This window comes from Triturus cristatus, chromosome 5_2, assembly GCF_964204655.1.
Source record: "Triturus cristatus chromosome 5_2, aTriCri1.1, whole genome shotgun sequence".
NCBI lineage: Eukaryota > Metazoa > Chordata > Amphibia > Caudata > Salamandridae > Triturus > Triturus cristatus.
In genome coordinates this window covers 346,321,026-346,465,204 of record NC_140588.1, presented here as the reverse complement: position 1 = coordinate 346,465,204, position 144,179 = coordinate 346,321,026, and the positions used below count along the sequence as shown (strand labels likewise).

Below are 144,179 nucleotides of genomic sequence, written 5' to 3'. Positions count from 1 at the left end.
ACACACTCTCCAATATTCCACTCCCCATTCCAGTGAAATTTTTTACTAAGATTAACTCAACACTATCCTCGTTTTTATGGAATTCCAAAAAACCAAGAATGTCTCGGGCTAGGCTAATACGTCCAGCATCTGAAGGTGGTGTTAATTTTCCTGACTTCCCTGCGTATCAGAGGGCCTTTTTATTGCGTCAAGCTTCCCTTTGGTTACAAGATTCCACCTCCCCTTGCCCCTTGTGGCTTAAAGTTGAGCGTACTTTACTCTCCCCCTTTTCTTTTGCAGAATATCTTGCTTTTTCTCGTAAGCCTTCATTGACTCCCACTCCTATCCACAAGTATACTCTTAAGCTTCTATTAGCAGCGGCTCCCGGCCCCCCTGTGACAGTGGCTGATTTCATCTCTTCCACTATCTGGCATAATAAGTATCTCCTAATTGGTAATAAGCCCTTTTATTGGAAATCATGGAGATCCCGTGGTTTGATTTGGATTTCGCAACTCTTTTCTGGTTCCACTTTTGTTTCTTTCTCTGACCTTTGTTCCTCCTTTTGCTTACCCAAATCCTTTTTCTCTAAGTATCTTCTCCTCAAGGCTGCTGTTTTGGAGCTTTACATACCACTTTTGGCTTCTCCTTCTCCTCCCCCTATCCCTATCACCCCTGCTGTTCGACTTCATTCTCTCCTCCGCACTGTCCCCAAGGCATCTCTTCTTTATAAATACCTTCATACTCCCGAGTTACCCAGGCCTAAATCCAAGGTTGAACTTCAGTGGGAAGATGACCTTGGGGTGGATTGGACGATTTCCTTATGGGACAAAATTTGGACAAAATTGCGCAAAACCTCCAGAGCGGCTTCGTTGACACAATCCCTATTTTTTATTTATAATAGGCTACTCCACACTCCTTCTACACTACATAAGCGATTTACTGCTACCCCAGACAAGTGCTGGTCATGTGATGTCCCCAATGCCACCCTGCCACACATGCTATTTCATTGCAAGCTTGTTCATGACTTTTGGTTACAGGTATGGGCCCAAATCAATGTTATTTTTCACACTAGCATCCCCTTTTCCCTTGTTCATCTTTTCCTGGGCAGTCTGTCTACTAGCTGGAATAATGTAGACACATCTGCTCGTATTGTTGATTTGCTATTGGCTGTTGCTTTTCAACAGATTACTGTTAATTGGAAAAATGCATCCAACATTTCCTTTAAAGCGTGGTGGTACAATGTCTGTTATAATCATAGACTTGATAATGCATTTGTCTTCCCTATTCACTTGGCAGCTAAACGTGCAGACTTATGGCTCCCCATTACGCTATATTTAGACAATTGTGCTGCTCGCTCCTCCCTTCCATTGCCTGCCCAACAAGAAGTTCCTAAACCCCCATGATACCCTTTCTCATGTTCTGCATATTTTTACCTTGCTGTTTCATTTTTATGCTCTTTGTAATTTACTGTTTGATCAGAATTGACACAATTTCTTTATTTCTTTTCAATGCCCATGTTCATTGTTTCTACATGCAATTTCTCTTATAGGTTTTATTTGTAATCCCACTCCCCTCCTCCTTCCTACCTCTTTTATTCCTCCCTTCCTCCCCAATTGATATCTTGTATTGCATTTACCTTTTTACTGCTTAATAAAACTCTTTTGAACTTAAAAAGTAAGGCAGTGGACTGCACACTCACCTGCTCCCCTGGTTTCCCATACAGCTTGCTGTACTGTGGAAGGAGCCCGTCCAGCAGGGCCTGGTTCTCCTCCTCAGTGAAGGCTGGGGCCTTCTCCAGAGTACGTGCCATAGCAGCAGCCAGAGGATGCAGAGACAGCAGTAGTGGTAGCAGGGATGTGGTCCAGTAGCATTTAGTGCAGGTAAGTGAGCTCCCTGGGGTCCAGCCAGCCTTATATCTGTGCTGCAGAGGCAGACTCTGGGCCATGTGACCCCAGTGATAGGTCTAACACGGTTGCATTCTATGAATCTGGCCAAACCATAGAAATGTACGACTCGTACACGTCTTCCACATCGTTCAAATCTTCACCTTCATAAAACCCTGGGAATTGCAACATTGTTGTAGGCATCCAACTGAATTTCCAGTGCTCAATTCGTACAAGTTTTGAATCTGCATCCGTCTCCATGACAGTCCAGAGCCAATGGGTGCGCCCGTTACAACGCGTATTTTGAAAATACACATGCACCCGTCTCCATACAATTCAATGGCCAAGGCGTACGCCTGTCTCGGACCATGCCTGCCTGACGCGCATGCATGATAGTCACCCGCGTCGGGCCTCATTGCAGTCAATGGCAAAGCGTACGCACGGCTCGGTCATGAACCGTGCAATGCGTATGCATTGTCACCCGCGTCGGGCCTCATTGCAGTCAATGGCAAAGCGTACGCACGGCTCGGTCATAAACCGCGCAATGCGTACGCATTGTCACCCTCGTCGGGCCTCATTGCAGTCAATGGCAAAGCGTACGCACGGCTCGGTCATGAACCGTGCAATGCATACGCATTGTCACCCGTGTCGGACCTCATTGCAGTCAATGGCAAAGCGTACGCACGGCTCGTTCATGAACCGTGCAAAACGTATGCATTGTCACCCGCGTCGGACCTCATTGGTGTGACTATTCAACGGCTTCAACACACAATTACTTGCCAGGGACTCAGGTGCACACCTATCACACTACAGCATTGGACACACAGTGTCCCATGGCATGTAAGGCTGCATTCCCTGTGTGTTGGGGGGGGGCAACATTTGGTTTGTTGGGTGGCAGTTTTGTTCAGCCACTCCCAGGCTGTGCATGTTTTCATGGGGGCAGAATCCTTTGTGTGTTGTGCACATTACCGCTGTGATGTGCAACTGTACAGTTATGGGCATGAGTCATGGACACAGTTGCAGGTTGGATATGTTTCGGACATTTCACATACACCCTGAGTCCTCGGGGTGATGGCATGTACGTCACAGTGAGACCTATAGCCACAATTCTGATGTACACCCACAGTCTATGTGCATGTTGTGTCTCAGATGTGGCTGATCAAATGTGCCCAATGGGAGACAGTCTCCACATCCATGTGGCTTGTGCATCAACCTTGATGTTGTGTGTGTCTACGAGACATCCATGTAGGGCCTGCAGAGACAACAGTGGCCACTACCTGTGGGACTCATGGTTGCCTTGTGGCGTGTACATGATACGCCATGTCATGCCAGTGTCGATGTGGCAATACAGGGACCCTGGGTATCTGCATGGCAAAGATCTGTGATGCCTGGGAGACATCAGGCCTCACTTGTCACTGTGGTGTGTGTTTGTAACGTCACAGCAGTACATAGGTAGGGTGACACAGCCCAATGATTGGCCATTGCACTATATGGGACTTATGTGGACATGTGGACTTGAGATGTGAGGTGATGGCCATGTAGGTGACATATGTATCCATGCCCAACAGCACACACCTCAGTACATTGTGTATTGTCATGATGTATCATGTGATATTTTGCTTGGTCATAGCCACATGGGTGGATGAACCGACAATCTTCCTTTGTGCATCTCTGTTCTGTAGGGCACCAGCTGTCCATAGACCGTTCCCAGACCTTGAAACCATGCAGGAACACAACTGCATCCGACGCTACCGCTTCACCAGGCCACTGATTGAGGAGCTGGCGGAGCAGTTGGCGCCACATCTGCTACCTGGCCGGACATACCCTACAGCACTAACCCCAGAGGTGAAGGAGATGGCAGCCCTGCACTTCTTTGCTACTGGTACCTTCCAGTACACTGTGGCTACTGCTGATGGTATGTCGCAAGCTATGTTTAGTCGTGTGCTACGTGATGTCTTGGAGGGGATGTTACATTTCTTTGACCTGCACATCAAGTTCCCTAGCCCAGCTCAACTCCCTGAAATAAAGGATGCCTTTTATACACAGGGGAGGATGCCGAACGTCATCGGATCTATTGATGGTACACATGTGGCCCTGATACCACCACAGGCACATGAGCAGGCATACCGGAACAGGAAACATTTCCACTCCATCAATGCTCTGGTGGTATATCTTGCAGACATGTGTATCACACATGTGGGTGCACGTTTCCCTGGTTCTGCGCATGATGCCTACATCATGAGGAGTAGTCGCATTGCAACGCTGATGTCACAGATGCCAGACCAGCGTGCCTGGCTTGTCGGTGTGTACTGACTGTTTACCATTGTGTGTGTTTGGCAATGTTGTATTCCGCCCTCCTACAAAACTCTGCTAATTGCTCAATTGTTTGTGTGTAGGTGACTCCGGATACCCCAACATGCCGTGGTTGCTGACAACCCTCAGGAACCCTGTGACACCAGCCGAGATGCGCTACAATGAGGCACATGGTCGGAGCAGGAGGGTGATTGAGTGGACATTTGGTCTCCTGAAAAGCCGCTTCCGCTGCCTGGACAAGACCGGAGGGGCCCTCCCATATGACCCTGCAAAGGTGTGCAAAATTATCCTTGTGTGCTGCATGCTACACAACATGGCAGTGCGGAAGAAGATGCCTCTCATCCAAGATGACGATGACCGACCTCCGCCACCTGTGGAGGATCCCGACCTGGGACATGATGCCAGTGATGATGATGATGAGGGTGACGTCCGCACACAGCTCATCAACAACTTCTTCACCTGAATGTGAGTTTACAGGGTTGTTATGTCAATGTATGGAGTTAGCCTGAAATGTGTTGTGGCTGCTCTGTTGCTGTCTGAGTGTGTCTATGTGCCACTTGACTGGATGCATGCAGTGATGTGTCCATTCAGGTGGTCTGTACTCCACAATAGTGTAGTACTGCTAACTTGTTTCTGTGTAGGTTTCTTGTGAAATGTTTTGTGCATGTGTATTGCATTTCTCTCCTGTTCTGTTGTGCTTTTGACTGTCTTGTGTCTGTCCTTCCCAGGGTACTTTGTCTGTTGTTTGGTCAACACTGACCCCCAACACCCAGAATCCGACACCAGTGTGGGAGTAGTCAATTCCCATCAAGTGATGTGCCTCACACCCCTGGACTTAAATTTTCAGACATTTTGTGACCGTGTGTCCACTGTAACGTGCAATTGCCTTGCAACTATTTTAGAATAAACATGTTGCTGATGTGTAATGAACCTGTGCTACACTTTGTTAGGTGGGTTGTCTGTCTTCCCACATCTGAGTGGCATTTGCTTACCTCACCTGTGGACTTGTTACCACTGACTGTGGATAGGTGTTGTGTCTGTGCATACCAATGTGTTTCAGGTCAACATCATTGTGTGGGATGAGTAACATGGCCATGGTGAGTATGTGTTGTGGTGCCATAGTGGTGTGTCTCCCTCACATGTGTCACATCACCATGACTCACATAACGGTGGTCACATTGTTGTAGTATTTGGCATGCACTGTGTTGTTTAGCAGATCAACATCTCCATGACACATGACAAGTTGGAATCACAACAGAGGCAAGTATGGTGTACTGGTGAGTTTATTTACGAACATGTGTGAGGATAGTGCACAGGATGGTGGGTGCTGTACATTGGGTTTTGAATCCAAAGTTCACAGTAGAGTTGGAAGTGTTGGTAGATGAGATGTCCAGAGTAAAGTCCACAGTCATCTGCTACATTGGACCAACATGAACCCTCCATGTCATGTAGGCGAGTTGTGTCAGATCTGACAAGGTGAACGGGTTGCGCACAAAGGACATTGTCCAGAACAGGTTTAGAGGCCCTGGGGGATGTGCAGGGACATCTGCGTCTCACATGTCCTTCTTCGGATGACCCCTCTTCTTCTTGGGGGGGATCCTCAGGTGCAGGCCTCTGCGGTGTAGGGGACTCTCCGCCAGAGTCCTCCTCCCTCCCTGTGGCACTGGCAGATGGTGTGGCAACAGATGTTGTGGCCACACAGGGAGGTGTGGACATGTTTGTGCTGATTGGAGTATGTCCCGATGCACCGCAGTAAGTGCATCCCACTTTTCCTCCATGCGGGCATGGTGGGCAGCCTGCTCCTGTTGCATGTCCTTGAGGATCCCCACTACCTGGCCAAATCCTCCGGTGCTATCCTGGTACGCATCTATGATGCGTGCCAGTTGAGGGTCATCATGCAGTCCAGACCCCTAGACAAGGCGCGCCCTCTGCCTCCCACCCCTCCCAGCACCCCTATCCACATGGGCAGGAACAGCGGCGGCACACACAGGTGACACTGGGACCCCTTGGGTGGTGTTGCTGGTGGTGTTGGCTGTAGCTTCCGGGGGTCCTGTGTCCCTGTGCTGTCGGTGTTCTGTGGCCTTGGTCTGTCCGTGTTGGTGGGGGTGCCCTGTTTGTTTCCAAATGCTGGAGGTGTGGGTACAGGGGGTGCAGATTTTGGTGCTGCTGGTGTTGCATGATGACTCACACCGGAGGTACCAGGTTGTTCGTCGTCATCCGAAGAGGACAGAGACAGATTCAAACCAGAGAGTGTCCACCAGAGTCTGTGACTGGGACTCCTCTTCTTTTGTTAGTGTGTACCCAGCACCACCTGTGTTTGGAAGAGACACACAATGTAAGTTAGGTTTTTACAGGCATCAATGGTTCACAAACATGACATTTTCTACTGTACGAACGGATGCCTGCCTGTACACTGCTTTATCCAGGGTTGTCACGGACAGAGATTGATAGTGTTGTTGCACATTGCCCAGACAAAAAGAAACATTTCAATGTGCATGTCAGAATGTGCGCATGCCCAGCTCATGTATAGATTTGTCTGTACATGACCATTACTACTCAAGGGCCATCACGTTGCTGACACAGGTGTGTCATCCCTGTACACATGTGAGCTTTCACAAGGTCATACGTGCTTTTCCACTGAGGATATGTTGTACTTTTGGGGCATGTGTGGTAGCAGAGTTTGCTAGTCTTTGTGTGCCACATTGGTATATTGGTACGACATGGTTACAGTCCGGTATGCCTGTGAACTCTTTGGAGGAAGTGTATTTTTACATTGTTCCTAGTTCCCATCTCATTTCATACAAGTGATGAATTCACCATCGTTAATGAGTCTGGTGCTGAGTTTTGTACGTGCATATGTGATTTGACTTGTTAATGTTCTCCATGGTGACATGGATTGGGCAAGGTAGCACTCTGGCTTTTCAATGCTCATAACTGTGAGGGCCATTGGTGTGTGTGTTGCAGTTTGGCTGCTGTGAGTAACATATCTCCTCCAATGCAGTCCAGGTTTGACCTTGTGTCTACAGTGTCTATGTCAGTGAGTGGTGTGTTGTGTGAAGGATGCATATGTTTCAGCACGATGTAGGAGTGGAATGCAGCTCACAACAGCACCGAGTGTGATTGCGAACATGCTATGGTGTCGGCTATATTGGTGTGTTCATTGCATTCACTGTCAGATGTCCTCTGTCAATGACGTATATGTGAGTTCCTGTGTGTTCTGTGCAATGTACCATATATGGCTCTCCACATTTGTCATCAGCAAGACACACCTTCCCAGCCCGGCCAGGGGGCACCCCTGGACACTGCATCCCCAGACAATGATTTGGAACATATGGTTGCAATGGCTGTATGTGCGACCGGGTTTTGTTTGGCCAGTGCATATGTGTGATTGTCAGTCACATCATTTCTCAGGCCCAGTGTCAGACATCTTGTCAGTCCCTTCCCACTCCCTGTGATGCGAGCATGGTTCAGTGTGAGCTTGCTGGGCCATGTGGGTGGCTGGGGATTGTCTGTGACTGCAACTCCCATCATGCTCTTGACTACACCCCCCTTCCCAGCATGCCCATACTTCCTTCCTCTTGACTCTGCTTCCCTGTGAGGGGGTGTGACAGAAATGGCAAGATGGCTGACTGTGAAGCCCTGGTGTTTGTTGGTGCCCAGTTCCCAGCATGGCCTTGTGCTCCCCACAACAGAGCCCAGTGTCAGAAATCCTGTCAGTCCCTTCCCACTCCCTGTGAGGCGAGCATGGTTCAGTGTGAGCTTGCTGGGCCATGTGGGTGGCTTGGGATTGTCTGCAAGGGCGTGCAAGTTGTCTTTCAGGATGTCAGTCAGTGGTGTCCTGCTTCTGATTTGCGCACAACCTCTACCAGGGCCTTGTGATCCCCACAGCAGGACCCAGTGTCAGACATCTTGTCATTCATTTTCCACTCCCTGTGATGTGGGCATGGTTCAGAGAGGTCTTGAAGGGCCAATTTGGAGGGGAGCATTATCTGTGACTTCAAACCCCATCATGCTTTTGGATACACTCACTTCACCTGCATACCCACTATTCCTTCCTGTCAGTCAGCTGCACTGTGAGGTAGTGTGTTTGTGGTGGCAAACTGTCTGACAGTGTTTATTTAGCTTTGTGCCACTGCCTTGCTCTATTTGTTGGTAGGTTTGTACATGTCATGACACGGTTCCAAGTCACTATGAGATGGCAGGTATTGTGTTTGTCTGACTAGCATACACATCTTGGGATGATTATCTATTGGTTACTGTGGCTTTGCTAACGGTGCATGGTTTCACTGTCCCCTTGCCACACAATATTGAGTATGTTGTTTGTGTACTCACCAGGCTCTGGTATGTCTGCTATACCATGGACGCTCTCTGGTGGTTGGATGTCCCGCACCTTCTCCTCCCAGGTCCTGAAGTAGACTGGATTGGCAGGAGTGCCACCGCCAGTGCGCTGACACAAGACTTGATCTTTCTTGATGAGTTTCTTGACCCTCCTGCGCACATCATACCACCTGTTCTGGATATCGTCCTTTGTGCGCAATGTTGGTGCTTGTGCATTCACCTTGTCCACAATCCTCGCCCACATCTTTGTTTTCTGTGACATGGGGGTCCTTTGGACCAATGTACCAAACAAATATGGCTCTACTCTGATGATCTCGTCTACCAGCACTTCTAACTCAGCATCTGTGAACTTTGGATTCTTCTTTGGGGGCATGGTGATGGGTAGTGGTGGTGAGTGATGTGTGTGTGAGGGTGCAAGTGAGTGTGGGTTAGTGTTGGTTTTGCTAGCTTTATGTGTGTGTGCTTTTGGTGAGGTGCTAATGGTGTGAGATTTGTGGGATGGGTGAGTTGTGAGTGTGTCTGTGGTTGCTGTGTGATGGTGTTTGCTGCTGGCTGTTGTCTCCTATTTGCAATGGATCATGGTAGTGATTGTTGTCCTTTATATAGGTGGAGTTGTGGATGTGTCTTTGTTCTAGTTTTTTTTTAATTGATATTTATTGGCTTTGTCATTGCTTGTTTGGTCGTTTTTTTGTATTTTTTCCTTTGGGCTTTCTAGGCATGAAGGAGACGTTGTTCTGACCGAGACGGACGCTGATGTTGGCTCGTGCGGGCTTTTTTCCGGCTCGTTCACGCTAACTTTCTTCTGTGTTTCATACGCGTCGGCCACGGAGATCTCTATTGCTTGGGCTCCCTGTTTTCTCTGCGTGTCGGTCATGCGGCTTAGGCTCCGTGCGAATCGGTGGGGTTTTACACGCATTGCATCGTACTGCACGGATCGGACATTGCGGGTACGTGTCGGTCGGGTTCATTCCGGGTACTTGTCGGTCGGTGCGATTCACGTCAGTTTTCCGGCTGAATCACTGTTTTCCCTAAGGCTTGGTTGTACGGCTTGTATTCCGTATGTGTCGGTTGTAATTCACACGCGTTGCATCGTACTGCATGGGTTGTACGGTGCCGGTCCGTGTTGGTCGCTATCCGTTCCGGGTCCGTGTCAATCGGTTCGATTTGCGGCCGGAATCGGAATCAGCCCCCAAGACATAAGAAGACAACAACCTCAAATCCCGAGATTGTGGCCCAGTTGCCTTGTCTGACACCCCTGCTCACTGGTTGACGTAGAAGATGTGAGTTATAGTGTGAATACCTGCATTAGTGAGCACAAGAGTAACATAATTAACCAAAGTTTCAAAGTAAAAGGGACACGACATCTAGACTCTAACTACAACAGCTGTACTAATCCTGAAACAGGATTTCAAGACAGGTGCAAATTGTGTCCCATGAAAGTGTGCATCCTCCTGATGTTCACAAGGTAAAACGAATCAGAAATCAGGAGGGGGCAAATTGATGAATCCAGGAACTGATGAACTGGTGCTAGATTAGTGCATAATTCCCCAATTCAAGAGGATAAACCATGAATCAGGTACACATTGCTTCCGCATCTCCACCTGATTTTAAATCAATGCCTTAGATAAACACAGATACTCAGCGCGCAACTTTAATGTCAACTGTTAAAAAAGTACTTCTACACCCTTGTTGACACAAAGGGGCCGATTGCGATGGCGGACGTACTGGAGTCCGTCCACCATTGTGGTAGAGACCGGGACCGTCCACAATACACGCGGCAGTCCCGCACACCAAATCAGGATGCGACCGCGACCATGGCGGTCGCATTTCACATTTTAACATTGCGGCGGGTGCTGCCTACAGCAGCACCCGCCGCGAAGTTAAAATGGCATGTTCTGCATTTCACTGCACTACATGGCAGGCACCACACTGTGCCTGCCACTTGGTGCAGTGAAATGTAGGGGGGTACCATCGGTACCCCCAAGTGCACCCACTCCTCCCCCCAACATATGGAGGGCCCACAATGGGCCCCCGAAACCAATCTCCACCAGCCTTTGAATGGCGGTTTAGCCACCACGGAAAGGCTGGCTGGCGACAGCATCATGATCCAGCGGACAGTGCCTGCTAGGCACCGCCACCATTTCATTGATGCAGACCGCTCCGCCAGGCAATCGCAACGATTGCCTGTGGCGGTTCCGTGGCGGTTGGTCTTTGCGTCCGCCGCGGTCCGAATGCGATTCCCTCCGCCATCCTAATGTGGGGGGGGAAAATAGCGGTCCGATTGTGGAAGGACCGCCACCGCATGGCTGGCAATCGTAATCGGCCCCAAAGTTATATTTGCATTAATACATTCAATGTCCTCTTTCAATACAAGATGAGTGAGATTTTGATTTAGCATTCTACCTATTATGTGCACACTAATAGCCTACACATAATAGAGTAGGTTGTTATGTATGGCTATTTGTCTATAAGTTTTACATTCATCTGAGTGATTCTGAAACAATGGGGGTGATTAGGATGGCGGGTGGACTTAAGCCTGCCCGCCACCCTAACGGTGACGGGACCGCTCGCCTGCCATGTGGCGGTCCCACCATCCCAATTACCGGCATTTGAACATTGCGGCGGGTGCTGCTGGCTGCAGCACCCACCGCAATGGTAAAATGCCATGTTGTGCATTGCCATACACAACATGGCAGTGCCTGCCACCTTGTGCATGGCAGTGTAGGGGGGTACCATAGGTAACCCCCAAGTGCAGCCCTCCACCCCCCACACCCTCCCGGGGGCCTGTGTCAGGCCCCCAAAGCAAATCCCCGCCAGCCTTTCCATGGCAGCATTGCCGCCATGGAAAGGCCTCAAATGCCACACATCCTAATATGGATGCTGGTGCCTGCTAGGCACCGCCACCATATATATGCCCCAGCTCCATTCGGCCAGCTATCGTAAAGATTGCTAACCAGCGGAAAAGCAGCGGACGGACTTTCTGTCCGCCGCATTACCCACCTCCATTATAATCTGGTGGTCGGTATATCAGGGTACGATGGCGGGCGGATCGCCACCACCGGATCTGCCCGCCATCGTAATCAGCCCCATAATGTTTGCTTGAAACCACAATGCACCCCATTGTGGGGATTCAAAACACTTTACCATTTATAAATGTTGGCAAGGCTATGACATTTGGTCTTGTGACTTGAAATAGTGAAGGAATGTCGGCTTACTTCAAGAGGTATAGTAAATCAGAATTACATCTTGGAGGAGGATATGTGATTCTGAAACTGTCAGCACTATTGACAGGCATAGGATCTAGGATGTAATAATGTGTTTGGTAACTCCAGCACAACGATATCGATGAGATCATGCATCTTTGATTGAAGTCAGATTGTTTTTATAACTAACCGTGACTATCAAAAAGACAATCAATGTATAAGAATTACTCTGTTAAAACTATGTGAGCAGTTTAAACATTGAAACATTACTATCTAAAGTGCTGATTATACATACCTCAGAGCAATTTGACCCCAATCCACGACACAAAATATTTCTTGGAACTCACCATGACAACAAATAAGAATACCCCAATTAGGGATAGATCAATCTGCTACCAAGAAGCCCTACTTTCAAAATGCCATAGAGCAGAGGAATCTTCAAATTTGATTGCCATTCAAGAAGAAACTCAAGACTACACTGATCTGCAGCTAGTCCTGTGACTCTTAAATACATTTGCAGATAAAATGCATCCTTGATAACTTAGCTTTAGTATGTTTTGGGCATTTTTGGAGCCTTTAGATTTTAGAGCAGTTTGGATTATACATTATAGCGGTTTGTTTGCTGTTTTGCAGGTGTTCTCTGATTCCTTTAGGTCATTAATTTGTCACTAACCATTAGTTGCTTTTATTTGACATTTTCTTTTTCATATTTCATTCATATTTGAGGATTGCTTTCTTTTCTTCTTTTCATTTTTAGGTTGAGCCTCAACAGCACTTGAGCTGTCTACAAGACCTGTTGCATCTCTTCTGTGGGCTTTTGGCACACCCACCGATTGCTATTGGTTGTTATCTGTGGCGTTCAGAAATTCTGGCTTGTCACTGGTGTTTGTCCGTGTTGGTCCCTCCTTTCTGTGTCTGTTCCCACCCCATGGTGATTTCACTAATGGTTTCTTTTGGTTGGCCACAATGCTCCTTCACAGCGCATGATGGCCCCTCCTCCCATCCGATCATGACTATCCAGTTTTGTGTCGAGCCATCGCATCACACTCATCTAACAGCTGCATGGTTCGCATGATAGTTTTCTGCCACAGGGATGCGTTCCCAGGCTTGTTTTATAGTACGTAGTGCATTTAAAGTGGAACTCCTAATTCAGTGACGGAGTGATTTCAGTTGCACTACACTTGAGTAGAGTCCAGCATTTCGGCCTCTAAGGAATGGCCTTTCATCATGTACCTGCGTTTTTTAAATTTTGTTGTAAATGTAATGGGTTATTCTCGCTTTTCCCACCAAAACTCTCACATCAATGGACCCCCGAGCAAAGAGGCTGAACGTCCCTCCAATTTCTTTCTCGAAAATTACCCAGTTTTCGATTTTTACAGTGATTGTTGGTGGTGAATATGTGCCTCTCTAATACTGAGATGCATGCTCAACTTGTTTACTCACTCTGTTGCAGTGTTAGCAGTTCAGAGGCACAGAACCACGCATTTTTGTGTGTTTTGCTTCATGTTTAAACAACAATATCGAGTTGGTAACTTTAAAGAAAATGGAAAAGTGGGGAGGGTATATTGGTTAACTGCCAAAGCTGGCCACTTCGGAACTTTAAAACAAGGTTCGAGGTCTGGCACCATCCTCTGATTCTTGGCAAAGCACTTAATTTCTCATGGTTTGGAATAAAATCTGACATTGTGTAACATAACCCGGTACTTGTGAAGAGCAAAGTTGGGCAAAGTTTGTGCTATAGAGTCTCTAGCAGTTTGCATAATCAGCATGACAGTAGTTGTGGTTTCTTACTTCGGGTAGGTGGATGGCACCATGTATTTTACAGACTTCTTTAAATGCTGATATAAACACGGGGCCTGCCCAAGTTTGTTTGTTTTTTTGTTTGAATTCTTTTTCCTCAGCTAGCACATTTCAGTTTCCTGTTTGGGAAGGACCTGTACCTTGGGTTCTGAAGGCCTGGGTTGTGTTTGTGCAACCGCCTGGCTCCATTTCAAGCTGTCAGTGAGAGATAATGAATTGGCCGTGGGAGGAGGGAATATGTGAAGTCTCTTTGCTTAGCCTCCTTAGTGAAAAGTTGTGTCAGAGACAGGAAAATTAGCTGTGAGTGACTAATGGTGTTAGTTTGATTAAAAAAAAAATATTACAGTGCAAGTTTCCTTTAATGCTGTTGCACAGTTCATGAAGTGCCAATCCTTCATTGGTTTCAGTAAAATATGGTCACATCCCTGAATTCCCTACAGCGACCAGTCGTGTTTCGATATTGCCCATATCGTATATATATCGGGTTCGCTCGTTCAATATGAAGTGCATTTTGTGTTGGATGCAGAATTAATTTAGTAAACACTGTTCTATTTTATGTTCATCAACTTTACATTAATTTCTTTGAGTAGCCTTCACCTAAACCCAGGGACCTAGCATATGTAGCTAGTTATTGTCTGTCTTTTATTTTGATGACCTCAACTGAAAGGTTATGGCAGTCCCATTATCCCAGCTAGATACAGTACGGCTTGATTCGACACACTGGGGTAACGCAGGTCTGACTATACATGCAATGATGTATTCTTGTAAGGTTGGGCGTCCATAGCATGACAGAGCTCGCCTGTCCGCGCCTTGGTAATAATCCCACTGTTGAACTTTTGAATGTCCAGGCTCTCATCTTTTGTTGACCTAAATGAGTCTAGCTGTTTGCTGTTCACGTGAAGAGAGCAGTCTGGCAATTAGCTACGAATTCCTGACATTCCATTGTGATGGGGTGAGAACAGGAAGCAGCAAAAGGAGGGCGATCGCTCCTGCCACCAACCCATTTGCTCTAACTTTGTGTCTTCTCACAAAGTTTCAGTCCTGAAAAAGAGACAAATACACATCCTGCGAGCTGTGAACATTTCATTTTATTAATATTTTCAAGTGTTTTGTTGTGTTTTGCATTCTAAGTCCTCTACACAGTGCTGCAGCTGCTTCTCTGGTAAGGTTGGTAATTCCCACATTTTAACTCTTCTAGGAAATGCTGCAGCTGCTTCTTTGGTCTTGTCAGTAGTTCCTCATTCTAACTCTTCTACACAATGCTACTAGCTGCTTCTCTGGTCCAGTCGGTAATTCCTCATTCTTAAACCTCAACACGGTGCTACAGCTGTTTTTCTAGTTAAAGTTGTAATTCCTCATTCTAAGTCCTCTAGGCTGTGCTGCTGAGGTGTCTCTCTCTTCCCACTGGTAATGACTAATTCTCAGTCTTCTAAACTCCTATAGTAAAAAACCCTTATCATTTACAACGCCAATAGCTCTAACTTTCACAAATACGAAACCAATTGCATTGCAAATGCTTGTTTGTTTAGTGGTCTCCCAGGGGCTTATTTTTGTGTGTGATTGTTTCAGTTGATACAGGAGGCAAGTACCTAACGCCCAGCGATGTTAGCAAAATTACTTTAATGTAAATGTGGCACATTTGGATTTAGTTCTGGGCCACGAAGTCCAGTGAATAATTATTTCTAAAACATGCAGCAGCCCCCCCCCAGTGAATATACCACAAGCTGCACTCTGTATGCTATGTTCTAAACATTTTGTAAATGAAAACAGGTAATGGGCTACCGCATATGCTGTTTTTCTGCCTCAAATGTCTTTCTCTGTTGTTAAGGTAACCACCTTTGAAGGGCTTTGGATAATACCCGAGGAAAGTGTGGGGGGGTACGTGTCCCAAGATCATTCCTTCACTTCTGGTAGGCGCCCACTGCATTAAACTCCAGGAGCTTCTTTAAGATACTGCTATTTCTAAAGTACCCTAGATCTCTTCATTTCCACTCAGACAACTTCAGCACTGTTTTGGAATCAGACACAGAGGGGCCGATTCTGATCCGGGTCGGAAGGGCACTGAACGCGATCCGGCTGGAAAAACTACGAGCCGTACGCGTGTTTTCTGCCTGACTCGGACAGCTGTACGAGCGAGTAAGTATGATGCAAGCTACGTGAAATTCACCGACCGAGTCATTTCCGGGTCCGAACCACTCCGTACGTCTCGGTCGTAAGCTAACCGTGGCGTGCAATGGATGCGATTTACGACCGAGCCAGTACAATGCACGCGTCGGACAGCCTGTGCAAGCAGGAATGTCCGGCTTGCAAAACGTTCGGGTGGTTGCCTTTGGGGGTCCGCATTGGACCCCCTGTCACCTGCAGCCCTACGACTCACCCACAGGGGGAGACCCAAGGGTCCCCCCAACACAGGCATGTACAGTGCGGATGGCACCGACGCGTACCCACTGTAGGGGGCGCACTTGTCCACGACGTACCCATTCAGTCAATGGGAGCCCATGTACGCGTCGTATGACCGGCTCCCATTGACTTCTATGGGAGTCCGACCGAACCGAGTCCTGCAGCATACGGCCGCATCGTACTCGCTCGGTCGGACTGCAGGACTCCGGCTCGGTCGGAAAACACTCCGGGTCCGGCTCAGTCGGAGTGCTTTCCGACCCGGATCGGAATCGGCGCCAGAGTGCTCGTGTAGATGAACAGTGTCTGTGTTGTCAGGAGCACATTACAGCAGTGCTGCTTATTGTTACTTTTATGTCTGCAACAGTTGTCTTGGAAGGTTAACTGCCGCAGTATTTGCAGGCTTTCCTTTAGTAAGTAGTTTGGAAGTGAAGCATTGTTTCTCCGTATATTTAAATATTCAAATCATCTGAGACAGAGAACTGCTGACAGTAAGGAACATTGGTTGGATATTATTGCATAGAAAACATTTTTCACAGAATTTCGATTCTGAGAACCCATTTCACCTAAACAGTTTAATGGGAATTTTCACGATCAATGATATTTACCATTACATAGAAACCAATGTATAGAATGCCTTTTGCAATCTTGGCTTTAAAGGTGTAAATGCAATAAACTTGAAAAACAGTTCTCCTTGTTGGCTTTTTGCAAGATTCGCATAGATCCTTTCTCCCTATACCCTCTCCAAAAAAATGAAGCAAGCATTGGAAAAGCAAATAGGCCTTGCCTTTGGGACCTTTTGGCTTTGCTAGTGGCTTTTTTTAGAGATGCTGTACAGCATGGCTAAAGAAGAAACCAAAAAACAAAGGTGTTGTGATGCGTCCACTGCACTTGTGTCAATTTGTACGCTCATGGACTATGCATGTCTGCGCCTACAAAATGCTTTTTTTAAATTTACTGATCCAAGTTTGATTGGTAAAAAAAAAATTGTGAAGAGCAAAATATATTTAAGTGGATAGGGAAGCAACAAGGAGAGGGGGGTAGAACAAGTTGGATGGGAAATCATCATGGAGGGCAGGGTCAGAAGCTACACAGGGAGCGGCAGGTAAAGGACATAACATAGGTGAGACAGAACAACATCAAGCACTGAAGAACCAAAGTATATGGGTAAGAGGGAGCGAAACATGGAGCAGAGTAGAAGTACAAGGGTATAGAAAGCAATGTGGTGGGGACAAGAGCACAAGGTAAGCACAACATGGAGGGGATGTGGGGAAAGCAACATGAAATGCAGCAGTGGGGCGAAGAGAAGTACATCAGGGAGGCAGTTGAAAAATGCGCACTCTTATGGAGTGATTAACCAAAAAGAAAAGAGGAGCGCCTGAAAAGTAAGCAGTGAATGGGCACAAGTAATTAAGCCTTCTCCAGGGGAGGGAGAAACACAGGAAGAGGAAGGAAAGCCCACACAACCAGTCTTCGAAGCAGGATTGACTGCGTTCATAAATTGCTTTATTGAAAGCATGCTATGTAATGCGTTGAACAATGAGTTTTCTCCTTCCCACTGCATAGCAATTAAAATGTACAAGACAATCAAATATGAAGTTCATGCAAATGTGAATCTGGATAGCAAGCATGCGTCCTCGGGTTCATAGCACATAGTTATTCAAGATTAAACAAATGCAAACGTAGGCCACAACTTTACATAACAATAACCAAGTAATGAATTGAAAATGGATATTTAGAAATGAAAAGATTCTAAAGGAATTGAAAGCCATTTTTTTATATATATATTTTTATTGAATTTTCAATATATGGCACAGCATATGTCAATTACGATTAAAAATGAGGACTACTCAAACCAAATTTTGCAGAACAACATTACATTTGGGAAATTTTAGCAAGGATAAACCATAACTAAAAAATGCCTTTAGTGGGAAAAAAGAAAGCAAGAATAGAAAAAAGTGAAGAGCAAAATTTCCATCATATAACCAATAAAGAAGACAATTCAAGTAAACAGATTTGTCGACAAAATTATAACCCAACTACGAGGTGCCTGCCTTTTTAATACATAGACCTATGGCCCAGTTTGAGACAGCGCTTCCTTCCAGCTGTGAATGGGAGCCCATACTCGTCTACCGAGTGATTTCCCTCTCTTGCCTTTCTTTTCGTATATTCCACTCTCAAGATTGAATACTGAGAGGAGCCGAGCAAGCCATAGCTGAAATGTTGAGGCCGCTTGATCTAGCCAGCCTGCGGCAACACAAATTCGTAACACTGCCCTAGCAAGAAACAGAAAACGATAAGACACGGTTTGCCCCTGGCTGTTATCAACCCCAAGAAGCATTAAAACTGGAGTTAACTTAACTTTTAGGCCCAGAGTAGATTCAAAGAAAACCATGATAGAGGTGATTGAAAGCCATGTTGAGTGAAAGGGTGGTGGTGGTGGTCGTGGTTTTGGTAGGGTGGTTATGGTGGTAGTGAGGGTGGTAATGGTGAGGGTATTGATGGTGAGGATGGTGTTGAAGTTGTTGGGGTGGGTGTAGTTAGGGTGGTGGTGGTGAGTTTGTTAAGGCTGATGGTAGTGAGGGTTTTGGTGGCTCTGTGGAGATTCAGTGGTCTTGAGAGTAGTGGTGGTAAGGGTAATGTGATGTTGGTCTTGATGGTGGTTAGGGTTGTGCGAGTGGTAAGGGGAGTGGTGGCAGAATTGTGGAGGTGAGGGGATGGTGGTGAAGATGGTGACAGTGGTGGAGGGGGGAGGGATGGTGGTGAAGGTGCTAGTGGTAACGGTGGTGGTGGTGAATGTGGTGGTGGTTAGGATGGTAGTGTTAGTTACGTTGGTGGTTTGGTGGTGATGGTTAGGGGAGTGATAGTTAAGGTGGCTAGGGTGGTGGTAGTACGGTGGTTAGGGTGGTGGTAGTTACGATCATGGTGTGGTGGTTAAGATGGTGTTGCTGGTCGTTAGGGTGGTGGTGGTAATGGTTAGAGGGATGGTGGCTGGGGTAGGGTGGCAGTGATGGTAGCACAGTAGGGTGGATATGGTGGTTAGGTTATTGGTGGTGGTGGTGGTTAGGGTGGGGTGGTGGTGGTTAGGGTAGGGTGGAGGTTAGGGTAGTGACAGTTAGGGTGGCGGTTAGGGTGGTGGTAGTGGTAGTTTGAATGGTAGTGGTGGTGGTAGTTAGAGTTGTGAGTAGAATGGTTGTAGGGTGGTGGTAGGGTGGGGATGGTAGGGGTATGTGCTGGCAGGTAGCAGTGGTAGGGTGTTGTAAGGTGGTGGTGATAGGGTAATGGTAGGCTGATTAGGGCGATGAATGTGGATATAATGGTGGTAGGATGGTGTGGTGGTGGTGATGAGGATGTCGAGGGTGAGGTGGACTTTAGGGTCGTAGTTGGGACTATAGTGGTTAGAGTGGTGGTTAAGGTGGTGGTGGTGATTAGAGTGATAGTTAGGGTGGTGGTTAGGGTAATGGTGGTTATGGTGGTGGTGGCAGTTCGAATAGAGTAGTGGTGGTGGTTTGGGTGATAGAGGTGGTGGTTAGGGTAGGGTGGTGGCAGTGGTTAGAGTAGCATGGTGGTGGTTAGGGTGGTGATGGTAGATTGGTGCTGGTAGGGTGGTGATCGTGAGTGTAGGGTGGTGGAAGCAGATGGTGGATGTTCTTTGTGTTTGCCTTTGGTGTGCCTACATGTGTGAACAAGATTGTGTGAGAGAGTTTGTTTAGATGTTTATGATCCCCTATTTCACCAAACAAATATAATCCTGGCCACAGTTTTTCTGATGACCTGACCAAAGAGAAACAAGGAAATGAGAATAATGATGAAACCAACCAATAGCAAGCGATGCACGGATCTAAGTCCCTTGTAAGCAATAAAAAGTCTCCCAAGGCAAGACCTAAAAAGAGTGATGACGATTTCTTTAACAATTGAAAAAATTGATTAACTGAGTAAAGCTGGCTCACACCATGCATCAACAGCAATAGTACAAGGTTGAGTCGGCGATGCGGCGAGTGCAAGGTTAGTGGTTTTGTTTATTTGTTTATTTTATATTCCCTATTCCGTCTTATATCACTTTCACCCTCCACCCCCACCTCACTGCGCTTACCTGAACGGGCCGCCACTGTATGGTTGAATCAATCAAAATTATAATAACAGCAATAACTAATATTTACTTAGCATGATCCCTACTGAATGTTCAGAAAAATTTCCTGTGTCACTTCTGCTACCTCAATAAACAAATTCTCTTGGAATGGGAAGAAGCCATGTATATCATAAAATACATTTAGAATTCTGAAAGAAATAGAGGGGATACATTTGCAGACTTAAAAAAGTTTCATGTAGCCTTTTTTCTTTTTCAATCAAGGGATGTGTTAGTTCCGAGAGGTTGATGGAACTTTCCCCCCGTGGGTAAATTTGGAGAAACTTTTAACGGAAGGCTTCTCTCTGCTATCTGCCCTCACTATTGATAAAGACAAACCAGGCATAAAATCCAAGATGATACTAAACACCACACAAACTTTCCTTATGATTGACTCCATGTTTACGGGTCCTCCCCTCAACAAATCCAATACAGCTTCAATTTGGTAAAACGAAAAAATCCAGGTGGATTTCCACACTTTAGCAAGTGAATGGAACAAGAAAGGTGTACTCTATGTCAAAGGTTTGGGTACCAAGAATGAGCCAGGTCATTTGCGGCTTCACAACAGATGTATGGGGTGAATAAATCTGACTTTTACAGATTTCTCAATGAAGGTGGTTCTCTCAAAACTCCCTCACTCTCCTTCTTAAAAACACAGCTATCATTTAATCAATCAATAAACTCATAAAAGGCGGTCATGTGGTCTCTAAAGTTTCAAACTGCTGAACCATCGCATTGCCCACTTATGAAACATAAACAAAATAAATGAGCGTAAGACTGGTATACTGACAATAAATTTGTACTCACCAAAGGGGACTGGTCTAAGATATGGTCTTCTGCTTTCTTGAAAAAATCACACCTAGCCTCGCCCAGACCAAATTTCATTTACTACATAAAACCGTTGGTCCTTATCACACCTTGCAAAAGGTAGGGATCCTAGCGGGCAATAATTGCTGGCATTATAAAATAAATCTGGGTTCCTTCTCACATATGTTCTTTTAATGTCCACTTCTAAAAGTCTTCTTACATGGAACATATTCCTATACAGTGCAAGACTTTCACTTTTACGGTTATATGACCCTCTCTCAATGGTAGTAAGTTAAACCATGCTAAACATTAATTGGTTCTGCTAGATCTCATGTTTACCCTAGCACACAAAACAATATTATCTAATTGGAGCGACCTGGATAACACCTCCATTCATGCCTGGTGGAATGGCTGAGGTACATCAGAGGAGCTAATCGAATCTTAGTACAACAATGTTCCTGGACATCAGTGGATTCCCCCATCCGGGATAAACTTGATGACTACCTTGAGAAGTTACCTTGGGAAATACCTTGAGCTTATTCTCGTGTCTATCTTTGCTGTAAGTGGATGTTGTTCGTAGATGACTACAACTCTTGTGAGACTAACCTATTCACTACCCTTCACACCCCTCTTTTTGTAAATCTTATGACGGCTAGTATTCATTTCTCTTCTCAATTCTATTTCATTTCATTACGCCTATTTTTCCTCTATTGAATTTGATTAGGGTCAATGATTCGAGTAATGCGAATTACTTTGTCTTATAATTTCTATAGTCACATCACCTTCATTATACATATAACTACCACATTTTCTAAAATACAACCAACCAAGCTGTGTAAGATAATTTCAATAGGAGATTTCATCAGTCTTAATGTTGTTCTACTTCTTGCGTGCGTAATCAACAAGCATTACCTGTTGGATGATGTGAGATTTAACCTGAGTGAGTTGCTTTTTCTCGTTGTTTGTGACTTTACTAAAACTCAATACAATACTTTGAAATAAAAAAAAAGATGCTGTAAAGTGCACAATTTGCCCTATTCTTTTTACAAATTCTGTGAAAGAAAGGGAATGGTCAGTGAACTTTCTTGATTCACTGACTCACTCACTTGCTCGGAGCAATATGGGCCCGAATTTAGGATGCAATAAGACAAGGTAATAAGCATCACAACATGTGCTCACTCTGGAATCTTGGGGCTTACTTCCTGCCTGGAAAATATGGCTACCTGAAAAGCATGCTCGGAAACCATTTCGTAATTTCTTGTCTTTCCTGTTCAGAGAACAAAAGGATTCCTGCCATATGTGTGTCGTGGCTATCTGTTGGGAAAAACTTGCCCGTGCAAATATTCCTTCTGACATTACAGTAACACTCACTGGACTTTCTTTCTAAAGTAACATAAAATGTCCATCCATGGAGGGAATTCCCAAGGTGAGATCGACGCTGTGTTTTGAAATTCTTGAAATGTTCATAACATTCTAACTTAGCATGGCAAAGATTAACATGTATAAAAGCTACAAATGTGCATTTCACTTTTAACCGTACAAGCTTAAAAATAAAACCATGTAATCGAAAGGGATAAAAACAGGAGTATACACTAACTTTCAAAATATTATGGCTTCTTTAGCATATATTATGTGTTATGCATTTAAGTAGGGTGTCTATCCACCACCAGTTAGCAAAGGGCTCATTTGCCTGGTAGGTAGCTACAAGAAGAGACAACTGTACCCAGAGAGGCACTGATGGAAAGAAGTACAGCAGGATACTGAGGACCCCCAAGGAAGAGCACTGTATGAGCAAGCGGAAAAAGTCAGTGACCTAACTAGAGAAAACCTGGTCAGAGTGCAAGAACAACAACGCTGCTCTCGGTAAGGGTGCTGGATGTGGACTATTTGACGGTAGGTGAAACTCACAAACAGGCTGATTCCATGCAAAGAATGTACCAGACTTCTTTCTATTATGCAGTTCTGCTACAAATGACCAAGAAGTGCACCTTCTCTTCCGCTCACACCCAAAAGTAACATGCGACCATCTTGCGTGAAGAAGCACCACACTGCGGTATCCTCCATTGTTAGAAATTGGGTTTCTGGTTGGCAGAGGTATGCACCCTGTCCAAGTAGGAACCACAATCCTAGTCAGGGTAAGTCACAAACACACCCTAAATTAATCTGTGGTCACCCTCTGGTAGCACAGAGCAGTCAGGCTTAACTTAGGAGGCAATGTGTAAAGTATTTGTGCAACACTTCAAACAGTAAAATAGTGAAAACACCAGACAAAAAGATTCCACACTAGGATAAAAAAAATAGTTCTTAATTTAATAAGTAATACAAGACCAGACAACAAAAATCCAATAAGTAGAACTTGTGATGTGAATTTTTAAAGAATAAACTGAAAAATAGTGCCTAGAAGCAATAAGGAACCTATTTGGGATATCTAGTTGCGCTGGACCAGGACAAAGTCAAAAGTTCATGCCAACCGCGATGGAGTGTGGGCCGGATACAGGGACCAGGTTTGGCCTGCTGAGAAAGTACCTTGTTGGTTCAACAATGATGAGATGCGGACTGCTGGCGAGGCGATAGGTTGGTGATGGTAAACACAGCGAAGGCGATGAGCCAGTTCCAATCCGTGCAACTGCGACGATACGTCCGCAGTGGGTCGATGTGCCACGCAGCAGTGATGAGGCACGGGTGTCGATCCTCGAAGTGTTGAGGATCGCCCCTGTTCCAAGTTCTGCATCAATGGTGATGTGTGGATTTGTCTGGAGCAGCACTTTAAACCAACTTCCAAGGGTCCAGTACTGGGACAACACCACTTGGCAGGGCAGACTCACAGATGGCAGAGTTCAAGTGTAGGAGCAGATGCGATGGAAGTCTTTTATGTCCCTGATACTTCAGCTCAGGAGACCAGTCAGCTTGTCCTTGGAGTCACTCTGGGGTTTGGGTTCAAGTGATGTGGGTCCAGTCATTCTCACACAATCAAGGATGGCAGCAGGACGCAGGGCAGCACAGCATGAGAGCAGAAGTCCAGCAGAGTGGTAGTCCCTCAGCAGCACAGCAGTCCTTCTTCCTGGCAGGGCATCCACAGGTCCAGAAGTGTAATGAAGTGGTAGGGTCCGAAAACCAGTTCTTATACCCAGTGGTGCTTTTGAAGTGGGGGAGGCTTCAAAGAAGGGCTTTGAGGTGCACATAGGTCCTCCCTTCTTGCCCTGACTCCAGACTCACTACAGTGGGGGTATGTAACCCTTTGTGTAGGGACAGGGCACTGCCTATTCAGGTGTAAGTGCAAAGCTGTGTCCAGCTCATCCCTCCCATCCTATCAGGATGACCCATCAAGGTCTATCAGGTCACACCTAAGCTCCAATTGTGTGTGGCTATCTGAGGGGAATGCATAAAGCCCAGCTGCCACCCAACCCTGATATGAAATTAGAGACAGACTGCAGGCACATAGAACTAAGTGTAGGAAAATGCCAACTTTCTAAAAGTATGCAGAAGAGGTACATAACATTGCACACCCATCCGTCGCACTGCTGAATTCAGGAATTTTTCCTCATGATCCGTCGTTCTTTATGGGTAATCTATTCGTATTCAAAAGTAAACCAATAATAATATCCATGCTTAATTCCAAAATTAATCCGTGCTCTATGATCACTTCAGAGACAGCGTAGTTCCACATTGATGTTTTATTTAACATTTTCAAATGCCTCCTGTGGTCCATCCAGACTTTCAACAGCAGCAAGTGTATGCAAAACATTAAAAAAAAGATGCCTCATAACGTTCCACCCAATGCATTTCAAGCCCAAAGGGTATTCGTCACAGCTTACTAAAACAGATAAAAAGATAACTAAACCGACTGTGCAATACAAGTTTCACTTGATACTCTGCAAAACTTAATCACTTGACTCTCATCAACCCCACCTACCCCTCGATCACAAATGTATTAAAAAAAACACCCTTACATGAAAACAGAACAAAATGACCTCCTCCCGATAGTGTGATAACCCACCCTGGCTAAAAAGCGACATAATGTTACGTACCTCTTCAACATACTTTTGTGTTGAGCTGTGACCTGGGACAGTTCACAGAACCTGTTTACATGCAATAAGATGGTTTTGCTATTATATTACGAATACAGTTAAGGGAAGGAGTGCATTCTTACATTTCTTGTAACTTTCTTAAAGTGGCATTTTCAAAGTTGTAGTAATAAATCCAACTTTGCCATTAAAGAGGATACATCTTTGCAAGTCCATAGGTACCAAACATGACCGATCAACTCCCTCTCAATTAGGAATTACAGTGTATTAAATGAAACAAGGAATCTGTAATGTTATCCTATGAGAGGGGTAGGTCTCACAGTAGTGAAAAACTAAGGGGCATATTATCAAGAAACGGCGTTAAAATTATCACCGCTTTAGCGGCAGAAAACTGCATCTAAAGCAGTGATAATGGGCTTGATAATATGCCCTTGAGAATGCCCATAGAAGCCCATGTTCTGGTGTCAACATGGGCTTCTATTGGAATTCTCTGCGGCATATTATCAAGCCCATTATCGCCGCTTTAGCAGCAGTTTTCTGCCGCTAAAGCGGCGATAATTTTAACGCCGTGCTTGATAATATGCCCCTAATTTGGGAGTTTTTCACTACCAGGACATGAAAATCTTGAAAGTACAGATCCAACCTTTTATTTACACAGCACCCTGCCCTGTGGGCTACATAGGGCCTAACTTAGGGGTGGCTTTATGTAACAACAGGGGAGTTAAAGGCTTGGCAAGGGGTTTTAAATGTCAAGTCGACTAGGCCATGTTTAGGGGAGTGGGCACAAGCTCTTTAGCACTGATTAGCAGTGATAAAGGGCACAGAGTCCTAAGGCCAACAAAAACAAATTCAGCAAAATTGGAAGCAATCAGGCAAAACGTCTGGTGGACGACCAGGATGACAGGTTTAACACCTATGCACATCGCCAGGAGAAGGTAGGCTCCAGTGGCCCAGGAGCATCACAGATTCAATGCCCTTCTTCCATATTATTCACTGAGCAGATCCTGCATGTAGAACGGGCGCACCCAATGCATAAACCACCAGACTGCTCACTGGCAAGACCTAGTAGTTGTGTTTTCCCCCAGTTTCAAAAATATTATTGGGAGTCCCATTTGTTAGTCATTAGCAAGTGGCTGCATATTTCATAAACAGGGCTATTGACCCCCGGAAATGCAATGTGCAGTTATTTACCTGGTGCAAATGGTCATTGGAGGCAAGTACACTAGGAAATTGCCACCATCTAAAATGGGATTAGTCTCTGCCAGATCGGGGTGGAAAGAAAAAATCACTCTACACACACACAACACACTGTGGCTTAGCAGAAATTAATTCCTAGATGGAGTTTCTAAAGTGGATAATTGGTGTGCATTTCCTGATTCATCAATATCAAGAGTAAAATCGAAATTTTAATTCCTTTCAGATGTCGAGGCATGTATAACACATTGCCTAGCATCAATGTCATATAAAAATACTACGCAGATGTGCCAAGCACAAAAACAGATAACAGGGGGAGCTGGTCATCATGCCAATACCCTTATTGCAGGGGCCACTAATTGCATTCGCATCTGACACCCTGGGGTAAGCATGGAAATAATCACAACTTGATCTAACCCTGGAAGAGGGAGGCCCTTCTGTTCCATGTTGGAATTTGCATGAAATTGAAACTGGCCCAAGTCAAATATATTAATTAATTTTTTATAATAGACCCAGACTCCTGGATGAGATGGAGTGACAGTGCCTCGCGTATTACCGAGCAAGGAGTCTTTATGCCCAGTAGCTGGAGCTCTGAACTATTTAGCAATATACTGGAGTAGTTCTGGTACCCCTGGGGTCGAGATTAGAACTGAGACCATAATTGGTCGAATTTTGCGCTGTATGAAGGACCTGGAAAAAAAGCAATTATGTCTCAGGCCAGTGCTTAGTTTGTAAAAGGATAAGTGCCAGGGCCCAAAGTTTAGCTCAAAAGGCCACAACCGGCATCATTAATGTTTAAGGTGCTGATTACTCAAGCTGCGTAGACTTGATTTCACCTCATGCCTCTTAAATACTCCACCAAACGCTGCCTTCCTCTTTATATCACTTAAGCAGGTTATTCTTCATCCCTGCTCTCTTACTTTGTCACTGTTTTTCATCCTTCTCCTTCCTCCTTCTGCCCACCTCTTGAGTTTTTCTATTTCTTTATTTGAATCAAAATTTGTTGAGGAACAATAAGTGCCAGTGGTTCCCACCTTCAACCACCGGCTCAAATTAAGTACTGTCTCAGGCATACTGATAACCAGACCGGACATAGTAGCAATACGTAGTCCTGCACAGTCAAAAATACTAGTTGAAATGAATGTACCAACGCATAACTCTTAAAGAAATAATACATAAAAGTAGGGACTGATGACAGAAGTGTTGTAAGGTATGTCTCCATGGAGCGACTACTCCAACATCTGAGGTTGTACTATAGAAGGGAGCCATATGAGGGAGCCATATGATGTTACCCTGATTCCACAATTCTTAATCTCTAAACCACCATGATAGAAAATTATACATAATAGGATCACTGATTATGGTTTGTTGATATCCCTTTGTAAACTGTGTTGAGGTCGAGGAACGTCACACCAAATGGTTGTGGATTGTTGTTTTGTTTCCATATTTTGAATATTAAGAAACAGAAAAAAGAAAATGTTTTGAAAAAAATCAAAATTATTCTGATGTGGACATACTAACAGAACGACAATGTGGACATCATTTTCACCCCAAAGTAATGTCAGATTTACAAATGCAAAACGAGACACCTTCTGTAATACCAGTGTTCCAGGTGCATACAAGTCAGTAAATTGCTATCATTTGCATGGCACAAATGATAGGGCCTCTGGATGGTTGAACTCTGACAACCTGTAATCTCTTGTGTAATTGAGCCGGCTGTCCTCATCCATAGCATTCGGGGTAATACATTGTGGCCCTAATGTACCAAGAGGTTGATGAATTTGCTAATACAGCAATGTATTTTTTGCAATTCTCATAAATTCTCTGTTTTAGCGAATTTACAAGCATTTATTTTGTCTTTGGGTATCTTTTGTTGGTGAGAGGACTGCTGAGGTCGTTGGGGACACTCAGCTAGTCTTTAAGCCTCATAACAAGCTGGGAACTTCATACCAAGCACCTCCCAAAAGCAGTGAACTTTAGGATGCATCATTTCAAAGACCCCATGGAGATCATCTGAGATGACAGGAAGACATTGACACATGAGAGCAAGGGCATCAAATTCAATGGTACTACGTAACTGAACCAAAACATACCTTCTACTACAGACCACCATGCCAGAACTCTTGTCATCAGGAACTGTGATCATTACAACACACTTGACACAAACTGAACTTAATCTGCTTTTCCTCATTAAGTTTCACTTATTTTCTTCCGAGGTGTATATGTTCATATCAAAGACACACACTTGTCTCTACTGTATGGTTATCTTACGAACCGTACAAAGTAGTGCTTTTAAATTGCTTTAAATATATAGAACTGAATTTGTAATTACAGGTTTGCACTGCTCAAGATTTGTAATGTACAGATAATCTTTTTTCCTACGTTGAGGAGAATATTTTGAAATTGTGATCCTCTCTGGGAATTAAACTTTGCTGCAATTTTGAAAGAATCCCTTTTTTGTGCTGCAACTGTCGAATTAGCTAGAGAATTATGGGGCATATTATCAAGTCAGGTGATAAAATTATCGCCGCTATAGCGGCCGAAAACTGCCGCTAAAACGGCGATAATGGGCTTGATAATATGCTCTGTGGAATTCCAATTGAAGCCCATGTTAAATGGGAAGGACATCTAAGATGGGCTTCTATTGGAATTCCATAGAGCATATTATCAAGCCCATTATCGCCGTTTTAGCGGCAGTTGCCGCTAAAGCGGCGATAATTTTATCGCCTGGCTTGATAATATGCCCCTATGTTGTTTGCCGGGAAAATACTTTGAAAAATCCCAAGTTTAAGTCACTGGTGAAAGTATTCTGAGAAAATATGGGAAAAATAATCATAACAGATTGATATCTGAGCTGAGGTGGTTTGCATTCGAAATGCATTGCATGTTCTCCATTACAAAAGTTACCATGACCGAAATAAAAGTGGGGGGCTTGTAACTTTTCTGTAAGCAGCCCATTTGAGCTGCCAATAATTTGAATTTGCCAGTTTGCTAAGGATAGTCTTAGGCAATAGCACAATAGCAGATATATTTATTTTCCCTGCTGAATGCCACTGTTGCATTCCACAGTACCATATACCCAGAAAATGCTCAGGGTTCGCAATGAACAATTTCCTGCTGCGTGATGTCGAAAGCGGGAAAACTAGCTGCAGGAAATAAACATCTGTGGAAGGTCGAGCGTTTTGTGTGAAGTCTGGCAGCCATGAAGCTTCACCCACGTTTGTGAAGGCCGACAGGTAAGAAAAGTGTGTGGCTTCGCCGAGCCACAACTCTTTAGCGTGTTCACGAAATAGACGCTATGAGGCCCATTAGGATGTAGGGCAGATCGCCTCCATGGCGGAGGCGATCTGCCCTACATCCTTCCCCGCCCGCCACCCATTTACCCCCCCCCCCCCATATTAGTATGTGGGGAGTACCACGGCGGACGGGAAGACCCGCAGGGGGGGGGGGGGGTACCATATTGTCATGGACATGGTGGCAGACATCTCGTGGTGCCTGTCACCTTGTGCATGACAATGCACGCAGTGCATTCAAGCGCGGTGGACGTTGAAACTGGGGATCTGGGTTCGAGTCTCGGTAGGTACGCTAACATCCTGTGATTCTGGGCCTAATCGCCTAATTTCCCCGTGCCCAACAAAAATAAATGTGTCCTTGTGTAAACGCAACTGGTGCTCATGTAAAGCGCTCTGATACCTTTGGGTCAAGTTCGCGCTATATAAAGCTTCCACCCCCACCAAAAAAAGCTTACATTGACCGAGAAGGATAGCTTTGTCTATCTGTTCAGCTTTATTGTAATAGTTCGTTCGTACATATCCTCACTATAGCTTCTCTTTTAAATGATGACTTTTCCTACTGCTTCTTAATGCCACGAATTAGACACGGAAGTCGCAATAACATTTATATAAACCAGTCCGGGGAATTTAGGATCATCTCACCCACTGCATACTTGCCAGCCTTCTGGGACAGTCACTGGGAGGTGTTTCTACATTTCAACAGCGTGATTAATTGTTTAGCAACGTTTTCCATGAAGTGGCAGGAACATCAGAGCTCGTTTCAGGAACTTGTGGGCGTGCCCTCGAATTAAATCACCTTGTTTCATCAATAATGGAGGAGGCTACGTGCACTTTCAGCAGCTACAAGGATTTGTGTTACCTAAGTGTTAACTAGGTGGAGCCGCTGTAATCGAGGCACACAAGACAAATAAGCCTTTATGCATCCGTACGTGTAAATCTCCTGTACAGTAAACCGTCTTCATTTTATAGCTGCGTCACAAATCTTCCTCACAAGATTGCTGAACCCGGAACCGAGGGAAAAACAGGAAACTTAAAATAGGATCTCTCAGGATTCTTTGACTGGTGTCTCATTATGTTACAGTTTATCCGAATAGCACGTAGGAAACCTCCAAGTCCACTTTTAAAGAGCTGAAAATGAAAATACCGGTGGGCGGCCCTTTTTTGGTCTTTGTGGATTCTGCTATGTGCTGACATGGAACTGAGGTGTCTTCGGTGCTTGTGAGGTGCATCAGTAATGGAGGGCATGGGTGGGCGTTTGAACACTGAAGGGTACGTGGGTTAGTTGAAGATAGTTGACTAATTTTATTTACCATCACAGAGCACTAATATCAACTAATCAGAGCCCCTGGTTCCACCAGGTGAACCTAGGTAAAATGTGGGCCTCAGGCTAGTCTATAGTTCCCTGTCCAGGTAGAATCGGGCCTAGTGTGGCACAACATGTACTGGCATAAGAGGAGTGGGCAGGTGGTCCCAAGCGTGGCTATGTGTAGTATATGGTTTCCTCCTCTGCAGTCCTCTTGAAGGCCCTATAACCCGTGTTTATCAGTTGAGGAACCGGTAAAGACAAATCTTCCCTCTCCCAAAGTATCACAGACACAGGAACATGTGTGGCAGGTCTGCTTTACTTGGGGGTTGCTTTCCAAGGCTGCAAGGTTTCCTTCTAACAGGAGACCTTTTATCGCTGTCAAGAGGTCCACCCAGATCTTCTGAACAATGTTATGGGTCTCTTACCAGTCACTTAGATACACAGACACATAGCACACACAAGGCACTAGCAGCTCTTTCTTTTTATTTTTAAACTCTTTTTATTAGCATTTTAATTGTAGATTATACAACCATTTGCTTGCCGTGCAAGTACTGTAGCTAAGGTAAGACCCATATACATACAACATAACTTAGTCAAACAGGTACAGTACAGATAATCTGCATTCCTTTAGGCTGTTTCAGTTAGTATATAGGGGATTGTACAGGTAAAGAAAGCCTACATTGCTACATACCTGTGGACCCAGGGGTCTGGCTTATACCGTGCATCCCAAGGTTTAGCAGCCGGCCTTGCATGATTCATATCAATATGTACGACCAAAAGCCGATGTAGCATGAAAGGAAAAAGAAAAGAAGAAGAAAGAATCGATAGGCAAGGAAGAACTCCCAAAATACTCTCTCCACAAGTGTGTGAGGAGGAGAAATCTAGGACGCTGCGTGGGGGCCAGGGATTTACCACAGATTGGCCATGCCATCGGCGTTTCGGGTAGGGGTCACAGGTACAAAGGCCACCGGCGTCAACGGGGCACTATGTATCGGCAAAGACGCAGCTGCCCTAACCCAGCAGCTACAGACAGTGCTCCACAGTGCTCAACTGCCATCTAGGTCAGCCTCATTCGGTGTGCCGTGCTCTCCAATGCCAGGGTCTGATTCGTCTGGGGGGTGTTCACATACCTCCAGTACCTCTGCTCACCATCCCGCTATAGGGGCCTTGCACACCCTCCTGGCCTCTTCTCAGGGCCATCTTAACAGCATTATAAGCCCCCAGGCAAAGCAGTGCACTGGGCCCTGCCTACACAACCACTCACAGGAATAAAAATATTTTATGGAAAATTAGTGTTAAATTCTGATCTGCATGGGGCCCCTATGATCGTGGGGCCCCAGGGCAACTGCCAAGCATGCCCATGCGTTAAGACGGCACTGCCCCTTCCCTCCGTAGCACTTTCTCCTCCACACTGGCCCAGGTGGGCACATCTTTTACCCACACCCCATGGCCCACTCTGGACTTCCAGGCCATCACTATTCTCCTCCTAGCCAGAGCAAGAGCCAAATCTAAAAATCTGGTGCCCAACTTTCAGGGCTCGGGCCTAGGAAAGGTCTCCCAGAGGCACGTTTCTAACATGCATACAAGAGTGTGGTTGAGCGTGTTGTTCAATCTGCTCAGTACTTTGCCCCAAAAAGCCTGCAGGCGGGGGCAGCCCCTCGTCATGTGGCAAAAATCAGCATCAAGATGCGCACATCTTGACGTTCACCACCATACATGGCCCTGATTCTTTGTGGTGTTAGGTAAGTCATATGAGTGTAATTAAATTGAATATATTCCAGGCTTATATTCCAGGACACCTTATGGGGATGCGCTGATATTCTACTCATTCCGGGTCTGGGAGCCCATGGACTACCACTTCTTCCCATTTGCCTTTGAGTGCACCTAGAGGTTTCCGAACCATCCAGTTCAATGCCAGGCACTATCAGCTGTAATGCCATGACAAAAAAGAGGGTAATGGATAGTGGGTGCTGGGTTTAATCCGTCTCATTGTGTTTATTACAATCTCAGGTCTCCAGATCACGGGCCCTGAGGCAACCAGTAGCTCAGGATGCATCGTTCAACTAGACGAACTGGGAGTAGCCTCTAAGAGGGAAATTTGGATCACTCCAGAGGGAAAGATCCCAATCACCCCTTCACGTGGGACTGACCTGCGGTATGGACTACCTGCTTCAAACACTGCAGACAGCACCCACCCATGACAAGAAGGAAGGTGACTGAACCAGTGCTTGAAACACCTACAAGATTGGTGGCCATACTGGAGACTTCCATGTCGGACTCCCTGCTCTCATCTTAGAATTCTTGTCACTGTGTAGTCTACAGGTCTGGACACATTCTGTCCTCATTAATGGGAAGATGGGAAAACAGGCCATCCCAAGAAGCAAGTAAGACCTACTGCCCACCTGTGTAGCTCTTGGCATTCTTATTTGTTCTTATTCCTCCATGTGCACCCACTCAAACCAGCAAAAGACACACAATTGATGGACGGAATGCAGAACAACTCCAAAACCTTCTCCCCCAGTCAAGAGATCTGGGTTAAATCCATCATTCTTTTGCTCACCATGCCACCCCAGTTTAGACCTGGCCATAAGCAAATCAGTCTTGACCCTGTGCCTCATTGTCAGACAGCACAGACTCAGCGTAGTATCCTACGCGGACGACACCCCTCTCCCTCACAAAGGAACCAGACACCGCCAGAGTAAGCTTCCAGGAAGGAATGAAAGACATTGCTTCCTGGATGAGCAGCAGCTGCCTGAAGCTCAACTCAGAGAAGACAGAAATCCTTGTCCTCTGACCCAACCCCTCCACATGGGAAAACACCTGGTGGCCCACCACCCTCAGCAACCCCCCTCACCTACGGACCATGCCCGCAATCTCAACATCATACTCGACTCATTCCTCACCATGACGTGACAGTTCAACGCCGTCTCCTCCACGTGCTTCAACACCCTCCGCAAGACCTTCAAATGGATCCCCCCGAATCCAGAAAGACCGTCACCCACGCACGCATAACCAGTAGCCTGGACTACGGAAATGCCCTCTACACCAGAATCAACAAAACCCGGATCCAAAAACTCCAGACAATCCAGAACACCGCCACGAGTCTCGCCCTCGGCATCTTATGACAAGACCACATCACCCAGCACCTACGAGACCTCCATTGGCTCCCTGTTGAAAAGAGAGTAACCTTCAAACTACTCACTCACTGAGCCCACTGAAATCCAGCCGGAATGACCGGCATGTTTCTGTTCCGACCGCCTGAATTGTAATTAGGCGGTCGGAAGTGAAACAGATGATCTCGGGCGGAAAGCCTCCGACCTAAGGTCATAAGCTTTCCGACCGAGATCGCAATCGGCCCCTACATGAGTAATACAGGCAATATTGCATATTGATATTGAAGTGATTAGACAGTTTGTAAGATGTTGGCAGTATGATTAAATATTGCGCCTCCATTGTCAAATCAAGCAGCTGCATGCAGAGCTACCTTCAGAGTTAGATGAATATATGGCAGATCGGTTAAGAGGGAGTTGCAATAGAAGTGATTAAGATAGTGTAATATGGTCTTAAGATCCTACTCTGGAATGCATTGTATGATTCCAAGCAACAGTCTGAATTGGAATTGTACACCCTTAGCCAAAGTGTGCATGTTCAATTAGAGGTTAAGGGACTAATTTGGGTCTTGGTGGTAATGGGTCCGTTGTCGCTTTTCAGTCAGATTCCCCGTCTGCCTACTGTGAGGTCTGCCTGCTCTATTTAGATGCTAGCGGGTCCATGGACAAAAGACCGTCGGCATGCTGCAGACTCCGCCAAGTATGTTCACCCACGTCGATGGTGCCATGAGCACAAGCTGATTTGAGAGGGAGTACAGCCAGTTTGTTCCATGGGCCAATCATGATGTGCCTTCCCACTGACATAACTGCGGAGGGGAAACCTCCATACCTGAGTTGGTGGATTGGAATGTATATCAGGCCGAAACCTACCTTCTTTCTTTTTCACAATTCCTGATGATGGTATGGAGCCAATCGTACAAGTCCTACCTTTGCTGCTGCTACTTGACCTCAAAGCAAATCCACATCATCGTCCCAGGAATAGAAGGTAAGCGTCTCTCATAACTTCTCACCTTTTGACTTGACATTTGGTCATGACTCTTGCTTGTTGAAATCTCTCTTACAAGCAATTATTATTATTATTGTTATTTTTTTGCAGCTTATATAGCCCCTGGTTACTCCCTTCCAGAGTGTCCCCGTGCTTAATACCTTCCAGTTGAGTTCAGTTTAAAATAAAAAGCCAAGTTTTAAGGTTTTTCCTGAAAGCTGATTCTGATGTCTCTAATCTGAGGTGCAGAGGTAGAGAATTCCACTGCTTGGACGCCAAGGGCTTAAAGGAGATGCCACCAAAGCTTTTCCTGTTGTATTTTGGAATCCTGGCCAGCCCAGTTCCAGCCAATCTCAGACAGCGCATGGGGTGATAAGAATGTATCATTGGGCGGAGATATTTTGGTCCCTTGCCCTGTAATATTCCATAGGCATAGCACAAGGCGTTAAAGGAAATCCTCTCCTCAATAGGCAGCCAGTAGAGAGTTTCTAAGGTGTGGGCTGTGTGTGCCCATCTAGGGATGTTTAGCAGCATCCGAGCTGCCACTTTCTGCACCCGTTGGAGCATATATATGCTCCTTTTTGTTGCCCCCAGATAAAGAACATTACAGTGGTCTAACCTGGATGTCACCAAATCCTGGACCTCTGTCTTTTTGGCATTGTCTGGGATGAGCCCTAGCATTTTTTCAATCATTTTTAGAATCCCAGAACAGGTACCTGTGAGAGCTGAGATTTGGTTGGAAAAGGATAGTGTGGAGTCGAACCAGACTCCAAGATTTTTGACTTTATGATTCGGAGAGGGTGGAGACCCTCGTATGCTAGGCCACCAACTTGAGGACCAGGTGGAAGGTTGTTTCCCCACTTCAATACCATACCAATGTGTAATGCATATGTGTGTAGTGTTGTCGTTTAAGAAATTTAAAAAAACACCTGTATAATTTTATTGTAATTTTAAATTTGGTGCAAGTTGCCTTGATTATAATGGACACCCACACAAACATGTACATTAATCCAAAAACTGACCATACAGGTGTGTTAACTCAATTGTCCAAAACTATAAAATCATAAACATCTGCATTACACATTATTGGGATAATTGTAATGTAAAATGATGTAGAAATTGCACTTGAGACTTGACAAGGTGAAACGTTTATTTTAAAATTGTCAGATCCAAAGTTTTATCATTTAATATATTTATCAATTTAACATTTCTCCATGTCTAGTTAATTTCCTTTATTTAATTAAATGTCATTGTGCCATTATTATTTTAAAGTGCAATGCATATGTGTTTATCTACATCACTTATCAAGTACAAATAAACGCATCTGTATTAACATTTAAAATAAAAATATGACTAATACTATTTGTTGGTGTAACTGTACATCATCATGATGAATGCTTGCATAACATATTAAATGTCCATAACATACTTTTATTGCTCGTGTTTTGAGTTTACAAATTAGACAATTTAAAAAACTGTTGCATTTTCTGTCATAATTTTAAGTTAATATATATAATCACATTTTAACCATTAACAGCTCTATGAATCAAAGAATAGTATGTGAAAAATAATCTCAGGACAAACTTGGGGAAATTAAAATATAGTTTATTAATAAATGAGATACCTCTCTCAAATCAAGATATATTTTATTTACAGACAGAAAAAATCAAAAAAATGAAATGTCCCAAAGACGTGGGAGTGTTGCCCAAAACTTGCCTCCTAAACAGACTGCCAAAAGGGAACCTCCTTAGGAAGAGGCATCTTGTGGGGGCAGGGCAGGCACCTCAAGGATCTTCCTTAGGAGGGGTGGGTATGGGTTTGGGAGGGGTGGTAATGGTGGGCTTGGGAGGTGTGGGTTTGTGTTTTGGAGGGGTGGGGTGGGTTTGTGTTTGGGAGGGGTGGTTTTGTGTTTGATAGGGGTGAAGGTCGGAGCAGAAATAAAAGCAGAACTAAGATGAAGGATAGGAGGGGTCAGAGAGGACTGGATTTTGGAGGTAGAGGGAGCTGGAGTGAGCGATGTTCTTGTGTTTGTTGTGCAGTTCCATGTGGAACTGGTGTATATTTTGTATGTGTGTTTTTGTCAGGTGTACTGTGTTCACGTGAGTGTGTGCATTTGATTTTTGTTGCTGTTGTTTTGGGTGTAGGTATGGTTTTATGTAAGTGTGTTTAGATGAGTGCGCTGTTGAGGCAGTTGGTCTGTTTGTGGTGCTTGTGGGTGTGCTGGTGCATGTGGGTATGCTGTTGTGGGGGCGGTGGTGGGGGTGGGTGTGCTGCTGGTTGTGGGGGGTGGTTGTGGTGGGGCTGAGGGTGGTGGTGGGTATGGTGGTTGTGATGGAGATTGTGGTGGTGGTGTTGGGTGTGGCAGTGGGTGTGGTGGTTGTGGGTTATGGTGGTGGTGGTGGTTGTGGTGAGGCTGAGGGTGGTGGTGGGTATGGTGGTTGTGGTGGGGATTGTGGTGGTGGTGTTGGGTGTGGCAGTGGGTGTGGTGGTTGTGGGTGATGGTGGTGGTGGTGGTGGGGGTGGGGGTGGTGTCTGTATGTTGTTTGAATGTGTGCTTGTGTTTCATGGTGTGTTTGTATTTATGTGTGGGTGTGCTGTTTGTGTGTGTTGGAGTGGGTGTGTGAAAACAAGTGCATGTGCTTGGGACAGGGCTGGGAATTGGAATGGGGGAGGGGCCTGTTGTGAAGAAGACCCCAGCCCTTTTAGGGGGGCTGATTTGGCCAACTGGGGGGATCAAGAGGGAGGGTGGAGATGGCTCTCTGTGTGGTGGACAAGGATGCAGGTGGAACAGTTGGTGTAGGGTCCGTCACCACTAGGGACTGGTCACTTGTGAAGGCCTCCGAAGATGATGTAGGACAAGTGGCCTCCATGCCAGTCCCCTCACCCTCCATACCACTGTGTCCATCGGTGGCGTTGGTCTCGCCAGTTGAAACACAGTGGCCAGTTGCTTCTCCGCCTACATGACCAATAACTCCTTCACCTGCTCCTGATGATGCTGAAAAGAAATATATACAATAGTTTTATTGCTTCTGAGTAAATAGAACTGATCAGCGCTGGGACACTCATTAGAGTAACTGTAGCGCTATAACACATTTGGTTCATTCATTCATTCACTCACCATGAACTGTGATATCAAAACATTTTCCAAATTTTCAGATTTCACTTGCTTCAAGGCTAGCAAACTTTGGTTCTTTATTATCAATCTCTCATGCATGTAGGGAAGATCTTCAGAAACTATTTGGTCACAGTTTTGTAATTTCTCATTAGGGTTCCTGCATCATTTATGATCTTGTCTCTTGTCCATTTTTAATTCTCTCCAGGAACTATTTAACACCTATGGAAGGTTGGGTTTTTTGTTTAGAATAGTGAACGTATGTCACCAAAATGGACATAAACCAAAAATAATTTTGTAAAGTGTGTGTACAAAGCCCAAAAATTTATTTTCTTTTCATTCAGAAAAAGAGAAACATGAATCAATGCGTGTCAACATATACTGCAATGTTGTACCAATATTCGTATACACCGATAGCCTGTTTCCTTTGTTCGGGCATTTCACAATGGTAATACTTACTTCAAGTAACTAAAGTATAATTCAAATGTAAAAAATATTATATGGATTCAGTACTGATGTAGCTTATCAATGTATCACGCAGTATGTATATACCTTTACTATAAAAAGAAATTAACAAATATGTTTTTAGTGGATTGACAATTGATTTCTACAGCATAAGTAAATGCAAATGGCTTGATACATTTCTAATCCACTTAGGTACAGAGCAAAAATATTTTTACATTTGACTCCTAATTAGCTCAAGTAATTTCAAGTTTGTTTTACCATTGTGAAAATGTTGTACAAATATGCTGCCTTTCACTTTAGGCAAAAAGTGCTACAACATCACAGTAAATATTGCACACACTGAGCCATATATAAGTCTTACCCCAAAGATTCACTTGCAATTCACACTATGCAACAGATCCCACCTTAGTGCATTTCTACATTTTCCTAATGAGCCATACGCTGGACCTTATTTTGAGTTTTCCAGATGGGATTACTCCAACATATATGTGATGGAACATTTCATCTGCAAAAGTCCCTTTAAGTATCCATTTTTTCTCCATCATTGATTTATCATCTGGACATAACAAAGGGCATTGAAAAATGGTTTGGGTATGTGTTACTCTGTCACCAATGTGTACACATCCCTGGCAGTGTTTTTCATAAATAGGATGTCTCTCACAATTATTTTCCAAAACACAGACTGGCTTACATGCACATTTGTGAAGGAGTAAGACATCATGCACATCTGTCACTTTTAACATGAATGAAATAGTATTTTGTAATCAAAAGACATTTGGGATATGTTTTGAATGTAAAATGTAACCATTAAATCTAATGTTACTAGACATTGTGGCTCACTTGCTCACTCTTGTTTGTGTATAAAACCAACTTACCAATGTAACGTTTGGAACATCCACTGTATTATAAGTGCATTTTATGCTACGTCACCTGTAATAGGGCTAACCTTACATCATTCACAATAATAAAGAAGCATCATTCCTGACACAATAAAGACTAGTGGATTGTTTGGTACAACTGTCCCTTATAACATCATGTAACCTGAGGTATATTTGTTGTTTAGGCAGGCATGTGTCTGCTGAAACCAGTCTGTTGGTAGTGAACAGAAATCATGTGGTATCCTTTTCCAAAAATTCATATACAAAACACATCCTCATACACCTTGAGCAAAACTTACACCTTTAAGAACTCTTCTTGTGCATTGGACATGTGTCAACCTTAATGTTGATGGCAAATGTAGTCGCTGTAACACAAATCTGTTATTTAACATGTTAAACTCAAACCAGAACTTGCCCCTTTGATGCTACAGTTGGGATCTTAACTGCCTATCAAGCTCGAGATAGGCCACGCAAGTATGCGGGCCACTAGGGGGGCCAGGGTGCCACACACGCACTTCCCACATTGGGAGGAATTGCTGAGCTTCATTTTTGATGACTTGTTGGTCCAGCATCATAGGTCCTCCCACCTCTTCTGACAATGAATGATGTGCCACTTTTAGACCCCCTGGGTCACTATCTTCTTGGAGATGTCCTACCAAATGCTTTTTTTCTGATGGGGCTTGACTTGTATGGATACAAGAAATGAAAGAAAAAATGAATTGTTTTGTGACTTGTTGTTTGTCTGTATTGATGTAACACAATATTACCACACCAATCACAAGTATTAATAAATAATACTTTGCTGTAACCTGTTGACTACCCTTATCCCTTGTCATTTCCTAAATTCAATAATCCAGGCCAGTGACATCATCTAGGCCACGGAGCTCTAACATTTTCTGTAATGAGAGCTAGTTCTCATCAGTGAATATCATTGTGAAATACTGAAGGATAAACCACTTGCACATTGTAGCCAGACACCCCCATGCCCAGCTCCATTGACTTGAAGCCTAATGTCCTTATTCACATGAAATTCATACACATACATAGCTATATCTCAAAATACACACCAAACAAAATGAAGGGCTTAAAACACACACTACATGCTAATGTTGTTATTTTCTCCAATCAAAGCATAAAGTGCTTAAAAAAATCACACCATCATAGTTCTATCTAATGTAAAGAATAAATGACACATTTTCAATGACTACATTTCGCTCAGGAACTCAAAGGGGCAATATACCCTGTGTTTTAAAAAACAAATCCATTTAGACAGATTTTAAAATATATTTAAACATGTACCTCTTACTCTGGTGAGCCATAGAGCTGGCTGTACAGGGACAGAACCTGCGTGACCGGCAACTTCAGCTCTTCTGGCGAGCAGGTTAGGGCCCTGTCAGCTGCACTTCTAGGCATCGTGGATCCCAGAGTCTGTTGCAGCAGCAAAGGTTGAGGAGATGTTGGCTGCAGTGTTAGGAGGCAAGTGAGCTTTGTTTGAAATGCCGTGTAGATGTACATGACATATGCAATTGTCAACGGCAATGGACGCATCCATACGTTGCTTTCACACACGTTAGCCTACGGTAGGTCTGTCGTGATGTTTCACACCAACTAGGCGGTCAACTTCCGCCACGGAAGACGAATTTCAAATGTTCTGACAGCAAGGTCATGCAGCCACCATTTTAGATTGTGGAATAGTGTCTTTGTGGCTGTTAAACGCGTCATCACCTCTCAAAATGGTGCCTACTTTGTTTACATGTAGAAATGATAATGTTGTTAATTTATTTTTACAAAAAAGTGTAATGTAGTGCCATAATGTGGTTCAATGCAAGACTTGCACAATGGTGTTTAAAATGCTGTTGACAGAATTTTTGCAGACCAAATAAAAAAAAATGAGTAAATAATACATTAGCAGTGTATTATTTACACATAAAAAAAATTACACATGTAATAAATGTTAATTCAAAAAAGTATACTAAACATAATAAGGTTCTGAATAAGTATGTATTAGAAATGTATATGTATTGAAAACTAGATGAAAAGTGTGGTTTAATTTTTAAATATGTTTGCAAACATTTAAAACATTTTTTATTTTTCAGTACCGACATATGAAACCAGGGAGACTGAGGAGATGACAGCCTCAAGTTTTCCAACCTTTTCCAATCCTTCCCACCATGTAAGAATGGGATATTATCAAAAGTTCAGATTCAATAGGCAAACAGCTCTTGATTTCTGCCGCACAACAGCAATGCCACATCAATAACACCAATAGTCAAAGTAATGGCAGTACTCCATTTTGTGGACACAGGATCATTCCATACACTGTGGCAGTAGCTGGTGGAATTTCACAACCAGCATTCAATGGTGTGCTACAAGAAGTTATTTCTTCAATGATGAGACACATCAACAGCTTCATTCAGTTTTCTACAAACAAGAATTTTGCCAATGTGAAGGGATATTTTTGTGACTTGGGCCGCTTACCACATGTGGTTGGAGCAGTGATGACACACATATTGCCTTAGTGCTACCACACTCCAGAGAACAAGTGTACTGCAATCTAAAGAACTTCCATTCAATCAATGTGCAAGTTGTCTGCTTACCAGATTTGTATATCACAAGTGTGTGTGAGCATTTTCCTGCATCAACCCATGATTCTTTTGCACTACAGGACAGAAGCATACCTCTGCAAATGTCACAACTTGGACCTGAGAGGGCCTGGCTTGTTGGTAAGTACTGCCATTATACTGTTTGGTTAAAGTAAAGAATAAGGATTTAAAACTGTGTTACATTTTTTGGTTCATGTTTTTTTTCATCCCATATAGGACACTCAGCTTATCTTAACCGACCATGGTTGTTAGCACCACTGAGGAATCCAACAATGCCACAATGAGGCCCATGGAAGATCACGTTGCCAGTGGAGCGGGCGTTTTGGGCTCCTAAAGGCCAGATTTCAATGTCTGAACTAGACTGGTGGGGCCCTCCTCTACTTACCCAATAAGGTATGCAAAATCACCATGGCATGCTGCATGTTACCCAACATAGCCCTGCGATGGAGCATCCCATACATTGCAGATGAAGAAGACCACGAAGAGCCACCGGGTGAGGATGTTGAAATGACAAAATGATGGTGATAGTGGTGAAAAGGAAGGAATTGACATACGTCTAGATGTCATTGACAACTAATTCACATGACTGTAAGTAAATAATAAAAGTGTATCAAATGAAATGTTAAACCAATGTTTAATGTAATGAGGATAAAAGTCTGTGCTGGACACTTTTTAGAAAGGCCAAGTAAAGTGGCATCCAGGGCACAGATGTTTGTTGATCAAAGTTTTGACAAATTGACTATTGTATGCATTTACATTGTTTATCTTTGCTTGTTATTTGTATGGTGTCTATTTTGTAATATAATTTAATGAACCTTTTTGTTTTTATCTGTTTTAGGACCCATCACTTTGTTATCTTAATTTGGACATTTCAAAGTTGCGACATTTGCAGTCATATGTTGCTGTTGCTAAGTACAAAGGGAGCATGGGTTGATCCTGTGGAAGATACTCACAGACTTTGGGTGTACATATCTTGTACTGAGACAACTTTCACAATGATTGAATGGAAGTTTTTAAGATTGCATTAGACTTGTCTTCTGTTGAATGCTGGCACCAATTCAATATTTGCTGCTTGAATTGCTCTAACCACATGTGGTAGTTGACCCAAATCATACTAATCTTCCTTCACATTGGCAACATTTTCATTTTGTGTTAAGTGTATGAAGCTGTTGATGGCTCTCATCATTGTAGAAATAACTTCTTGTAGCAGACCACTTAGAGTTGGTTGTTTCATTGCCCCTGATACTGTAACAGTGTATTGGTATGATCCTGTGGCCACAACATTGAGTACTGCTGCGATTTATGACTATTGGTGTGATTGTTGCACAATCCCTATGGTGAGGCGGAAGATCAGTCTAGCTGATGACATAATTAAATAGTATTTTGCCTAATGAATCTGATTCTTTTGATTGAATTCCCTTCTTCCATGGTGGCAAGGTGTGGAACTGGAAAGGTAAAAATAGCACTGAGTATTTGCGTTATGCATGGTTAGCTATGCTTAAGAAAAATTGGCAGACCAATCTTTTTCAAACTGAATAAAATACTAGTTGATGTGTTTTCAGAATTTGTATTTTGTTGTCATGGTAGAAGACTGTGAGAAACATTATCTTTTTTTTTTTTTTTCAAAATGACTTTATTTCGGACAAAATGACCTAAAAAGTACAACACACAGCAAACATTTTACATCTAAAATTACAACATGCTGCCAGTCATGATTTAAAAAAAAAAAAAGAAAAAGATCAAAACAATGGTAATTGTACACACATTTTCATATAAAGAATACATTAGATTTTGAGGTATAGGATTTGGACAAGGGTTACACAATTGACTTTGAAAAGTGCATGGTGCAATAAATACATAAATTGGCTAAAAAAAAAAACATATGTATAAAAAGAAGCAAAAGCTCTTGAATATAAAACTATACATGAAGCACAAAATAATTAGTGGATTTACTGTACTATCACACTTGCTACAGGGCAATCGATGCATTATTTCGAGATCTCAGGTAAACCCTTCTAATGCACCACATTGAAAACAAGAAACCTGCAACCAAGTATACTATCGGGATGCTTGAATCAGATTTCAGTATCCTAAATACTTCGAGGTAGCGCCTATTACCAAGATTCCTACAAATCTGGACCAACCAACATCTCCTTGCCTTCTGATAGCCTAAACAGCTAAAAAAAAACATGAAGCTCAGTTTCCTCAGGATATTCACATGCCGGGCACTGAGTCATTTGTTGGTCTCTTCACTTAGATGTAAAGCAGCGAAGTGGAAGCACCCCATATCTGTATTGTAAATAGAGCTTCCTAGCCGCTGGTGGAGTTATGAGATCTATTTCCGACTCAAAGCAGGGAAACTCTTTTATTTCTAAAAAACCACTAGTGAGTTTCCCAGTCCCAGAAAGGGTATGATGTTGAGTCAGTCAGTACTCTTTATAGCATGCCTTCATATGATCCTTAGATGTTAGCAGACAGGCTGACTCAGGTTCAGACCAACAATCCCCTAAACCCATGCTAATTAACAGAGATTTTATGTGGTCGAGCCACGGAATCTTTACAGCACCCCGTACCCTCAGTACCTCTAGTAATTCCTCCCTGTAGGATATGAGTTCGGGGGAAGTCCAGAGGCGACGCCAATACATGATAGGCTTAAGACTCGCTACTTCAGCTATTGAAGTTATACCTGTATCCAGACGTAGCGGGACCAACGGGGTACTGCGTGGTAATCTAAATAACTGTCTTAAGTATTGGTTCTCCACCTGTGTTAATTTTTTCAAGTTTAGGGGGCCCATAGCTCTGCGCTATATAAAGCCCCACCTCTCGCTTGAGCCCTATAGATTTCTATTGCTGGACTAACAATTCTTTTGCTGGACTTATTAAAGACCTTCATGATGCCACCTGAAGATTGTGCTAATTTTAGCGTGGATTTTGTAATGTGCGCCCCCCCATTCCATAGACTCGGAGATTGTAATGCCTAAATGCACGAAGGATGACACTCTCTCAAGGGGTTTACCATTTAAAGACGGGTTAGGGCGTGTACTTTTTGGGCAATTAAATGCCATAAATTTGGTTTTCTGTAGGTTTATTTCTAGGCCTCTATCTCTACAGAACATCTCAAATTTATCCAAAACCCTTTGTATCCCCATAGGCGATTTAGCTACCAATAGGGTATCGTCGGCAAACATCATTGCCGAGATTCTACGGGAGGCTAACTTGGGGGCGTCAAGATCTTTTTCTGCAAGCAAGACATCAATCAAGCCATTAATATAGAGGCTAAATAAGGTTGGCGCAAGCACGCACCCCTGGCGTACACTGCGATTAATGGGTATAGGGGCTGTAAGTTTACCGTCCTTTCCATACCTAATTTGCGCATAATTGCATTCATGTAAACGTTTAAAAAGTCGAATTAGATATACTGGGACCCCCATCTCAGCCAAAACCAACCTTAATTTCTCCCTAGGTACTAGATCGAATGCAGATCTCAAATCTACAAAAATTAAGAAGAGACTACCCCCCTGCACACATACAGTCTTCCAGTACAGCAATTGTAATCTTAGTACTTGGTCCAGGGTCGACAACTTTTCCCTGAACCCGGCCTGGAGGGCAGACAGAACCTTCCTCTCTTCCATCCATGACTGCAATCTAAGGAGTAAGACTCGCGCAAAAAATTTCTGTGAAATATCTATTAGACTTATGGGTCTATAGTTGGTTGGGAGGAGTGAGGAGCCCTTTTTAAAAATCGGAATTATTTCCGCACCAAGCCAGCTTGGGGGAATCTTCATGCCTTGCATAATTGAATTAAAAAGCATCCAAAGATATGGAGCCCAAATAGCAGGTTCACTCTTGAAGAGGTCTCCAGGTATCTTATCCAAACCTGGAGCTTTGCCCGGAGCTATTCTTGCTAGTTCAACCTTTATTTCTTTTATGGTTATGCTCAGGCCCACATCTCCATCAGTCAAGGGCGTTAAATCCCAATTAACTGCAGGGCAAGGAACTGATGGATCACAACCATAAACAGAATCATCACCGGGCTCCTTAGCATACAAGGTTTCGAAGTGCTCCCGCCAAACCTGTTCGCCTAGGTTTGGCTCAACTGCACACGAAGGATGGTTGTACCGGAATTAGCAATTCCCCAGAATGTCCTCATATCTCTGTCTCCTAAGGCAGTTTTCATTGTAGCCCAGTTTTCTTCTTCCCACCTTTGCTTAGCCTCTTGAGTAGCTACTTTATAGTTTGCTCTTGCCGACCGTATTGAGAGGCGATCTTTGGCTTTAATAGATATTACTAAAGCCTTTTTAGCCTGACGGCAGGAAATATTGTACCAAGGGTGGGGGGGGGGGCAACTTATCTTGTTTCAAAATTTTATTTGGGAAAAAAAAATCAAAAGAGACCTTTCCTAATTTATCATAATTCAATTGGGCCTGTTGTAGATCTATACCCTCCTTGATCAGGCTACATAAGTTGGACACATCTATAAAAACTGGTAACAAGGCATCATATAAGCTGGCCAATCTATCTTCGGATTGGCTAAAATTTGACCATTTCACTCTCTTCCTGCAATTCGAAACCACCACCCTAGAATCAGAAGGGTTATCTGTAACTGACAGGCTCCCCATATTCAATGCTTTAAGTTCCACAACTAGTGCAGAATGGTCACTATCTAGACGTGGGATTATCTTAAAATCCATCATCCTATCCCAAAAATGTGAGTTAATAAGTGTATAGTCTAATATAGATCCACGATTTTTGCTATGGAACGTATAACCATTCGATGATTCGGATAGAGATCTCCCATTGCAAGCTCGGAGGGAGTGTCTCAAAGTGAGACAACTCATCTGAATCACAAGTGGGGACCATATTTTGACTTTTGGACATCCTGACTCTGGGATTTTCAAAAAGTGGTCCTCATCAAACAAACCATCAGGAGGTAACCCCTCTAGCGGCTCAAACTGACAATCAAAGTCCCCTCCTACTATAATCATCTGATTAGTATCAATGGAACCTAGAAAAGTAGTTACCTCTTCTACTGTGTTGGATTCATTGCCATTAGGAGAGGGTCGTGAATATACATTTATTAAGACAACAGGGGGCTTTGAAGGAAACCGTAAAAAGACGCTTAAAATGTCACTTGACCCTGTGTCAATTTGAACCGCTGTACACCCCAGATGAGAGCCCACCCAGGTTGTAAGGCCCCCGGATGGTCTCCCTTTTCCCTCCGAGGTTGCCGGAATGTTGAAGCTAGCATAGCCTAATTTGGAAACCTCTCTTTTTGCCCGGGTTTCTTGGAACATGCAGATTTCAAAATAATCAATAAAAGTTGCCCATTCGGGGTCATCCAATTTACTGTTTAGTCCCGCAATATTCCAAGACAAAACCCTTGTTGCCTGGGTATTCAATGAGTTCTTATATGGGGTCACCAGTATTGGCTGATTTAAAGAAGTATTTGTTAATTCAGCAGCATCGGGAGGTTTTGGGTCTGGATCCAATGATTGTTCAAGGTTTTCGAAGAAACATTATCTACTTGACTTTATTAGGTTTGATTTTATTAAACAAAACTAATCAAATTAAAACAGGATTAAAACCTAAAAGCAAACAAAAAATGAAAAAATCGGTCATGGTGAAAGAAACCTTGATTGAAGAGCCAAAATTGTTTGTCCAATGTCCAAATTACAATTGGCATCAGAAAGATAAATGTGTCCAGAAAATAGTCCAGCCACACACTAGAGGAAATTAGGTTCTGTGTCTCTTTATTGTGGTAGTGGTCTTACCATCCTCTCCTGTTAGTCCGGATGAATGTGTGCTCCTGCGGGGGGCTGGTGAAGCCACAGTTGCAGGGACTGAGGTGGGTGCAGGTGTTGCCTCTTGTGACAGGGTATCCCTTTCTGCGCCTGAGGAAGTTCTAGTTGACCCAGATGTTGTTGGACCACTGAAAGGGGAAGATGGTGCTGGAAAAGCCCTGCACATATGGGTATAATGTCATGCAGCACCCCAATCAGGGAGCCCAAATTGGTGCTCAGATTCTCCATCTGTATATTGTGTTCCATTAGCAACAGCTTCATCTCCCAAAGCTCTGTAAGGATCTGGCCCATCATATCTTGGGACTGATGGAGGGATCCCAAGCCTTGGTTAATGGTGGCCTGGGTGACAGTGAACCCAGTGGCCTCACTATGCTGGCCCACAGATTCCTTCCAACGATCCCTACCCCCACTACCCTGTTCCCTTGACTCAGTGTGCCCCATCCCACTGGGTTCTGGATGAACAAGAGGTGGTGGTGGTGTTGTCTCAACTGCAACCAGGACCGGATGGTACAAGATCGGTGTGATGTTGGTTTGGACACAGGGAGTGAAGTTATCCATACGCAGAGGTGTTGTAAAAGCTAGGGTGGGAGGTGTTGGTGTGGGCCGAATGAGACTCGCTGGAGCCACGTGTCCAGGCAGGCCATATGGACCAGGCTGCTCCTCCTCATTCAGACTCTCAGGAGTGGAGTCATCCCTGTATGCTTGATCCTGGGCTGGAGTGGAGGTTTCCTCCGTGACAGATGTTTGGCCATGTGCTCTGGCTGTTGGACCTATTATAAATGTCCAAAAATGAATAAATTGTAAAAGTGTAGATTACACATCCAATGAGTTTTCGGCAAAAAATGTAGCAACCTAAAAGGGAAAAAAAGTTCAATATCATGATTATTCCTTTCAGTGGTATTGTAATTAATTACACAAACCATTTAAATTTCAGACAAAACTACTTCAAACAAACTGTTAAGAAGATGTCCCGAAATGAAAACAAAATTGTAACTATACATGAAATGTGCCAGCCATTCAACACAAAACAGTAGAGAGGAGAAATCTCAAATTAACCATTCCAAGGCCTAGCAAAAACAGACATTTACACAACAGAGAAGGATGTTTAGCACTACTCATCATACAAACAGTGCAGAGTAGATTTTTCATGTATACCACATATTCAGCATACAAATTTACATACCTAAAAATGTTTAGGTCAACAAACTTTGATTTGTGAAACTGATGACATCAATTAAATTATATGACAAGAAAAGGACAACATACAAAATTCAACACTAACGATTTTCAAAAGAGATCAATAAATAGATATTTATCAATAAATGACACTTTACCATATGTGGAAATATGATAAAAAAGGGAGAATGAGCAAACTTAGATTGCAATATTATTTTCACCAAACAGAAACAAGGCATTGTGGTAGTTGTAGTTATTTCAATTAAACATTCACATCACTTGCAAAATTGTAACTTGAATATACCTAGTGTAAAACTGCAGTAAAAAGAGAACAGACATTTACTATATGAAACACATATATCTTATTTGTTGTACAAACACTTACAAGCACCATCACATCATGTGAAATGTAATGGGGATCGAAACGTGTTATCTTAAATACAACACAATGCATTCAAACAAACAAGCCAAACAAGATGTTACTGATATATTTAGGTCTCTATGTAAAAAAAAATGTGCTGAACACATTAGTAACAGCTAAATTGAAAGCATACAGGACATTTAGGTTCAGTGACACGTTGGAAAGTGTAACTTTCCAATCTCCACTCTACCATGGACTCTTGTCAAGCCTTGAGGATGTAGGATCTGCAAGACCTTCTCCTCCCAGGAAAAGAGTTGTAATGGGGGGCTGGAAGAACCACCACCAGTCCTCTGGGCTTCCAGGTGATACTTGGAGGCCAGAAAATGCACTCTCCCCCACAGGTCGTTCCACCTCTTCCTAATTTCCTCCTGTGTGCACAGGGTGTTTGCTACAGCATTCACTCTGTCAACTACTCTGGCCCGCATTTGCCTTTTCTGACATATGGCTGTATTTTGGACTTGGTTCCAAATAATTGCAGCTCTACTCTTATAATTTCATCCACCATGACTGAATGAATTTGTGAACCCACAAGTAAAATAAAAATTTTAAAAATGCCCAAGAAAAAGAGGGAGCAAAGAAAAAACCTGAATTCCCTGACAGAACTTTTCCTGGTAAATGTTGTGCTGTGCTGCAATGGCAAAGGATCATGGTCTGAAATGGAGTGTGCTTTGTAGTGTGGAAAGTGGGTGTAAACAATTAGGCAAAACACATCAGGTGTGCGATGCTAGCAATAATCCTACAGCCACAGAATCTCTCCATCGGCAACCTGCCTCTAGAACACCGCCAGCACAACTGTGAAATTTAAATTGGCTCAGGGCAATCCCGCCACCCTGAAGGCGACGGAGTAATGTTAGCCAGCAAAGAATTCCGCCACATCTGCAGTGGCGGGCCGTTTACGTGACGGGAAACACTGTGCTGACACGGACGGAGATTCAGCCTGCATCTAAATAGGGCATGTAGGATCCATCAGCTTGATGGAGTACTTGGAAACTCCACTGTGGAGTGAGGTCAGTAGCCCTACCAAGATCTAAATTAGGCCCTAAGTCGCTTGTCTAGTATGAGGCCGAAGGATATTGAACTATAAGTATTTACTGGTTTAAATCAAAGTTGGAATGCTAAGGAGGAGAAATACAGCTTTTAGAGAGACATACTTCAAATAGGGGATTGTTGTTCAAACATGACATGTAGGGTATGAGCAAGATGAGAGATGTGAGGTGAAGAGATCTTGATACAAAGCTGGGCTTTGTCAGTATATTCGTGGTATAAGATCACCTAGTTCTTGGAGATGAAACCAAGAATGGACTCTTGTACTCCTTGTAGCAAATTAACAAGTCTGGAAAAGAAGGCAATTTTGACCTGCTTGGATTGATTCATCAAATCTGATGCTAAACAGTTCAGTACTATGCAATCAATGCTCCTTTACTCTATGAGAATAATAATAAAGGTAGAGCAATTGATGGTGTTGAAGGCAGACATTAAATCAAGGAAAACAAGTAGACATGAATCACTGGTGTCTAGGATGCATACCATATCATCAAGAACCTGTATAAATGAGGTCTTAGTTATCCACCGTGCCCGATGCACCAATGTGTTAATTAGAAATAAGACACCATATAAAGGATGTGTTATTGGAGTTGAGATACTGCTGAATGTTCAAATGACCTTACCAAAAAAGGTCTGACTGGCAGTTGCTAAGATCACCTACATCAGCAGAGGATTCATTCAGCAAAGGAAAGACTTAACTAATTTTATGACAATAAGGCAAAACAATTGAAAAGAAATAGATTTGGTAGATTAGCCTAGCAGGATAAACAGTTAAGATGGATGCAATATCAACATAAATAGGTCAGGGAAATGGTTTGAGATTGCCACCTTGCTCACAGTTTCTTTAAATTGCAGCCAGGTATACCTGCACTTGCTACTAGTGGTGAGGTTGTTCTGTGTATTTGGAAGACCAGGCAAGGACATTTCAATATTTCTAACTTTGTAATCAAAGAACTGAGCAACATCGGCAATTTTAGATGTGCACATTTGACTATAAAAGAAATTGTAGGACTATTTGCCAATTTGATACCTTCAAAGAGTACTTTGCAATGGTTGTCCACGGTGTTGATTAGACATTTGATGTGAGAACTTTCAATTCTCATATTCATGCAGATATGTTATGTCATTACTATGTGAATACTGCTTGGGTCAGTAATATTAAGAACGGGAAGTACTCACCCCACAGCCTAATATGAAATGTGAGAAAGCTGGAAAATGTATAGGAGTTAGTCTAAAATGCAAGAATTAAACAATTTTGGGGAAGGTGGCATTTGGTAACATAATGTATCTCAGGGAGATTTTTTTTATCATGTCAATTACATAGATGCACAAATAAATGAAGATGTTATCATCCAAAGTAGATTTTCCTTCAGACAAATTCAACACTTTTAGAGTAAATACAGTCAATCTCATTTGGTGATTGCCATGATTTGTTTACAGTTTTTTAGTACTTCTCAGAATTTATGTTTTTAACTTTGCCATTCATTGGTGTAACTCGGCCACAAGCGATACCTGCGACTTCACATAAATTTTATTTGTGCCTTGGTGTTTTTCTGGTGCAGTTTACATCTATGTGCAAATTAACAAAAACCTCTTCACGATCCTTTATTGGGGGAGATGGGGATAGATGTATAACAGCAATCAAATAGTCCTTTGTGTGAGTACCCCATCAACCAGGAAGGTGCTGGTTTCATCAGCCTTAAGAAGCAACTGACCGATGCCAATACAATTAATCTACCAAAAATACCAAAATACAGGCATGACTGCTTAAATAACACCCTCTTCTAAACTCTGGAAAAGGAACCATAAATTCCACGCTTGAGCACTCATAAAGTGTGCCCTTCATTTCGAAAAAGGAGTGTTTTTAGTCAATAGTCTTAAACTAGAAAACATAGAGCTTGATATGGCCTCAAGGAATAATCAAGCAACTGTTTATTATAATCATTTATTTGGAATGTGCCAGCACTTCCTGTAGTGTCAGCTTATGTGACTCAATCCCTATTCCTGGAACTCAATTAAAGTGTGCTTTAGGAGGGCAAGGCAAAGTGCACGCGATGTGACAGGCAGAGCAGGAGAAACTTAATACAGCAGTGAACCTGCTCCCTTGTGAATGGAGTTCAGATAGTAGATCTTTTACTATGGGGACAGTGGCAAGATTAGTGTCAATGCAGATTCTTATTGAACTATGTAGAATTGGAGGAAATATAAATTACTCCAAATAAAACAATAGTGTGAGGAGATCCTTCCTTATTAAAAGTGACAAAAATACTATGGCAGTTTGAATTATACATATATAGAATACTTGTTTAGGGCTTTGTGCACAAAAAATGTAGAAAATCTGCACTCGCGGATTTACTTGTGCATTTGGATGCAGATTTCAATCAGTAGATTTGTAGAGAGGTTTTTGTCACCCATGAGGATGCAGTTTTACTACTTTTTGGAATTCACCAATTAATCAAGGAATTCGCTGGAACAATTTTCAGAGTTCGGAGCAGACCATTGGCGACAGCTCAATAAAATCAGGAATTTTAAGAAACACGTTTTACTGAACAGGTGAGTGTAACAACGGAGCCATACTACTCCCCTCTGAAATCTGGAGAATCGCCGAAGACTTTTTTATTTAAAAAAAAATTGAATCCTGCGGTGCATTTCGTAATGCATTTCCAAACTAAATAGACCAAATGGGAAATCCTTGGGGGACAGTTGTTCCTAGCGTTTGTAGTGGGCATACTGTTCATCAAAATGGCACCTGGACAGCCTGGAGTTAGCTGACATTCTCAAATTAAAATCACCTGTTTTAATTAAAACCGGATCTATGAGGGACTACGGGGCATATTTAGAAGGGCTTTATCTCTAAAAAAGCGGAGATAAAACCAGCGCCCTATTTACAACAGGGTGCTAACATGCATAATCGCATGTTAGCACCCTTTTTCCCAAGGCCTCACTTTGCATCTCCAATGAGATGCAAAGTGGGCGTTACTGGGCGTACCCAAGATGGACTACATTGCAAATATCGCTGATATTTACATTGCGATATTTGCAGGGCAGCCCACATGATTTTAGCACACATTAGATTTTGGCGAAAACTAACGTTTTCGGGAAAACCTAACGTTTTCGCGAAAACCTAACGTCTGCTAAAATCCTGACTTAGCCATCCCTAACATAGGGGGTGGATTATGCTGATACGACCCTGTGGGTCGCATCAGCAAGGTTATCGCCCTTTTGCAGGGAACATCGCTGGAAAACCGGCAATGTTCCCTGCAAAAGGGCGATAACCTTGCTATCGCTGGAATTTTTATCGCCCTGGAGTAACGCGTTGTTAATAACGCGCTACCAGGGCGATAAATTCCAGAGATAGCCTGTGATAATATAATTATCGCTAAGCAGGGCCAGCGATAATTATCGCTGGCCGTTGTTAATATGCCCCTACGTGCTTTCAACTAAAACACTACACTTGTCCTCATTGCCCTCTCAAATACTGTGCATCCAGTGGAAATAATGCCCCACAGTAGTGCTTTGTCACAGAATGACCCAAATTCCTCAAAACATATGAGAGAAAATGTTCAACGATTAAAGGACCAGAGAATTTGTCCTCATTCTGTTGTATGACAATGCGTTCAACAAACAAGCTTTGCTGCATGAATGTATTTATAATCACACCGATGGGTGGAATGTTATGGAAAATTAGGCCTATTTTATGTAAGTCAAATGGTGTGTGAGTCTACAGAATGAAATCTGGGTTGTGTTTAATGCATATCCATTGGTTCTGTATGAGGCACTTCCTCTTAGACCTCCATTATTATCTATTTATTTATAATACAATGTGTAACAAGTAGTAATGTAATGCTCGTGTGAGCAAGCTTCTTTCTAGGAAGGATGCCTCAAACGTTTCTTAAGCACTTATTATATCGGAGGTTCTAACTTGTTTAATTTTTATTGAGTCCCGTAAACATCATATTAGTATAATTCATACTATAAGAATCCGTGGTGCCTAAACAATGTAGGAGAGCATTCATAAATCCACACAGTGAGTCACTCCGCCAGTCAGTAAGGATGGGAGGGTAAAGAACGCACAGGAGTGAAGCAGTTGAATGTCGATTCATTTCAGAAACAAAACTAAACCACGAAGTAAAGTTTACTGGAAAATCATAGGATAAAATAACATAAACAAAACTAAACAATGAAGTAAAGTTTACTGAAAAATCATAGAATAAAATAACATAAAATGAGGGGGGATATTTAGTACAGTACCTTAGCAGTTTATCTTCCATACCTGATAAGTGGGTTTATGGGAAATCACTTTACTTTACATATCTTAGATTGTAAATATGTGTGATGTAAGAAGAGGTGAGAAGTCTATTGTTGTTCTGGCTGCATCTCTGCTATCCCCTTCCCATCACACCCTTTCTATAATCTGGTTTCCACCAGTCCGCACACCCTCACAACACTGTTCTACATACAGTGCCTCGTGTTGAAGATGCTACTGCTGCAATAAACATGTTCACTTTAATGTTCTATATTTTTCCTCGGTATGTGCAGTACCAAATGCCTAAAATTAGAAAGCAAGGTGTAATAGGATATGCTCTAAAAATAACATAATCATTAAAGGAAAAGCTTAAAATTGTACATGTACGCGTGAAGATAATGACAATGTATGTCAGTATTACACTGGATCTGCCCTGGATGTCATTGCAAATAGGTTTGTTGATTTTCAACTGCATCGATTTCCTTTCAAGTAGGATATATTTATAAAAGAAACACAATAAATGACTACAGCTTTTATTTAATGCGTCTTGGTTTGCTTTTTGACACTTCTTAGTATATAAGCTCCCGTCCCTAGAGCTGGACTGGTGGTTCGGTCACTCTGGCATTTTCCCAGTGGGCTGCTTTGAGTGCAGGATGGGCTGCCATGGCCCAACTCTATCCCTACAGCCCTATTCCACTGATGGCCTCCTTTAGTGTGAGGCTGGTTTGGACATTTTTGTCAGGGCTGATGTTGGTTTCCGGTCTTGCCATGCCCGAATCACATCACCATTGAGTAGCACTATCTTATTTATACTTCTGTGAGAGGAAATATATTTAACAATATTTCTAAACTATGAAAAAGAAGGTTGTAAATGTTTTTTACCTCTTTGGCAGTTAGTCGTTTTTTGACTCAGCCTCCCTCACAATCTCCTAAACCTCAGAAATGATGTTACTAATGATCATGTTTTTTATGTTATCACACAATGTAATACATGGTAAAAAAAGTCTTCAATTTTATGTACCTAATGTCAAACCAAATAACTTTTGAACTAAGCCCCAAACCTTCCAGACAACTGTAGAAATACATCTGAATGATTATAGAATTGCTTGTAGTTTGTAAAACAACAATTTTTTTGCTGCGTTGCTGCTACGCATAATTAAGTTAACCTGTGAGTGTCTTTAAAAGTATGCCACAGGGAGGAAGAGAAATAAACAATAAATGGTTTGCTTATTGCCTAATCTCTTGTGAGGCTTACTTCAATTTTATGGGCAAGGTGTTGCAGCACGTGGCCCAAACCTAATTCTAGCCCCATTGTGATCCGTTCTTCTTCCCACCCTAGAGGTGGAGTTATGCCAGCCCTGTGCTGGAGTAAATTTGCAAACATTTCTAAGGCGGGAAGGGGTAGATCGCCAACAGATTTTAATATTTGTGGGCTTTCTTAACCGTTCAAGGCAAGCAATCCCTTAAAACGCCCACTTTCCTCACTTTGGCCCTCATTACGATGTCGGGTGGACCACCACCGACAGGCTGTCAGTGGCGGTCCACCCAACATCTAGGGCAGCGGTCCGACAGCCGGATTAAGATACCGGTGGTCAGAGCGCATCGGGCGGGAGGAAAGACCCCCACCTCCAACAGGCTCAAGGAGCCCAGCAGGATGGTGATCGGACAGTAATCCATACAATGAAGGCAGTGCCTGTGCAGGCACCGCCGTATAGACTACGATCACCATTTCCCACGGCCTGTTCATGGTGGTCCCACCGCCATGGAAAGGCTGTCAGAAAGGGACTTTGGGGTCCCTAGCAGGGAACCCCAATGGAAATAATATTAAACTAAATTATCTAAATACAATAATTTAGTTTAATATTATTTCCATTGGGGTTCTACTTTAAGTCCTTATCTCCATTATCTTCAATGGGAGAGTGCTGCAATACCAGTGGCTGGCCATGTGTGGTGCTGGACTTACTTCAGGTCTGAGCTGGAGTATATTTATGATGGTTTTAGGACCTTTTTAGGTTCAGTAGTTTTAGAATGCAGTTTGTGACTACGAATGGGTTTACCCCTTCCTATCCCAGGGCTAAACCCGTCTTAGGGGCATATTATCAAGCACGGCGTTAAAATTATCGCCGCTTTAGCGACAGAAAACTGCCGCTAAAGCGGCGATAATGGGCTTGATAATATGCCGTAGAGAATTCCAATAGAAGCCCATGTTGACACCAGAACATGGGCTTCTATGGGAATTCTCAAGGTCATATTATCAAGCCCATTATCGCCGCTTTAGCGGTGGTTTCCTGCCGCTAAAGCGGCGATAATTTTAACGCCGTGTCTTGATAATATGCCCCATAGTCCTTCTTAACCCCCCTTCTTGTAGCAAGTATTGCCACATTTTCAACAACTCGCCCATGTCCCACCTCATTTACTTTTAAATCATACACTTAAGTGTGCGTAGATCTCCACAATCATGCAGAGATCTCTGCACAGAACAAATAGAAGAGGTTTGTTGAATTTTATACCCATAAAATTGTTTACCTATGAAACCACATAAAACTGTTAATATGATGTGAGCTTGAGTAACTGATTCAGGTTAAGTTACATGTTTTAGGATATGAACTATATAAATCAGCTAAAGAAATCAGATTACGATGGGGTCGGGGAGGTACTGGGGAACATGGCCAAATATATCCAAATATATTTAAGCAGCAAACTACTCCTCAAATTCTAAAACAAATCAGTTGTACTTTTGACCAGGCATTATGATGGCTACCTTCTTTCATAGCCCAGAACAATTATTTTTTTAATCAACAATTTAGATCTTTGTATTTGAGCAGAAACATGAGGTGGGAATTGCAGCTCTTTATAAAATCATTGAAGCATCCCAGTACAATCTTCAGCTATTTACACCCACATGTACCTTTACTATTCATTTTAAGCCATGGCTAGGATTGACCTCTAAATGGATAATTAATTTAAACTTTCAGATCTAGTGGGAAATCAAATAGAAACACACCTTTCTTTTTAATCTTCATGAGCAGAAAAGTGTGATTCTCCCTTACTCCCACTTCTGAACCTCCCTGGATCAGCTTTAGAAATAGCCACAACTTTTGGGACTGCTGTTAAAGATGCTGGGAGAGGCAGTCTTAGCAGGAAAATTAAAGAAAGGATTAGAGGAGCTTAGTAGGAATAGTTGAGGAAGGACATAGGCTTCTTGAGGGCTTATAGCCTAGAGATGTATCATGCCTGAAAGTTCTTAGATATGGAATGCTTGGATGCTTGAAGGGGGCTATGTCTAGGGGACTTAGGCCCAGGTGGAGAAGCATGCAGGAGAATGTGAAATGCCTGTAGATATGTGTCTCCAAGGTGGCTTGACCTCTGGAGGAAATACGTGTTTTAGAAGGTGAGGGTCCTGCAACGTTGGGCTCTAGGGGTGTGTTTTCAGAGTGAGGAGGTTGTGTATTTTGACCTTTTTATAGAATGGGGAGAAAGACTGAGATGTGTGACAGGAGTGTATCTTAGACTGCTGGCAATTTACAAAAGTGAAACCACATTTTGCACTCTCCTTTTAAGTTAGGGTTCCAGTGCTCTTAACAACTAAGGAGCAATATATAAAAGAATCAAAAAGAGAAATATTTCACCCAAGATCTCCAGGTGGAGCCCACCACACTTTTTAAAAGCCTAGTGAGATTATGATCCCAAGCACATTCTGTTATCTATCATATACAAGCTTTTGATGTAAAAAAATGACCTGAATCCCCCCGAATTAAAATATTATTGTTATCCTGAAAAAACAAACGTTTTCCTAAAATACTGAATGTAATTTTTAGTAAATGCAAGTTTTGTACTTACATGTACTATTGATACCAATATCTACTTTCTGCCTTGGATTCCCAAGCATCACCATCTCATGGGGACTCAAACTTTGCTAAGTATTTCCACTAATAGGCTAGAGTCAATATAAATCTAAGGGTGCCTATCATCCTGCAATGGATGTCTACAACAGACCAGTAATTAGTACTAAGGTGCCATATGGACTCAAAAATAATTAACCTCTATACCTTCTAGCGATCAGATACTCCTGTGTGACCAACAGTGCACCAGCACCACACCAGCAGTTCGTAACCAGGAAGCAACACTCTCCAAGGAGAACACTACATTAAGGTATCTGAAAGATGGGTCCAATTCTCTTTCTTATACATCCATAGCAAACATAGAAAGGCCCTGCCACACCCTCAACCAAAAGTGCCTGAACATTAGTCTTCAGAAAAAAGGGAAACCTGTTGCACTTGTGTTTTAGACCTGTCAGCCTTAGAGTGGTCTTCCCTCAAACTTTTTGCCTTCACCCCGCTTATATTTGCTGATCTCTTTTTTGCTGACCATAGTACTCTGCACACTTTACCAGTGTGTGTGCTCTCTCTCTAAAACATGGTAGGATTGGCTTACATCCAATTGGCATATTTAAAGTAATTGTAAGTATCTAGTAAAGGAATCTTAATGTGCCCAGGGCCTGTAAATCAAATGCTACTAGTGGCCCTGCAGCACTGATTATGCCACCCAGTTAAGTAGCCCCTAAAACATGTCTCAGGTCTGACATTGCAGCTTGTGTGTGCTATTTTTAAGCTGTGATTTTGACCTGGCAAAATAAACCTTTTCCAGGCCCAGACCTTCCTTTTTAATACATATAAGTCGCCCCTAGGGTAGGCCCTAAATGGCCCGCAGGGCAGGATGCCATGTATTTAATAAGTAGGATATGTAATTTTACGTTTTACCTGTCCTGCTAGTGAAAAACTCTTCATTTGTTTTTCACTACTGCAGAGCTACCTTAGGATAACATTGGAGCTACGTTCTTACATTTAATAAGCTGTAACTTCCAAATAGGAACAGGTAACCAGTTCAAGTTTGCTGTCTTTGAAATTGTATTAAAAAATCCTCTCCTATGGTAAAGTCGGATTTTAAATTACAATTTGGAAATGCCACTTTTAGAAAGTTGTACAAAAGGGGGTGGTGATGGACGGAGCATCAGAACCAATCAAACACTCACACCCAGTCAACAGATCTGAGTTTGATCCATCACCGTTCTTTAGCCCACTCCGCCACCCCAGTTCAGACATGGCCATATGCAAATCAGTCTGACCCTGTGCCTCATGGGAACAGTCCAGCCCGAACTGCCAAGCCATGCCTTCCCTGGACCGGAAACAAGCTTCCTAGGACCAGTTTCTGGCATCTCAGCCGTCTTCAGCCAGGCTTGCTTGAATCCAGTGGCAAAGTGAGCAAGGGACTCACGTCTGAGCATACCCTGCCAACTTATGGCGAACAAAGCGGTACAAAAGGGGGTGGTGATGGACGGAGCATCAGAACCAATCAAACACTCACACCCAGTCAACAGATCTGAGTTTGATCCATCACCGTTCTTTAGCCCACTCCGCCACCCCAGTTCAGACATGGCCATATGCAAATCAGTCTGACCCTGTGCCTCATGGGAACAGTCCAGCCCGAACTGCCAAGCCATGCCTTCCCTGGACCGGAAACAAGCTTCCTAGGACCGGTTTCTGGCATCTCAGCCGTCTTCAGCCAGGCTTGCTTGAATCCAGTGGCAAAGTGAGCAAGGGACTCACGTCTGAGCATACCCTGCCAACTTATGGCGAACAAAGCGGTACAAAAGGGGGTGGTGATGGACGGAGCATCAGAACCAATCAAACACTCACACCCAGTCAACAGATCTGAGTTTGATCCATCACCGTTCTTTAGCCCACTCCGCCACCCCAGTTCAGACATGGCCATATGCAAATCAGTCTGACCCTGTGCCTCATGGGAACAGTCCAGCCCGAACTGCCAAGCCATGCCTTCCCTGGACCGGAAACAAGCTTCCTAGGACCGGTTTCTGGCATCTCAGCCGTCTTCAGCCAGGCTTGCTTGAATCCAGTGGCAAAGTGAGCAAGGGACTCACGTCTGAGCATACCCTTTTAGAAAGTTGGCATTTTCCTGCCTTAGCCATTTAGTGCCTGCCGCCTGTCTCTGGGTCACATGACGGTGTGTAGCTGACAACTGGGCTCTGCATATTCTTCCTAGACAGCCACACACAATAGAGAGTGTAGGTGTGCCTGGATGGGGCCTTACTTGAGGATGGGAGGGTGGAGCTGGGCACAGCCCTACTTTCACTTCAATAGGCTGGGTTGCCTGCCTCCACACAAAGGGCTGCATACCCCCAGTAGTTAGTCTATAGCCAGGGCAGGGGAGGCAGGAAACCTGTGGACTTCAAAGAGAAACCTCTAGAAGCTTCTCCCACTTCAAAGGAAGGCCCATGTACAAATATTCGACCTCAGACACCAACCCTTTGGTACACTTTTGGACCTCTGGATAGTTTGTCAGGAAGAAGGACTGCTGTGCTGCTGAAAGTACTGCCACTCTGCTGGACTGCTGCTCGGAAGGACTGCTGCTGCCATGCTGTGCTGACCTGCTGCCTTCTGGCCTCTTTCCTAAAGTAGAAAGACTGGACCTGCATCTGTTGAACCCAGGACCCCAGAGTGAGTCTAATGGCTAGCTGGCTGGCCTCCTGACTAGAGCCGCAGGGACAGATGGCTACAACAACCTGGAACCCAGCACCTGGATTCTGCCATCTGTGAGTCCTACCCCGCCAAGTGGTGCCACCCCAGTCCTGAACCCTTGGAAGTGGGCCTGAAGGTGCTCTGCCAGGCCATTTGTGGACCCAGAAGAACTAACACATCCCCTCTGCTGCGCAGTGCATTTACGATCAGAAATGATGCATCGCCTCTGCTGCCAGATTTCTCTTAGCGCAAGGACTCCGCATCGACCCCACAGACCACATCGAAACCGCTGGTGTGTGAAATTTCCCTGACGCAGGCCCTTGCATTGCAAATCCCTTGTTAACGGCATCCTCGGCGATGATGCAAGTTCTCGCAACGCAGGCTCCCAGCTCCTTGGATCCGAAGCATCCTCAATGCTGGACTTCGCATCACAAGCCCCCATCAACGGGACCCTCGATCATGATGCAGGACCTCTCATTGCAGCTTCGAAGCCCCTCGGAACCGACAAATCGCCTCGACTGCTCAATGCATCCTCGATGCGGGACATTGTAATGCTTTGCAAGCAGGTTTAAGGTACTCTTGTTCAGCAGGCCTAACTGCGTATCCGGCCCGCACTCCATCACAGTCGTCCTGAACTTGGGACTTTGTCCAGATCCGGCGCGACCATACATCCACAGTCCGTGCATTGTGACTTTTGGCACTATTTTCACTGAAAGCTTTAAAATTGCATATCTCCAGGACTACTGATGGAACTCTTGTCGTTTTGGTCTTTTTTTATTTATTAAAGATGAATCAATTTTCTACATCTGGTGTGGGAGCCAGCCCATTCCAAGAAGATAATCTTACGTTGTGATTGATAATCTCAGTGTGATGAGCAGGGAGAGAATGAAATAAAATATGCAAATCTCGCTAGTAAGGTAGTACCAAAGAGCCATGAGGAAATTCGATTTTTGATCACGATCGCATTGAGCCGCCATTTTGTGCTCCGCCACCATTTTGTGTTGCCCTCACTCAGGCAGCACGACGAACGAAGTCTTTTCTGCTTTTCCTGCAATATTGTGTCAAAATAGCCTTGTGCCTCTGTTTACAAAGCTGGTGTTAGAGACTGACCGAGTACACTAATCCCTGTCTGGTTTTCCTAATCCCTGTCTTAACTATCTGTTGGTTCACACTATTCTCTTCTGACTTTATCTAATCTTCTGGCCTTCGCTGTCCTCTGCTCGTATTCTCTCATTTCACAACTGTCCTCCAAAACACACAAACGTATCTCGCCACTTGCAAGCCAGTTACAGACATGTTAATACCTTAACCTGTGGGAGGGGTGGTAAACACAGTTGGAGGAGAGGCTTCTTCGAGTTACTCGATACTTTTGTTTTCCGACTTTTCCTATTGGCTCTGACTTTCTTTCAGACTATTCCTACTGGTTTTTCATGTATGTTTTAGGTGTGTCCTTCGTTAATGTATATGTCACCTATGTACTATAAAAGATTGTGCGCCATGGAGTGAAGTGGCAGTCTCCTGAGAACATACCGTGTGTACTTCTAGGACAACTGTACTAGCTGCAGCTAATAAAATCTGATCTTTTACGCCGACAGAGTGTCTCCATGTCTCTGTTAGCTGAAGCAGGAGAACCCAGGAGATTAAGGCGTACCCTGCGCCGCCAGGCCCAGTTGGTTCTGGTTCTTCAACAGGTGCCCAACGTGGGGCGGCTTCAGAGGTAGTGGTTCTGCCTGAAGGTCGTGAGGAACCCCGCAAGAAAATTCTGGAGGAATCGCGAGTCACGTCAAGCGACGCCTGTATGTCGAAAGTGGTCCGAAGGTCTTTTGCAGCGTGGTTACTCCTTCCTGACGGCTACTGACGACTGCTGCCCTGACTGCCGCCCTGCCTTGGCCCTCTTTTGGTGATGTATGGTAAAGCGAGACGATAGACGGGCCTCTGTTGGTGTAAGAAGACATCTTAGTTAAGTATTGGTGGGTCACTCCCACATTTGGTTCTTTGGTCCTTAGGTTCTTTGGTTCTTTGGTTCTTAGGTTCTTTGGGTCTTTGATTCGAGTATTGCAATAACCGAAGCCGAGGGGTAAGTACATTTGTGCTGTGTTAAGTATTTAACCCCCTTGATGTTTGTGAACAGTCCAGTGAAATAACGATGCCTATTCTGACTAAGTTTAAGAAACTTTGTTGTTTTGGTTGTAATAGGGATTCCCGGCTGGAGGACTCTTGTCCGATTCCTTCGGTTGGAACTCCCACTTATGAGCTCTATTCTAAACATGGTGTTGGCCCCATTGCCTTTAACGAGGCATGGATCCGATACACGAAGAATGATGGTGTTTTAAAATGGCCAGAAAATGGTAGCTTTGAGCCCGACATACTAGATAATTTGGAAACTATTTTATTTAAAAGAAAAGCCCGGCCGGCAATGTTTGACTCTTTCTGCCTTTGGTGTAAGGAAGCCAAACAGAGAAAAATTAAGCAAGAAAAACGAGATAGGAAAGCACAGGGTATGACAATTATACAGGCTGCTCAGCAATTTAAAGATGATGAAGTTGATAATGCGATGGAAATTTCAGAGAGACAGCATCGTATGGCAATAGATAAATGCTATCCGATGTTGCCAGCTTCCCCTTCTGATAAAAGAAAGGATTTAGAGGAAGATCCCTTGATGTCTCACCTACTGAGATTGCCTCCGCCCTATGTACAAGGTGGTAATGCACCCCATTGTTACAGCCTGTTCAGCCGCCAGTTGCGCCTCCGCTTGCTCCGGCTCTTCCATATTTGCTTCAAGTATTGCCGCCTCTGCCAGCTTTGCCTTCGACTCCTTTACCTTCATCTTCTTCGCCCTTTGCTCCTCCGGTAATTACTGATTTCTCTTCAGCTAGTTCGCCTAATTCCTTGTCCTCTATCCTTATGTATAATTCTCCGTCTATGCGTAAACGACTCACAGAAACGGTCTCTGGTCTTTTATCTCCTTTCTTTGAAGCGTTAAATGTGTCTCTGGCATTTTCTCGAAGACAGTCTCGTAGTCTGTTCCCAGCTTCTGAAAATCGAGAAAGGTTGGACTCTCTCGCTCGCAAATGGATTGAGAAGGGTCCTCGGTATAGTGTACCCGACATTATGCCTACCTTCTCACAGTGGAATGCGCCTACGCAGAGATATGTTTTCAATGCTATGTGTGATACTCTTGTTAAAGGATGGGAGGATATGGACTTGGGTTCGGTTCCTCAGGGTCTGTTAGATATTCAGGCTAATTTTGATAAAGGACTCATTGTGGGTTCTAAGGTTGAGGACGCTGTAAAGACACTTGTTTCCTTTAGAACCTTATTTACCTCACAGACTTTTCTTGATTCCGATCCCTCAGTTAGGTTGACACTGAAAAATTACCCAATGAGAGAGGTTCCTCCAGTATGGAGAGAAGCGGTTCCAGCAGCAGGTGCTAATCAAGCTGTTCCTGCTCACTTCCAGCGAATATGGGTACATGTCCCCTGGAAAAGATCTGAAGTTTTGGCACTTAAACAGTCTCTACCGGATCCTCGTAAAAACCCTGCAGGTTATTATAAAGAATTGTCACAGACTGTTGATGCTTGCATCATGAATTTAGCAGATATCGATATGTTAATGGGGAATGTAGTTCCACAATTGTTATGGGCTAGGATTCGTAAAGAGAATCACGCCCAAGAATTAGGTGGAGACTGGGATGCTATAATTGCCGCAGATAGAGACCAAGTGGGTGGTGCGAAGCCTGATGCTTTGATTTCAGAACTCCCTGGTAGGATTATTACATTAATGAAAACGATGATGCCTGCCTTGAGAGTTAACTGGGATAAACTAGCCGCGTGTAAACAGAAGAAAGATGAGAGTGTCTCCGATTTCTTCACTCGTTTTGAGGAAACATTCATTGATCACAGTGGTCAGGACATGACTACAGAGGGTGGACAGCGATTATTTGTAGATAAGTTTGTATTTAAGTTGCTTCCCGAGCTGTCGCATAAGCTGAAAGACTCCGAAAGTTCATGGGCTGTTTCTTCTTCAGCCCAGATATTGGCTACTGCTCAATATTATGAATATAGAGATAAAGAAGAAAAAGATAAGCAAGAGAAAAAGACTAAAGAATTAAAAACTAAGGTTCTCTTGCAACAGGCTTATCCACCTCATTATGCTCAGCCCCAGTTTCAACAGCCTCCACAGTTTCAAAGGGTGTATCAAAAGCCTGAGCCATATATTCCACGACCTTTGTTAGGTCCTAATCAATGTGCCTATTGTAGAGAGGAAGGTCATTTTAAGAATAGTTGTCCGGTTTTATTGCAGCGCAATGGGACACTATCTGCTCCACGAGGTCGTGCTGGCCTCCAGTCAGCAAACAGAGGTAGAGGTCGAGGTATGTTGACCCAAGAACAGCGTTCCCTTCCTCCTTCTAATTCCGTGAATTACTTTGATCAGCAAAACGCTCGGTCTACACAGTATTACAATGAGGATTGTTATGTTGAAGGCGGGAATGAAAGTCTTCATGCTAACTAGGACAGCAATGGACAAAGTAAGGGAGTTGTGTCGATTCCAGTAGATCAGAATGGACCTTATGTTAATGTCACTACAATGGGTGTTTCAGAGCCATTTCTTTTAGATACTGGTGCGATGAGAAGTTCTATCATTCATTCAAAACTCCCTGGGGCACCTTTGTCTGGCTTAACGAATGTATCTGTTGGTTTTTCTGGCGCCCCAGTTCGTAATCCGGTTTCTTGCCCTTTGCCTATTTCAATTGGCCCTTAGGATTTAGAAGTTCCGCTTCTCTTAACGAATGGTTGTGGCGAGAATCTATTGGGCTTGGATCTATTAAAAAGATTGCATGCCACAATATCTTGTTCTCCTTCTGGTGTATATCTCACTTTAGGACAAAAACTGACTTCTCCAATGTACTTGTCTAAAGATCAATTCCCACCCGAATTGCTCTCTCTTCCTACAACGCTTTGGGCTACGGGTCCAAATGATGTTGGTTGTCTTGAAATTCCACCTTATGTTGTTACTCTCAAGCCCAATGCTGAATTGCCACGTGTTCCTCAATATAGAATTTCCACTGAAGGTGAAAGAGCGCTTCTGTAAATCATTCATGACTTGATTCAGAAAGATGTGGTTGAGGAAACGAGAGGTAACATATGTAATAGCCCTATTCTTCCTGTTCTTAAATGCCACTGATCCTTCTCAGCCTCCTGTTTATCGCTTTCTAAGTGATCTTCGGGAGGTAAACAAAATTGTTGTACCACAGTTTCCTGTTGTCCCAGCTATCACTGCACTGTTGACAATGATACCTTCTACAGCGGTTTGGTTTTCTGTTATCGATCTGAAAAATGCTTTCTTTAGTATTCCCATCGCCGAAGAGAGTAGGGCTATTTTTGGCTTCTCTCTTGGAGGCCGAAGCTTCCGGTTCAAGCGCGCACCTTAAGGCTATTGTGAAAGTCCCTCTATTTATAGTCAAGCTTTGAAATGTCATCTTGATGCTTTTTCCTTGCCGTCTGGTGCTGCTCTCATTCAGTACATGGATGATTTGTTAATCGCTGCTGATTCAGAGGATATATGTCAGAATGTGACGGTTGGATTGTTGCAACACTTATCCCATCTTAATCACAAGGTTTCACCTTCTAAACTACAATATGTTCGCCAAGAGGTTACCTACTTGGGTCATCTCTTATCAAAGGAGGGAAGACGATTAACCCCAGAACGTATCCAAGCAATTGCGCGAATGTCTGTGCCATCCACACAAAGAGAGGTACATGCCTTTCTGGGCATTACTTCCTATTGTAGGCAGTGGATCCCTAACTTCTCTCTGTTGGCCAAGCCTTTGTTGGCACTCACTTTGAAAGATACGCCTCAGCCCCTTCCATGGACTGACGAATGTCAGAGGAGTTTTACTGACTTACGTGCTGCTCTGTGTTCTGCTCCTGTACTAGGTACTCCTGATTATAGTAAGCCTTTTACGCTCTATGTTCATGAAAGAGAAGGTTGTGCGTTGTCAGTCTTAACACAACGATTTGGAGATAAACAGCGGCCATGTGCCTATTTTTCTGCTACGTTAGATCCAGTAGCTAAAGCATTGCCTAGTTGTCTTAAAGCGACAGCAGCAGCAGCAATTTCTATTCGACAGTCTGCTGGAGTGGTGCTAGATAATACCCTCATTGTTATGGTGCCACATGCAGTGGATACTTTGCTAAACAGAACAAAAACACAGCATCTTACGAGTGCTCGTTTGTCTGGATATGAGCTGACGCTTTTGGCTAGTCACGTGCATATCAAACGATGTAATACTTTAAATCCAGCTACTTTGTTGCCTCGTCCAGAAGAGGAAGGTGTTCAGGAACAACATGATTGTTTCTTTCGTACTGAGGAAGAGACACAAGGTAGAATTGACTTAACAGATACGCCATTAGTGAATCCGGATGGAACGCTATGGGTAGATGGTTCTTGTTTTAAGCTTTCTAATGGAGAAACAACTTCAGCCTATGGTGTTACTACCTTGAATACAGTCGTGGAAACAGCACACATCAGACATAATTCAGATCAGGCAGCTGAACTGATAGCCTTAACCAGAGCGTGTGTGTTATCCAAAGGAAAAAGAGTGAACGTGTATACCGATAGCCAATACACTTTTGGTGTGGCGTTCAATTTTGGACGTTTGTGGAAAGAAAGGGGATTCCTTACTTCCCACGGCACTAAGATACAACATGGTCAGTTGGTGACTGACCTTCTTGAGTCACTTGCTTTGCCTACCCTGATAGCAATTGTGAAGTGTAGTGCACATAAGAAGATTACTGACGATGTTGGTCGCGGGAATGCATTTGCGGATAAGGTAGCGAAAAAGACAGCCAGAGATGCTACAAGTCGCATGTATGTTGCGGGCCCTGCAAATTGGGTCAGAGAAAGAGGAATATATGAGGATACAGTAGAAAGTGTGAAATCAATTCAAGAAGAGGCTACAGAGAAAGAATTAAGTAGGTGGAAAGAAAGTACAGGAATGTTAGATGAGATGGTGATGTTGGGTGGAATTGTCCGAGCACCAACGTTGGCTGTTACCAGATGCCTATGTACTACCTGTAGTTACTATGGTGCATGGTCCAGCCCACCTAAGTGCGAAAGGAATATGCAAGCTTCTGGCTCCAGTATGGCAAAACGAAGGAATACCAAAGTGTGCAGACAATGTAGTGAAACATTGTATTATTTGCTTAATGTACAATCCGGGAAAGGGAACCCCAACTCCAGCAGGTCACTTTGCTCCTCCGACCTATTCATTTGAAGTGTTGCAAACTGATTACATTCACATGGAACGATGCAACAATCTCAAATATGTTCTAGTGGTGGTATGTGCCTTTTCCAGATGGACAGAGGCTTACCCCCTGAAAGACAATACTGCTTTATCTACAGCCAAAGTACTTCTAAAGGAGTTTTTCCCTAGATTTGGTTTGCCGCGCATTGTCTGGAGTGACAATGGGAGCGAATTTGTGGGCCAAGTCATGCAAAAAGTTTGTGCAGGTCTTGGTATAAAACAGAAGTTCCATGCGGCAAACCATCCACAGTCAGCGGGTCTAGTGGAGTGCTATAATGGCACTCTAAAACTCAAGCTTACGAAAGTACAGGCCAGTACAGGCCTTAGTTGGCCCGATGCACTACCTTTGGCTCTTCTATCCACCAGAACGGCTGTGCATACTCGTTTGGGACTTAGCCCTTATGAGATAGTTTTCGGACGCCCAGCTAATATATGGGGAGTCCCTCGCCCTAAAAAGTATTCAGACTTGCCATACCCAATGTTGATTGATTATTTGCACGACCTCACAAATAAATTGCTTGTTCTCCATCAACAGGTTCAGAGCGCTTTGCCAGAGGCCTCCACAGACTCAGGTCATTCCATCCAACCAGGTGACTGGGTTTGTGTGAAGAATTTCCAAAGGACGAAGAATTTGGAGCCTCGCTGGAGAGAACCCCGTCAGGTTCTCTTAACTACTCGTACAGCAGTGAAGGTTGAAGGAAAGAAGAACTGGATTCATGGCGTGCATTGCAAGAAGGTTCCTTTGCCTTTGCCCTTTGATCAGTGGGTCCGCAAGGGTATAAGTGACTCTGAAAGCGAGAAGGTTCCACTATTTATACCTTTTAGTGATGCACGCTTGAATGGAACATTGTCGGAAAAAGAAAACGACGACGTTCTCCAAGAAGCTGTACCACCACATTTTCATCTGAATACCACAAATCCACGAACATTGTTTCAGGATCAGACTGTACCTGATAAGGCTCATTACGATTTAAGACCCAGACTGAAGAAGAAAACTTGAGATTCTCTCTTCTATGTAGTTTCTATCCCGGTTGCAGGGTCACGGTAGGAGTCTTGGTTGTGACCTGAGTAGTGGCAATAGGCCTGCAGGATTTGCAGTGTCATAGGACGGCAGACAATCGTGACCAAGTGATTAAGGAAGATTGCCGTGAGCATCCATTTAGAAGATGGAAACTACATTAGGCGAAAGAGAGGGAAGGAACAAAATGAAAGACAATCATTGTAAAATAATATACAGTCGTGGTGGTATAACTTTATGTATTTTCATATTATTGTGTATTTTATTGGCGTGTATAGGTTGGATTGTTTATGCTATGCAGCAAAAAGTTGTCCCTTCTTCTATTACTGTGCCTTCTTATTCTACTGTCTCTCCGCATCGGTTTCATACACTTCCTCAACATGAACTCGTTAGAGGAATCGAATATTACAATAATTTGTTTATTCAGTTATTACACCAACATCAATTAGTAATTAATACAACCGATTGTTGGGTGTGTGGACTAATGCCTCATACCACAGAAAAAGGAATGCCATATTTAGTCCTTCCGTTCTCTTATGAAGGTTCTGCTTGGGCTTATTTTGTAATTTTCTCTAACGCCTATCAAAGCCGATTTAAACGACCTGTCAGTTCTTATATTGGTGGACCAGATTTCAGTCATAGTTCATTGATAAAGGGAATGGTAGCTATGGCTAAAATCATGGAAAATAGTCAAATTTCTGTTGATGAGAGAAAAGCATATACTAATTGGAACGTCACTCATTATATCACTAGCCTTAGTGATAAGGTTAAACAAGGAAAGTCTCCACCAATTTGGACTGTACCTCATCAAGGCAATTTCTGTTTGCAAATAAATGGCCAAACTACTGACACCGAACAGAGAAAAAGCTTTTGTTCCCATACTTGCATCCACTCCTCTCAGAATTCGCCGCCGTTAGGGCCATCTCAGGGCACATATTTCATCTGTCATGATAGAGCCTATACGTGGTTGCCGACTGGTTTTTCTGGAACTTGCTATATAGCTTTTCTTCTTCCCCCTACATACACTGCTTCTTCAAATTTCCATAAAAACAGATATGGCAGAGGAATTATTGATTCCAAAGACACAGCAGGTCAAGAGGGAGGAGACTTCCTAAAAGGATTTCTTCCTTTTTGGGGTCCTATGGCAAACAGCAGGAATATGAGACAACTGGTTTGTGTTGCAGAAACTACCATAGACATCACTGTAGGAGCTTTGAGTAATATTACAGCGGAACTACAGGCGGATCGTCTTATGACTTTACAGAACCGAGTTGCCTTAGATGTTATTCTTGCAGATCGTGGTGGAGTCTGTAAATTGATCAAATCGAGTTGCTGTATTTATATACCTGGTGACGCTCCGACAGTATACCAGGCCATCTCTAAATTACATATAATCTCTGAGTCCAAATGGGGTTGGAAAATACTAACATTCCTTGGTATGGTTTTAGCCATTGTTTTCTCTTGTTGTCGTTGTATGCACTATGGTCCCGCCATCTGTGACCTTTGTGCTACTATGTGCATCCCAAAACTTAAGACACAAAGAACAGAGAATATTAGAATGATGTTACAGCAACAGCTTGATGACCTCATGGCCATCGACATCGACTCAGATTGACGTGAGTCTGTGTATCTTGCCTGAGTTCTGGCAAAAGGGTCTGAGGAAATTCGATTTTCGATCACGATCGCATTGATCCACCATTTTGTGCTCCGCCACCATTTTGTGTTGCCCTCACTCAGGCAGCACGAAGAACTAAGTCTTTTCTGCATTTCCTGCAATATTGTGTCAAAATAGCCTTGTGCCTCTGTTTACAAAGCTGGTGTTAGAGACTGGCCGAGTACACTAATCCCTGTCTGGTTTTCCTAATCCCTGTCTTAACTGTCTGTTGGTTCACACTATTCTCTTCTGACTTTATCTCATCTTCTGGCCTTCGCTGTCCTCTGCTCGTATTCTCTCGTTTCACAACTGTCCTCCAAAACACACGAACGTATCTCGCCACCTGCAAGCCAGTTACAGACATGTTAATACCTTAACCTGTGGGAGGGGTGGTTAACACAGTTGGAGGAGAGGCTTCTTCGAGTTACTCGATACTTTTGTTTTCCGACTTTTCCTATTGGCTCTGACTTTCTTTCTGACTATTCCTACTGGTTTTTCATGTATGTTTTAGGTGTGTCCTTCGTTAATGTATATGTCTCCTATGTACTATAAAAGATTGTGCGCCACGGAGTGAAGTGGTAGTCTCCTGAGAACATACCGTGTGTACTTCTAGGACAACTGTACTAGCTGCAGCTAATAAGATCTGATCTTTTACGCTGACAGAGTGTCCTCGTGTCTCTGTTAGCTGAAGCAGGAGAACCCAGGAGAATAAGGCGTACCCTGCGCCGCCAGGCCCAATTGGTTCTGGTTCTTCAGCCAGACAGAGTTTACAGATGCAATTTAAGATGAGCCTTGTAGGTTCGAACAGTAGATAGGTTACATCAGTCTTACAGACTAGGGTTTTAGATGGCCTTAATGACCATCACTCAGAAATTTGCTTTAATTTTTTTCCTAAAAAAAAAACGCTAGTGACATTATGTTCCCAAGCACATTTTGTCATAATATACAAACTTTTGATGTCAGAAACATGACTGGAATTCCCCCAACAAAATCTAACAGTTATCCTGAAAAAACAAACATTTCCCTAAAATACCGAATGTAATTTTTAGTAAATGCATGTTTTGTACTTACATGTACTATTGATACCAATATCTACTTTCTGCCTTGGATTTCAAGCATCACCGTCTCATGGGGACTCAAACGTTGCTAAGTGTTACCACTACTAGGCTATATTCAATATAAATCTAAGTGTGCTTATCATCCTGCAATGGATGTCTAGAACAGACCAGGAATTAGTACTAATGTGCCAGATGAGCTCAAAGATAACTTCAATACCCTCTAGCAGACAACACTAGTCCCAATACAACTGTGAAAGTTTGGCCATGGGAGTTTTCTTCCATGGCGTGGGGGTCATTTAGCAGTTTTTACTGACCCTTAGTGCAAGGTTTTACCTGGCGATGATGGACATTGAAAACTGGTCATGTGTTCACTCACTCTAAATAGGGTGTGCAGACACATTGCCGAACCTCTGGCGTCCCTTACTTCATTGGGTACTGCAGGTATATGTAGGCAGTGGAGTAGTCTCTGCTGTCTACATACTGGCATTGGAAAAGAGCACAATCTCTGCCAAAGTCTAAATCAGGTCCTAGGTCACTCCACTTTCCTCTGAGTACAAGATGTGCTTCTGTAGCATGACTGTGGAGTAAATTAGGGGATGGAGTATATCCAGATAACGTTTGTTGAGTCCTAGTTTGTGGCAGGAAAGCAAAGTGCACGATTGTAATGTGTGTCACTTTATACTTGCAGGAACACATTTGAAAACAACACGTGAAAAACTGACAGGTTTCAGTTGTGCCCTCAGCAATTTGCACTTTCAAACATAAAAAAGTTTTATTTTCGGGAGGTGTGGCCAAGATTGCAGGCAGCATCGGATGCCGCTTAGTGAGCTCCGTAACCAACCCTCACAATATCCTTCATTAATCCTCCCCATCCAGCCTTGATTTTCACCTGGAGAAAGCTCAGGCAACTGCAATGCTTAGCGGACACTGCCCACCTTAACTTTTGGGGAAATAACATCGCCACCACGTTCTCACAGCAGCAGGAAGGCAACCAGCAAAGCAGGCCCCTAATGGCATGGCCCTGACCTTGCACTGGGACCCTGAGGCACCAAAACTGATCCTGGCACTGGTGAGCCCCGCAAATGCTGGCACGACCGATACTCGTCACCCCTCAGGGTGACAAGAGAGGACTTTGATACCCTGCACATGTGAGCCCTCCACCCCACCAGGACCCGAGAGAGGTACTGCTGCATTGGGGCTCAGTGGGCTGCTCAGCCATCCCCGGGTTCCTCTCCTGAGATCGCAGAGCATCTCCACAAACCAGCGACCCACAAACCCGCCGATGCCTGCACCCCCTGGGTGCCTGAGGTGAGAACCCCATCATGCATGGGGAGCAGGAGCATGGAACTCTCCCCAGCACCCTGACACCACTCTAGGGGGAACCCACTGCTACTTGCCTGGGGGTACCACACCCCATTCAAGACGATGCCTCGGAGAGACCTGAAGTGGCTCACCGGGCCATCTGTATGACCCTAGCCTGCCTGCTAGTGAACAGCTGACTCACGATTTGCTGCTGGGGGACCACGCTCTCCTGCTGACATCAAGGGAGCGCCATGATCCCTTTAGATCTAGGGTACAAAGGTGTGACCATGCATGCAACAGCTTGTACGCCCACAACCAGAGTGTATATCTTTGCTGTGCGTTTCTTGACCCCAAACCAGACACCCAGAATAGACGTGCATTCAAGCAACTACTCCCAGACAGTGGTGAGTCAGACAATACTGCAAGCCCCAGGCCTGGCCCTGGGAAGACAACATCAATGGTGGGTATCCCTCTTTTGCATATTAGCCCGCAACCTCTGCACTTGTGTTACACTTAGCCTGGCACCATCTGCACTGTGACCCTGCTGCTCTGGATCTCCCCGTTAGGGACCGACAGATGACTGCTGTGGGGGGGGTTGGGTCCTTCGCCTAGTGAACCACACCACCAACACTAACTTCTGCACTGGCCTGCAGGGTGCTCCCCTCCTGCTCCACCTCTTGGGACCCCTCCCGAAATTCTGGCCTATAACATTTCCTCCATGAATTGATTGATACTGCGCAGCTCACTTTGGGACTGCCTCTACCATACCTCAACCGTTTGTGCAGCAATTAAGACTGGCAGATTTTAATAACTTACCAACCCAGGTGCCCAAACTCAAACCTCCACTTTTTAGGACGTAGAAGAGCACTGCAGGCCGCCCAGGGTTCCACACCAGCACTTTTGCGGCATAGCCTAAGAACACCGGAGGCCAGCTGCCCACTTTGAGAACTTAAACACATCACACTCATGTGGAAAGCAAAGCCTAAATGCTGCGGGTGCCCAACCAAGGGCATGAGGCCTCTCACAACTCCGGCTTTGGAGAAAGAGGAGACAGATGCGGCGTCGATATCAATTCACTTCCACCTTGATAAAATTCTTGATGCCATAGCCGATACCAAAGATACCCTCCAGCAAGATATGAGCACAGTGTCAGTGGGCCTGGGGCTCCTACAGGCCGAAAATCACAAGTTGGTTGACTGAGTCAAGCAACTGGGGACCTCTTTGGTAGACCTGCAGCCCAAATATATGACATTATCTAAGTGCTTGGCAGATCTGACTGACAGGATGCTCATCTTGGAATGCCGACCTGAGAATGCAGAAGGGCATAATAACTGCAATAACATCCGGGTGGTTGGTCTTCCTGAAGGTGCAGAAGGGAACAATATGATGACATACCTTGAACAATGGCTCCAGTTGGAGGTTGTCCCGAACCATCTCACTTCCATTTGCACTCTGGAATGAGCCCATAGGGGCCAGCTCGTCCGCCTGCACCTGTTCACCCACCTCGACCTGTGGTGGCTAGGTTACTACATATTAAATCACTGGTCTATCTGAACTCAAAAAGAGCTCTTTAAGCAGAGAACAGTACAAGCTTCCCCGACCCACTCAAAGGAGAGGGAAGTCCTTTAAAGAGGACGGAATCCCATCACCCACTGATGTGACATTCTTCATCATCACCTGGGATCTCCTCTTAGTTGCAAAGCCTAGTGTAACAAAGGGCTACAACCCCCTCACTGTGAGGGAGGAGCTCAAGGATGTTTTGATATGGTCAAACTAGGGATTATCTAAAATCCATGAATGATGGAGCAAGCTCTATTATTTGGGTTGATGGTTGCAGTGCATGTGAATAAGTAATTTAAAATTGACTACCAAAGGAAAAAAAGTTTATTAGGTATCTCTTGGTGTCAAAACTAAAAACAGTGCAAGTGCAGTATGAAAAATTGGTAACTTCAATAGTCCTATAAAGCAGGTCTACATGTTTCAGCCATATCGATCAACTTGTGATCTAGGCCTTCCTCAGGACCTAGGTATAGATTGCTACTGCAAGCCTAGCACAGAAATGCTAGTGTTCGTGTAAAGTGAAAAATGAATATATAAAAAATTAAAAGTATAGACAATAGTGGTTGGAATGAATACAACCTCCATTCACTTGTGGTCACAATTTTTTAAAGATGTCACAAGGAATTAGATGTCACCTGTAGAGTGAGAACAGAGAGACAAACAAGTACTGACATAAGTATGTGGTACAAAAACAGTGAGAAAGGCAAAAAATGTGTACTATTGGTTGTGCTACATGTCTGAGTAACAACACAGCATGGAGTACCTTTAATGTGTACCTTACACCCTAAAGGTGTGTAGAAAAGTAATTGAAACCAATGAAAAGTGCTTACCCGTAATTTACGGGTGCATACCTCACCTGGTGACAGCTCAGGACGTGAGGCACCGCTCTGTATAAAAAAAGGAGGAAAAATTCTCGTTGTAGATATTGCACATAGACTGTGATAATCAACAACTAGATGTGGTATTCAATTTTCCAATCTGTACAGTAGGCGCAAAGATTATAGACAAAAAGGCTCAAAATATTTAGATGGCACGATCTTAATGGGACATTAAGAACAATAATAGTAAGAACACAGCCCCTCTTTCACTGGTTTTTCCAGAGTGACATGTTACGTTTTTGCTGGTGCTAAGTATGAATAATATATGTCTCAATGGAAAGACTATTTTCCACTGAAACTTATTCATGACAAGTAGCAATGTTACAAAGTTATGTTGGTATCATTTTTAAGGAGTCAGATGGCTGGCTTACTAAACCAGCGGTCCAACAGGAGAGTCTTTAAATCATACTAGACGAAATTAAATGGCCCAGTCTAAAACGATAGTGTCAAGGTCTTCTGGCAGAAAAAGAAGAAACGGGCGAGAGTATCTGTACGCCCCAGTTTCTGAACTTTGAATTTATAGTGAAAAAATGAGAAATAAAGGCACATGCAAGGAGCCGCAGTGCTCACTCTCTGTCGGTACCCCGGGCTTTACTAGAGCTGGAACCGGAGGCATCTGACTAGAGAGGAAGCGGCCATTTTATGCTCAACTAACCAATAGTCTACAGGTGGTCTCGTTTCTACTGGCGCCGGTCAAAAGACATCATAGAAACTACTAAAAACTGCAAGTGTTGCTGGGATAAGTAGTTTTCTGTAAATATTCAAGTACAAAAGTCTCTACGAGAGTGATACAATGCTGGTAGAGATTCTTTTCAATTATTTTATGCCGATTATGGCATGATAAGAACTACCAAAACACATCTATTACCCAGGGGGTTGTAGTTCCCAGTGAAATATTAATGTGTTGTATTTAGCCCCGATTGATGTCGTAGCGAGAACTACCAAATCACGCCCATTAACCTGGGAATTGTAGTTCTCAAGGAAGTGTGATCTTAATTTTTTACTTGGCCCAATACAGGGTGTTCAGAATCGTAATCTTTCATGGACTTGTGTTCCTACATGATAGTGGCTCCTCTTAAGCACATATATATTAAGAGGAAACCCAGTGTCTTTGTAACATGATCACTTGGTTACTTAATACGAGGTGTTAATAATGAACGCTACTCTCCTGTATTCCTAATGTGCTGGATTTTCATAGTGCACATCTATTCTGTATTTGATTCCCTGCGTGGCTACTACTCAGATTTTAAAATGTTAGCCCTTATTTCGAGAAATTCAGTCATAAAAATACTTGCTCTATTCTGACATTATCAGGGCATGTGGTAATCAATGCTCTAGGTTAATTCCAATAGCCCATAGCAGTGTTACAGTCATAGGACTCTAGAAAGAGGCATATAGATACTAGACACAAAAAGAGTGGACATTCATAACAGAGTCCACGGAATTTCATCATTCAACCCCTCAATGTCACTCTTAAGTTTAAAAATCCATTGCTGTTCTTTGCAGAACAGGTATTTTGTGATGTCTGTTACATGAGGAGGAATAAAAGGTTGTTCCAGCACCGTCCAGTTGAGTTCAACAGCTTTGTGTTTCTGAGACAGGAAATGGCTTGTGAGTTTCGTTGCCTGTCTGCTACATGGGATAGTACTTTTATGTTCATTTATTCTGAGTTTTACTTTCCTACTTGTCATTCCTACATATCGCCTTTGACATGGGCAGGTTATTAGATAAATGACCATAAAACTGTTACAATTCATGTGTTTCGTTTGGACCCACGGTCTGCCCGTGCCAATATCCACTGAGGTTGAATGTTCAGTTTGTGGACAGGCTGTGCAAGAACCGCAAGGGTAATGGCCCTGGACTGATGGAATATCCCAGAGTATGTTTGTTCTGTTTTGTACTATAAGTTTGGGTCTAGTATGGATCAAATTATCCCAAAGGTTTGTGCTTCTCTGAAATTAAAATAATGGCAATGGGATGTTATTATTTCCCACATTCAAAATGTGCCAGTGATTTTGCACACTCTTCTGTACCCATTTGTTAATGTGCTGAAAGTATTAACACAAGTAAGTCTCGTCATAGGTGGTTTCGGTACTGGAGGTTCTAACAAAGCTTCACGGTTGTTATTAGTAGCCTGCTTGTATGACCGTCGTACCAAGCGTTTCGGATAGTTCCTGTCCAACAATTGTGTTGTCAATGCTTTCTCATGATGTTCATATTTATCCCTGTTGGAACAATTCCTGCGAATACGCAGGAACTGTCCATAAGGTAGATTCTCGCGAAGCGACTTTGGGTGATAGCTGTTGAATGCCAGCAGTGAGTTCCTTGCCATTGGCTTCTTGTAAAGTTCACTCTGTATACCAGTAGTAGTTGCAAAGTTGCGAAGATCGAGGAACGACAAACTCTCTTTACTAGGATCAACAGGGAATTTTAGAAAGTTATTCCTTGAATTAAGCCAGATTTGAAATTCCAGAATGGCGATGACATCCCCACACCAAATGACGAAGACATCGTCGATGTATCTTTTCCATAGACCATTATGTTCACGGAATGGGTTGTCTTGGGTGAGCACATGTTCCTGTTCAAAGAGATGAACATACAAATTAGCCAGGCTAGGTGCAAAAACGCTGCCCATTGATGTTCCTGATGTCTGGAGATAGATGGTATCTTCAAATTTGAAGAAATGCTCAATAGCCAGCCTTGCACACTCCATAATGAAATGTACAGGAGTAATGGTGTTATAATCTCTCTGGTCCAAAAGTAAGCGCATAGCATCCAAGGTCTCATCCTGGGGGATACACGTGTACAGGGACTCGACGTCAAATGATACAAGGAAGTCGGTCCTCACGTCAAACTCTGTCTCAGGTAGCATTCTAAGTATGTCCTTAGTGTCTTGGAAATATGTGGGCATCTCTCTGACTAGAGGTCTGAGAAAGTGGTCAACAAAGGTGGACAATGGTTCCAACAAAGACCCTATCCCGAGATAATAGGGCAACCTGGTGGCGGTGTCTGGGCTTTGTGTATCTTTGGCAAGACATAAAAATGTGGCATGACCGGATGTATATTGGTCAAGAAGCTTGCCTCTTGGGGAGTGATCCAACCTTCAGTTTTGGGTTCATCTACCAGGTCTGAGATTTCCGTCATGATCCTAGGTGTGGGGTCCATTTTTAGTGGGTGTTAAATCGCCTATCAGTAAGTTGTCTGAGGCATTCAGTTTGCTAAGATGAGGTGTCCATAATGACGGTAGCACCTCCTTTGTCCGCTGGTTTTGTCGTTATTGAAGCATCATTTGTCAGGGTCAGTAGCGCCTTCTTTTCATTAGAAGACAGATTGGCAAAGTGTCTGTTTTTGGTGGTACATAATTCGGAAACATCATCAATAACTGCCTTCTCAAAGGTAAAAACTTGGTCTGGTAGAAGATGTGTCAGAGGATTAAAAGTGGATTTCGGTTTTATACTGTTGATGTGGGGATTTGACTTGTGCAGGTCTTTAAATTTGTCCCTTCGGGCCTCTGTGTTGAACCGTTATTTGTACAACATTTTAAAGACAGAGACACTATACTACAAAAGGCGTGGACAGAGGGCCCATTTACAGAGGATAATAGTAAAATATCTGTGTTCCCTGACTTCACGACTGCTGTGCAAACTAAGCGGGCCTCCTTCCTGGAGGTAAACACGTCTCTCAGGGTGCAAGGCTTGCAATACTCCTTGATGTTCCCTGCCAAACTTGTGCTGGCTGGCACTTTGCACTTTTGTGACAACTCTGACAGGGTTCTGGGAGTTGCTGAAGGCCTATAAAATAGGGACCTCTTTGGCGGCAACCCGACTCAAAATTAGATGCCCCTGGACGTAGACCGCAAAAGCACACATGGAGAGCTCTGAGAGGCCAATCAAGGAATAAACCATCCCCCTCACAGACTGAAAAGGAATGGGCTACTGCACTCCAGATTGTGGAAAAACTTGCTGCGAAAATCAGGCTCAGACTCTGGCATATCGTCAGACCGGAGATCAGTGGTCTTGGAGTCTGGGACTTCTGTCGTGGATGGTGTCGCTTTGCCTGTAGTGCCCCCACAGTCGGTGGATGATTTGGAATGTTCCCGGGGGGCTGGCCATGTGAACCATTTAGATGCAGGACAACCGTCTTACACTAACCTTTCTGACCTGGTATATCCGGGTAATGGGTTCTATCTCCAAGCGCCATAATATTCATAGGTATCTGAGATGGTAGGTGTGCAAATAACCATGCTGCAAGAAACTCACCTTGCTGGGATTGTGGTAGAATGCTTGAGGCGTAGATGGTGCGGACAGTTATATGCTACCTCCTATTCCACCTACACCCAAGGGCCATTGATCTAGAATAGAGCAGGGACACCTTTTGAGCTCACACACTCCTTCATTGACTGGGAGGGTCTTTATGTCCTACTTAAAGGCAGGATATTAGACAGGGACATCACCGTGGGGAGTATCTACAGGCCGAATCAAGTACAGGTGGCCTTCACTCTCCACCACCCTGGCATCTTTGGTGATGGATGACCTCTTGTTAGGTGGGTATTTTAACTGTGTAGCTCATGTCCTCATGGACCGCTCTACCCCTCCTTTGCCCGAGTCTTTGGCACACAAGACAACAGAGGGCTTTAGTGAGGGGCTAGATCAGTGGGAACTATCAGAACCCTGGAAAATTCAGCATGGTCTGACACAGGATTACTCCTCCTATTCTCATATTTACCAACTCCACACTCGGCTAGATACATTTGTCTGTTCCAACAGGCTTAGCCAATATGTAACACACACCGAGTACCTGGGTCGCATCCTCTCAGACCATAGTCCCTTGTTGTTGGACTTCTGGCCTGTGGAGGAATGTCCAGAGATCCCCACATGGTGAGTTAACCCACTGTCCTTAGAGGGTGCTTGCTTTCGGGAAAGGATTGTCCACTACTTCGAACTAAATTAGGTTTTTACTTCCACTAGTCTAATCGAGTCGGAAGCCTTTAAAGTTGTGGTTCTGGGTCATTGTCTGGGTCACTCTATTGGGGTTAGGAAGGAATTAGTCGGGGAACTGCAGACACTGGATTGCAAGTTACATGAGCTAGACAACGCTCTGGGTACTGATGGTGAAGCAACGCTTCGCCTCCAGGATGCCCAAGAGCAATATAATGCTCTATTTAAATGCCTACGTTGTCATGACTGTCAGAGCTACATTGCCAAAGCACAAGACGAGGAGGGATGGTCAGATAGACTTTGGTCTGGCTTATCCACCCCTATTACGCAAATTCTAACAGAGAGAGGAGCCCCACTGTATTCTCCGAGGGCCATTAACACCTTGTTTTGCGAATATTACGAAACATTATATAGGGGTCAAGAAGCTCTGCCACCAGAGACACAGGCTGCCTTCCTGCGCAACTGTTGTTGAGAGAGCTTAGTTATGAGTCACAAGAAACCTTGGAAGGCCCACTGATGGTGCAGGAAATCTAGTTCACCATCAAGAAAATGGCTACAGGGAAGACCCAAGGTCCTGGTGGTCTACCTGCTGAGTTTTTTTCCTCTTTTGCGGAGACCCTGGCCCCGAAACAGGAGTCGCTGGACGCTGACTCTTTAAAGCATGGAGCAGTGCCTGCATCCACACTAATGCAGTTGTAATCCTGTTCCCCAAAACTAAGATCCAGGCTGCCTGTACCACAGCGTTCCGCCCTCTGTCCATTCTTAACATAGACTTCAAAATTCTTAGCAAAGTTCTGGCCCTCCAGCTACTCCCTCACATGCCCGCATTTATCCACGAGGACCAAAATGGCTTCATTCCCTCTCGAAGCACGTCACTCAGTCTTCAGGGACTAAACCATGTCCTTTATCATCCGGAGGCACAGTCTCAACCGGGGGCCACACTCATGTCAGTGGACCTCGAGAAGGCCTTTGACTCAGTGTAATGGGATTTCCTGTTCGAAGTAATGCATCGGATGGGACTGGGAGAGCGCAGGATCAATTGGGTGAAACTGCTTTATTCCGCCCAGACTGCACGTGTCAGAACGGGCACTACTATCTCCTTGCAGTGCAACGTCCATAGAGATACTAGACAGGGATGCCCCCTGTTCCCTTTTCTTTTTGATCTAGCCATTGGGCGGCTGGTGCAGCTCTTTTGACAGGAAGGAGTAGGCACTGGCGTGGTAGTGGAGGTCCGAGAGTGTATTATTTCTCTTTATGGAGACAACCTCCTGCTTTATTTGACCAATAATGCAATGGGGGCTGCTACCGCTTTGCAGTATCTGGGAGAATTTGCAACACTTTCCGACCTTCAGGTCAACAAAGTTAAGACTTGTCTGTCCCCCATGTCGCTGGGAGTCCAGCGGCCACTGGATATTCCACGGGAGTTGGCCTGGTCCCCCTAATCTTTTAAATACCTGGGAATTTAAATATTCCACTCTCTGGAGGACCTTCAGGATTGCAATCTAGGGAAAACCCTTAGATCGCGTAAGGCCTGTTTTCCCACCCAGTGGCTTGATGGGACCAGACTAGAAGAGTTGGGCTTGGAGGGTCTAGCCCACAATCAGCGTACGCTACTGACATAGTTACTTTACCCAGCAACAGTAATTCCCTGACCTGGGATGTTGTTCGTGACAGCCCTGCGGTATTGAAGATGTTGCGTGTGGAGGACGGTGGGGATACACCTTTACACACCTGCCCTGCTACTGGTTGGTCTCCCACATGGTGACCCCTCACCTTTTTTACAACTGGGCAACTGTCAGCCTGGACAGACGTTGGCTTGATAACAGTTGGCAACTACTTTCAATTGGGGGCTCTACTCCCAATGGAGAACCTAGTGGACCAATATGATCTACCGCCAAGCCAGTACGTCACTTACGAGACACTAACATGGACCTTTGGGTATTTGTGGGCCAGCAGACGAGATGAACCAGTGACACGTGAGGTACAATACATGTTGGAATCTATGGGCACAGCCAGACGCTTGGTAAAATGCATCTATAGGTTACTGACCACCATGGTCCGGAAGCCCCTGTTGACACCCAGACGTAGGTGGGGAGAGATATTGGGTCGAGACCTTACCAACTCAGAGTGAAATATGGTGCTAACACACTCTAAGAAGGTCTCCAGAAATATGAGATTGAAATATACTCAATTTAATTATATCCTTATGACCTACCTGATGCCCTACAGACTACAGGTCATTTATGGAGGGGAACCACACGTCTGCCCCAAATGTAATCTTTATTCCTGAGATTTGCCTGCTAGGATTGTTTCCTAGACGCCTAAAGTGTAAGATGGGTTCTCAATTCCTGTATCTGGCTCTAGTGTTAGCTAGGAGATGAATTGTGATGACTTGGAAATCTGCACTGTGCCAGTGGTGGGTATACTTGGATGAGTGATGTCACCATGTGGGCTAGGGCGGAGGAGAGGGCCCTGATTATTGAAGACACTAGAGGGGTACGGCACTGTCAGTCTTATCATGTAAAAGCACCATACACAACAAGGGCAATAGAGTAACATAATCAGGTTTGGAAATGATTGCCTATATATCTGACCAGTATTTAGTAAGCTTGACACATTTGCACAAAATATGGATTATATCACAGCCCTCTTCCCCACAGCTCCAACAAGTGGCACGAAGAAGCAGACCAGCCTTTTGCAGTTTGATAGGGGCCAGTACCAACTGTTCAGAAGTTTAAAGTAGGAACATTTTAACCTAGATCCTCTAAGCACAAAATCATGCGGTGAAATCAGGGTTAACTAGTCCTCTAGGCAGAGTGAAGAGCTTCTATAAACAGTCAGTATTGTTCAGACATAACCTCCTTGAAACAGCCCCATTTTTTAGACATATACAGATTGGTGATGGATAGGTAGAACATTTCTGCCTAAACCATCCCTAAGGCAATGTGTCAATTGTAGATATTTTCAATATTATGTTTGGTCAAGACCATACCCTTGTTGTATGTCCTGAAAGGATGTAAAGGTGTCTCCTGTTATCAAATGTCTAATGTCATGCATGCCCTTGTCTATCCTAGAGGCCTAGTAAGGTGGAGCTTGTCCCACCCAGAGGTTTAGTTATTAGCATCAAAGTTAATAGCAAGACAACAAATGGTCTTACTATGGAAACTCTAACTCACGTATGACTCTACGTTGGCGTCCGCCAGGGCAAGATGGCTGATGGAAAAAAAGCCCTCTCACCCAATCAAACTGCTTCATTTTTTTAAATTCACAGTCTCATAGGACTCTGTGGTGGTCCCATATGAGCCAGCATGGCTCCTTTTGTGGCAGGGATAAAAAAAGAGGCATGGGGGTCCATGGGTGGTTGCCCGAAATGGGGGCTTGAATGCCTGCAGGGGATGGACGCAGAGCATGGCTACAGGCCAGGCCCTGCAGCCAACCCCACGCTGCACACACCCAAGTCACACACAGTCTATGGCCATATGCAGTAAGGGGTTAACCACCTGCAGGGGGTTTCCTGCAGACGCATTGTAATAACATATTACTTTACATTAAAAAAACATAGAAATTCACTGAAAAAAATAAATGTTAAAGAGGAGTTATACGTGAGGAACATAGTAATATTTTAGCTTACTGATATACTAGTTATTGATGTAAGAAGGTAAAGTCTAGTTTCTCCCACATCCCCAAAAACTACTGCAATGGATCTGGTGGGATCTCCATATTGTTATATCATTATTTAGAGATATGCTTTCCCACACAATGGGGCATATCAACAACAACCGGCGATAATTATCTCTAAGCTCACTTAGCGCTAGGATAATTATCGCCGGCTAGCGTGAATTTTTATCGCTGAGATAGCGTGCAATTAGCAACGCTTATCTCAATAGCGATAATAATCCGCACGCTAACAGGCTAACGTGAGATTAGCCTTTTAGTTTTTTTAAATAAGTATTTTATTGCATATTGGTTTTTGTTCTACTTTTGTTTGTTTGCATATTATGTTGACTGTGTAGCAGCAGTTAGCCTAAATAGGTGGAAGCTGCCATCAATAAATCCATCGCTAAGAAAGGCCCGGGCCACAATGGATTTAAATCTTGCACAGCTTTGTGGGAACCAATCTTAACACAGGTATTTAATGCTGTGGCTTAAGGGACTGTCCCACCTACCTGGACAGATTTGATAACATTCCCTGTCTTTAAAGAAAGGGGCACGGAGGCGCTAAGTGCTGCTGTCCAATTTCGCTCTTAGATTCGTCTGAGAAATTATTGGGGAGGATTATCCTGGATAAACTAGATATTTAGGTAGCTGAGATTCATGTGTTAACGGACTCCTAGTATGGTTTCAGGAAGGATATTGGCACACTGGAGCAGAGTATTAACCTCCATCTTTTAATCAGTAAATACACATTAACCAAGCAGGGACATATCTATCTCTGCTTCGCAGACCTCAGCAGCATCTTTGATTTAGTCAACCACTCTAAATTGTGGAAGACCTTGATTAAAATAGGTGCCCCAGAAGACATTGTATCTTTCTTGTCCCAGATGTATGCCACATTGACCGCATGAGTGAGGTGTGTGTTAGAGGGCGAATGTACCTCACGTTTTAGGGTAACCAAAGGCAGAAGGCAAGGTTGTGTCTTAGCCCCCCTTCTAATTTCTCTCTATATCAACAGGGTTGATAGGAAGTTACAAGTAAAAGATGCAGATGTGCCCAGAGTAGGTGCCCGCCCAACCGCTGTGCTCCTATATGCTGATGTTCAGATTTCTAGAACCGCAAATGGTTTACAACAGCTGATCAATTAGTTTGACACATAAATGGAGCACAAAGATCTAAAATGAAGCCTAGTAAAAACCTTTTCTATGGTGTATGGGAAGGGGAAAGTAAAGAAAAAATGTCATTTTGTCAGGGGCCAAAAACTGGAAGAGGTTCAAAACGTTTCCAACATAGGCGTTCTCTTTTCAAATTCTGGACTCTGGGGATCTCATATAGTCTAGTAAACCTTCAAATTTAAAGGCCAGTTGAGGCTCTGTTTAGATTTATTGAAACATAGGTAGCAAACCAACACATGAGATGTTGCAGCTATACAAGAGTAAATGTACACCCATGGATACCTACGGGGCAACCATCTGGGACACACAACTATGCAATCAGAGAAACATTCTTGCTTGTGTAGACTTTTGGCTGTCCCCCGTACAATACCTTCCTATGTTATTCACAGAGAATTTAACATTGCCTATCTTGAAGATCTTATTGACCAGAGTGCTTCAATTGTTTAGTATAATATCTGTTGCAAAGTGGGAACAACATTTACTAGGGAAGTAGCTAACGGCTGCCTTGCTCTCGGATATTATGATCAAATTCCCTGGTTGACACATGTGGATAGGATTCTCAAGGAGACTGATCTACACATGTCCATTGAAAGCCCAGTTTGTATCCTGCAGTACAGTAATAAAGAACTTAAATTGATTTTTGTCATTAAACAAATCCTAAAGAGAGAAAACAATGAATTGAAAAAATCGACTGTGCTCAGGTACTTGGAAGGCCCTGTACGACAAGGTTTGCAAAGCATTCTGGTATTGGTAACGGATATACAGAATACATTCTATTTCACAAGATTAAGTTTGGGTATCCTACATCACCGTGTTGCAATCCCAAAAACAGAGGCCTGGACTAGAACATTACCTAAGGGCCCATGTGATGGGAAAGCAACACAATCTGCAACGCACTTTATTTTTTTCTGTAAGTTCTATAATGATATTAGGAAGAGCTTTCTACATCCTTTATTTTGACCATAGAGATTTTTATCATATCAGGAAGATTTTACATTTTCATATAATTTTGAGTCAGTTACTACTAGCCGTGCTATCTCTGCTTTTATTTCGTGTGCTATCATTAGAAAGAAGTCACTCTCAGTGTTTGACAGCTTGGTCCATGAGAGGGATTATAGTAATGGTTTTAGTTTTTTTAACTTGTTGTATATAAACCTGCCATATTAATCTTAGGAAGTATGTATGAGATGAGATCTTAAAACCTGAAAGTAATTCATACTGATGAAAATCTTGACATTTGAACAATTATAGCTTTATTACACTCTACTAGTAATCCATATGTCATGAAAATGACCTGACTGTACCCAAAATGTGGCTAATTGCACATTTATGTTTTATAAGAAAACGATTTGATTGAACAAGGATCGAAATAATTGAGCCAGGCCTTGCAGCCTATTGATATATTAATTTGCTATTTTGCACACTTATGATTTTAATTTACAGTGTAGGACACCCTTCCACTCAAAATAGCCCTGCAATGTGTCTAGTTTCCTTGGAAAAGCATGTTTTAAAAGATTCCTTTGTGTATTTATTTTTAATGAATAATGTCGGTTTTTGTAACTTACTGTTATGGAGATTGGAAATGTATCCGAATAATGATTTCTTTGATTTGACTGTGTAGAATTATGATAGGACGCATTATGTTGTTTGTCTTAACATATGCTATTGATTATGTTGGAATATTATAGTGGGTGTGCTGGTGTATGATATGGATTATGTGGCTGTAGGATGGTGGGCGTGCTGGCATATCATGGTGTCCGGATGCATGATGGTGTTTGTGCTGGCCTAGAATAATGCTCTATTACTTCTTACTTGGAGGTAATGCTCTATTACTTACCGGTAATCTTCATTACTCCAGGTCCCGTTGTCCTTGTCCCATTCATAACTATGTGGAGATAACCATCTCCCGACAGAAAAAAAGATCAGAAGAATGCTGGGACACTAACCCCGCCCCTCCCACCGGGCGTACATAAGGGGTACTTACCCAGCATTCCGCCTGAACAACCAAGCCCACAAGAAGAAGGCCGGCCGTACGGGAGGGAGGGCGGGGCAGATGAATGGGACGAGGACAACGGGACCCGGAGTAATGAAGATTACCGGTAAGTAATAGAACATTACCCCCAGGTCCCTTATGTCCTCGTCCCATTCATAACTATGTGGAGAATACCAAAGCAGAAAAGCCGGCCTTCCCAAACAAAACAGAAGCCAACCCAGGAAACCACACCAAGGCAGCAACTGTAGGAAGCAAAGGGCAGAACCGGCAAAACCCCAGGCAGAGCCCCCGACAAGAGGGAGCCCCACCAATCACGGACGCACCCAATAAAACAATGGGAGAACATCCAGACAATCAGACCGCCAACCACAGAGGCCAACCAGACCCCAGCAGGAACACCCCACAGCCAACCAGAGAAGGGAAGAGCACGGACACACATGCCAGCCGAGGCAAGAAGAAAACAACAGCGAGGAGGCTACCCAAAGAGAAAGGCCAAGAGCCACCAGGCCAGCAAGCCAGAACCTGGCAACAGGACCTAAACCCGGGCACAGAGAACCCATCCCAGCCGAACCAAGGACCCGGAAATAAAAGAAACACCCAGGGGACAAGAGGGTCAGAGAAACGCTAAGCCCCAATCAAAAACAACCAAAGAAGGCCCCGGAAAAAGGGCCGAGAAGCCCACCAAGGGCAGGACCAACCACAAGAGAAGGGAAGCAAACGACCTGACCCCAGAGAGACCAGAGAACAAACCCCTGGAGCCCCACAAAAGAGCAGCAGGCCCCATGAGAAAAAAGGCCAGCAGCAGCCAACAGATCACCAGCACCCAGTCCGGAAGGCGAGAAAAAGCCCATGGACAGGGAAAGAGGGAAAACCCAGGCACCAGAGAAGGAAGAACAAACCCCGGAAGCCAACCCACCAGGCCCCGAGAGACCAGGAAACAAGGCACCAAGGGAACCAGCACCTCCAGGAAGCCCGAGCAGCAAGAACCGACAAGGGCAACCAACCAGGACAAAGAGACCCGGAAAAAGAAGGAGGAAAAGGGAACAGGAGGAACCACATGAACCCCAGAATACAGCTCCAGCAAAACACCCCAACCACAAACCGGAGGAACCCGGAGCAGGAAGCAACAGCCCAAAGAAGGCACACCCCGAACACCAGAGAAGGAGTGCAACCGGAAGGCCAAACTACCCAGAGAACCCAAGCCCAAAGCAAGGGAACCCCAAGGGTGCCAACACCAAAACCAGACAAGCCCAACCAGAGACAGGCCAGGCAGAGGCGACCCCAAACAGCCCAAGCAGAAGGCAGGGGCAAAGACAGAGAGGCCAGCAAGACCAAGGGCCAACAACCCGCAGAGGCCCGAAGGAGCAGGACAGGCCCAAACATCACAGCATGGAACCCAAACCCACCAGGGGAGAGGAAACACAAAAACAACCCGACCATAGAAGCAACAGAAGCCAGGGAGGAATGCACAAGCAAACCAAACCCCACATCCCGGCACAACCCAAGTCAGGGCATGCGCAGGGGAGGGACCCCCAGGGCACAAAACGGCAACTGAGGACCCACCCGGGAAGCCAACACCGAAGCCAAGCAACCCGCACGACCAGAAGGACTCGAAAGCCCAACCCAAAACTGGGGGAAAGCCAAGAAGGGAAGGCCCCAGCAGAGCACAGGTCAGTATCAAAAGGCCACAATGGCAGGAACACACCACACCCTCAAGGACCGGAACCCGACAGCAGAGGGACCAGCCACCCCACAGGCAGAATAGACACCAGCAAAGAAGCGCCAGGCCACCCAACGAACCTCCCACACAGCCCCAACAGGCAGGCCAGGACCACAGCAAGAGCGCAACCAGGCATCTCCAAGCAGGCCGTACCAAACAGAAACCAGAAGACAGCCAAGAACAGGAGCCAACAGGGAGGAAGGCCGAAGGCAACAGGCAACCAAAAGCAGGCACCCCCGAAGGCCAAGTAGAAGAAAGCTCAAGCCTGCAGACCAGGAGCGACCGGAACACGCCACCGGAACAACATGAGTACAGGGAAAAGCTGAGGCACAACCCCTGCAAAAGAACACCAGAAAGGGCAGGGACAACACCCCCCCCTCCCCCAACGAACCAAGCCGGAGAAGAATACCGCAGGCCAGAAGAGACCCAGCGGAGGCAAACAGTACTCGGGGGAGCCACTCAGGCAGCAAACACCAACCACCCAGCAGTACCACGGACACCAGACGAGACCAGAAGAAGCAGGGGGGTAAGGCTGAAGGAAGAAGCACAGCCAACAGCCAAGAGGCCAAACACAAGACACCCCAGGGGAAGCCAAAATCCCCCAAGGCACCAGAGCAGATGAGGCGCCCAGAACACCACTCAGTAGCTAGGAACAGAGAGGACCGGCTAGGGCAATGCGAAGCACACCCGCAGGGAAGACAGACCCCGAACGAAGGCCAGACCAGCACCACAGCGCCCGCCAAGAACCAGCAGCCCGGGAAAGCAGAAAAAGAGGAACCAACCTCAACCAGAAACCCAAGCGGGCGACCCCAACCAGGAGAGAAGCCATCCCACGGGAGGAAAGGCCACAGGCAAAAAACCTGGAGGCCAGGACTGCAACAACCAGGCCCAGGACACAGCCACGCAGCACCAAGTCCGAATGACAGGGCTAGCAGACAACCAGGGCAAAACGCAGAAAAATCAAGCGTGCCAGGAAGAACCACGCAGAAGCGCAGGCGAAGGCAACAGGGAAAGGGACCACAAGGGGCAGAACAGCAGCAGATGACTGAGACAACAACCTGGCACCAAAGCCACAGGTACCTCTCCCAGGAGAAGCAACTCTCATGCACAGAGCACCATCCCAGAGACACAGGGAAAGCCAAGCCCCGCAAACACGGAGAGGAGGTCGGGACACCACCAGGAACAAGGCCCCCACCCCAACAGACAGCCCAAGGCAACCACGAAGGCAATGCAGAACACAGGACCCGAGGAGAGCCCAACAACACGCCCCAGCCCTGTCCGGATGAGTCTGCCAAACGGGAGAAAAAGGCAGCAGCTCAAGGAACAGGATGCAAAAGACACTGCCAGGCCACGGCATCATCGACGGACTCCCCGGCACAAAAATGCAGGAGAAGCAAAGCATGCAACATAAAAAACCACGGAGAGCAATAAGCCTCCAGGGAGACCGAGCGACGACCAACAAAACAAACCGGTCAACCTCGGGGCCAAGCGCAGAAAGCGAAACCCTCCAGGCCAGAACCCATGGCAGACAAGAAGCACACCGTGCACCATGGAGCAAAGGTACGAGCGCAGGACGCACCCACGTGTGCTACAAGAGAATGCACACACAACAGGGAGCACACAAAAGCATTGCACACCACACAGCAAAAGCAAGTCGCAAACATGGGAGACCAAGTGAAGAGCCCAGAATTACACGATCCCGAAGCAAGAGCACTGCCCGGGACAACAAACACGGGACACCAAGCCCCAAATCTGGCAGCACCACGAAGCACAACACCAAACTGAGTCTTCGGAAACACAGCGCCACTCAAGTTGTACAGGAGGCAGCATACAGAACAGCCATGGCGTAGCCGCATCGCGCAGCATATGGGACACAGGCACCCACAGGAAGGGTGATAACAGATCAACCCCAGAAAGGGAACCGGAGCGAAAAAAACGGCAAGGACCTCATGCCGGAAAGACGGACACACCCCACATCACGAGGCACGGGGAGACCAAGCCAAATGCCCGGAGTCCACCGCCAGACACGAACCTGGAACCCAGAACCAAAGACGGCCGCAGTAGCCAAAGTAATGCAGAGCGCTCGCACAGTATGCGAGAGGTAGCGGGAACGACACCCGCATACACCACTCCAGAAGTCGCACACATTCCAGGTCCAACCCCCATCTGCTAAGGCCGTAGCAGAGGAAGAACCCCGGCATCCCCAGACCCAAGCCACGCGAACCATGAAATGAGGGGAAGCCTGGCCCAGGCGAATGTAGTTCCCGTGGACAGAGGCACCCCTGGACTGCGAGTGGCAACGTGCCGGCGGCTCAGGGAGCGGACGGGTGGCGGGAAGAAGCCATGGAGGAAGAACCCCGCACCCACAGACCGCAGCAACAGGCAGCAGGAGGAGAAACCAACCTACAGCACCTGGCTTTACCAGGGGAACAGAAACACTGGGAACTGAACACTTAACCTTGCCAGTAAAAGTCGCAGACACCAACCAGTAGGCCACAGCGAACCGTCGAAGATCGTAATCGCATGGCTGAGCGGAATAGACGGGACAACGCCACTGCGGAACCTGTAATGCAAAACAGAGCCCTGGACGAACCGCGCACTCCCTCGACACGAACCAGATAGCTCCAAGCTGCAACTGGGAACACAACAGAGCAGGATAACAAAACACCGCAATGCGGGACTTACCCGGAGTGGGGGCCGGAACACCAACAGGAACAAGGCCCCAACTCCAACATCCGGCTCCGGAAATCCACTGGACACGAAGCGCAGCGCGTCCTCCACCCGGCCAGGCTACAGAAAGACATGCTCAGCGACCCGGAAGCAACCGGGAGGCGGCACACCAGCCGCAAAGGGCCGGTAACATTCAGGACTTCCAGCCAGGAACAATCTGCCACCCAGCAAGCCCGGCAGGCCGGGAGGCAGACCAACACAAAACCCCCCGCTCGCAAAGCCAGGCAGCCGGGAGGGGGGAGGAGAGAAGAAGCGCATGCCACCCCAGCCCAGCAGGAGCAGCACCAGCATCCAAGACCATTCTGTCGACAGACAGAAAAAAAGAACAGGCGGAATGCTGGGTAAGTACCCCTTATGTACTCCCGGTGGGAGGGGCGGGGTTAGTGTCCCAGCATTCTTCTGATCTTTTTTTCTGTCGGGAGATGGTTATCTCCACATAGTTATGAATGGGACGAGGACATAAGGGACCTGGGGGTAATGGGTGTGGAGGTGGTGAAATTGGTTGTGTTGGAAATGGAAATTGTAATAGTAAAACTGGAAGTAGAAATCGTAGAAAGATTAGGGTTGATATAACAGTAGTGTAATGGAGGTAGTGGTTGTAAGGGAAGACTTGGATAATGGCGGAAATGATGTCTCAAGTGGTAATGGAAGTGGTGGTGGAGGTGTTGGTGGTGAAGTCATGGATTTCTTTTTGGTTATGGTAATGGTGTTAATGGTGACCTGTCCTTCTTCATAAACATTTTATTTCTTGGTTTTATTATTTTGGGATTAGGAAAGCAAAATAATAAGTAAAAATAAGGTATTGTGCAGGTAGGTAAAAAAGGTTAAGGGGAATGTTAATACTCAGGGGAAAGTGCGACTTAAGGGATGAATTTATTTATCATTAGAAAAGGAAAAGGATAGCACCGAAGGGTCTTTCCCATAAGGGGCAAAAAATAATCTGAAAGGGCACAGGTTAATAACAAGCATTGGAAATGTAAGAGGCCTCACATTTGTTGGTGTTGAAGCTATTGGCATTGTAAATGGCATTGTTTTTTACGTATGCTACATGTCTTGTATTTGTTGGAGTTATTGACATTGTAAATGGCAATATTTTTAACCTATGTGTTATGGGGTGTATGTATGTGTTGTGGACATATGTGAGTTGGATTGGATTAGTTAGTTGTGTAATTGTGTGGTGTAGAGTGGATTTCTGTATTTGAATTATGTGGCATGGTGTGCTGTGCAATTATGTGGAAAGTAACTGTGTGGTATTGAGTATACTGAAATTATGTGGAGTGGGTTTATGTGTTTTGAAATTGTATTTTGTGTTGTGGAGTGGTATTTAGTGGAGTGTAATGAGGTAGAGTGCTGTTGAGTGATGGCCCGTGTAGGGCGTTTTACCTGGGCGGTGACGTGGCACAGAGTAGGGGCAGGGTGGGGGGTTGCAAAATGCAGCATACGGCCGAGTTCAGGTAAGTTACGAAAAAAATTAATAAAACGAATTCCGTTGCGCGCGCTGCATCGCCAAATGCGATGCAGCCCCCCCCAACGAAATTCGTTTTATTAATTCCCATTCCACCAGCGAGAGTTGCTGCTGAGAGAGGGGCTGTCTTCTGCTTAAAGACTTGGGGCGTGTCATTGCTGGCAGGGCTGCGAGTATGTTAGCAGGGACTCCATCACCCAGGAGTCCCTGCGAGCCCAATTTGTTTCACCTGGGCTGCTCTCCCTGCTGGCCCCGCCCCCCCCGCCTACGGAGTTAAAACTGGGTCTCAGGATTTTGTTTGTGGGATTCCTACCGGCTCTTTCTCTGGACCTGCTACTGGACTGCTGTTGCTGCCATTATTGCACTTTGCCTTTTCTGACTTGAAATTCACCAGCAACTTGCCGGACCCGCTTCGCGGGTCCCGCAGCGCCCATTCCACCAGCGAGAGTTGCTGCTGAGAGAGGGGCTGTCTTCTGCTTACAGACTTGGGGCGTGTCATTGCTGGCAGGGCTGCGAGTACGTTAGCAGGGACTCCATCACCCAGGAGTCCCTGCGAGCCCAATTTGTTTCACCTGGGCTGCTCTCCCTGCTGGCCCTGCCCCCCCGCCTACGGAGTTAAAACTGGGTCTCAGGATTTTGTTTGTGGGATTCCTACCGGCTCTTTCTCTGGACCTGCTACTGGACTGCTGTTGCTTCCATTATTGCACTTTGCCTTTTCTGACTTGAAATTCACCAGCAACTCGCCGGACCCGCTTCGCGGGTCCCGCAGCGCCCATTCCACCAGCGAGAGTTGCTGCTGAGAGAGGGGCTGTCTTCTGCTTACAGACTTGGGGTGTGTCATTGCTGGCAGGGCTGCGAGTACGTTAGCAGGGACTCCATCACCCAGGAGTCCCTGCGAGCCCAATTCGTTTCACCTGGGCTGCTCTCCCTGCTGGCTCCGCCCCCCCGCCCATCACTCCCTCAGTTTGCTATTTCAGTAGGCCTTATTGCCGCAGCGCGGTAGCGCGCGGGTGGCGCCGGGCTAAGCCCGGGCAAAGGGCGGGCCGTCTGTGGCCGTCCGCGGCTGGCCAAGGCTGGGCTGGGCCACCCCCCTGATATGTGCTGAAGGAGATGTGTGTAGCAAGTATTGTGTTTAATGGACTGTTAGCTGAAGGACTCCTCCCCTAGGCCCAGTCAGTCGCTTAACTATCTTGCTGAGGTCTCTATGTCAATGTCTATGCGATCTGGTAGGGGCTTGAGGGGGGTAGGTGGGGCTGGTGCTGGTAGAGTTTCTGGGACTATGGACCAATTTATTACCCGGGTTGTTACGGTTATAGAGAAAGAAATCGCCATGACAGAACGGCGTCTTTCTCGGGAACCTCTGACCGGTAAACGCTCATCGTTGGGCTCTTTGGCATTAGTCCCTTCCCCAGTACGCCCAACTGACCCTCTAGTCAATGCTTCTCCTGTTCATGCATCTGATTCCTTAGCTAATGTTTTATTGGACCCTGACCACCCACGGGTTGTTGCGATTAGGGCCAGCTTGGACCGGCTAGAGAGCTTGTCCGCTGCGGTTCCGCTGGGAGGCGAGAGCGTCCTACCAGAGCCACGGCCGATTGAGACCCCTACACTTTTGCTTCCTGTCGTTACTTCACCTCGTCAGGAGGATTTCACCTCCACTTCTGTGCCCTTACCACTGGTAGCAAATGGCCTAGCTTCTAGTAAAAGGAAATTATTGGCTAGTCCACGTAAGGGCAGTTACTTAAAACCTTCTAAGAAACCTAGGAGAGTTGGAAGTAGGGCAGGTTGGTCCCATAAGGGTGCAGGGGTGGGTGTTGGTTATTCTCAGGGGCTAAAAGGGGGAGCAGTTACCGGTGTTACTGTAGAGAAGACATGCGTGGATTTGACGTCCGACCCTCCTGAACCTGCTGAAGGCCCTCCCACTGAGACCCCATTAATCATCCAGCTCGACAAAATTGTGAAATCACTGTTGATCCCAGTTCTAGAGAGAGTGAATGGGCTAACAGAGCGACTGGACAGATTCGAGCAAGTCACTCTTGATAATGTCTTCTCCCTAAAATCTCTCATTAAACTCCACTCTAGAATTAGGGAGGACGGTTCAGTAGGGAATCTTGCTCCTCGAGAGTCACCTACTGCCTCAACAAGCTTTACTAACACAGGTGGGGCAGTGCAGGAGGTGGTTGAGGCAATTAGCCCTGTTGCACAAACTGTGGCCATCCCAAACCTTGTGGTGGCTACAGTGGGGGTCCCGGCGCAATCTAACACAGCACTGGGTAGCATTGTCTATCCAGTAACGACTGCGAGGTCTGTGGGCCCAAGTTCAAGCGGTACCGCTACGACTAAAAAATTTGGCGAAAGTAATTGTACTGGTACTACTAATACCAAATCTGGCAAAACAACCCCAACTCCCATCTTGCAATTAAGAAATGCTCCAAGCAGTGTGCCTGCCCCTAATGCCAACCTACCCCCTGACTGCCAGCCCTATGTGGCAGTACTTACTGGGGTCCCCGTACTAAAGCCAGGCAAACAGGAGTCATACGCCGAACTTAAGAATAAAACCTTATTCTGGCTGAAGGAAAATAGACCTCTCCCTAGTTCATTGGGTGGTCGGGTTATCCATGTGAGGAGGGTTAGCTGGTTAGGTACCCGGCCCAAAGACATAATGGGGGACTGTATTATAGTTAATTTTGAAGACCCTAGGGTTGCCAGTTATGTTTGTAGTTTCAACAATAGTGAGGGTGCTAGAGCAGAGTTTTCAGTTTGAAAATTAACTGGGTTTTGAAGCTCTGGCATGTCTATTTGTTATATTAATTTATTAATGATTAATTATTTGTCTTGTGTAAGTGTTTATACTAATCAACTCGTTTGTTTTAACAAGAGAATTACACGTGGGAATGCATAAGTGTGCTGTTTAATAATAATGTGCGTGTTTACATGTTTAAATGTTGCTGAGTGCTGTTTATTTTTAAGCACAAAACGCTTTTCAAATTAATGCTTTTCTATGTTGCAAGAGCTAGATAATTGCATACACATAAGGGTATTAGTGGGGTTAACACTGTTCAATCACTATGCTGTGGTAACGTTGTTTTTGTTTCTTTTAATTAAGATGGTCTATTGTGGCCTATTGTGGCCTAAACAAAGATGGCTGAAATGTAAAGCCTGGCCTCGAGTAGAAATCTGTGATGAGAGAGAGCCTTGCTGAATATGGTCCTGAAGTCAGCTGACCACAGTCCTTGCTTTGCCTTGTTAAAACTTTCCGTGAGGACAGCAGCAGTTTTGGGCGATCTCCAAATGAAATGAAGCGTCCTTGGCAGCTTTGGGAAACAAAGGAGCTTTAAAGAAAGACTCTGAACTATGATCTCATTGCCGAGGAGACGTGGAAATTACAAGATACAAATGTATTTTTTGGTTCCTGTTCCGTTATGTTTATTTTGTGATTTTTCCTGAGCGGAGATTTTCAAATGTAGCGATGCTACATCCTTTTCCTTCTCGCTTTGCTCAGAGGTTTGACGGAAGAAGTTAATACAAATTATATTTTCCTTTGTTCGACTTGCTATAAGAATTGTTAGCCTAGAGAGGGTTTTTGCCACTTGCCATTTGCCTTTTGCCGCGTTCCGAATCTGCGTTGGTGAGGATCGTTGCTGAGAGGACTTCGTCTTGAGAGACTTTACCGAGAGACTTGTCCTGACCCATTCTGACATTTAGCTAGAATAGGTAACTATGAGAAAAATGATTTATTCTGATTGATTTTCTTTGACTAATTTTAGATAAAGCAATATAATTTTGAATATGGTGTTGGTTATTATTTCTTGTCAATTATTGAGTATCCTATTTTGATTATTATTGTATAGATTGTTTATATTATGTTTAAGGGCAGTCTCAATAACCAGATCTTATCGACCCCGATATAGATGCAGGGTGTTTAGGAGTTTTTCTTTCCACAGGTTATTGCTGGTAGAGTATTTGAGTGTATGTTAGTGAAATGGGCCCTAGTGTATGAAGAATGTATGTGTTATGTTATGTTATGTTAAAATTATTTCTAAAGCGCACGTACACCCAGAGGTTTCATGGCGCTATGGCGAAGGTGTACTAGGTCAGGAGGTTACTGGTAAGCTTGGACAAAAAGAAAGGTCTTGAGGAGAGATCTGAAATGCGGCAGGGAGGTTTCAAGTCTGAGGTCCGAGGGAAGGGAGTTCCACATCTGCGGTGCCAGAAAAGAAAAAGAAAGTCCGCCGTGTTTTTTCCTCTTGAAACGAGAGGGGGTGAGAAAGTTGGAGTGTAACGAACGGAGTGCACGGGTGGGGGAGTAGCGAGAAATTAGAGAAGAAATGAAAGCAGGCGCCTTGCAGGTAAGGGTTTTGAAGATGGTGCAACCCAGTTTAAACAGACAACGTTTGTCAACCGGGAGCCAATGAAGACGTTTCAGCAGAGGACGGACGTGTTGGGTACGTGGTTGGTGAGTGATGAGGCGGGCAGCCTGATTCTGGACCAACTGGAGTCGGTGAAGTTGATAGAGGGGGATGCCAACATAAAGGGAGTTGGCATAGTCTATCCGTGAGATGACCAGGGCCAAGAGAACTACAGTAAGGGCCTCAGAGGTAAGAAATCTGGCAATCTTACGGATTCTGCGTAAGTGAAAGAAGCATGAAGATGTAACTGCTCCAATCTGGAGCTTCATGGACAGATCGCAGCTGATGATCACTCCAAGGCTTTTGACCGATTTAGAAGGTAAAGGGGGATTTCCTAGCGTGGGGTGCCAGAAATTGTTGTTCCAGGGATTTGAAGGGCCGGTCAAAACAAGCTCGGTCTTATCAGGGTTGAGCTTGAGTTGGCTGATATTCATCCAATCCCTGATAAAGCATAGAGTAGCTTGAAAGCTAGAAATGGAGGCAGTAGAGGAGTTAATATTGAAGACCAGTTGAAGGTCGTCTGCATAGTTGAAGCAAACCACTTCAAAATTGCGGAGCGAGTGGATAAGAGGGACCATGTATAGGTTAAAAAGTAGGGGTGAGAGAGACGAACCCTGTGGGACACCACAGGTTAAAGGGGTCTTCATGGCAGAAAAGGTGGCCAAACGAACAGCCTGCGAACGGTCTCCTAAAAAGGAAGAAATCCATTTTAGGGCCGTGCCCTGAATGCCAGCATCACGGACACGGTCGATCAGAAGGTTATGATCGACCGTGTCAAAGGCGGCCGATAGATCTAAAAGAACAAGGGCTTGGGAGAGATTGTGGTCCGCACCCCTACGGAGCTCGTTCATCACGGCAAGTATGACCTGCTCGGTGGAATGTGCAGGCCTGAATCCGGCCTGATGGGGATCAAGAAAGAATGACCGTTCGATGAAGGAACTGAGGCATTGTGTGACATGAGCCTCCAAAATCTTACTCAGGTAGGGGAGGAGAGAGATGGGGCGATAATTACTTAGGTTGGTAGGATCTGCCTGAGGCTTCTTCAGAATGGGTAAGACCTCTGCGACTTTAAAAGAGGCAGGGACAACCCCTGTTTCTAAAGAGTTATTGAGAAATGCAAGCGGAAGGTCAGGGCAGGAGAGAAACGCTTCTCGAAGAAAAGAAGGGGGACAGGGGTCCAGAGGGGAACCCGAGCTGACCTTCTTTAACAATGAGAAGAAATTTTCCTTGGAGATCGGAGGGATTAGATTGAGAGACTGAGTGTTTTTGGGTGAGATCCCCAAAGCCGAACGAACGGGGGTCAGAGGAATGCTTTGCTTAATAGTGATAATTTTCTGGGTAAAGTAATTATTAAGGGCATCGCAAAGGGCCTGGGTAGGTGCTGGTTTAAGGGTCACCCTGTCAGGTAAGGATAGTTCGTTGACAATGGAGAAAATGTCTTTGGTTTTTGTTGATGAGTTAGTGATTTTATTTGAGAAGTAGTCAGATTTAGCTGCGAAGATGGCTTTTTTATAGTCAGCTAGCAGCTTAGTGAAAGTATCTTTGGTGGTAGAAGAATAGTTACGTCTCCACCTGCGTTCTGCCTGTCTGAGAGAGAGTTTCTTAGATTTAAGATCTTCTGTGAACCACCGCTGAGCGTCATGAGGACGCTTAGCTATGGAGAACTTGCAGGGGGCGACGATATTGCTGGCAGCGCAAAGCCAGTTATGAATAGCAGTTTCTTGGTCCTTGAGACAGTCCGTCACCTTAGGCAGGGAGGTAGAAAGTAAGGAACAGAACTTCTCTTTATTAACGCGACTCCAGTTCCTGGTTAAAATTTTATCCGGGGTGGAGGATTTGGCTAAACAAGGCAAATCTAAGGAGAATTGAATGGAATAATGGTCCGACCAGGGACAGGGGGAGATAGCTAGGGAGAAAATGGGTATATTGACTGTCCATAACTGGTCGAGGAGGTGTCCTTTGATATGAGTAGCAGTGTGGATGTGCTGGGTACAGTTGAGGCCCCCGAGGAGGTCAGTGAATTCTCGGGAGAAAGAAGTCTCATTAGGGTCAGAGGGCCAATAGTTAAAGTCGCCTATTATCAGAAGATTGGGATTATTTATTATGAGGTGAGAAATGAGATCTCCAGCTAACTGAGGAAAAGAGGGCATAGGAAGGGGGGGCCGATAGAATAAGGCACAAGTCAAAGAAGCTGAGGAGGAATCAAGTTTAATAATGAGTGCCTCGACGGAAGGAATAGCAGTGATATTTAAGGTGGTAAACTGTAGCTGATGGTGGATGATTGCAGCCACACCACCGCCGTGGCGCCCGGCAGGTCTGTTGGTCTGCAATATGTAGTAACCTGTGGGGATGGCTGCCAAGATATCTGGGAGAGAATCATCCGTAAGCCATGTTTCGGAAAGAAGGAGTACGTCAGGTTTTAGGGTGTCAAGCAAGTAGAAGATTTCTGATTGGTGTTTAGGGAGGGATCGCGTGTTTAGATAATAAAAATTCAACAGCTGTTTGTTAGGGTGGGGGGGGTTAGGAGTGGTAGGGAGGGGAACAGAAGGGTCTGTGCTAGGCAATGGAAGAGGTAAGAGAGAACCGGAGGACAGGATTCCACAAGAAAGAAGCTCTTGCTTTAGTCGTGGCTTAATGGGCCAAGGATAGCGGAGAGTGCATAAATCGCTTGAGGAGTATTTAAAATGCTGAACAGCGGGTCCTGGCCCCTGCCCCGGTCGGTCGCGGACGGGCGCAGACGGGCTTGCCTTTAGCGCGCCTTCGGCGCGCTGCCGGCGCGCCCGCTGCGCGCGTCCGCTGCGCGCTTGCGCTGACATCGGAGTTTTATGCTCAGCAGGCTCAAAGGACTAGAGCGCGAGTTTGCCCCCTCACACAAGATGGCGGCCCCGCTGGTCGGTGCAAGCCCAGCCGCCGGCGAAAGCGCGACGGGAATGGGGAAGCAACGAGCGATGGAGGCGGGGCGGGCACAAGATGCAGGTAGGGCAGTAGCTGAAGCATGTGCGTGTAACTGTGAGATTACTCTATCCGTGGAAGTAGGGATATTATATACACCCTGATCTCTATCAATTTCCTGGTAGCAGAGTAGGATGGTTATTGATGATTGTCTTGATCTGATTAGATTACATATTGATTATTGATTATTGATGTTGGTATATGTACTAATACTATATGTTGGTGTTGTCATGTTGAGTTATATGTAGTGCTTCTGGAATTTGGAAGCTGGTAGCAGTTCCGTAGTAGGGCAGAGGGAAGTATATGCTGCTCTCGGGAAAGACGGGATTGTTGGTCCTGTATGTATGCAGGAAAATTCACATTGTCTGAGTTCGGAATCAGTGACATTATTGTATGTTATTATTAGAATATATTTCTGGTATATAAGGAGTGTGTATGGTAGTGAAGGTTATCTGTGAAACTCTGGTCTTAAGTCCCAGGGATCCGTAAGGTTTACCGTTAAAGCTTATCGCGGGAGGAGTAATAGGTATTCTCTGAGCTTGTTTGAGGAACTGGGCAGGGAAACTGCTTGGTTAATGTGTGTTATAATTCTGTAGTGGAGCAGATTGTTGGCTGTTCTCGGGAAGCAGGATTCTGTGTGTATGTACTATATTTTCTTGCATGAATGTGCGTGAATGTATATACATTTAGTTGATTGTAAGACTCTTTGGACAAGTCCTAGAGGAAACAGTTAATGAATGTATGTTAGAAGGGCAGAGTAGAGGGATGTGCTACTGTGTCAACGAGAGGTTCTTGTGAAATAGATTTTTTTTGACTATTCTGTGGTTAGCGAAGCAGACAATGGAGATGTTTATATGTTGTAACTAATAGATTTTGTAAAAATTTTGACACGAAGTCTACTGAAAAGATTTTGTAAAGGAGGGGTAGACGAGTGACAGGAGACAGGAGACAAGCGACTGCAGCGACTGCTGACGTCAGGAAGACCGCGCTCTGATTGGATAATAGATCAGAATAGTGTTCGCGCTGGGATTGGTGCGTTGGTGTGAGCCGCGCAAGGATTGGAAGAGCTATTCTAGTGACGTAGACGCTCCAGGATTGGTGCGTTAGTGTGAGTCGCGCTGTTATTGGTTGAAAATCTGTATTGTATATTTATAATACGGGAAAAGAGTAGAAGTTTTGGTAAAAACTAAAATGTATTACCAAGAAGAGAAGAAGAAGAAAACCTTCTTTGGAAAAATTAAAAAGTGGTTTAACAAGGATAAAGATGTTAAGACGAGAGAGGGTGAATTGTTACCTCCACCGAAAACACCTGCATCCTACATGGCTGCAAGATATGGGTATCATACCTGTATATGGTTGGAGAATTGGGTTAGGTATACTAAAGAGGATGGTGTTCTAGCATTTCCAGAACATGGTTCATTTAATTTGGCCGTGTTGAGAAATTTACGGGAAAAGATGTTATGTCTTGACCCGAAACCAAGACCTACACAGTTTGAGGCTCTAGTGGAATGGGAAGAGGAAGTACATGAGCGAGAAAAACAGAGATCTGGAGGACAGTACAGGTACATGTTTGGGAGGAGACATGATCGTGAGACTCATCATGATCGAATGAAAAGGTGGCGAGATGCTAGTATGTCAGAGGGATTATATCCAATGAGAACAGTTGAAGAAGGAGCAGAGAGGGTTCCTGAGTCAGAAATGAGAGATATGGAGTTAATGAATATGAGGATGAAGTCTTGAATGACATGATTTACAAAAGACCACCTCCATATAGACCAGAACCAGATGAGAGTACACCAGTTGTTTCTCCAATAAGAGATACAGTTTGTATCATTGAGACAGAAAATGTGACATCTGAATCAAGAAGTGGTAATTCTTTCAGGGAGAAAGGGAATCGAAGTGGTGACGAAAATGCAAGAGAGTTAGCTAGAACTACAACAGAGCTGACTGAAAAGATTAGGGAGTTAACGAAGAATCTGGAAGCTGTTACGGTGCCTGTAACAATAGGTCCGGTTATGCCTGTGTTTGACAAGCAGAGAATAGGTGAAAATGGTTTGGTGATTCCATATGTTGGGAATAATTTGATAGGTTCAGTTGGTCCTTCAGGAGATTCAGGAAAAAGGACAGGAAGTAGTGACCTGAGACAATCCAGACATGACACATGTAGTGAAATATTGGATGCTAGTGAAGCTAGTTGTTCAGGGATGCCAATTTTAGAACCGCAAAAGAGAGTGGTTCCAGTGAGAAAAACTACTGCAATAACAGCTGAAGATTTGAATGATTGGATGAAAGTTCTTCAGAAAAAGGATAAAGATTCACAAGCAATTGATGTGGCTAGGTTACGGGTAGAATTAGAAGAGCTTGTTACAGGGACAGTTCCAACAGAAATTCTTAAAAGTCATCATGATGGTGAATTAATGTTTATGTGTAAAAACATTACCTGGAGAGCGAGAAATACACATGACAGGTTAAGAGCAATAGCGAATGAGCAGGGAGTTGACATTGATAAGGTTAAAGCTTTGCAAAAAACCTACAGGATGGATTTTTCAGAAAAGGATATTGAAAATTTGAATGCAACTGGTAGAACAGGACAGATTAAAGAAATGGTTGCATTATTGCGAAGATGGGGAGATGTAGAAAAATGGAAGGATAGGTGGTATAAGAAAAGAGAGGAATCTGAAGATAGAACAACTTATTCAGCTTTCCCAGTGAGAGAAAAAGAGAAACCAGTGGATAATTATCCTATGAGAGAAATACCTGGAGGAGGATATGTACATGTTCCATGGACCAGACAGGATATTTTATCATTTACGAATGATTTCCCTCGATTGAGAGAAAAGCCCGTCGAGTGGTATAGGCAGGTAGATAGGTTTGTGAAATTGTCAAAAGTGCTGTGGATTGACCTGAATAGTCTGTTTGATATAATTGTTCCAGCAGACTTGTGGACTGAGTGTAAAATAGTTGTGAGTTGGCCTACTGAGGAATATCCAAGAGATCCAAGAACAGGAGCACCAGATCCAGAGGTAATGAGAAAGTACGATCAGGTGATGGTATACCTGAAGAGTAAAGTACCTGCAAAAGAGACAGATTGGGTAAAAATGGATAGAACACAACAGGAAGCAAAGGAATCAGTTCATGCTTTTTACGAGAGGCTGATACTGGCGTTTAAACAATTCAGTGGAGATGAACACCTGGGTGACAAAGATTTGAGTCATTTTGTATACAGATTTGTATATGGCCTGAGACCTGAAATTGGTGAAAGAATTCGTGAGCACACAGTGGATTGGCAGAGTAAGAAAATAGATGAGATTCTTAGACATGCTAAATACTTCAGTGATGAAATTGAAGCAAAACAAAGAAAGCTGAAAGAGAAAGCAATGTGGGCACAAGTGAAAGTTGCAGAAAGACAGGAAGCACAGTTGATGGAACAGGCGAATAATCCAGGAAATAATGCAGGGAATAGACCTAGATATGCAGGGAAAGGAAAGGGGAATCTTGAGGAAGCAAAAAAGAAGTTTCCTTGTCACAACTGTGGCCAACTGGGACATTGGAGGAATGATTGCACGAATCCACCATTGGTGAATAATGAGGGTAAAACCTTAAATCAACAGGTGCAGAACGAGGGGAATAATCAACAGCAGCAACAGCAGAAAGTTGTGAGACAGCAGAGTCAAGAGCCAAAACCGCCCTTGCCGCAGAATAGAGGAGCACAAACGTATAATCAGGATTCGGGATTCTACAATGATGAGCAGGTAAACAAACCAAGGCGTTCTAATCAGGTACAACAGTACTTGTTAAAGAATGAAGGGAGTGAATCTGAGGGTGATTATTGACGGTGCCGAAGAGAGGAGGAAGAGTGCATACTTGGTGCAACTCTAGAAATAGACCAGGCAGGACCATTTGTGGATGGGAAAATAAATGAAGAGAGTGTTACTTTTTTAGTAGACACAGGTGCGACAAGATCAACTGTCAGGTCAACAGATGTTAGAAATCTTCCTCTCTCGGATGAAGCAATCCAAGTAGTTGGTGTAGCCAATACACAAATCAGAACACGTCTTACGGAACCAGTAAGAGTACAGATAGGGAAATTTTCAGACATGCACAGATTTATTGTCTGTGACACGAGTCCAGTGAACCTGTTAGGTAGGGATCTGTTGTGCAAGATGAACTGCACAATTTTTTGTACACCGGATGGAATAGCTTTTGAAACACCAGATGAGGATGTTTTGTACCGAGTGACTCTAGAAAATAGGGAAAGTGAGTTAATTGGTGCATTTGCTGTGGTTGATCCAGAGGATTTGCCTCGAGAGCTGAGGGACACAGTGAAAAGGACAGTTTGGGATTTTACTGGAGAGGATGTGGGATTGATGAATAATGTAGATCCAGTGAAAATTGCAGTGAAAGAGGGAATTACATATCCTAACATTCCTCAGTACAAAATGACACCAGAAATAATTGAGGGAATAACTCCTATAATTGAGAAAATGATTCAGCAGGGAGTCCTGAGAGAACTACTGAGTAGTCCGTGTAATTCACCGATAATGGGGCTAAAGAAGTCTAATGGGAAATTCAGGATCGTACAGGATCTGAGAAAAGTTAATCAAATTGTGGTGGCATGTTGTCCTATTGTGCCAAATCCATCAGTGATCCTGTATCAGATTCCACATGATGCTGAGTGGTATACAGTGATTGATTTGTGTCATGCGTTCTTTTCAATACCATTGCATCATGACAGCCAGCCGATTTTTGCATTTAGGTTTGGCCAGCGTATTTTAGCATGGTGTCGAATCCCACAGGGGTATACAGAGAGTCCTTCGATATTCAATCAGTTGTTGAAAAAATCGTTGGAGAGTTTGATCATGCCTGAAAATTCAGTACTAGTACAATATATGGATGACCTACTAGTGGCATCAAAGACACGAGAAGCTTGTGAAGTAGATACCATAGCTTTACTGAATCATTTGGCAGATGGAGGGTTAAAGGTATCTCCAGCCAAATTGCAATTTTGCAAGAAAGAGGTGCATTATCTTGGACATAATATTGAAAAAGGTCTGAGAAAAGTGACTGATGACAGAATCAGAATCATCAGGGAAATGAAAGCTCCAAAGACCCAGAGAGAAGTGAGGATGTTTCTGGGGATGGTGGGTTATTGTCGTCAGTGGATAATTAATTTTTCGCTGATAGCAAAGCCACTGATTAAACTGACAAGAAGTGAGATGACAGACCCATTGGAACTAGATGGAGAACAAATGGCAGCATTTGAAGAGCTTAAAAATAGAATGTGTGAGGCTCCAGCTTTGGGTATGCCTGACTACGAAAAGGAGTTTGAATTGTACTGCAGTGAGAGAAATGGATGTGCACTTTCAGTGTTAATTCAGAAGCATGGGTTACTGAGAAGGCCTATTGCGTACTTCTCATCGACACTTGACCCTGTAGCTGTGGGTTTACCAGGTTGTCTGAAATCTGTGGCTGCAACATGCAGGAGTCTGGAACAGAGTGAGGGAATCATAATGGGATATCCTGTAAGGGTATTCGTACCTCACAATGTGGCAATTCTTTTGACAAGAAGCAGAACTCAGTACATGTCACATAGTCGGTTGACTAAATATGAGAAAGTGATTCTAGGAGCATCGAATGTGACTCTTGAGAGATGTGTAAATGTGAATCCAGCAACACTTTTGCCGGATATTGAAATTGTGGGTGTGAAAACGGAAGATGATCATGATTGTTTGGATGTGCTTGATTATTGTACAAAACCGAGACCAGACATAAGGGATCTTCCCTTACATGAGAGTGATCATGTGTTGTTTGTGGATGGTTCATGCCTGAGAAATGATGATGGTGTGCTATGTGCAGCATATGCGGTGTGCAAAGTTTCAGAGGTTATGGAAGCATCACCATTGAAAGGAGTGAAATCTGCACAGGGTGCTGAATTGGTGGCATTGACAAGAGCTTGTGAAATTGGGAAAGATTTGAGGACGACTGTGATGACTGATAGTCAGTATGGATTTGGAGTGGTGCATGATTTTGGCCAGCTTTGGCTACAAAGAGGTTTCTTGACATCGAGTGGAACTCCAATAAAGAATGCTGAAGTGATTGGGAAATTACTTGAGGCGATACAGCTGCCTAAGGAGTTAGCAGTTGTAAAGTGTGCTGCCCATGGACAAGGGGAGGATTTTATAACGGTTGGAAACCGTTATGCAAATGACATTGCTCAATACTGTGCGAAATCCAATCAGTTAATTAATAGGGAACGAGAGGGGGAAATGTCTTTTTGCTCTGTGATGTTTACTAATGCCTTAGAGACATGGGATGAAGTGAAGCAGTTGCAGGATGAGGCAGGAGAGGAAGAGAAAAAAGATTGGATTAAGGCAGGATGTGCCCCAAGAGAAACAGACCATGTTTGGGTCTATAGGGATGGCAGACCAGTAATGCCCAACTCCATTTTGTCGTCAATGGCAAGGATGTATCATGGCCAGGGACATTTGGGGAGGGATGCGATGATTAGGTCGTTCAAGCAGACCTGGTACAATGCAAAGTTCAGGACAATTGCAGAGAGCATCTGTCAAAGGTGTTTGATTTGTCAGCAATTTAACACTGGGAAAAAGACAGTGGTGAGTCTGGGAACAATAGGCAGAGAAGGAGGTCCTTTTACAAGAATGCAGATTGATTTCATTGAAATGCCCCAAGTGAATAGACTGAGGTATGTTCTAGTGGTAGTCTGTTTGTTTTCAAGATGGGTTGAAGCTTATCCGACTAGGAGAAATGATGGAGTGACAGTGGCAAAATTACTGTTAAGGGAGTTGATTCCTAGGTACGGGTTTCCAGTGACGATTGAGTCTGATAGAGGTGGACACTTCTATAATGAACTCATGAGTTTGATTTGTGAAGCATTAAGCATACAGCAGAAGCTACATTGTGCATACAGACCAGAGGCTTCTGGTGTGGTTGAGCAGATAAATGGCACAATCAAGAACAGGATTGGTAAAATGTGCTTAGCCACTGGCATGAAATGGCCGGACGTCTTGCCTCTAGTGCTAATGACTATTAGATCTACTCCAGATAGAACTACTGGTTTAAGTCCGCACGAGATAATCATGGGACGTGCAATGCGCCATGCATTTGTACCTGTCAATAAGTTGATGACAATAACTGATGACATGATTTTGGATTGCTGTAAAGGCCTGGCTGACGCAGTTCATTCTGTGTTTCACCAGGTTGGAGAAGAAGCTACCACACTTGAGAAGAAGCAAGCTCATGATCTGAGTCCAGGAGACTGGGTGAGGATTAAGGTGCACAGAAGAAGAAATTGCTTAGTTCCAAGGTGGGGAAGGCCGAGACAAGTCATTCTAACAACGACAACTGCAGTGAAGTGTGCTGGTGTAAAAAACTGGGTGCATGCGAGTCATACTCTGAGAGTTCCAAACCCAAAAGAGGGAACTGGTAAAGAGTACTTTGAAGAATCAGATTCCAGTGATGATGAAGACCCAGAACCAGTGAGAAAAGAAGCAGAAAAAACTCCAAGAGAACCATTGGGAGTCTCAGAAAGGAGATCAGATTCTGTAAAAGAGCCTGAAATTTCAAAAAGCAGTGAAGAAAAAAGAAGAGAAAAGAGCAATTCCACAGAGATTACTCCTGAATCGGAAGAGGAGGAGACTGAAGAACCACTTGAGATTATACCTGAAGAAGCAGGGTCAGAAAAGATAGAGAGGGACAGATTGCGGAAGACCCCCGAGGAGGTGTAGGGAACATTCTTGACAAGCTAGGTGAAGGGACAAGTAGACAGCAAGAAGATTGCGTGTTGGAGACCCGAGGAGGGACAGGAGTAGGGAAGTCTCAAATAGTGGTGAAAGAAACTGTGGAAGAAAAGAAAACTGCTAGAAAACGAAACAGAAGGCACTTGAAACAGAATTGGATGAGAGTGAGAATGAACAAACAGAGGGTCGAGTTCTGAGAAAGAGAACTTGGATTGGAGAAAGAAACAATAAAGAAATTAGGCCGAAAAAGGTGATAAAAGGAGATCGTTGGCCTAACAACAGAGTAAAGAGATTAAGATACAGAGTAATAAGAACAAATACATCAAAAGCTGAACAAGTGAATGAAGTATCGAGTCAAAATGAAGTAAAAAGAAAGGAGCAAGAAGAATCAAGAGAACCTGAGGAAATAAAAAGAATAAAAAGACCCAACCAAAAGTACAGATCACCGGAATGGTCTTATGTGGCACTGTCTGAAGAAGGAGAAGAAGAAACAGTGACTCGAGATAATCCGGAGGGGATCTTGAGAAAAGTGGTTGAGGAAAAAGAAGGAATCTTAAAAGTTATCCTGACTGACATTGGAGAAGAGTCAGATGCACAAGATGTTGTTGATGATCTGATACAATTTGATGTTACTGAAGAAGAAGGAGTGAAAACTGATGAATATCCAAATTGAGTGAACTGAAAAATCACTTGGAGGAAAAGTGAAAAGAGAAAGTCTGAAATTCAGTTGTCTGAAGTAATCCAAAGCATAATAGTAGTGGAGTAGTAGAGGCTAAGTCAAAAGACAAGGTCAAAGTAATAAAATGGCTAACATAGAGGATAATCAAAGTAGATGTGCCTTCTTTAAAAGATGGTGTAGAATGTGCTGCTGCTGTACTGGATTATTAATGCTACTGTGGGGAGTTTTAGTTTTATTAGTTACTTTTAAAGTTACATTTGAGATGCATACAGAAAATATGACAGATATAGAGAAGAATTCGCAAAAAGTAGTTTTGACTAGAATTAGTAATACTTACATACACAAAGATAGGTCAATTAATAATTTTTCTAGTAATGTTTTTTCGAAGTTATTGTATGAATATGTGAAAACAATGGAAGTAAGGGATTGCTACGTTTGTATGCAATTACCTGCATCCGTTTCAGAGGGTGTTACTTATCATCATTTGCCAGCTACATATGGTATTTCATGTAGTATATTAAGTAGTGTTTTTTATTTGTTAGGGAAAATAGATTATAAGTTGTCTAACAGAGATAGTATTTTTGGGCATTTGCCAATGAACAAAGAGCTGAATCCAGCTAAAGAAGCTAACACTTTTGGTGAAATTTTTATTGAAGAGAAAGGATTAACATTAGATTACATTTTTAAGAATAATTTAACTTGCAGTCTGAAAGAAGAGGAGAAAGCTTTCCTGGATATGGTAGAGGAAAGGAGATTGAACATGCATGAGAAAGCAGGGAAATATGAAGTGAGTGAGACAATTTGGGACATTGAGATGGGGAAAGAATTGAGAAATGGGGCTAGTCCAACTTTAGCTCTAGATGTACCACAGAAGGGTAAGCTATGCATTACAAGAAGGAAATCCCAATATGATACATATTTTGTTGGGACTAGTGAGTGCCATGATACATACTTCATTGCAACAGGTTGGGGTTTCAGAGGTGGAGAAGATACAGTTTTCCCAGGAGTGTATTATGGTTGTGGGAACAAGGCTTATTACAAGTTGCCTGACCATTGGTATGGCACGTGTTATGTGGGCCTGGTCTTTCCAAAGATTTTTCATATAGATAAAATAAGAGATGTAGAACATATTAATTTACTAATGCGTTTCAAGAGAGAAACCTGGTCTGAAATAGTGGGTGATATTTTTGGGGTTTTAATTCCAGCAGTGGGAATTTCTTTAAATGCTTATGGAATTCGGAAACTGTCAACAGTGGTGGATCGCTTATCGACAAATACCGCTGGAGGGTTTCTTTTAGTGAATACGGAATTAAGTGCCGTACGTGCCATGTCAATGCAAAATCGACTTGCCCTTGATATGTTATTGGCCAAGGAGGGTGGAGTTTGTGGAATGCTGAAAGTTCAACATTGTTGCACTTACATTCCAGACGAAAGCAAAGACCTGAAGGTCTATATCAAAAATATTACTGATTTGCATGAAGAATTAGTACCACTTGAAGCTGAAAGTTTATGGACTAAAATAGCTAATAAGGTGATAGCTGTTAAAGATTTTATTGCAAAAATAGGTAGTACTATTATAGGTAGAATATTGTTTCCTTTAACTTGCATAATTATTGCTTTATTGATACTGAGATTAGTGTGTGTGTGTTGTAAAAACAGGGGAGGGAAGGAGAAATTGAATAAAGAGAAGAAAAACAAAAGGTTGAAAAGAGAACCACAAGAAATTGAATTAGAAGAATTGAGGGAGAGTGTTTATTTAGAAACAAAGAGGGATGATGAAAGAGTGACTGGTGTGTAGTGTTGTGTAAGGAGAAAAAGACATTTCCGATTTCTCCTAAAATGGGACTAAATTTTCACTAATTTTTTTTTTTTTGGGGGGTTTATTTGGTGATAAAATCACCAAAGGGGGGATTGCTAGAGCAGAGTTTTCAGTTTGAAAATTAACTGGGTTTTGAAGCTCTGGCATGTCTATTTGTTATATTAATTTATTAATTATTAATTATTAATTATTTGTCTTGTGTAAGTGTTTATACTAATCAACTCGTTTGTTTTAACAAGAGAGAATTACACGTGGGAATGCATAAGTGTGCTGTTTAATAATAATGTGCGTGTTTACATGTTTAAATGTTGCTGAGTGATGTTTATTTTTAAGCACAAAACGCTTTTCGAATTAATGCTTTTCTATGTTGCAAGAGCTAGATAATTGCATACACATAAGGGTATTAGTGGGGTTAACACTGTTCAATCACTATGCTGTGGTAACGTTGTTTTTGTTTCTTTTAATTAAGATGGTCTATTGTGGCCTATTGTGGCCTAAACAAAGATGGCTGAAATGTAAAGCCTGGCCTCGAGTAGAAATCTGTGACGAGAGAGAGCCTTGCTGAATATGGTCCTGAAGTCAGCTGACCACAGTCCTTGCTTTGCCTTGTTAAAACTTTCCGTGAGGACAGCAGCAGTTTTGGGCGATCTCCAAATGAAATGAAGCGTCCTTGGCAGCTTTGGGAAACAAAGGAGCTTTAAAGAAAGACTCTGAACTATGATCTCATTGCCGAGGAGACGTGGAAATTACAAGATACAAATGTATTTTTTGGTTCCTGTTCCGTTATGTTTATTTTGTGATTTTTCCTGAGCGGAGATTTTCAAATGTAGCGATGCTACATCCTTTTCCTTCTCGCTTTGCTCAGAGGTTTGACGGAAGAAGTTAATACAAATTATATTTTCCTTTGTTCGACTTGCTATAAGAATTGTTAGCCTAGAGAGGGTTTTTGCCACTTGCCATTTGCCTTTTGCCGCTTTCCGAATCTGCGTTGGTGAGGATCGTTGCTGAGAGGACTTCGTCTTGAGAGACTTTACCGAGAGACTTGTCCTGACCCATTCTGACATTTAGCTAGAATAGGTAACTATGAGAAAAATGATTTATTCTGATTGATTTTCTTTGACTAATTTTAGATAAAGCAATATAATTTTGAATATGGTGTTGGTTATTATTTCTTGTCAATTATTGAGTATCCTATTTTGATTATTATTGTATAGATTGTTTATATTATGTTTAAGGGCAGTCTCAATAACCAGATCTTATCGACCCCGATATAGATGCAGGGTGTTTAGGAGTTTTTCTTTCCACAGGTTATTGCTGGTAGAGTATTTGAGTGTATGTTAGTGAAATGGGCCCTAGTGTATGAAGAATGTATGTGCGTGTAACTGTGAGATTACTCTATCCGTGGAAGTAGGGATATTATATACACCCTGATCTCTATCAAGGGCAGTATGGGCCCTAACACAGGAATTGGTACGTGTGACCTTAGTTTTTTTAATCCCTATGTAGCTCCCGCCCGGCCTGCTAGAGCCATTAGTTGGGAGGGATGGAATGGGAGACAAATTCCTCATAATCTCCCCCAATTCAGCCTGTTTCGCCAAAACCCATGCCCATTTCCCACTTGGTCCTGGCAGGATTATTGACATAATAGTTACCAACCTCCCATGAAGTCATCTGCTGTACTTGAGGAGGAGGAGAGCTGCGTTTCTGATTGTAAAGGGGTAATTTTGGGGCCACCCTGTTGTAATTCATCTTCTTCTAAGGGTAGTGCTGTGTCCCATACTGGGGAGTCTACAGGTTATTTAAATTTTGATGAGTCCGCCTTTGATGCCCCAAACCTGCTGAATTCAGTGAGTGATGTACCAACTAACTCTGGATTTCACGATAGTCTATCCGAGCAGAGGTTTCCCTCTGCGCAGGTTGTAGTTGATGACGAGGTCCTGAAGATTGTCAGCTGGAATATAGCGGGCATTTCTCGCAACCTGGACATACCGGAATGGAACTCTTTTATTGAGTCATATGGGATATGCTTATTCCAGGAAACCTGGTGTCTGGAACCCCGGTTGGTTGGTTGGTTATATTACCTACTTTGTACCTGCAACCCCTTCGCCCGCCGGGAGAGGTCGACCTTCAGGGGGTCTATTAATCTGGGTAAGCATCATTTTGGGGTATCATATAAGGTCTATAGAAACTAAGTCCTCAGACTTGCAGAGACTAGTAGTTAGAGGGTCCTCTGGGGGGCGGACTTTAGAGATCTTTAATATCTATGCTAGACCCCCGAAAGGGGGCGCGCCCTCATTGACCCTACTGGGTTTAGAGGATGCACTTAGATCCTGCAGGCCAGAAACGTATATTATGTTAGCAGGGGACTTTAACTGTACCTTTGAACCCCTAGCTGAGGATAATATATTAGGCAGTCAAGAAGAAGATGTTAGGAGAGGTATTCCATCCCTGTCAATACCACCGATTAAGAGTTGGACCCAAAGTGCTATCCATTAAATGCCCTAACCCTGGAATACGGTGTGAGGGCAGTAAATGGACGGTCAAAGTCGGATTCCTGTGGGGCCCACACCTTCAATAGGGTAGGTCATTCATCTCGAATTGACTATATCCTGCTGAATTTCAAGCTCTGGGGGCATCTGTTGGATATGATAGTCCTCCCTTCGTCTGACAGCGATCATAACCCGCTGTCTTTGTCATTGTCCCCAAAGTGGACGGTTGGGGAGAAACTGCAAGCCCCCCAGGCGTGGAAGTCAACAAGTGACGTCTGTCCCTCGAATTGTGGGAGGCGCCTAAAATGGAAAAATGTAGCTTTCGACGAAGGCAAGATTGTGGAAATAAGATCAATTATGGCTAATGCCCTGTCCGAACTAGATTCCCTTGTGATAAACGTTCATGAGATTTCCACTCTGTTTACCTATACTACCAAAGCACTAGGTGATCTCTTCACCGTGCGAAACCCAGGATATAGGGTTAACAAGTTGGGGCGCCCTAAGGGTAACCCTGGTTGGTATTCCGCTCCCTGCAGAAGTGCGAAAAGGAACTTAATAAACGCAGTTAAACTTAAGGATACCGAATTGATTAGTACAGCCAGGAAGCTGTACAGGGGTGCTATTGGTAAGGCGAAGAAAGAGTGGGAGAATCAGTTCTGGTGTGATTTAAAACTGGCAAGTTCTGGGAGGGACTCAAAGGGTTTTTGGGACTTAATCAGAACCAGGGAAAAACCCATGGACTCCCTTATAACATGCAACATCCCTGAGGCGTCATGGTTTGACCATTTTTCCAACCTTTACACTGTAGCAACGGGGGTTGGGGTAGATTCAGCTGAAAGTTCTTCGGTTGACTTCTTTGGGCTGAGTGAGGACTTCTTTGGGGTGAGCGAGGACCTCCTGTTTACAGGGAAGGAAGTAGAGGATGCGATTTCGTGTCTTATCCCAAATAAAGCTGCGGGCCCGGATGGGCTACCCGGGGATTTGATCCGCATTAATACATTAGAATGGGGAAAGCTCATTGCATCATTACTTAATGCAAGTTCTCCCAGACTCCTGGATGGGCGCTGAGGTCGTCCCGATTTTCAAAAAAGGGAGTCGGGTTGACCCAGCTAATTATCGCCCTATAAGTCTATTGGATTCATCGCAAAAGGTGGCAGGAAAGGTGGTTTTAGGGAGGATGCTCCAGTGGGTAGAGGAGAATAGGATACTTTCTGATTTCCAGGCGGGCTTTAGGTCAGGTACTGGGACCATCGAGCAGTCATTTCGCCTGCTGTTGTTATACTGGAAGGTGGTTGTGCTGGGCAAAGGCAGTCTGTATCTCGCCTTTATAGATTTGCGGACTGCCTTTGACTTAGTGCCCCGCAGCCGCCTATGGAGGGTGTTATCAGACTTAGGCATGCCACCGTACCTATTATCTTTGATAATTAAGTTTCATGCAGAAACCTTTGCACAGGTTCGGTGGGGTAATAGAGGTGTCCGTCAGGGCTGTTTTCTAGCCCCCACTCTGTTCTCATTGTATGTCAATGGAGTGGTGGAGCATCTCTTACAAAATCCTTCAGATGCTCCATCCCTGGCGGGCAGGAGAATACCCACTCTATTATTTGCTGATGACACTCTCTTGATCTCCAAGACCCCAGTGGGGCTGCAGAGCCTCCTTGATAGGTTCCAAACTTTTTGTAATTGGAGGGGTTTAGAAATTAACACGGGAAAGACCAAATATTTGGTCTTGAACCCCCCGAAGAAAAGGGGTAGGCCACCTGTTCTGAACTCAGTGTCCCTAGAAAGGGTCAAGGAGTTTGACTATTTAGGAATCCGCCTCTCCGACACCATGAGGTGGAATTGTCATCTCCATAAAATGCTGCTAAGTCATAAAAGGGTGGTGGGGGCACTCGTTAAAGAACAACGGTCCTCCACCCTCAAACCGATTGCCCCAGTACTTGACATCTATAAGGCAAGAGGGGTGAGTGCGGCGCTCTATGGAGCAGAGCTTTGGGGGACGCAGAATGTGGACCAGCTGACCCATTCAGAAAATAAGTTTTTGAAGGATCTAATGGGCCTCCCTTATGGTACCCCCACCCTTCCCCTATTCCTTGACATGGTCTGCTGCCCTATCAAAGACAAGGTTGCGCCCTTTACTTCTCTGGGGCCGCACTTGGAGAGTTCCGGAGCTTGTTAGTTATGCGGAGGGGCTAAATGAGGTTTTATCAATGCCTGGTTGGCACAAAATAGGATGGTTGAGGGATGTTAAGCGGTTGTTAGGTGAGTTGGGTCTTGGAGAGGCCTGGCAGTCCAGGACCGCACCGTCCAAGTCTGTCCTGAAAAAACTGTATTGGAAATGGGTAATGGATTCTAGAAACTCTAATCCTAATCTATGCAGATGTACTGCTGAATTCCTACTAGTAAAGGAGGTGGCACTACTTGAGCCTTATCTCGATATTATATCAAAATCTAGAGATAGGGCTTTATATTTTAAATTTAGGATAGGTGTGTTGCCCGTGTGTGAGTTGACTGCTGGATGGAAGGTGCTAGCACAGACTACTCCTTTTTAGGTCTCGCTGAGCCCCAGCGCTTGCGCTGGCTCGGAGAGACATTTTATAGTTGGGATTTTCAAAGTGCTGCCGTGGCCTAAAGCTTCAGTGCACGTGAACGTGCACGCGCGCAGCGCCATGTGTCTTTCCTCCGCAGCACGCGATCGCAATCGCGATCACTTTCACTTTCGCGGCCGCGTGGCGAAAGCTTTTTTTTTTTTTTTTTTATTGCCGAGGCGCATTCTTCTCAGGCCGCCAGCTCATAAATTTAAAATGCACGGCGAGCGCTTTCATTACTCATTTCTCATTACCATGTTGCCCGCTTCACGGGCTGCCACCATGCGTCTAACTTATGTACACAGGCGCCGTGATATCTTTTAGCACGGCGCTGCTTTCATATATTTCTGGAAGCCGTATGCTTAGCCTGCTTGTGCGGCTACGTTGTCACCAACTGTACAGTGTTAGGTTTCTGTTTCACATAAATTTAAAATGCACGGCGAGCGCTTTCATTACTCATTTCTCATTACCATGTTGCCCGCTTCACGGGCTGCCACCATGCGTCTAACTTATGTACACAGGCGCCGTGATATCTTTCAGCACGGCGCTGCTTTCATATATTTCTGGAAGCCGTATGCTTAGCTTGCTTGTGCGGCTACGTTGTCACCAACTGTACAGTGTTAGGTTTCTGTTTCACTTCATATCTCAGTTACACAGATGGGAGCTGAGGCTTCAACGTGTGCTTAAAGTCTGGAATCATGAAAAGGAAATGTGAGTTTAGGTATTCAGTGTAAATTAAGTCCGCTATTTAATGTAAAGATATTTATTTGAAAAAAAATACTTTTGGCAGCGGTGGGATTCGAACCCATGCCTCCAGAGAGACGGGAGCCTAAATCCAGCAACTTAGACCGTTCTGCCACGTTAATACGTACGAATTTGGTCTTCCATCTGCTTATGGGTCTGTCCTCTAGTTTATTGATGGCAGTTTATCTTTCCCCATAGCCAAACGCTATTTCACTATTGAGGCCGCAAAACGACCCAGTAAATGCTGTGGGAACTGTCTCCCCTGGGACTGCGAGTACAAGGCCATGGCATGGCCTGCCACTGTTCAACCACAAACATGCAGCGTGTGCTCTGTCAGAGCGTGTACACTACCATAATACAGCAAAGCACACCTCCACAATCTGCAGCCAGGCGGCGCTATGAAATATCCGATCCATTGTGTGCATCTGGCATCACGTTTACCATTAAAACCAGCAACTCAAAATGATCGTCACTAGTCACGCATACAACATGTAGAAACCTGAAATGAGGGGAAGAACTGATTTTTAGTAGCTAATTGATTGACTTGGAAGCAAGATGTAAGTAGTTCTAAAACTTGGTTTTCGGACACCAAATTGTGTGATCTTGGGCTAGCAACCTTTTCACGCGCCTAAACTTTGTGTTGCATTACGCAGTTTGTCCACTGCTACAGCGATACTTAAGCATCTCCTAGCCATAAAAAAATGTCATTTGAGGCAAGGCATTTTGGCATTGGATACACCGAGAGCCTGGGTGGTAACGGAAAAAGCTTTGATAACTGGGGAAAGAGCTAAATGCGCCTATAATATTGTCAAACATATTATGCCTAGGAGAAAGCAAATCGACTGGTAGATTCGCCACCACATTTAGCACGAACTCCCCAAATCCTAGCGTTTTCCATTACCACATATCTCTAGACCAGGAGCGGTGTTACCCTGATCCAGTGGGAATAATTCATCCAGTCCTGGTTTTTCATTTGCTTTTATATGTTATTTTATTTTGGGCAGTTTTATATAGCGCAAACTCGACCCAAATGTATTGGAGCGCTTTAGATGAGCATCTGTTACATTACCCAATGACACATTCAATTCAATTCAATTCAGCTTTATTCGGAGCAAGTTAATGTCCATAAAAGCAAACACAGTCACATTCACAAATACAAAACATGAACACTTATAGCAGACATAATCACATTTCATATACAGTATTAATCATTAAAAACATAAAATACACCTTAAAATTACATATCTACATCTAAAAAACACATACTTTTCCTCAGGTTGATGTATTTGTTTAAAAAAGAAGCGGTATAAAAACAAATATCAGCAGATTGTAGGTTAAAAATCAATTTCATAGCCTGCTCAACCGTGCGTGTACCATATTTAACAAACATGGGCTTTAGCAGAATAACACGGAAGTTAGAGTACAGTTTACAAAATAATATAAAGTGCATTGTGCTCTGCTTGGAAAAACCGTCACATCTACAAGGGCCTATAGGGTATTTTCTCATTACAGGATGTGCCACCAGATGATGCACTATTCCAAATCTCAATCTGGTTAGTACAAATTTATGTGTTGGTCTGGTGACAAGAGTTAGATAGACGGGAAATCCATCCATGGACAGATATCTGTTGTAAAACATAACAGTGGACAAAGAACCTGCAATTACTATTCTTTTCCTCTCGGCAAAGGCTAGAAAGACCCTTTTCAGCTCAGTCTTGGGGATTGATAAAACAGCATTTGGATCAGTTACAATATTCAGGTTGAAAATATCCGAAAAGCACATAATAATGTATTTAATCCAGGGTATTGCTTTAACTTTATCTAATCGCATACAGTCCTGGATTATAGACCTAGTGAAAGATTTTTCTTCATTCAACCAAATTGATCTCCACAACATCAAAGGTCTAAGTGACAAAAGATCGGATAAATAGTTAACATTTAGTTCATGATGACATAATGCATTGGAGGCCGAAGTGGGTAAACACAATACTTTTTTAAGGAAAGAATTCTGTTCCAGTTGCAACTCATGTACGCCACTGTAACCCCAAATTCCAGCCCCATATAATGCAATCGAAACACATCTAGCCTGATAAATTTTTACCATATCTCTGGTCCTACGATCCCCAATTTTCTGTGCAAATCTAAAAATTCCATGTGCATTTCTAGCCATTTTATTGCGTATATTATTAAATTCATGTGTCCAATTTTTATCCTCAGCAAAGGTTATACCTAAATAACAGAATTTGTCCACCTGCTGCACTTTTAACTTGTCTATAAAAAAACCTTTCGCTGCATGTTTAATTTTCTTTGGGCCACAGATCATTGTATAAGTTTTGCTTTTATTGATAACTAATTTTTTATCTTCAATAAAAGATGCAAAACTATCCATTAATCGTTGTAACCCTATCGGAGTTCTTGACAGCAATACAGCATCGTCGGCGTATAATAACACCGGAACGGGGGTGCCGTTAATCATTGGGGCATCTGCAGGTACTTTTTTTAAAATAGCATCAACATTATTTATAAATAAAATAAATAAAAGGGGAGCTAAAACACAACCCTGCCTTATACCGCGTTTAACGCTAAAGTTCCTGGTGCATTCACCCTTCCTACCAAAACGTACACATGTTTTTAGTCTCTCGTACATTCTGGCAAGAAAATAAATTATGCCCTTTGGCGCCCCTAATTCTAACAAGGTTATCCACAAAATAGAGTGGTCGACCATGTCGAAGGCGCTACTTAAATCAGCAAAGCACATTACCCAATGACACATTCATTTTTTGGCAGGAACGGGATTAAAGGGATTTGCCCAGAATCACAGGATGTTGAGCTGACACGGAGACTTGAATCTGGTTCTCCAGCCCCAAAGTCGTTAGGTCTGGCCGTTACGCCACCTCCTCTTCCTGTAATCCTGATAATTGCATTATACAACCAGGAGTACTACTACCAAACTGCAAAGAATTAACACGGACTGGACAAGCAGCTCACACATAGAACTGAGATTCTTCAGCACACTGGTCTTAGATAGCTTCAACAATCACAAACACTTCTTATCTTTTTGGCGCTCATTCGTTTGTCGTTGCTAATCTGCCTTAAAACATGCTGAGTTTAGGGAGAGTAAATAGAGGCAGTGAAAGTGAGCTAAAATCAGAAATGATGTTGCTTACTGTGATCGCCAGCATGGAGGGTGCTCTTCCCAAGGACAGTGCCCAGTGCGACCACTATTGAATCCAGGCTCCAGGAAAGCAGCAAACGAGCGATTTGGAAAAGATACCAGAGGATGTCATTACCAATGAAGAAGCAGGAAATAGTTTCTTTGTGGCATGTACAACAAGCATTTGCAATGCAATAGTGCTCGCATTCGAGCTATTGGCATTGTAAATGACAATGCCTTTTATTTTATGCGTTTTGAAAACCTGCAAGCGGTTTGTAAACAGGCACCTTTTACTTATAGTCGTTGCTTAAGAGAAGCAAGGCTGGCAGTAACTGTGCCTCTTTTACTACCAGCCTTGCTTCTCCTAAGCAATGACTATAAGTACAAAGTGTGTCTTTACGCACCGCTTGCAGGTTTTCAAAACACATAAATAAAAGGTATTGTCATTTATAATGCCAATAGCTCAAACTCTCGCAAATGCGAGACCTATTGCATTGCAAATGCTTGTTGTCCTTTCTGTGAGACCAGGATTGAGTCGGTTTCTCACCTTTTATTTGAATGCCCCCCATATAAAGCTCCTCGCCTCAGGTGGCTGAAACCCCTATGTAAAGAACTAGTCACAAGACAATATAGTGAGGCCCTCCGTATTTTAAAATCTGATACACGCCCTTTACTCGTCTGTGGTATGGCGAAGTTTTTAAATTGGGCATGGACGATCAGATCAAAAAGGCTTTTGTATGTTGTTTAATCATGGTTTAAAATTGGAATTTTTTATGTAATTTATCTATGCCATTCGTATTTTGAACCTGTATAACTGTTTTCTTATGAATTGGCTTTTTATTGTATTGCTTTTAAAGGTATGTTTTATATCGAAATAAAGCCAACTTTGACTGACTGACTGCACTTGGTAAGGATACGCCCGCCCCACTTTAATAAAAGAAAGAACTCCATTGTGTGTCTTTTTCTGTAGAACTTTGAACAGCATGCTTTTTACTTAGCGAGTCCCGGAGCGGTGCTGGAAATGAAGCTGACAGTATCAGCTGCCACTGGCAGGAAACTTTAAATAATGATTAAATACTATATGTGGTGCAGGCTATCCCTTAGCACAGGAATATCCTATACATTGCAAAAGCAGGACCTTTGCATGATAATGCAAGTGGGCCTGATGAACAAGACTGGTTATGCGCGCACATGATGATTCTGGCCATAATGATTTATTGATGTAGAAGTTGTATAAAGCGCTTTGCGTCGTCATTCTGGGATTACAAAGAGGGGTGTTATATGAACCACAGGGTGGCAGCTTGGATGAACTCTATGCAGCCTTGCACGGATTAGGGGTTTACAGAGGCACGCTTCTTTTTTGAGTGTTTTGTCGTTTTATGATTTTGCTGTTTTCGCAACTTAATGGCAAAATGCCGTTTGTAAACGTTTTTACTTGAACCTCCCTCCACCCCTTCGGCAGCACACGGGAACGCCTGTTGAACATGCGCCTCTGGCCGACAGCCGCTGCCGTTCGGCCCTCGGGCTTTTTTGAATTCGCTGGTGCTTATTTACAAGCCCCTTGCGCCACTTTTGCGTCACTTTTCCCATGTTAAAAGTGACGTAAAAGTGGCGCAAGGAGCTTGTAAATCTGCCCCGCTGTGTTTGAAATTGATTACATCAGCACTCAAAATGAAAGCAGTCCTGCAAACCACTTTGTCGTTCGGAAGCATTAATCTTAATTATAAGGAGAGCTTCATAGTGGTAACGCTCGCGAATTTAAAAAAAGTATGAAATAAGTCAGGTTTCATAAGACACGTCAGTTAATCAGCTTTAGAGTCGAGAGACGAAAGCTGCACATCTTCAAAGGTACACATTTTCTGCACTCTTAGGTCTGTAGGTTTTTACAGCCTCCTTTACTAAAAAGGCCAAGCCAGGGCCGGCGCTTGTGGCTTCCAGTGCGACAATGTTTGTTGGCGCCCCGATGGCTACCTCCACCACGGATTCTCTCACTATCACCCTTTAACAGTGCCCCTCAAGTCTCCATGACCACTCTCTCTCCAATGCATTTATTTTGTTTTATATCACCACTCATACCAGTCTAGGGTGTCAGAGCACTTTACATCACACACACATATTATACAGAGACAACCAATCATATGTGAGTAAATCAGTGTATAGGAAATGTTACATAAGCCAGAGGACTACCAGGTGTAGGAGTCACATATCACCCATACTGCTAGGCAGTATAGTTTGAGAGTGCTTGGTATGGAGAAGCACAAACACAGAATTTAAAAAGTAATTTCATGATTATTGGTTATCTTTACTAATAATTGATTTCTATCCAAATGAACCCTTTGGGCAACAATAACTCACTGTTCTATATTACAACTTTACCTTATAAACCGCTAGTAACAAAAGGATCTCTCTGACAAAAGCAGTAACCCACTGACCAATTTACATTATATGCACTCTGTAAGCTGCCTGGTATACGTTGTTTGGCAACTGGCATATTAACCCTCTGAGCAACCTTACTTTAACTAGACAAAACTACAATCTCTCCAGGAAGAACATTAATCACCGGAGTTATTTTGACATTTTTATTGTTCCCTGAAAATTGTTGGGAGGTTAGAAACACAGCAGCAGGTGCTTTTAAAACCATAATACACTTGCAAAAAAGGTGCCCCCACCTTAAGTCAGCGCCCAGTGCAGTGGCGCACCTCCCTAGAGCCGGCCCTGGGCCAAGTCGTTTCTTTGGAGCACCGTGACCCTGGCACAATACTCTTTGAAGCCCAAGAGATGCACTTCGTGGAATCAGATGGGCCTGGCCCTCGTAGAAGTTTGATGTTTAAGGAGCATCTCACATTAACTTCCAACTTCTGTTCGTTAGCAGGTTAAATGTTGTTCTTCACCATATGCGAAATAACCATAGAATTAAACTGCTTCTTCATTCAGAAGAGACAAGATAGGTGACCCAGTGGGTAAGTTAATGGTAATTTGATCATGAGACATACATTCGAATCCTAGCTTGCACACTTCATCAGTTTGTGTGATCCCAAACATATCACTTTATTTCACTGTCTGCAAACACTAAGGGGCCTATTAGCATGGCGGGCGGATTGCCACCCCCCGACCGGCGGTGGTGATCTGCCTGCCAAAACACCCCACCGGACGGCCTTTTACCCCCTGCCACATTAGCATGGTGGGGGGTACCGCAGCGGACGGAAAGACCGTCTGCCGCTTTTCCGTTTGCCGCCGGTAGGCAATCATCACGATTGCCTACCGGGTGGAAAAGTCCTACAATATGGTGGCGATGCCTTGCAGGCACCGCCATCCATATTACAATGTGGGCGGTGTTATGCCTTTCCATGGCGAAGACTCCGCCATGGAAAGGCATGCAGTAATGGCTTTGGGGGCCCACTGTGGCCCGTGAGGGGGTGGGGGCTGCACTTAGGGTGTACCCATGGTACCCCCCTACATTGGCATACACAAGGTGGCAGGCACCACACAGTGCGTGTCACGTTCTGTATGCCAATGCACAACATGCATTTTCTACATTGTGGCAGGTGCTGCTCACAGCACCGCCCGCCACAATGTTGAATATGCCGGATGCATCCTAATTGCCGGTGCGGGACTGCCGCACCACTAGTGGCCGGTCCCAGCACCGCTAGGGCGGCGGGTGGACTGAAGTCTGCCCGCCATCCTAATGGAACACATAGAGTGCACAGAAACAGGCAACCCACAGGATCAGCCGTATACAAATATATCTACTTTGTAAGACAGCTGCTTGTTGCCGTTGCATACCTGCGCCAACAGCTGCTTGTTGCCGTAGCATACCTGCGTCAATAGCACTGAGCGATAGAGCACAGTTGCCCCAATTATGAAGTTGCCATTTAGCACCGTCCCTCTGCGTTAGGCACAAAAATATGCCAAATTATTGCCCGATTTCAAACCTGATAAAATTGCCTTTTATATGGCTAGATTACACTGGAACGCCTGTTGAACATGTGCCTCCATGCTACAGCCGCTGCTGTTTGTACCCCAGATATGGGCTTTCCGCTGAGGATGGCTACCACAATGCTCTAGCAGAAGAAGTTGCAGAGGCAGTGTGCGACGACCATGGCAAGAAGGAACTGCTTCTGGGCTTCCCTCCAACTCCTGCAGACCTCATAAGTGTGCCGACATTACATCTCAAATCAATTAGCTCCACGGAAAACAGAACAGCTGTTGTAATCCTAACACCGTCTTTTCGTGTTCAAAATATTTTCTTAGGATTTTTTGTAAACATGACAACCAAAAAAAGATACAGTGTTGTTATATATAATAAAATAGTACTAACATTAAAATATTATCTTAACAATATCCATATACCAAAAGTTTACCATTGTCATTTAAACAGTAAAATTATAAAACGTTGAAAAAAGAACAAACAAGGCTACTCCTCCAAACAGAAATTATACAAAACTATTAACAGAAGCAAATAGTGTTATTAAATATTTTATAAATACGTTTTAATATAATCCTCAATTGTTTTCCATAACTGTTGAAAAGACGATGTATTACTATTTTTAATGTTCCCTTGTAAGATAATTGAGCACCAGATCTAATAAAAATAACATATGACCACCATACATAGATTGAGATTGTTTCCGAGGATTTCCAATTGGAAGTAATGGATTTAATAGTAATAGAGATAAGGAGATTAAAAAGTTTAGACTGGGGTTCCAATAGGGTAGATGATAGTACGTAAGATTTACCAATAAATATGTTCTAAGAGAGAGACTTAGAAATAGGAAGTATTTTAACACTGATATCTCAAAAGAAATTCCAGAATCAAGCTATTATATTACATTCAAAAAGCATATGTTTCAACGTAACATTATAACATTTGCAGTTCTAACAAAGTAGTGAGTCTTTAAGTTTAGCCTTTAATAATTTATAGGGAGTCCATAGACAATTGAACAAAGTAAAGACGTTGGTTTGGGATAATGATACAAGAAACCATCCTGAAATATTGATGGCCCATATTTGTCTTCACTCTTTTAACGAAAGATTCAGGGAAAGTTCTGCATTCCAAAAAGTGGATAAAAAGAAAACGTTAGTAGCATTTGTACAATGAAATTGTTCATAAAATTTAGTGACAGTATGTTGGGGAGCAGAAAAAGTTTTAATACAATTTACCGAATCTGGAACCTCAATTTGGGAAAGTACATTTGGAAAGGTGTTAAGCAGTGTATTACAAAGAAGTTCAAATTTAATGGCTTCGGTATTAGGTAACATGAATCTGGCCTATAGTTCAGAGAAGGATAATAAAGCTGTATCTTCATAGATATCCTGGAGAAAGAAAATGCCAGCTGAAATCCATAATTCTAGAATGTGATTGTATGATTACATTTTAATGCAGGATTATGACAAAGGGAGATCATAGTAGAATCTAAAATACGTGATGAAAAGGATGTGTCAAAATCATTAATAATCAGTCTCGTGGATGCAATAATTGGGGAGGATTTGAAAAGTTTATTTGAATTAGACATGGACAAAAGTGATGGGAGAGGAAATGGTGATACTAAATTGCGCTCAATCATTTAGTGGAATAGTTAGGGTCCAGGCACGAGAACCAAAGTGAACCTTGTTTTAAAAAATAAATGCTTTATGATATTTGGAAAAATCAGGCATACTAAATCCACCATTCAGTTTAGACGGTTAAGTTTAGTGTAAGCAATACACGGGGTTTACAATTCCATATACATTTAGAAATAAGCTTATCAGATTTTTTGTAGACTGAGAGGGGCAATTGTATTGGGATCATAGACAAGGTTTAAAAAATAATTGGGGCTAATACCAGTTTAACGGTTTCAAGTTTCCCCCACCATGATAAGTGTAAGATGGACCATTGACAATTTTTTCTATAATATTGGTAAATAAAGAGTCACAGTTAAGAGTAACAGAGTGCTTTAAAGGAAGTGAAAAGAGTATATCTAAATATTACATTTTCTCTTTTTTGCTAAATAATTTCAGTATTGTCCAATATTGAAGGTGTATAGTACACGTTCAGGGGAAAAAAATAAATCTGTTTTATGAGTATTCAAGGAATAACTAGTAATAGTAGAATATTTGTGTATGACATCTAACACAGCCGGTAGAAATGTGGCCGGATTGCAATGATATAATAGGACATCATCTGCATAGGCAGATGTTTTAAGGTTCACATCCGCTTACATAATTCCTTCAATATCAACAGAATTTTGAATGTGGGAAAGAAAAGGTTTGATTGCCAATAAAAAAAGAAGAGGTGACAATGGGCAACTTTGCCGGGTTCCTCTATAAAGAGGGGAGCCATATAAAGTTGATATCATTTTTGTAAAGTTATTACCAAAATTAAAAGAAAAATGTGTTGGAAAGAGAAATTGCCAGTGAACGCTGTCTACGCGCCTAAAGCTAGTGAGCCAGCAGGAGAGGTGAGGGTAGAGGCCTTATCAATAAAATGAAAAAGGAGTCTTGTGTTATTGACAGAGAAACGTTTTGACATAAATCCAGATTGATCTATATGAATAAGGGATGGCAAAACTTGAGCTAATCTGGTGGTAAGAATTTTTGCAAACATTTTACAATCCTGGTGGATCAGAGAAATAGGACGATAATTTGAAACTTTGGTATTGTCTTTATCTGGTTTAGGTAAAACTATAATTAACGCCTCCGTAAAAGAGCTACCAAGTAAACCAGATTGAGCAAATGTAGTGAACAGGTGATGTAGGTGAGAAATGAGAGTGTCAGCATAGGTTTTATAAAATTCTGCAGAAATACCATCAGGGCCAGGATATTTTTTAGGTTTAAGCGATTGAATGGCAAATAAAAGTTCATCTGCCGTGATAGGGTTGTCTAATTTGATTTTGTCAGACTGGGAAAGTTGAGCTAGACTGGCAGAGATAAAAAAATTATCAATAAGTTGAGGATCTAGAAGGTTCGGGTTACTATACAATGTGGAGTAGAATTTAAGAAGTTCATCTATAATGACTGGCGTAGATACAACAACAGTACCATTGTGTCTGTGGATAGCATGAATTTGATTTATATCCTTCTTGATAGGGAGATAATTAGCTAAGAGTTTTCCTGACTTGTTGGCATTAAAAGCAAATTTAGCTTTCTGGTTGGTAATCTGTATACCAGCTCTTTCACTCAACATGGAATTATACTCATATCTACATTTTTGAAGTTTGGTTTTAAAATCAATATTCTATGAAGAGATAAACAGTTGTTCAAATTTTGAAATCCGTTTTTCTAGGTGTAACAGTTTGGTGTTAAATGATTTATTTTCATGTGCCATTATAGAAATAACAATTCATCTTAAATAAGCATTAAAAGCAACCCATTTTACAATAGGGGAGGTAACATCATCATGGTTATGTAAAACATATTCATGAACAGCTTTTAAAATGGTATCTTTATGAGCATCATGAAGAACAACATCCACATTGATGCACCAACGAGAATGAGAGACTGAAAAATTACCTGTTTGTAAGTGAGACTTCAATACTACCAATAGTAGGTCGAGTTATAGTTTTCACTAAGTCTCTAGAGACCAACAAATATTCTAAACGTGAGTGAGAACTGTGGGGATTAGAGAAAAATGTGAATTATTTCTGGGTGGGGAAATGTAATCTCCAGATGTCAACCAATTTAGTGTTCTTAAATAACATTCTGCGGGAATGAAACTCTTCAGGAGGAGTATATTTGGTGGAAGATAGTCTATCTAAAAGGGGGTCACTAATCAAATTAAAATCGCCCCCCAAATGAAGGAAACTTTCCCAAATTGAAGAATCTCAGAAGTAATACGGCACCAAAAATTAGGGTCATCTGCTGTTGGTCCATAGATATTAATTAGGTGTAAAATAATATCTCCAATTTTAACTTTGACTAAAAGCAATCTCCCATCTAAATTGGATTTCTTGTCATGAACTTGCAGCTAAAGAGTTTTTTTAAAAAGAATAGCCATGCCATTCTTTTTACCTTGCACAGGGTAGGAGATAATCTGGCCAACCCACTTCTTTTGCATGTATGTTAAAATGGTGTCATTGATGTGGGTTTCTTATAGAAAACAAATATCAGCTTTTTGCCTACATAAATAGTCTAAAATATTTCATCTTTTTACTGGATGATGTAAGCCTTTGACATTCAGTGAAACAACTTTAACTTTAGGAGAACTACTCATAGATTATGAGGTGAAAAAGAAGGAGAATAGAGAAAGAGTGGACAAATGAAAATACACAACAGGAGTAGTATGAGAGACCAGAGAAGTAGCCAATGAACATGGAGGACATAAAAACAAAAAGACAAATATATATACAAAGTGGAGAAACATACATATACAAAGAAAAGACACACACGTGCATCCAAGAAGAGATAAAAGAGGAGGGCGGTACACCCGTACTAAAAGGACTATTATAATAATAATAGGAGTATTACTAGTTGGATGTCAAATATACCTATGAGTTATCACAGTGGTAATAAAGCATAAGTAGTAGCACTAATAGAATAACTTCAAGTTGGAGAGACATGAGTATCCATTGATAGAGGAGAGTGGTTGTCTAGGAAAGCTTGAAGGTCTTCCGGTCGATGAAAGGATTTGGAGATGTCGCCTTTCCAAATATGCATTGTGGATGGATCGAAGGGGCCATAATTGAAGCCAGAGTCTCTCAGTCGTGGTCTCAGCGATGCAAAATCTCTTCGCATCGCAACCGTTTCCTTGGTGAAGTCCTGATGGATGAAAATCTTCGAACCATTAACTAGAAGAGAAGGAATCTCACGAGCTGCCTTCCTGATAAGGACGAGGTGATGATGGTATAGAATCTTGAAGATGACTTGCCTGGGTTTAGTTTGGCCTGGTTTATGGTGAGATGGAATACAATGTGCTTTATCTATCTCAAATTTTTCTGAGAACTTCACATTCAATAAATTAGGTAGCAGATTCTTTAAATATCGCTTGCAATCATTCCCTTCAATGTCTTCAGGCAAATTAAACATACTTAAGTTATATTGCCTATTCCTGTCCTCTAAATCAAGCAGTCTGGTACTTATGAAGGGGATTTTTGTAACCATTGGCAAAATCTGATCTGTTTTGGTTATAACGTCATGCAGCTTGATCTCATTATCTGCAACCTTCATTGAAAGACTGGCCATGTCTTACCGTAAAATTTTTATTTCCATGGCAATATTGTCAGTGTTTGATCTAACTGCCTTTAATTCCTCCAGAATAGTAATAAGGGAAGGTTCCAATGATTCAACCATCTATGACTTCAAAGATGCAGTGGAAACTGCTTTTTTACGCTTATTTGCTGTAAACTTATTTTCCATTCTCAAGAAAATAAAGAAACGCAGGCAAAAGTTGTCAAATATACAGTAAAAATAAAGATAAGTAATTGAAACCAGTGCAGCAGCTAAAACTAGCTGTGTGAGGAAAACAAGGCCGAAGCCGAGCCCTCTCTTGGTGTAGAAGTCCGCCTGCCTGACAGGAACCTCAGAGCAAGCTGAAGGGAGTCTCGGTGGAGAAGAGCCTGCAGCTGGAGGTGATCCAGAAATCACCAAAATCGCCGGAAAAGCCGAAGAAATGCTCTCCTTAGAGCAGGTAAGAGGTGCTAATAGCAGGAAATGCCGAAATCCTGCAATTTAAGCTTAATTAACCTCGTTGTATGGACGGGTGAGCCGGAGTTTATTTCTGAGCTGCCATCTTGTTTTGCGCGCTTGCACGTCTCTTAACATCATCAAAAGCATTGCACACAAAAATTTTAAAACAAAAAGCATATGGGGGAGCGCCGTGCGGCGCCAAACAAGATGGCCGCCTAATAAGGAGCTTCAATCCGCGACGGCAGATGCCGCAGTGATTCCTGCGGTTCCAGCCCCCTTTTCTGCTTGAAACGGTGCTCTAGAGTTGCAGTTGTAAAAGTGAAACTGGGGTGGGAGGTATGAATATAACAAAAGAGAATGGAATGGCCTTTTGAAATGTACTGAACGCTAAAATGGTGGAGTGAGAGACCAAATTGGAGGTGAGAGAATGTCGCAAATAACCTTAAATATGTAGGAGATGTAGGAGAAGAAATATCTCCACATTTTTTATTATGTGAAGATAAAGAGGGCAACAAATAAAAACTGAAAACGCACATTTCTGCTGTCCTTCCAACTGCATAAACCGAGTTAAGCGGGCAACCTACAGGGCTATGTGCAGGACCATCTGAGTATTTCCTGAAATCTACGACTTGCATAGAATTTCAGGAGTATTGCTTGGAATTTATGTACATTTAAAAAACAAAAATGGATAAATTATTGAAAATCATAGAAATAATGCTACAAACTTCAAAATAACGTGGCCCAGAGAGAGTGAGGAAGAGGTGTATGTTGTGCTTCCTGCACAACTATAAGCTAGAAAGAGATGATAAAGATGAGCCCAGAGTCACTTTCATTGGTGCAAATTAATTCAAACATTTACAGCCAGACCTTTTTTGTTGAGTGATTCTCCTTAAGAGGTGTGGGTACCCCCAAAAACGCTCTGCTAGCTGTGCCTTAGGGAAGAGACTATAAGATGAGGAGGCTAAATGAGGCCTGGAATGTGGTTGCCTGCTTTCCCAATCAAAGAGATGTGGCCTGGCAGGTAGAGCTGGGTTTTTGTTCTTGTAGCAGGGACCACGTCTAATTTGCAGGTGTTGGCCCACTTTTGATTAATGAATTCCCGAATTTCCATCCATCACGTTTTTTTGCTGCCAGAGTGAGTCAGCCCATGTGGTTCTGCCCCAACGTGGGTCCCTTGTTCACTGTACCGTGCAGTCTCACAGAGAGAGTACAACAAGACTGAAAAAGGCTGAGACAGGTCTGGGGTTGGTTATCTTTTTGTTCGAAGGGACTGTGCCCTGGCAGTTCGATTATTCCTATTGGAGTAGAAGCTGATTTGTATGGCCACCTTCTGTAGTAATATAAACATGATAAGAGAACCTTTAGCAAAGCTAATAGGTCTGGTATTTTGCTACCATGGTATGTTCGAAAATAGCTGGGAGAATTTGTATGTTGCCGCCCAGTCTTCTTAGAAATAAACTCCGATAATGCAGCAACATATTGTGCTAAATCATGGGCTACAACATTATGGAACCCGGGGTAAGATCCATTTGCTGAACAGGCTGCATTAGCAGAGTTAAGCTATATCCTCAAAGTTAAATCTCATGAAAAAGAATTAGAAAATGAGGGTTGTTCTGCACATGGAGAATTTAAAAGGCCTAGGCACACACCAAGTATATACAAGAAAGAATGCATACAAGGTCTCAATTGAATGCATACTATACTACAAGTCATGATGTATTTGCATTCTCACAAAAGGACTAATTAATGCCCCATCATCAAAAAATAATGGGAACACAGAAGTACAATGTAACAATCCACACAATGTCATAGCCTTGAACAGCCCATCCAAGGAATGGCACTCAATGAAACAAGAAAAGAAAGACAATACCTGTAGGGGACTGATGTTTTTCAACAATTGTCTTGAACATCTCTTATCTTTTCATTTCATTCAATATCTCTGACTCACCTTGTGAATTTTGATTTAGTTTTGTGGGTGATGTTTCTGTACAATTTTGTAGGAGCAAAATGCATGCGCCTTTTACTCTATCAGACAATCCTATTCTTAACAATATGCCTGTGCTATTGCTCCCCTGGATATTCTATGCTCCTGATGGGCTTCAATGCATCAGACTTATACATCCAGAGCCTGGATAAAGTGATGCAATATTTTGTGACCCCTCAATACACCAATATATTTACATCCTACACACAGGAACTATGGGCCTGATTTTGAGTTTGTAGGACTAGTTACTCTGTCACAAAAAAATAACAGATATTTCATCCACCTAATTGCGAGTGTATTATTTTTTGGGGCACTTGTAATAAGGTTCAGAGTTTTCCGTCATGTTTGTGACAGAGTATCCATCCACCAAACGCTAAATCAGACCCTATCAGGGACGTAAAACAAGACCCTGCCGCCCGTGTGGTGCAAGCCCCCCCCCACCAATGGAAGACTGAGGGGCCCCTCATTACATTCTGCATGGAGCCTCAGCATTTTTCATGACCCCACTGGACCCTATGTTGAATTCAGAACTGCCATTGCCCTTACTAGCACCACACGTACCCCTATCAACACACCCCAGGTCAGACACTCTCTCTTTTCTTTAAAAAAAAAGTCACTTCAGAAAAACTCTTGGCCTGCCATCTAACCTCAGACTCTTCAAGGCCTCACTGTCTGCTGCCTTTAATAGGATACAACACAACAGCCTCCTCTGCTACTTATAATCAGTAGTAAACATCTCAGAACATTTACTCAGCTGCTCACATCCCTCTTTTTAATTTACATGCAATAAATGCTTTCCCTTTCATTTTCACTAATGTGGAAAACACACAGATAAACCTATATGCCAAAGAAAACAAAGACCAGTTAGCAAAGATAGTTGAAAGTCTAGACTTGGGCCAAAGCCACTAACTTCAACAACTCAATAGGCCCTTCGACACTTTTTTGGGGATGCATTTCCTACAAGGTAAGGAACTAAGAGTTATCTGTTATGCGTATCTCAGTCTCAGAACCTTTATAGAAACTAGAGTCAAATCACTCTTGTACCATCTGATGCTCCTAAGTAACCCTGCCTTACATTCCTCCCAAAAGGTTACTGATATTATGGGTGCATCAGACAACTGACAGACAATGCAAAACCTACCTATCATTGCATTTCCAGATAAAAATGTGATGGCTCCAAAAAGAACCGACACAAGTGTGTCATAATTAGCCTGAGTCCCTGAAAAAGCCAAAACGTTTTCCAGAATTTTGAGCCTCATATGTAAATGCCTAAATGTTGGACTCTCCTCACTGAAATCTAAGATTACACAATACCCACCTTCGCTGTCTCTTTGCTGTCAACAAGCCAATATCCTACAGCTCTTGAGATCTAATTAAATGAGGAGACAGAAATTTCACATCTTGAACAGCTTCTATCATGACATGCTCAATGCCCAAGTTCAGTCATCTATTTTTAAATTTCCCACCTCTGGCTGTACTGGAGACGACAATCTCTGCAACAATGTACTCACCTTACTTTGCTTTGCTGAGGAGATACAGTCACGGTAAGCCTGACCCTTAGGCTTCATTGTGGGGTGCTTCGCAATTGTCACTTGTGTCACTGTCTGCCAAATGGTTCTGACAACTGCTCACAGGTAAACAGTGTGATTTACCCTTTTAAGTTTAGTTTTATTTATAGGAACATAAGATATTCAAATATTTAATCATAAGAAATACAAATACTAATTCAAATCTTATAAAAAGATAAAAGTGTAAAGCAAAATGTGCCTACTTAAGACTATAGATCACTATCCCTTTATATATGGCAGACCAGTTGCTGTATACACTGATATGTCAATATCCTTACGGTAATAAGGGAAAATAGTTAACATCAAATGCAGACATGGAGCCTACAAAGATTACATTCCCAAAGTCACAAATTGTGCACTGACTTTTTACTGCAAGGGACATCAGACCACCATCCCCATGACTGCATTCCAAAACAAAACACTTCTTTTAAAATGCAACCAATGTTCCTGAAAGGAACTGGTGCCGCTTTTAGAAAAAAAAGATGTTCCTTTTTGAAAACTTTGCGGGGAGCAGTGAATGGTCCCTGAGGAGGTTGAGATGTATCACCACAGGGGAAGGAGTCCTAAGGGGATGCCTTCCACTTTCCAACTCAGTTACCACCATAGTCGGGGCACAGTAGTCATCAATGCAATCGCATTTGTAATAGTAATGCATTAATACATTCTTTTACAAACAAGAATAAGGAGGGAGACGTCCCTTTCACACCACCTCCTATTTGTGATTTGGAAAGAATCTCAAATGTCCTTTACAGGTCAGGAAGAATTTCCCAGCTCCTAAAAAAACTTTCACACATAAAGAAAACCCCTTTTGCTGTTACAAACCCTATGATTTTGCATATCACAGAGTTTGCAATTGGAAAAGGGCTTTCTAAATTAGATCCCATGCTTCTTATAACTAATATAAGATCTATAAAAATGTAGAAATTGTAAGACTATAGGTATAGCTAAGTAAATGGCAAATCTCTGAACCTTTCTTACTTACATATGGTGAGTCTCTACTATAGTCGACATATTTCCAGCACATTCACAAGTCAAAAATAGTAGGCCTGGGCTAAAAATCAGTTCCGCTCGCGGAAATTGCGATAATTTGACATTTTTGCGTTCCGCGGAGAGCGCGAAAATGTTAAAATTTCTGCAATCCGCATTTTACCGGAAATATTTTGCTTGCTCGCGCTGTAAAATAATACATTCTTGCGTGCGCGCGATCGCCTTACCTGAATCCCCGCGTTCGCCAACAATTTTTCCCGATCCGGTCGCGTTCTCCACGAGATGTTGGATTGTTGGTAGCCATTTGCGCTGTCTCGCGACAGTTCGCACCCGCAGTAACATCATTAGTCACGCGATCACGTCTTTCTTCTCGCGATCATGCACTGCGAGACAAGTGAAAACCAGATGGCCGCGCCCGCGAGCAACCGCATGGGTAAGTTGGCGAGCCGCGACCACGCAGAACATACCGCGAACGGGCGGGAAAAAAACTTCCGCATCTTCGCGACATTTCCGCATGTTTGCGGAGATTTTTAACATTTTCGCGATAATTTGCGAAAGTGAATTTCGCAAATTCCGCCCACCCCTAAAAAACAGTCCAGTATCTGTGTCGCCTAAAGTTTATGATGCTTTCCATGACTCATTTAACTTATTTTCTTTGTTTATAATCTTCTAACTGACCCTTTACATACAAGACAGTTTACTTATTTCGCTAATTCATTCTTCTATTCTGCTATTTTGCAGACTTCTAATTTTTTAGGGTTTGTAATTTCTTTGCAGAGACTGGTTCTTAATCCATGTTTTCTTTCTTTGGATGATGTGTTCTTCATTTTCAAGTCAGTTAAAATGTTTCCAAAATGTGCTTTTACCATTGCGTTTGTTCAATGAGCCATGGACGTCAAAGCATGATCAATATAACTTAGTAGAGACGCGTTACCCCTGTCTCAGCATTCATATTCATTAAGTTATCCAGTGCATGATGCATTAAATATATATATATATATATATATATATATATATATATATATATATATATATAAATAAAAAATAAACAACCACATATTGCAGTTACAAACAGAAATGCTAGTTTTCTATTATGTATATACATCAATTAGAAGGTGGTAGTTATTCAGAAGGTGCTTGATTATTAATAAACAACTCATTTGTTCCACTAAAAGAAAAGAATAGAAAAGAAAGGAAAGGAAAGGAAGGAAATGAAAAGGAAAAGAGAAGAAAAGGAAAGGAAAGGAAAGGAAAAGAAAGGAAACGAAACGAAAGACAAGGAAAGAAAAGAAAAGGAAAGGAAAGGATAGGAAAGAAAAAAATGAAAAGGATGGGAAGTAAATATTTTCTAAAACGCTGAGAATAGTCTTTATGAAAGACAGCAACACATCATTACTGCAAGCTGCATATTTGCTGTGGAGAATGATTGCTGGTTGCTTCATCACAAACATTTAACATCCGTGGTTGGAGTGTCACTGTTTTTGTTTGCTACATTTCTGTATTGGAATCCTGCGTTACCTCATTTTGGTTTTGAATACTGACATATTTACTGAGGCTTTGCTTTGTTTACTTATTACTCTCATATCTATGCAGAGTCTTCCGAATACATATATCAACGTACGTAGTTTTGGCTGCGATTGCATTTAGTTGGTTCGGGAAGGTGATAGAAACTTCACTCGAATATTTGACACATTTGCAAGCCTGTGTTTTACCCGCTTATTGGCACCGTAATGACCGACTTCGCTATCAAGGCTGTCATCAATGATTACAAATTGCTGTTGGGTATTTGTATCCTTCATTTAATTTTACAGATATGACATGTATTAGTACACCATAACTGAGAAGCACCCAGAGGCTGGCTAGGTGTGCAGAGCATGGGAGGGTAGGAAGTGACTGATCAGTCTGGCAGTAGGTCGTGTGGTTAAAAATGTTAATTATAGAGTCTATGATGCGCTGACATTCTCGGGAGCCAAGTACAATGATTATATAGGTATAAAGCTAAAGGCAAAGTTAGAATGGCCTTTGAACCCCATTCACTTGGCGTTAACATTCATGGCCAAGTGTGTTGTTAAAGGTCAGAACTGACAAAGATTCCTACACACATTTATTGGAGGGGCAAACACGCCTACATAGTTGCACCTACATTCTATCTCGTGTTGAGCAAGGGCCTGTGTGCTATCAAATTCATGATCAGTGTGTTTTCAAATGCATTGTGGCCCCACTATTTCCTAGATACTCTGTTTACAATACCCCACCAGTACTTGCAACAGTGACTTTGAACCCTAAGCATTCTTGAGCAACAGTACTGGCAGTGAATGCTTTCGAAAACTGCTTTAAAATCCTGTCTAATTCTTGCAGACCTGCTAACTCACACGGCGGCACCGCGTGGCACACGATATCTGCTCCCTTCACACGGCCATCCTGTGAGAAGCCAATATCACACAGTGGCAGGGAAAGCGAGCTGGAAGCCACTACATAGAGTGGATTTCCAGCTTGGCTTTTGAGGATCTGAGCAGCCAATGTCCATTAAACGGGTGCGAAAACACCCAGGACATCACCACGAGCCTTAGCAAGCTTTTTTGGGCTACGGAGGATGGCAAACGTGCCTCTTAGGTACTTCTTGGCACGCGGTCTGCCCCTTCCAACGCTCCACTCCCTCCTCACATGGTGTTTTTTTTTTCTTTTTTAGTTGGCAGGTCTGTTCTTGGATTTATTTACTTGGTTTTTTTTACTAAGAAATAAGCTGTTGTTCCGGGTTGAGCTGGGGATGCTGGGGTCTCATGTAACAGAACCTCACAAGGATGTGTTCTTCTCGTTGTTGGGATGAAGGATGCTCTCGCCTCAATTGGGGTTGGTGGAGGATTGCGAAGGAGCTGCCAATGATATCATTAACATGGGTTTTAATGGATAATATAGCAGGGACAACGTGGGTGACGGGGCTGTCGAGGTGTGGTGGAATGGTGTGCTTTGGTTTGGATTTGTTGGTTGTTAACAGGGATGTTCTATGCTAAATTGTGGTTGATCTCCCTATGTATGATGGGACAACTATTTTATTGTGTTAATATGTCCAAGTTATATGAGATATACGACCTGAAAATTGCAAAAATTACATAAAAAAAGAAAGAAATAGGTCATTGTGGAAACATTTCAGTTAGGGCAGTATGTGATTTAATCTCAAAACAACATCATATAAATGTATCGGTCGTGTTCTTTGTGTACTCCCTCTGCAGTGTTTATGTTCGTAAAAGATTTTAGAGGCACAGTCAGTATAAGTCAGTTAATAAAAATTCATATAATTGATTAATTTATGAGTGTAGTGCAACGTGCTGCTAAGAGGATCTTAGCACTTGACATGGACTAATTAAACACCTTGTCCCCAAATGGAGAGTGTTCATGTTCTGCTTGCATGAATGTCACAATCACACATCAATCTAAAAATAATCAGGAAATCAATGTAGTAGAGAATATTGCCAGTAGCTCATTTATTCAGGGCGTAATCTTTTAAAAAGTAGGATTCAAACCAGATTCCATACCTGCATTCACTCCTTGTTTGCACTCTCTGACCACACTGGGCCACACATCCTCAGGGAAATGATTTATGCAGTGCATCTGTAATTAGTGTGCAAGTTTGCACTGACTGATTACAAACTCTTTCTCTTGTGCATAGCAAATTCTGGGGCAAAATCTATTCTGCTCTTCTTGGACACCTAGGGTCTTATTATGGGTTTGGCGGTCCCATGGACTGCCGTATTGGGGGAATCGTCTTTAGGACAAATTCGGAATAACGTTGTGTCTTCACAGCGCCGGCAACAGAACGTCTTTAGCACGCATTTGTTCTGCATGCAACGTTACAACGACTTACTTTAAGGGGGGCACAATGGTGAAGTGGTACCTTCCCTATTGCTGCACAGACTGGAGTTGGAATACTAAATGAAACTATTCCAACATTCAGCACCCCCCTAGGGCAAGTCATTAAAACAACTTGCATGCAGAAATAATGTGTGCTAAAGATGCATTCACTCAAAAGATGGAGTTTACTAAGGCATGCATGAAAAACGCATGCGCAATTCCATTATACACTCCCATATTGGTGGTGGCGGTCCGAGCATGGAGAGCTCGGCGTTCTGACCACCGTATCACAAGTTGGGCGGTTCTCCTTTGTGAAGACCACCGCTGGGCCACCGAGACCGCTAGCAGACCGCCGACCGCCGGGTTCGCAACCAGGGAAAGGCAGCTGCCATAGGACGGTATAGGGGAGCTGCACCGCCGTCCTTATTATGAGTTGCTTGTTCCACGAGCGGACTGCTGCAGTCCAACAACCTGCTTCAAGGTGGCGGTGATAAAGGAATTGGGGTGCGTACTTACCCCTTTCTTGTTCCTCCAGGCAGATTCCATTATGGATCCCTTCATCCAGGTCCCCCCTTCGCAGCAGGATCTTCATGCCGCAGATTAGGACTCTGTTTGCGGTGATCTACAGGTAAGTGCCCACATATGAACTGAACCCAGTAATGGGTATATGGTATTTTCCCACATATATCATGCATATGTGTGCATCCGACACATCTGCAGTCTAAATGAACACACAGGGATTGATATATTTGGGAAAGTACTCACCACCTCTGCAAGATAACTGCCTCCACACAGCTGGCCCCGTGGTCAACTCGTAGGCTGCTGGCGGGGGTGGGCATGGGCACAGTCTTACGGTGGTCAGACCGCCAAACTCGTAATAAGACCCCTAGACCATGGCTTAAAATATGTACTGTGGTACCAGAAATATCTTTTCAGGTGCTTACAATGTAGGTCTGTGTAAATAGAAGTAACAAAAATTTAGATTTTGGTTTTTCATTTAGGTGCGTCCTATGGGTATTATTGCCACGCTATTTATGATACTCCGTCACCTAATTTGGTTTGCCTGGCATTGTATCTTTACATGCCTAATATGTGTTTTCTTCCCGTGTGCTTTGGACACTGCTATAGATAGTGAGTGTCTGCACCAGCCTGCAGGGTCGATTCTGGGGGTTCATGGGATTTCCTTTTCCCACTTGCATCGTTCGCCCTTGAGGTTACACTAACTGTGTTCCACCTCTTTGTGGTAGTGCACAACAAGTATGCCTCCTGGAGGCCTCTTCTCCTCTGTGCTCGTGTTCATAATTTGGAGCAGAGACAAAGCCTTCCTCTCATTTGCATGGTGCCGCGCCCCTTGCAAATGAGGGAATGGTCATTCAGATAGCAAAGGTGCTACTTGTGCACAGTGCTATGTGTAAAATAGAAAAGGCTGCACCAGTGCCTGTGGCCCCTTCTGTAATACCATTGTATGCTGGGTGTTAAGAAAGAGGACACACACATGTAGTATGGAACCAGAAGTGCTCAGACACCTGCAGAAAGTTTGCCACCGACCACCACACAGTTTGCTCTGAGAATGTATAGGGTGAGATTGCATAGGAGGACTGTTAGATATTGGGTATCTAGTTGGCAGATGTTTGCACCCTGTCCAAGTAGGGACCAAAATCCTGGTCAGATTAAGCTAGATACACATTTTAAATTAACCTGTGCTCACCCCTGGCGCTTAACACAGAGCAGGCAGGCATAGCTTAAGAGGCAACATGTCAAGTATTTATGCAACATGCACAGATAGTAACATAATGGAAACAACACAAAAAGACTCCATACAGGTTTAGAGTAAAACAAGACCAAAACGAAAAAAATCCGATCAGTAGAAGTCAAGCTTAGAATTTTGAAAGAATACATGCAAAATAGTGCTTAGAAGTCACTAGCGGTCAAAAGTTACCTTGAGGTCGGGAGGAACCTGTACAAATTAAAAGTTCAGGCTGACCACGATGGAGGGCAGACTGGCTATGAGACTCACACAGGTCCCACTGAAAAAGTACCTTGGATGGAGCAAGCGTCGATGTTAAGAGCACGATGAATCAGTTCCAATTCACGCAGTGGGTTCCCTCATCGTCATCAAGCTCCACAGAGATGAAGGGTCTGCATAATCGTCAAGCTGCACAGAGCGTCGTCGTGCAGGCTGTGAAACCGTGGTCATTGAACTGCCTCTGCTTCAGGGTCGAAGGGTGATGCATTGGTTCTGACCTGCTCAGTGGTAACGATGTGTTGGTTTTTGTAGGAAACAGCTACATAACCCAGTTTTGAAGCCCAGTACTGGAGGGGGCACCTCAGGCAAGGGTGGGACTCACAGATGGTAAGTCCAACACAGCACCATGAGAGTTGCAAGTCTTTTGTGTCCCTGAGAATTCAGAAAACAGGAGGCAAGCCAGCAAGCCCTTGGGGTCACTTTGGGTTCAAGTGAGATGGGTCCAGTCCTTGTCCTCAGCAGTGATCAGCAGGCAGCAGTTCAGCTCAGCAAAGCAGAGAAGAGGTTCCTCAGAACAGTCAGTCAAGGCAAAGTCGCAATCCTTACAGCAGAGCAGTTTTTACTCCAGCAGAGTTCTTCCTAGCTCCAGTAGTGTTCTGATCTGGTAGGGTAAGAGCCCCAGTACTTATAGCCAAAAGTCCCTTTCATGTAGGGTGTGACTTCAAAGCAGCTCTCTGAAGTGCACAAGGATCCCTTGGAACCTAGTCCTGACAGCCAGGCTATCTGTGGGGGGTAAATCAGTGCTTTGTGTGTGGACAGGACACTACCTATTGAAGTGTAATGTCAGCCCCTCCTATTCCTCCCTGCCCAGGAAGACCCATCAGATTGCAGCTGAGTGAAGACGAGTACTCGGAATGCAGATGAGCCCCACATTCCTTGTTTTTGGCTGTCTAGAGGTATTGCACAAAGTGTAGATGTCACCTAGCCTAGGTGATGTTGGAGACAGGCTGCAGGCAAACAGAGCAAAGTTAGGAGCAGAGAAATGTCTACTTTCTAAAAGTGGCATTTCTTAAATAGTAATGTCAAATCCAACTTAACCACTAAAGAGGATTCATTATTGCCATTCCAAAGATATGAAACATGATTTAGCTACTCCTTTCTAATCAGAAATTACAGCTTAAAAGTGTTTTAATGAAATTCCCAATGCTAACCTAAGAGAGGAGTAAGCCTCGCAGTAGTGAAAAATGAATTTAGCGGTTTGTCAATACCAGAACATGTAAAACTTAAAAGTACATGTCATACCTTTTAGTTATTTTTTTATCAAAACAAGCTCCGAACCGCTGACTTTATGAGGCTGTTTATTGATTATACAGACTTAGACCATTTATTGATTCAATTGGTCTGAAGTTTTTTATTTACTTCTATTTATGTTTATTTAAACATGATCAAACATTATGGAAGCATGCCCTTCAAAAAAGACAGACTACCTACAACATTTAACATATATGTACAGTGCTCAACATTGAATTAAATAAATATTACAACCAAGATACAACATAGACCAAATTTACATTCGAACAACAACCAGTCAATATTAAACATCACCGCCTTATGTTGTGGTTATTTCTACACCTTTAGTTGACAGAGCTATAAAGGCTGCGACCTACTGGGTACAGATTTTTAAAGGTCTAACTGGGCAAAATAACTTCAAACAAATCGCTCCACATTGAAAAGTATTGTTCAATAGTGGACTATCCCAGGAGGAATTAACGCTGACGCATTTCGAGCCCCTTGATCGATTTTCGGGGTTCTCTTCAGGGCATTTGACTGGATGAAATCTTGAAAGAAAGTTCCAGAAACATTGAATGTACCCCTCTCTTTGAGTCATTTCATGAAGACTACAATTTACCATGCTACAAGTAAAGTACCTGTGTAGTTTCTTAATAAAACTGAGTGTCCTTTGAGGATCTGGGGTTTAGTGATTGTGTGGGTAAACTGCAGATCTAGCTTGATGGTTCTGCAATTTAAGGAAAAGGAGGAATTTAGGGTTGTGAATTATCAACCATTTAAGATTGTTAACGGATTAGGCGTATTGGTTTCGCTCAACGTACTTTTGGCGCTTTCCATATGTGTTTATTATGCCATCAGAGAAGGGCATTGGACCGTGGCTGCTTAGCGTTGTTCTGGCACTTTTCTATTGTTTTCCAACCAGGTTACAAGCTGTGATAATTTTGTAAGTGGTTATACATTCCTAAAAGGAGGAGGTGAACGCGCTGTTATCAATACATTGTTTCAAGCTAAATGCAAGTTATGGGCATGGACTGTCGCTCAACTTACTTTCCATGCTTTGGTCATGAAAGAGCGTGAGCCGAAGCTACTTATCTTTTTCTCCTGCTTTTTCCTTTCAGGCACCCAGCATTAACAAGACGTGCTTGATCGAAACAGTGTTTCGCATTACTGAAATAAAAGCGGACACGCTGTCAGCGATACATTGTTTCAATGTCTATTTACAAAGTTCCTTTGGCGTTCGTGGCAGCGTTAGACTCACTTGCTTCCGAGGTTTCTCTTTAACGCGGTGTGCTTGATCTTCCCGCACTGCTGTGAACCGGGTTTCCGGTATCAGTGCCTTTCTATGTTCCTACCCAGCATTGGATTCTGGGAGTTGTATTTTAGGAGTTAATGTGATGTTTCAGTGCGCAATATTAGCAGGTTGTCAATTTTGGCTGATTGCTGATTTAAATTACTGGTAGTGGGGTGTGTTGATGATGTTATTGAAAATAGTTTATGAAAGCCACAGATTGGTCAAGACATGATAATTAGATCTTGCTTTGAAGCTCAGAACTAGTTCTCCCTATTTCAGACATCTCATTCAGGCCATGTACAGTGCTGTTAAATTTTAGTATTATGTATGCTTCTTCCTTCAAAAATGCAGTTTCACTGTCCATTTTAAATCCCGTTCACTATGGTTCATTTCAACAAAGTGGCTGACCATGGGGGCAGTGACTACTTTTGTTTCAATCCCAGAACGGCCTTTGTCTTACTTCCTGCTTGGTTTTCCCTATGTACAATTTTTGACACGGGCATACCACTGCATATATTAAGTTATTTGTTTTGCAGTTTGAAAAATCTTTTAGGGTCCATTTTATGTTGTGATGTATAAATTCAGAACCTCCGATTGTATACCTTTTAGTTACACAGCACCCTGCCCATAGGTCCACCTATGGCTTAGCTTAGGGCGGACCTATGTGTAATAAAAGGGTAGTTTAAGACTTGGCAAGTGGTTTTAAATGACAAGTCAAAGTGGCAGCAAACTGCACACACAGGCCTTGCAAAGGCACGCCTGAGACAGATTTGAAAGTCTACATGTGTGGGGGGCACAATCAGTGCTGCAGGCTCACTAGTAGCATTTAGATTACAGGCCCTGGGAATATGGTATACCAATGTACAAGGGACTTATAAGTAAACTAAACATGCCAGTTAGGTATTCACCAATGTCACAGAAGCAGATGCACTTTAACACTGGTTAGCAGTGGTAAAGAGCTCAGAGTCCTAATGGCAACAAAAAGATACAGCAAAAAGTGGAGGTAAGCAGGCAAATGGTTGGAGGACGCCCACCCTAAGGACAAGGACTTTAAAGTGAAATAACACCACCGAGGACCAGTAGCTGCTGCTCCCGATGGTACTAGGTAGGGCGGCAAGGGGGGGGCATAAATTCATTAAAAAAATTACATACAAAAAAAAGACTTACCTGATACTGCACTGCTCCATCTTCCTCCTCTCCTGATCCTCGGACTGGTGGACACTGCGCAGGCTCCCAGATGCCAATCCCAGCACTTCTCTCATGCTGGCAATGCTATTCCCAGCATTAGAGAAGCACTGGGATTGGTCTGAGCGCCAACAGGGACTGGGAGCCAGTGGCTTTTCTCCACTTGGCTGTACCACGCAGCTGGTTGGAGAAATGCTAAGTGCACATGACGGTTTGGAGGGCCAACCCATTATTCGCACTTAGGGCCTCATTACGATGTCGGGCAGAAACTAGCTAAGCGGACACAGACTAAACATGCAATTACAAGGCAATATATGTGGGAGTTCAGTTAATATGAACTGAGGTCAGGTGTGGAAAATACAAGAGACTGGAGAGAAGTT

At 43.7% G+C, this 144,179-nt stretch overlaps 1 long non-coding RNA gene across 1 annotated transcript; it reads right to left on the bottom strand.

Moving 5' to 3' along the window:
- Positions 1 to 47,549: 47,549 nt before the first annotated feature.
- On the bottom strand, positions 47,550 to 142,627 carry LOC146822977 (uncharacterized). Its single transcript, XR_014961864.1, has 3 exons — positions 142,582 to 142,627; positions 142,371 to 142,490; positions 47,550 to 48,470 (listed from the first exon to the last, which is right to left on the bottom strand). It is a non-coding gene; the product is annotated as an uncharacterized LOC146822977 (long non-coding RNA).
- Between the last annotated feature and the right edge of the window lie 1,552 nt (positions 142,628 to 144,179).